At 40.6% G+C, this 144,179-nt stretch overlaps 5 protein-coding genes across 10 annotated transcripts; 2 read left to right on the forward strand and 3 right to left on the reverse strand.

Annotated features, from left to right (window-relative positions):
- Positions 1-24,892: 24,892 nt before the first annotated feature.
- Positions 24,893-52,051, reverse strand: rps6kc1 (ribosomal protein S6 kinase polypeptide 1). Its single transcript, XM_075458987.1, has 16 exons — positions 51,880-52,051; positions 49,430-49,465; positions 48,193-48,313; positions 47,856-47,971; positions 47,685-47,778; positions 47,527-47,580; positions 46,990-47,412; positions 42,813-42,937; positions 42,537-42,635; positions 40,872-40,919; positions 40,248-40,380; positions 36,392-38,059; positions 35,622-35,711; positions 29,029-29,111; positions 27,388-27,483; positions 24,893-26,450 (listed from the first exon to the last, which is right to left on the reverse strand). Exons 1-16 carry the CDS (start codon positions 51,979-51,981, stop codon positions 26,349-26,351), a joined length of 3,390 nt encoding a protein of 1,129 aa, XP_075315102.1. The 5' UTR covers positions 51,982-52,051; the 3' UTR covers positions 24,893-26,348.
- Positions 52,052-52,325: 274 nt separating this feature from the next.
- On the reverse strand, positions 52,326-57,086 carry moxd1l (monooxygenase, DBH-like 1, like). Its single transcript, XM_075459078.1, has 13 exons — positions 56,805-57,086; positions 56,537-56,683; positions 55,496-55,648; positions 55,312-55,395; positions 54,918-55,073; positions 54,663-54,765; positions 54,413-54,585; positions 54,231-54,319; positions 54,006-54,102; positions 53,870-53,929; positions 53,395-53,513; positions 53,182-53,266; positions 52,326-52,891 (listed from the first exon to the last, which is right to left on the reverse strand). Exons 1-13 carry the CDS (start codon positions 57,072-57,074, stop codon positions 52,733-52,735), a joined length of 1,695 nt encoding a protein of 564 aa, XP_075315193.1. The 5' UTR covers positions 57,075-57,086; the 3' UTR covers positions 52,326-52,732.
- Positions 57,087-58,785: 1,699 nt separating this feature from the next.
- snx9b (sorting nexin 9b) lies at positions 58,786-75,245 on the forward strand. 6 transcript variants are annotated; one of them, XM_075458489.1, is made up of 20 exons: positions 58,786-59,108; positions 61,314-61,400; positions 62,411-62,485; positions 63,428-63,559; positions 64,096-64,173; positions 65,720-65,882; positions 66,997-67,032; positions 68,591-68,729; positions 68,887-68,974; positions 69,149-69,274; positions 69,462-69,579; positions 69,691-69,821; positions 70,030-70,133; positions 70,234-70,337; positions 70,476-70,553; positions 70,680-70,756; positions 72,085-72,174; positions 73,410-73,524; positions 73,619-73,710; positions 73,872-75,245. In XM_075458489.1, the coding sequence occupies exons 1-20, from the start codon at positions 59,097-59,099 to the stop codon at positions 73,917-73,919; spliced, it is 1,893 nt and encodes a 630-aa protein (XP_075314604.1). In that variant the 5' UTR covers positions 58,786-59,096; the 3' UTR covers positions 73,920-75,245. The 6 variants fall into 6 exon arrangements, with proteins under 6 accessions (XP_075314604.1, XP_075314605.1, XP_075314606.1 ...); XM_075458490.1 differs by having other exon boundaries at positions 58,787-59,108; positions 68,890-68,974; XM_075458491.1 differs by lacking the exon at positions 66,997-67,032 and having other exon boundaries at positions 58,787-59,108.
- Positions 75,246-77,279: 2,034 nt separating this feature from the next.
- LOC142375588 (fibroleukin) lies at positions 77,280-82,742 on the reverse strand. The gene is made up of 8 exons (XM_075459686.1): positions 82,587-82,742; positions 80,012-80,227; positions 78,841-78,960; positions 78,608-78,722; positions 78,381-78,518; positions 77,921-78,137; positions 77,636-77,831; positions 77,280-77,564 (listed from the first exon to the last, which is right to left on the reverse strand). The coding sequence occupies exons 1-8, from the start codon at positions 82,740-82,742 to the stop codon at positions 77,418-77,420; spliced, it is 1,305 nt and encodes a 434-aa protein (XP_075315801.1). The 3' UTR covers positions 77,280-77,417.
- A 27,280-nt stretch (positions 82,743-110,022) lies between these two features.
- On the forward strand, positions 110,023-138,388 carry kcnk2b (potassium channel, subfamily K, member 2b). The gene is made up of 7 exons (XM_075459350.1): positions 110,023-110,424; positions 113,911-114,224; positions 121,628-121,745; positions 126,409-126,569; positions 128,918-129,128; positions 131,763-131,908; positions 133,766-138,388. Coding segments are annotated over exons 1-7 (1,308 nt in total). The 5' UTR covers positions 110,023-110,423; the 3' UTR covers positions 134,123-138,388.
- Positions 138,389-144,179: the final 5,791 nt, after the last annotated feature.

A 144,179-nucleotide genomic window follows, 5' to 3' on the forward strand; every position in this document is an offset into this window, starting at 1 on the left:
CAACGTACAATTAACAAAGTTACAAACCTTGTCTTGTGTTCTGACTGTGTTACACGCATCTTAATAAGGCATTACTGGGGTGAGTTTGTGGGCATAGAATGGGCTTTATTTAGATGTTATGATGTAAATAAATACTGCTGAGTTAAAACTACACATTAGTCTCTAAGTAATGGATGGTGGATATCCTCTCCAGATGGATTTCTCTCTGTCAAGTAGCTCTAAAAGGTTTTGGGATTTGCGGAGTGGGCATGGCCACTGGTTTTTGCATTTTGGGTCCTGCACTCACAGTGGTTGGTCTAAGGGGAGATTTTGAGAGGGGAATTATCTAGAATGGAGAGGGTGGAATGAAGGCGATTTGTGTGTGAGTGTGTATGTGAGGGAGAGACCATGCTTCAGTAGTCCCCCTGCATAGTGTGCAAAAAAAAAAAAAACCCAGAGAGAAGCCTGAGCGCATGGGTCATTTTTGAGAAGGCAGCCTGCATCAGCTTTGCTCAGATCTCCCCTAATCCTTCCTACTTGAACCTTAGTCCACCACAATCTGCATGCCAACAGATTAACACAATATGCAAAGATAATTCAGCCAGCCCAGGACTGACAGTGATCTCACAAATCTCTGAACGGCCAAGGGAAGATACCTCCCCAAAATCCAGATTAAGTCCATAGATCTGAAGCCTTAGACCCTCTAGGACATATATTAGCATTACTGCTGGATGCTTTATTTATATATTTATCTGATATTAAAAACAGATAATGCTGCCTGGTCAGCTTGAGTGTCACAAAATCTGCCTTGGGGAGGATAGATGGATGAGGCCATATCCCAGATTGAGGGAGAAAAAGTGGGAGGTGGGGAGAGAAAAAGGCAGAGAAATCTGTAATCCATATTATATGGTGTACAGAGCCAGGGAATTATTTAAGAAGATCTTTGTTGTACTCTTTTTGAAAGAGTCACATTGGGATGAGATGAGAATGGCTTCTTTTCTGTGATAGATTATGTGATTTCAATTAAGAGGATAAAGACTGAAGATTGGAAAATGATCACTTTTTGTTTTTGAAAGATAGAAGATAGAGATGGGTTTTGGATAAGAAAGAGAAAGGGATTACAGGGAGTTTAGGGATGTGTTTCGATATAACTAAATCTAACTTGTTGCGACACTTAAATGTCTTATTGACTTAAAGAATGATTGGTAATTAGAAACTGTGAGTAAATGATGGGAACAAAATGCTTATTCTGTACAGAAACATTTGTTAGAGTTTAGCAGAGTTATTTTGAGTCAGAGGCCACAGTTTATCAGTTGATTTTTGTGTCCTCTAAGGATTAGCTAGATTTAGATTTTTGTGCAAATTCCCTATAAGCTGTGCTGAAGGGTTTTACACTGTAACTTTATTTGGGGGAAACTCAAACTGCCTAAATTAAACACATTCTTTGTTTAATTGTGGAATGCACTGTTAAATGCCACTTGTAGCATTTGTTTTGTGGTCAGCAAAATGACTTAAAAACGACCAATTTAATGAAACTGCACGGAAAGGTGGCGCATCAGAAAAGGAGGCACTCTTTAAATTTGGGTGCAGATTGAGATCCCTTTTGAAAAATTGCAAAATAACGCAATGGGACCCGCAGATCATTCACCGATGCTCTTCTAGTAACAAACTACAGATCACGTTCAGTGATTTTTCTTTTAAACTGCAATTCTAATGCTTTCTACAATACTGTCACCTACATCATAGTTTCAGATACTGCAGCAAGGGATTTGTGAACGGTAAATACTTAAGATTAGTCACCTGAAATACTCAATCAAGTTTAGAAATGGATGTGATAGAAGTCAAAATTCTAATTGGTTTTTTTAAGTTTTTTATTTTGAACTTTACTCTCTCTGGAACAAACACAGACCCATTATTAATCTAACACCCTGCCAGCTTTGATGTGAGAATCTAATACAGACATCTTTGGCAAAATCTTCAAAATTGTGCTGTAAAGAAAGTCCTCATTGCTTAACATTTCAAATTTTTTATCACAACAATGCAACAATATCAATCGTTGCCAGGCAGCTTCACCAAAATGATCTAGATTCAGCCTGTATCAATGCTTTAATGACCTGGAGAACCATAATGAAGAATAGGAAGAGGGCCAAATGTAGGAATTTTATTGAAGGAAGTTTGCTTTCTTGCATGCTTGGAATTCCATCAGGAAGGAGCAAAATGTAGATAGTACTGATTCTTTACTCTGTTCAACAGAACACAGCCTGTATATTAGATGACAAACCTCTGCTCCTGCAACAAATGTCTCCTCAAATTTTACCTCAGTAAGTCCCATGACAGTGATTTCCCCTGCGTCACTGTGGAGAACTTGTGACTATGGTTTTATGGCAAATATGTCAGATGTTGCAAGACTCTCAAAGTCTATTAGGCTGCCAATTGTCCTGACAAATTACACTGAGGGGATACCCTGAGTGCTGAAATGTGGTGCCAAGAAGGTCCTGGTTATGCATCCATGTGTGACGAGCACAGTAGTGTTTAAGTCATTACATAGATAGACACACATTTGAATTAAATGTAGGGTTATGGAGTCCTTCAGTACATCAGATAACCTGTTTATTGTATGAGGCCAGATGTGGTTAAAGTTCCAATTTTGCCTCTAAAATACAAAAATGTGTATGAGGTTAATTCACACAAACACGTATTAGCCACCTATTTGTATTTCCACTACTCCCTCCACTCATAACTTTTTAGTGGTGTGGGGCAGGTGGGTGGTGTTTGGGGGGGGGGAGAGATTGTTGCCAAACTTCTTCCCCATTGTGTTTTTCCCAGTGCGGTGCTGGGATAGTTTGGAGAGCTTGCTCTGTTCCCGCAGCGACAGACTGCGGCCCCTCTTTGCCGCGCTCAAGGGCCCTTGAGGCGGCCATTATCTGGACGCCCGCCTCGCCGAGGCATATGGGTAATTACTGAGCTAATAGAGTGATGGAGGGAGAGGCAGAGGCAGGAGCCTAGGCCAATTAGATGATGCATTAGTGCTCTGTCTTTTGTAAGCACCTAATGTGTGGGGAAAGGATGGGGTAGATCGAGAAAACGTGTCATTTCTGAAGGGTCAGGATCCTTGAGCAAATGCAAACAGTCTCTCTCACTCTCACACACACACTCTTATGTGAGTCAGTAGCTGCACACACACGTACACATGGGGTATGTGTCTGAACACACAGACACTGAGACCACATTTGCACTTAGAGTGTACCAAATCGCACACATGTACACACTGATTACTGTGCTTTGTTTTGCTCTTTTCTCTAAGTGTCTGAAGAGTGTGAAGTCGTAATTATAGCACGCTCTGGCTTTACCTCATGCTTACATACGCACATAAACACGAAATACACAAACACACACACACAGACCAAAATGCAGATGAGTCCAAATAAACGAGGAGACCCTGCCCAGTCTATTGAGGTCTGCTATGAGAATCCACTCCATCAATTACATTAAAGAGGCTGCCTAATGACGGCCACAGCTGTAATCACGCTCAGCTGAAGCATTTTACACCCTGCTTCTTTGTTTTCACCTATTATCATCCATCCCACAAAGGAGAGAAATTCTATCTCAAGCATCGGCACAGTGCTTTGAGTTAAGAACGTGTTTTTTGTCATCATCCAGTTTTGTCAGATTGTGAATCAGTGTTTTGGCAGTTGCAGCTGGAGTTGTTGAAGTTGGCAGGAAGCAGAAGCAGCAGAAAGTTGTCAGCTCGTTGCAGAGTTTTCATCGCTCATTTATTCACTCTCACATGTAGCAGCAGACAGAAGCTTAGCCTTTGTTGTTTTGAACTGTTTGGAAGTAAAGTTGCATTTAGTTTTAAGATTACTGTGGGTATATTTTTTCTGCATCGTGTGGAATCTTTGAGAAATCCTTGATGTCCAAGTTGCAAGATTTGTGCATCAATCATCAGAAGGAATTGTGATTTTTTTTCACAACTTTTCTAAGAAGCTCACCTCACATGCCAACCGTTCCTACTATTACAAATGTACTCTTAAATCGCTTGCATGGGGCTCCCATCTCATTAACTTAATTATTTGTCCACTGCCAATTAGCATCCAAACACTCATCGAAAGGTGAACACAGACAGTGTATGATTAATACTCCAGATAGACTGCATTGTTACACCAGTGACAATAACTCCAAGGACCTTCATGTCCCTCTCTGTTTGACCGAAGTGGCTGGCCACTTCAAAATCAACCCCACAATTACAGATATACAGCATTTGTGTGTTTTAGTGTGATGCTGAATATTAGACAAAACATTTTTATTCATTTAGTCCCAACAGATGAAACTATAATAGCTATGTATTATTATTCTCTATCAGAAATAGCAGCTCTCATTATCAAACAAAAGACTCTATTAAAAATATCATTATCAAAAGGGAAAAACTGAGGAGGGGTCTGTAGCTTTCAGTGTTTTAAATGACTTTGTTTCACAGCCCCTTTTCACAGGATTTCTCTGTTATCATGACTGGCATGTCCATTTTAAAAAAAATTTAAAAAAAACAGGTCAGCTTCACATCTTTAACCTTGTTGCTGCTGAGTGACAATGTGTGAAGTTAGTGGGCGATAATTGTAAATAGTGAAGCCAGGGCTGTCCTATCATGTGGTTTTTGTTTTATGGTGCCTGTGAAAATACCTTAATTGCACTTAATTCAAGTCTACCTTTGATGAGGAGAAGGGGTTTTGGCGGGGTGGGGTAAATTCAACTGGGCTTGCATTTCTGCCGCCTTATTGATCTTTTCCAGGCGGGAGAGGCGGCGGAGAGGTTCAAAGACATTCCCCAGACTGAATCACCTTGAGGATCTTGCTTCAGGTGGTTCTTAGCACCACTGAGTCGCAAATGAAAGTGACTCATGAATGAGCGCCTGCGTTAAAGTATGTTTTAAAAACCTTTTAGAAGAAACTGTGACCTTTCAAAAGAACTCCTGCTAGAGAGGTATCTCCCTTTCAATAAAATGTTGAGGTTAAGAGATAGTTTGCTGTTTAAACCAGATCCAAAAATAGAAAGCAGGAACACATGTTTAATAATTGCAAAAGATTAACAGTAGTTCATGAGCCCATATGTACTTTGTAACTATTTTTGTTTGCTCACTGTTTGCAGCTTTTATAATAGATTTATATAGTTTACTTGAAGCAAAAATGAATTAATAAAATTAAATGGATACCTTATAAAACTAATCATTTTAGTGTTAAGTTGCTTTGTTATATTCATCACTCCCTGTTTGTTACCAAAACAGCCAATAGAAACTGTGAATGGATCCTTTAACACGAGGAACCGCTTGCTTTGGTCCTAATTTTAATGCTAATGTTCAGGTTAACATCAACATCAAGTTGCCTTACTACCATGAGCTCAGCTATCAGTCCTGATTGTAATCATAAGATTGTTCAACTCAGTATGAGGGAGCAAGGATTTAGGAAAAGACACAAGTCTTATAGCTTAGTTATGTATTCCTGGATCTTCTTTGGTGATTAAATATATTACAAAATTATAATTCATCATGGGACATCATTATCTATTGCCTATTCACATGGTTTTGTGCGTAAAGCGTAAATGCTTCTTATATCTGCATGGGTCAACCATGGGTCTTTGTGTGCCACTTCCCAGCCATTACCCTTGTGGATGTAATTTTTTATCTGTCAGCCCTGCTGACAAAACCATGTCACTTTCTGGCGTGCTTTAGAAAATAACATCACTTATTTACTCTTAACACACATTATGGAGAGGAGAACAGCGTCTAAATAAGAAGTTGCAGGCCTGAAAAAAAATCAACAGCAGATAAACAATATAAAATCCAGCAAAGACCTAACACAAGACCTGAGAGATGCATCTGGACCCTCTGCTAATCCATCAACTGTTCACTGAAATATTGTCTCCATGGAATAGTGGCTGTCAAGAAGCTATTCATAAGGAAGATAAATAGGAAGAAAAGGCTGAGGTTTGCCAAATGACACAAGAACTGGTATGAAAATCAGTCTTATGGAGTGATGAATCTCCCCAGAGCCATGTTGGCTCATCTAGACAGAGAACGGAACAAAAAGCATCCAACGTCTAGAGAGCTAAGAGCTTTGGAATGTCCTTCAAGAGGCCTGGAGAACTATTCCTGAAACAGCTTAAACAAATTACAAGAAAGCTTGTCTAAGAGGGTCCGGCCTGTGTTACTTTTGCACATTACTTTATAAAGCCTCTGTCTCTGCAGCCTGGTTGAAAGGAAAATATTTTGCCATTTTACACTCTGAAAATGACAATTATGTATCAGATGTACATTCTTCAGCTAAAGGAGCCCAGTGTATCAGCCATTACGTGACAGATAATGGTTTTACGAGGAATGTGGATGTAAGTCAAGTGTTTAACGCTAAATTCTATTTTTCCTTATCATCACCAGGTATTTCAATTCTCATCATACAATGGCTCCTTCTACTAAATGTAAATGTACCATGTACTAAATGTACCAATTCTAAATGTACCAAGAAATGTAACAACACTTAAAGGAGCAATATTTTTCTCTGGTGCAGAATTAGTTGGTTGTTTTCAATAGCCACTAGTCTGTATCAAAAGTTAGTGCTACAGAGTAACACTATCATAAAACTTTGGAATATGCATTTTCTGATTTCTAAGTTGTGCTGTAGTCCTTTAGGATTCACAGCTACAACGAAACAAAGACTGGCATCATACAGTGCACTTCTGAGTGGGAACTGTGTGGCAACATTTGTGTGTTTGAAAGATTTGCGTAAGCCTAATGCACTGTGTAAATACTGCTCCACAAACAAGATGAAGGCTTTACCCTACTCTACATCCCCCTGCTTGTTAGTGATACAACTGAGTAGCAGATTCTGGGACAGTGGAGCCGAAAACAAAACGCATGCTAATGTGTGACCTGGCTCTCGAGTCTCACCTCCCGCGACAGAGTGCCATAGTTCTCAAGTACAGCCAACGTGGTCCTTAATCTATCAATGGGAGGCCCTCCTCTCCCAACATTCAGACTCATGACCATCCTTTCCATCCTCCAGAAAGAGAGTTCTCGTCTCACCTCCTGTCCTCCCGTCCCCCCCCCCATACACGCACACACATATTGGCCCCTGCCCTGGTAAGACCAGTCTTCATCTCCTGTGGACTGAAGAGCCCTTCAGACGTCTGCTGAGAAAGAGCAGAAGGGTGGGAAAGAAGAGGGTAAAGAACACAAGAGAGTAGAAAGAGGGAGAAAATGTTAAAAAAGAAAAAAGCAACGACAGAGATGTGAACAGACAATTGAAGGAGGAGGTAGAGGAGATGCATACTGGATTGGGCCCTGAGGGTTGTGGCTATAGTTCATGTTGTGTATTAATGTGTGAAGCGCTGGTATTCTCTATCATGCTAATCTCACTGTGTTTCTTTGTTGTGTTGGCTGGTGTCTGCTAGTGTCACATACACTCATCTCCCCTCTCTTCCTTTGCTTTCTTCTCTTTATGTGCTCCCTTTTGGAGTGGACGATCAGAGGAAGTAATAGGGGGTAAACAACTCTGTTATCTAAAAGGATTACATTTGAATAACTAATACACTGTTAGCATTACCATACATTATTTATTCAGCCCTGCAAAGGTGCTAGCCATTTTCCAAATAAGCGTCAGTTGCTGTTTTTCAGTTGTTGTTTACAGAAGGAATGCTTCCAGGAATCAGAACACATAAAAGAAAATAGGGAAAGGAAAATGTTAAAAGCTTGCCGTCGTCAGCTCTGTCAACCCTGGGGCATAGCAGTGCTTCGTCCAACCTTGTTGCATATTTTCTGTGCTTCAGTCATAGAGGTAAAAATCGGCACAGAGCAGAACAATCAGCAAGCTGTTTTCAGTTTCCTTCTGATTACTTTATCAGTTTGTAATCTTGGACGGGAAGAGTAATTGCAAGAGCAGGTCGAGCCAGAATTTCCTGGAGGTAGCGTATCTCTCAAGTCTCAGTTGGTAAGGATGGAGAAGAGGAGGGGGATCTTCTCCTGCGTGTTTATCCACAGTAATCAGGTGTCTATGGAGCAGGAGTGGAGGTTTGGCAGGGGGGGGACACTGCCACATTAGACAGGAATGAAGAGCACCGTGCCAAGCCTGGCACAGCGACACTTTAGACACAGCATCCTTTTTGATTTGGTCAAAACTTCAGGAGGGAGGGAAAGATGTTTAGACTGTTAAGCTGGAGCAAACTGGTCCAGTGTTTTAGTTTTGTTGTTGTTGTTGTTTTTTTCTCCCTCCTTCCCACTCTGCCCATGAACTTTTGGAGCAAGGCAATGGGGAGGAACAAAAGAAGCCGCTCTGGGTTGACAAAGAGGAGAATAGATGGTATGCGAACGACAAGCCACCATCTGCTCTGGAGAACGACCAAAATCTTGACACACTTCAGCAATCCCACAATCCCCTGCTCCAGGAGTGTTCCAGGCACCCCATTCATACTCTCCCCTCTGCTCCCAGAGTCTGTGTGATTTCCCCCTTTTTTCTCCTCTTCAATTAAGTCATTAATTCCTTTCTTCGCCCCCCTCTTAATGACCGTGGAGGCACAAACAAGCCCTGGTTGCTTCCTATTGAGGCCCTGTGATTGGGCATAATTGCTGTGAGGGCCTAAGTATGGAGAAGCTGGAACAAGGGAGGAGGGATGCATTGTTTTTTTGGCAGTGGTGAGAGGCAAGAGCTCAGAAGAAGATGCACATTAGGAGGGACCCTTCCTCTCTTGACCTGCACCACATTAGTGTCAGTAAACGCTGCACATTCAGTGGAGGGACAATGAAAATGAAGAGATCAAATCCAGACCTGGAGGACAAAATATAAAGAAAAATTTAGCTGCATAGAAACACAAGGGACTGCATAAATTTCCATGTTAAACAGCAGGTCTTTGTCCAGCTCCTAATTATTATCACACATCATGTCTTCATCATGCAAGTTTCAAGACTGCCATGGGTCGAGGGCTTCAGGGTGAAAGGTGATTTAGTTGCCAATGATGGAGAAAATTCCACCAAATAGCTTCAATGTCCACGAAAAAAATTTTATTATCAAGAATGTGCAAATCACGCTTTTTAGTTATCATTTTTTTCCAATGCAAGGTGAAGTCATAATCTGGTATATGCATGGCACATACTATGCTTTTCTGTTTTCAAGATACCTTGTCTCTAGCAGGAACGCTCTTCCTTCCTGCAGTTTTGGACTGGAACATGGTCCAGTTAAAAAAAAAAAAAAAAAAGATTCAGGATTGGTTGTAACTGCTGCTGGCACACCACATACAGCTATCTAATGCTCTCTAGCTTGCAATGTCCACCAAGGATCCCCTCCAAAGGAGACGGAGTCCAACATTCCTCCCTAAAAATCAGCCGTCTTGTTTGGCTGATTGTGCATTATGTGACCATCTGCAAAAAACTGGGAGCATGAGTGTGTGTGTTGTGGCTTGGGGCGGGGCTGGAGTAGCTGAGAGATGTGCAGGGAATTAGAGAGTCTTTAATAACACATTTTGGGGGATAAATGCATTTTTGAAATACTCACAGATTGCTCCATTTATAGATGTGGAGGAGTAGAAACAGAGAGAAAGAGAAACAGAGGGGACCAGATAGAGTAAATCTCCAGATTAGAGATTAGCCATAGTAGCAGATTTAAATGGTTGTCTGGTCCTCTGCCAGCCTGCTCAGGCATCTTTCTAGCTTCTGCTGGCCAGGCCTGCCATGGCCTTCTAAGTAGATCACGAAGCCCTTACTGGGGATGCCATGTTACCAGTGCTGTGTGCTATGGTCACTCTGTCTCCCTCTTCCTCTTGGAAATGCAGACAAAAGGACCTGCCTGATTTATAGCCAGAGGATGGACTTGAAAGAAAGAAATTTGTCCACCCTTCCTGGCTAGAACTTCAGCCTTTTTGGGCCTTTCGCCTGATTTCCCCCCTTAAACTAAAACTCCAAAGCCCTCTCGCTAATGTCCAGATCAGAGGAGCAGTTAAGCACCGCCACTGACGGCTCAGTTTGCTAATTTTCAGAGGGGAGGAGGGGTTGAGAATAAGCGGGGTGGAGGTATTTATTCTTTTTTAATGTGTAATGGTGAGAGTGGGTGTTTATGTGGTGCAAAGTGTGATGTTCCCCTTGGCCTAATGATTATCTTTGACGTTTTATGGCCCTTTAAGCAGTTCTTATTGGGAACTAATTCCTGTTTTTTACATGGGTGTAAGTAATCTGCTCTAATCGGCAAATTCACCCAAACACACTCACTCACATGTATACACAGAAAAGGCTGTGGGTCAAATAACTATTACGCACACTTGTGTTGTAAATCCCATTGAGGCTAAGCTGCAGGGGTTGGGCACAGGAGGTGACTCCAAAGGTAAGAGGTTAAATATGATCTGTGGGAACTTTAACAGCATCAGTCACATAACCCCTCTATGTGTTTTTAATCGGTTTGGGGATATGTTTAAACAGACATTTTGGGCATCTGTTTACTTCCCAAATCTCATCAGCATATGAGTGCATTGTTAACAGCTGTGCACATCATCAAGTGCACTGATCATATGATTTAATACAAATAGAAGCTTACTGTGTTACAATGATCATTGTAAGGGCAACTGCAAATGTGTTTAACTAACTTCAAACTCTTGAACAGAAACATCAGGAATATTCAATTACTGTCTGGAAATAATGTGAAATAATTGTATTGCACAGTCCCGACAAAGCCTTAAACAAAGACCAAGCAGCCATATCTTGCCCCACATTATTCTTCGCTAAGCTGCTTACAACCCAGTTGTGGTCTGATACCAAGATGAAATCTTGGAGAGGCGTGTCTCTGGATCCAGGAAGCGGTGGCCACTGATTTGAGAACAGAGCTCTTGGATGGAAGATGTGCTCTGGGGGTATCACACATACCCCAAAAGACGGTGGGACACAATGAGAAATCACAGCTCTTTCACTTTCGGTCCATCTGCCCGCCATGGAGCATGCTCACTGTGTGCCACTTGGCTTAATTCTGTCCCATCAGCCGCCACAAAAGCCCTCCGATCCAATCACAGGGATCAGACCCGGGCCAAGACCATGAGATGGGGAGCCAAGGAACAGACCAGAATCAACAGCCCATTCTCTCAAGATCACACACACACACATTGAAAATATGGAGGAAAGAAAAGATGCAGGAAAAAAATATGGAGGACAGAAAAGTGAGGAATATTTTCTTTTTTCTTTTCTTTTTTTGTTTCCCACAAGCTCTAACATAAAAAGAGACAACAACAAAAAAAAAAGAACAAAATGAGAGCAAAGATGTAAATGTTACATCTCTAAGCCCAAAAGGTCGGGCTAAAAATGTTTTTTTATTTTTTTTTATTATCAAATACCGCACATTCCCTCCATATCTGTTCATCTCTCTGCTTCTGCCTCTCACGCACTGACTGTTAATTGTGTGAGAGCAGGTCATCAGTAGAAGTGCATTAGAATAATGGAAATAGATGGCAGAGACCTACGGATGGCAACACAAGCCATCTTCCATATTTGCATGGCTGTGTGCTCTGGGACAATTATGTCATTATCACAGACTTTCTGTGTACGTGTGTTTGTATGTGTGTGTGCTGGGTGACAGGTGGCTAAACGAAGCAACTAAGTGCCAAGAAAATCTGAATGCACTCACTTTTACTTTCTTTGTTCCTGTTAAAATCTCTAGATTGCACGCTCTCAGTTTGCTCCAGCAGCGAAGTTTAGTTATTTGGTTTAATCCAGAAAGCTGAAAATCTTTTTGCTGTCATCGTTTCTTTTTGATCTTGCTCCAACAATCAGAGTTCGTGCAGTCGCCATGACACTTTGGCTAAATTTAAAGTTATGATTCTAATCCAAATTCTAGTTCCAGCTTTCTCCAGAATCACCAAACTCTCTGTAAAATATGCTAATAGTTGTTCAATTGCAATGAAAGTGGAGGAAACAAGCGAGCAAAGCTGTTCTAAAGGACAGTCAAGACACCAAATGATCTGAGAAGCAGTCCTTGAAAACATTTTGGACCATAAATGATAGAGTCACAAACAAAGATAAGGCTATTTGTGACTTTGTACAAAGCAACTGTCTTACTTTACAACAACAAACAAATCTGCTACCTTGACACTCAAGTGATGCAGGGGAGGCACCATAAGCGAGTCAACATCGGGTGTTCAGAATCCATTGACTGTCCGTTATTCAGCACAGTCAGCTACAGCAGGCTACCAGTATTTATATCCAAAGATATGCAGCATTTCAGGGAGGGGGTTTCAACGAAACTGGAGCCACAACATAAATTTCCAAGTATAATTACAACCTCATCCCACATAGTACAGCTGTACAACACCACACAGGAAGACTTTAAGACTGTATAGAAAAAAAAACCGTATGTCTTCTCATCTAAGCCTTGGTGATAAAGCAATGTATTTAACAAAATGTCAAGGTATGTGGACCTCAAGATTTACTTCTAACTCTTTTTTCCAAAAAGTGAAATCTGGGCAGACGTAAATCTTTTGCCAACCAGGAAAGTCCCCTTTTTCACAACATGCAACAAACCCAAATGTGAGGGAGTTCCCATCTCAGTCTCCCCCACCCATCACCTTGTGACCTTTTCAGGCTATATAAGGATGCAGACATATCCTTCCCTCATTTCCAGTCTGCTTGTGAAAAAATACCGGAAAGACTAAAGAAAATAGCGACCAACATCTTCTCTCCTTCCTCTTTTTCCCCCTTCACCCCTGAAATAAGTGAAGGTTGTCAAACATGGCAGGACCTCTTCAGATGCCCTTGACTTATGAAAACAGTGCAAAAAGCAGGGAGAGATGACCTTTGTTTCAAACAAGTGTCCCCTGCCTCCGCTCTACATGGTGGACGCTTCCTGTACTCATCAAGACAGGGAAGAGGAGGCCACCTGCTAACCATGCACTTTGCTCCATGTCACCTTTCATGGCAGATGTATTTGTTTGTGTATGTTTCTACTTAGATTTGAATGCATCCACCAACAAGCGTAATAACATACTAAAAATCACCACCAGCAGTGAGCTTTTCACTCCACTTTCAAAACAGCCAGAAACATACAAAGTACATGTTTTGATGGGTGGCAGCTGGATCACAGTGCTTTCTGAATTTAAAAAATTAGTATTGACATGACAAATCTGAGCAGTTATGAACATGAACAACAAGAGGCCATTAAATCCATCAGCAGAGTCTTCAGGCTGTTTCAGTCGCGTCAGAGATGTTGGACAACATGCATTTATCTCACTAGCAGCATGCATTGTGGAGAAAAGGTGTGAGGTCTTTTTTTTCCCCCGTGAAACCTCTTAGCGTCCCATAATCAGGAGTGATAATGTGTCTCATTCTATGCTAATGTGTGTGTTTTACAGCAATCAGGCGACAGGTGATGATAGCACACGCTTAGAGATGTTCTGCTGTGTGCGTGTTCCGCGGGTGTGTGCGCTCGCGAGCAAGTGTGGACGCAAGGCACCATTAGTGACTTCCCAGGTCCTCTTCAGGAATACAATGGGCGGCGAAATTGCTTTAATGGAAAAAGGCTAATGTGAGACGCACACACACATTCATGCACACACACTTCAACACACCGCCTTAGCAAATCACTCAAGCCAGTGAGAGGTAGAAAAGGGAGGATATTATCACTTACACTTGAAAAAATAGAGATGGAGGAGAGAAAATAGACAGTGAGGAGAGAGTTGGCGCAGCTCTTCTTCCACTTACTTTATGCTTCCGCCCACTAGAGTCAGTAGTTTTTCAAAACAGAGGCATAGACTCACTAGGCAAGATATTTGTTCTGACCTGTCTGCTTTTCTTAAACATGCAAGAACAATTTGTCAAGAGAAGTTGGAATTAAAAGAAAGGCTGTATTATATACACGGCCTAATAATAATAACAATATTAACAGCAAACTAAGACCATACAAAGCTGTCCAACTTTTAGGATGACAATAAACATGAAGATAGAAGAAGAGAGGTTAAAGAGGTCAGTATTTTAAGGATGTTGAGATCACTACAGAAAAAAGTGACAGCTGTGGCTTTGTAAATGGTATTCAAAGTCTTTAAATCTAGGACGTTGGATATCCAGTCACATTTGCCCCTACACTGTCTCTACCGGTCACCTCCATTTTGTATCTTGGGTATGTGTAGTGTCAGGTTCTGTATAAGAGGTGGACAGCACAACCGTATTTCTTCTGGCTGTTTTCACTCTGTTGCCTCATCCACACATCAGACATACAGAAATAGGAGTGAGACAACTGTGGGCTTAAACATAAAAAAATGACAGTTTACCACAGGTGCTCCCACTGAAATGGAACCTTGTATAAACAATTCTTCATATAAGCATGAGACAGCCGGGACCGCACGGTGTAGTCCCTTCAACTGAAGACAACTGAGTACATTAGCATTACATCAACAAACAGCTCACGCTCTTTTTTTATTTCCATTCTTTTAGAGACAGGTCTGCACACACACACACACACACACAGTCCTGCACTGCTCTGTAAGACAAGGCACGTTCCTCCTGTGCTACTAATGGTCTCATTTGTGCCCTGCTCAAGGCTGCCAAGGCCTGCAGCATCTGTTTGACTGGAGGCCATGCCATAAGGTGCCAGGGCTCCAAGGATCCTCCACACTCCCTCAAGAAAACTGCTCTCTGCCCTGCTAACCTTCCACCGTAACCTTTTTCACCCCTTTTACACTTCATGGTCAGATGTTGCTCACTCCTCTTACCTCAGACACCTCGATATCATGATGTCCATTTAACTCTGTGGCCTCTGTTCACTGTTTCTCAAAGCTGCCTCTCCTCTCCTCTGAATTCCTCTCCTCACATTTCACTCATCACTGTAGCATCTTCTCCATAGCCTCAGGCACATCAAAGTAAACGTCCCACCTGGTTGTTTCTTTTGCTACAACCCCCCCAAAACCCCTCTATCCTCCTCGCTATTCTATCTAATGCCTGCCCCCCCCTCCTCTGTCAAGATGTGTGAGTTGTCATCTACCTCCCTTAATCTGCTGTTCCTTTTCCTCCAGCCTCCCCCTCTCCCTCTAAACCTCCTCCTTTGCTTTTTCCCCCGAGGGTGAGTGAGATGTCATCTGGCTGGGACTAAGTTGGGCTGAGTGTATGTCTGCGTGTGTATGTAGTAACAGTATGTGTACCATCGCCAAGAAGACTTTCGCCTTGGAGGAACAGACAGATTAGCGGTCAGAGTCTCGCTCTCAGCTCAGCGCTCAAGCTACATTCCTTGGAACGTCTCCTCCTTAACAAGCGGCGCATTCGCCTCAAGGATTGTCCGGGGCAACCCCATTGCTCCAAACACAAGGAGAGGAGAAAGTGATATGATGGCACTCTCTCTATCATTCTCGCCTATTGCTCTTTCCTTTTGCTGGAAAGTCAAGTGCCTTTCCCCCAAAGCTGCATCCACAAGATGTTTTTGCATGTGTGTGTGTTTGTGTGGCACTAACAGGAGCCCCCACTTAGGCCTCTTTATCCCTCGAGAGAGTGGATGGAGAGAATGGGAAAAAAAAAGAAAGAAAAAGATGGATAAAGCATAAAGGCCTTGTAGGAGACATGATCAGAGGGTAGAGGCGAGGGGAGAGCTGTCTTATGACAGAGGGGGTCTGTGGCTAACAAGCAGTGTGGAGCCACAGAAGGTGTGTGTAGTCGAGCGTGAGGAAACATTTGAGACAACACAGGCCCACTGAGATGACCGCGGAGCTAATGCTATGTTAGTGAGCAGCTAACGGCATGCCTGGGCTCTGGCACACCGCCTTTCCACACAGATCAGAGTGGCCCACAGCGCAACGAAAGGAGACACCTCGTGCCTGGGGGGGGTAGGTATTACTAGTGACACATCTTTTGGGCACCGGTTGGGACTCCTTTACCATCTGAGCCTGTCGCACCGTGACTCACATGCAGGCATGTGGGTTAAATATAGAGATCTCTAAATCCAATGTGGCGGAGAAGGTGAGGTAGAACAATGCTTCGAGCAGGAAAAATAACTGGCACTTCAAGTCGAGGTATTCAGAGGAAGCTTTATGCAGCCAGACACTCTGGGTAATTTGACTTGTAGGGCATTGAGACATCTCCCAGGGTTAGCAGGCATTTAGACTGGACTCTGTTACTCGACAGCGCCTCTTGTCTTATTTAACTATAGGTGCACAAATCAGATGCTGCATTCATGCCATATTGTTAAAACTATAAATTCAGTTGTGTGAGTGAAAGTTTGTTAAACCTTTGAAATTTGATCCTCCTGCATATTTAGGACGTAAAAGATCACCCACCCTCTTTTTCTTCATTTTAAAGACATATTTTAAAGTAATGCAAGTTCACATATAATAATACACTTGCTAACTGTTTAATGCGGGAAAAGAATGCAATGTTATCTGAGAGTAGCTAAAGTACGTAAACTTTCCTGTTGCTATCTTGTTTGGGTCTGTTGTGCAGCAATAGCTAAAATGAAATATTTCTGGTAACTGTTGACCATCCCTTTGACCTGGAAGAGTCGTACCTTCTTTTTTTATATATATCTGAAATAAGATGAGAGTCTCCCTCTGATTAAAGTCAAGCTTTGACCTTAGTAACATGTCCATACTGTGTTACAAGACTTATCGTGAGGCGAGACAGCCCTTAACTTCCACGTAGAAGATCAAAGGAAACAAACTACAACAGCAGTGATTGGAAGACATGGCAGTGTCCCATGAATAACAACAGGGAAGGCACAGTTCCTTCACTGTGCTTTACTCGGACAACAGTTTTGCAAATTTGGCTCCAAAACAGATGGGGTTTGCCACTAAACTAATTATAAAGCATAGTGCCGTTCCCACAATTTTTTTTTTCAATTCCTACATTTAAGTGGTGAGTCTCTCAATACACGGGGCTGTGACCAGCAGGCAACTCGCAGCTTGTGAGAGGTCTGTTTGTGATGTTGTTTAAGGTGTTTAAAGTCATTAAAGTTTTTTTTTTCTCTTGGTAAAAATGCAGAAATGTGCAGTTCTGAGAACAGATGAGACATTAGCAGATCTATATCTGCTGCAAGGGAACTTAAAAAAAAAAGTTTGACTTGAATATTTTAACACCATCTTTATTTGTTTTTAACCATTCATTTGCAGAACAAATGTGTGCTTGGATTTTTTTTCCTTCTTGCATGCCCCACTGTCTTTTGAGATTCATGTAATGGACATACTGTTTGGCCTGACATTTTCCTTTAAATTCACAAGTACAAGTATCTGGCCCGGATGCATCAACCGTGTGTGCATAATCTGTTTGTCTGTGAACTGGTGAAATCCAAAGTCTTCTGAGATGGTTTTGAAATTTTTTCAGCCTGATGAGCATCAACTACTATATCTCTGACATCTGCAGCAATTTGGTTCATACGCTTCCACAAACCTATTATTGAAGATCGGACTACAGATCTGTATCTTCAAATGTTTGATTACTGGCAGCTACAACAAAATAACAACACGAAACAACTCATTCTTTTTATCAGATTTAATGTTGACCTCTATATGATTCTGGTTTTATAAGAACAGAAACAGAACCCTCCCTCATCGGCATCATTAGGGCTGATCACCAAGGAATAATACTCACCCACAGAAACTGTATTCATTTTTACTATTATTCTAAAAAATGTCAAACAATTTGGATTAAGGATTAAGATTATAGTCAACATCCTCCTTTTTGGTTGGGCTGTCACATCCTCTGCGGTATAGAATAAGAGTTAGATTACTGTTCAGTGTACGTGACACTGTGAGCTTTATTTGCAGCATCTGGATTCTGACAGGTGTTTTAAAATGTGGATTAAGAGAAATTATGCCAATTTTCATCTGTATAACCCACGCCTCAGATTCTAACTTTAATCTGGATTTTTGATTCATTCGATTTTATTATTGTAATTTTTCATATCAGTTACTGGGGTTGTGGGTTTTGTGTAAGTACTAGTCATGCTGGTTGCATAATTAGGGCTTCACACTGAAACGTGTCAGGTCGAAAGATTGTTATTTATTCCGTTATTTATTCATGATCACTGGAATTCCCGCATATTGTTTTGGAAAACCTCCCAAGTTTATTAAATCTTCAGCTTGCTTTTGGAGTTCCATGCTTTTTACGTGAGAAGACTTTTGTTGAACAATCAAAGGCCGTATATTTAGTGCAGACTTTTTTGGGTTCTTCCTATGACCTCGCAGACAACAACCCACAAACCTACAGTCTCTCCAGTGGCCCATCAGTGACCCAGTTGTGTTGTCTCGAGGCAAAAACCGATGAGTACAGTCTGTATCCACAGACCTAATGAAGGACCACTGCAGGTGAAGGGAGCGTGATGCACTCAGTGGGTCAGTGATTTGTTTGTAAGATCACTTAACCCTTAAGGCCAATTTGTAGTTAATTTGGGAAACCAATTGTGTGCCTGGACATGAAATGCTAGTGCAGAGCTTATTTTTTCAGTCCTGCAGTGGAGTTAAGATAAGAGACAGAGCGGCTTTGTGCTATCTGATCAGATTAAAGTGTGAGACAACCCCAAGGCAAAAGGGCAGCGACCCCGCTTTGACAAGTAGTATTACAGCAGTTAATTAAAGTCAGAGCAGGAGATTCAGTTAGAGCTTTATCTTTATCTGCAGTGACCTTCTGACAATACATTTTTTGTTAACTTTTCTCATAATTTGTATACAGTGACTATTGGTACAGTGGCAGATGATAAGTTACTAAATATGTGCAGCTGTTACATTGGTCTAGATAGCATAATAAAGTTAAAAGTCAAAGTCAAGGTTGTAAAATTGTTACATACGTACATATATGTCACATGACTGTCACATGAAAAAGGCCACCCCTAAACACTGGGGTTCATATAAAGGACAAGACACAGGAGACAAATGTTTGAATCTGATGTGGTACCACTATGTTTTTAGAGTTTACCTCATTTTCAGTTGTGATTTAGTTTCAACTACAACTCGTTGTTGAATTATGTGAAATAAGTACTTTTAAAAAAAAGAATGTGTTACACTTCTTTTTAACAGTGTCGACACAGGGTCAGTAATCTTTGTTGAGATTCTCAGGATATCGTAGACGAATGACTGTTGAATTTCTTAGCGTGTTCTTACTTTCAGACTTCTGTCTCTTAGGTTTAGGGAGGTTGCTTTTACGTTTTCCTTTCACACTGTGTCTAGTAAGGTTTAAGCAAAGAAATTCTTGGTTTGGGTTAGGAAAAGGTGCACATTGTTTTGTTTTGCTTTGCATGTTGGAAAAAAAAATGCTGGAAACCAAACTCAGCAACTGAGGGAATAACAAAAGAGGGTGGGAAATTTCACACCCCAGCAGCAATATTTTCTCCTGTACGAAATAGAAAATAAAAACAACAAAAAACACGTAAGAACAACATGTAAAGATTCATTGACTGAGACTGGAACAGCAACACAAACATCTTGCATTATGATCCTGTCGTCTTTATCGTCTTTATCTAAAGCTCTCTTTATCGTCAGTACACCATTTACAATGGCTCAGTCATGGTTGGGGAAATTTCCAGAAGACACCCTGCTGAAGTAGCAAATTCCTATAGTCGAACATAGAACATTTTGAGAATAACACACTCCTCATTAGTGCGTCCAGGGGAGGCTCACCAGATATGTATACCTTATCTTCTGGCTATGTGCCTGTGGACGGGGGTGCGCAGCATCTTCAGGGGCACCAAATAGGGGAAGGTTTTACCTTACTTAAGGGAAGAAGCACCAACAGTGAGACAGAGATTGCATGGACATTTGGGCTTTGAAGATCTCTCCAGATTTGATGCAATTCTAATACGGACCTGGTGGACAATAAAAGGTTTCTGTGTTCGACCAACTTCGACCATCTTCACATCGGCTGTTTGAAGGCGACCATCCCCAATACACCACAAGTCCTTTACCTAATGTTTACACTGCATAGGCCTCCATAGTAAGTAGTTTGAGTCTCTTGATTTGTAGCCGTTATAACAAACAACTGAGAAATCCAGGTTCACATCAAACCAGTTTCAGTTCAAATCGATCATCTCACAACAGGCCATAGCGTCATTTCAATGTGAGACTGACGAAAGTCATTTACATGATAACATTTTGGAGATACACATTTGTGTTAGACACAATCCCACTGTGTGATCTACTGCAACTCTTCTGCTTTAACTGATTTCATTTGGTCGCGATCGCTTCCCCATGGATGACAGCGGACACCTGCTGATACAACTTTTTACTTTTTGCACGAGACCAAAACAATAGAGTCGCTGTGATGAGAGTTGAAATCAACTCATAGCTGTGTTTCATTCTGCGGATTAAGTACCACCGCATAATATAGGTGCAGTAACTTGAGAGAGAAAGTGAGACTGTACCGTAAAAAAAGAGGAGATTTTCTGCTGAAATATTATTGGTTTTGATAATTAGAGATCATAAAAACTAACTGACAACATTACAAAGATTCACCTTTAAGGGAATATATAATTTATATTCTTTTTCTACCTGCACATGTTTTTACTGCAACTGTTTTACACCTGTGCTTTTACTGGGTGATGCTTCTAATTCATTTGACCATGAACCTTGTGTATGCGTGTGTCTGTGCATGTGATAAGGATGTGTGTATGTGTGTGTGTGTGTGTGTGTGTGTGTCTGTGCATGTGATAAGGATGTGTGTGTGTGTGTGTGTGCTCCTGTGTGTATGGAGGATAATGAAGAGGCATTGTGTCTTCTCATAATGACATCATGGCTCTGACAGAAGCTGGAGAAGATGCCCGAGGTCTCAGAGCGGAACTCTTCAGCTTGTTGCAAGTGTGTGAGCGAGTGTGTGCACGTGTGTGTCCGTCCCTGGGCTATAGGAGTCCTCCTGGGCTTTGAGAACGAAAGTCAAACCATCAAAGACAAAAACAAAACCTGACCACCAGCAATATGAAGCAGAGGGCAGGCCATTTGGCTGCTGCCTGCTCACTGGTACCTCCATGTGAAAGCGATGGGTGCAGAGCTGAGAGGAGGTCCATTTAAGGAGAGACAGAGGTGGGAAAAGACCACAGAGAGAGAGAGAGAGAGAGGGAGGGAGAACAGAGAGGGAGGGAGCAGCAGGAAGCTGCAGAGGGGGCTCAGGGGTCAATTCAGCCTGCAGGCCTGGGTACCAGGGCTCAGAAAGAGGGGCCTCTATTGCATCATAGGAGTCCTTGGTGCGTCCTCTTAAGCTTGTTTCTGACCAGAGGGGTTCATCCCCGAGGCTTCATACATAAAGTCCCACACAGATAAAACACGTGCACCTTGGCTCTTTGAGTGAGAGGAGCACTCAGGTGTCAGTGTGGATTCTGTAATAAGTAAGTGTGTTTCAATTCCCAAGAATGAACTAAACACAGTCATGGCATGAGTGGCTCATACTATAAGGGAGGCTGTCTCCCAACTGGAAGATCGGGGATTTAATCTGCAGTATGTGCACATGTCGAATTGTAATCAGACAAAACACTGAACCCAACCAACATTGCCCTCAATGTGTACTTAAATGTGGTATTGTGGAGAAAGTGCTGCACACTGTATAGAGTGGAGTATTCTTTTAAAATAATACAGCTGTGGAGTTATTATTATTGGTCTGTAAAATAACTAAAATAACAGAGAATAGCAGATTTAATATTTCTCTGTACATCATAGTGGAATAGACTTAGCAAGAAATGTTCCTCGGGACATGGTGCTTACATGTTTTCTTGTCAAACATCAAGAAAACAACTTCACAGAATTAATCACAAGGTTCAAACTATGTGTGAGCATCAAAAAACAGAAAGGCGTGTCACAGCTTGAAACACATAGAGCTCTGAACCGGTACATTTGTGGGACAGAATCCTTTTATCTAAGAAAAGTGAACATGTACAACCCCAGTACAACATATACATATATATATATATATATCACTGCTCTGGGAGGATGTTTGTTCAGTTGTGTCATATCTGAAATCTGAACTTTCTATCTTTGTGAAACATACCTAAAAAAAAAAAAGAAACACAAAACATAGTTGCAATGAATGGCATTTTTTTCTCATCAAGTACAACTAAAATATGGATTCACACTATAATTTGCAATTGTAAAACAAATACCTGCACATATCTGGATATGCAAATAAGTCTGCAATTAAAAGAGTGCTTGCAGAACTTAACGAGCTGTTGCAACGGGCTGATTGGCAGAAAACACGGCCCCAAAAAGAGAGCTGTCAGAGGAAACAATGGAAAGGATTGTAAAACTCCTTAAAGATGGTAATTCAACACAAAGTGCGACTAAAGATGTCGTTTCTTTCCAAACTGCTGCGTCTAAAATTGGGAGCAAGTGCAAAAAAAATGCTGTAAAAGGGAAACGTACAGGTTGGCCAAGGAAGATGTCAAATGGTCGATGATTGTGACAGAACTGTAAGAAGCCAGCTCAAGGAAATTAGATTTATATTCACAAAAGCCAAATGCAAACCATCACTAACACCTAAAGAGAAGAAAACAAGGTGACAATGGGTGAAGGAGAAGCAGTCGTGGACTTTGGGCGACTGAAAAAAAGTGCTATTCAGTGATGAATAAAAGATTCTGCACTGGGCGAGGAGATGATGCTGGAACTTCTGTTTGGGGCAGGTCTAATGTTACATAAAGATGACTGCCTGAAGAAAACACTCACATTTCCACAGTCATTAATGATACGGGGTTGAATTCAGATAAAGGACCAGGGGAGATGGCAGTCACTACCTCTGCAGTAAACGCAGAGGTGTAAGTTGACATTTTTGACAGTTTTCTCTTCGATCAAAAGGAGGGTAGGTGATGCTGAGCTAATTTTTCAGGATGATAATGCATCTTGTCATAGAGCAAAGAGCATTCAAACTTTCCTTCACCAAGAGACATATCAAGTCAATGACGTGCCTTCGAACAGTCCGGATCTCTATGCGATTTAAAATCCGTGGTGAAAGTTGAATAAAATGGACTCTATCCTGCAAAGCTGATCTGTCAACTGCTAAACAAGTCGTTCGGAATCCTGATTGATGGATCCTCAAAGAATCCGAGCTGTCACAAAACCCAAAGGAGGTGCAACAAAGAAAAACAAAGATTTTTATTTATTTATTTATTTTGGTTCATGGATTAATCATTTTTTCTCTCATTACTGGGTGAGTTTTTAGTTTTTTTCCATCTTCTTGATCTGTCGAGATGAATGAACATCATCCAAGAGAGGAGACTCCATGTGTTGCCACGGGTTGTGCAAGTAATGACGATTTGAAATAATCTGCCAATTTACAACAACAGTTAAGTAAATTCTTAAAAGGCCTGAGTATAGGAAACCTAAAGGTAAATTATCAGGTTGAATCAAGTTCCTCGCAGAACTCTTCACAAGACGCAAACCCTCCGTTAGCTTCCGAAACAAAAAGATGTCACAGCTTGAAAGACTCGCAGTAATTTAGAGATCCCACTTTTGTAGAATGTCACTTTTTCTTTTTTTTAGTCCTTGTCACAAAAATGTAACCATGAATTAAATGCACTCTTTATCTAGAGCATAAAATATGCTCAGAGGGATCCTGCAGCCGCAGTGAACGCACTCAAGGCACATCTCACAGCTACACTGAGTAAGATTGACAGGTCTCTGAAGAGAGCTGAAGTGAACCTCTCGCCCTGAGTGTGTGTGCAATGTGAGACAGGTCTTATGACAAGCACTAATCAGCTCAGACTCTTGACCCCGGTGGCGATAAAGCTGACACAAGGGAATGCGCTACCACACAGATAACAACTCCCCCTCACCTGTGTGCATCTCTGTGTGTGTGTATTAGTGTGTCGCTTCAGGTGACCGAGACTAAAGCAGGACGACGTTCACATTCACTCCACCTCAAATGTTAATTCGGTTCCAAACAGGAAAATGCTCGATTTGTAGGATGGAAGAATATTAAGTAATCCGATTGTTCCAAAGGAGAAATATGATTGATTTCTAGAGATCTATTGGGAAACCAAAAAAAAAAAAAAACAATACCTCCAAAATGATGAGAAACAGGAAACAATGAGCAAATAGATTTTCTTTTTTTTTTTTTTTTTTTTAAATATAGCAGGAGTTAAATATTTCTGCAAATGCTTCCTGACCTCCCTACCAAGTTTAGAGGAAAATACTTTGTCCTCTGTTTCTTTGTCTTTTGTTTTGGTCAAGTCTTTCTTTTGTCATACGGTCCTATGACTCAAAGATTTATATCGAAGAAAATGGAAACACGATACATGTTTCTCTACATTTTCTGCATCTACATATGTGAGCTCCAAAGTGTCCTATGGTCACAAGATTTTGTGTTTCCACAGGTTACGTTAAGGCCTTATTCCATGACAACTTACTTTCACGCAAGGTGTATTTTGTTTGTGTCATCTGTACAAAAAACATACGACAAGCGCTCTGACTAGTTGCTTCCTGACCTCTTCATGCCAAGTAAAGCGACTGTTGACTCCAGCGCATCCCCTTTGAACCTCAGCTCCACTGTAAAAGCAAGAAACCCTTCCTGCACTCCATGCAACCCTCAGGCACTTGTCTTGGAGCCTATGTAACCTCCTCCTGGCTTGTCACACTAAACCTCCCACATCACGGTCTAATGAACACAAATAAGCAAGGTGGTCACAGTTCTCCACAGTCAAAAACGTACCTCCTCCCCAGGCTGCATTTGCTCTCACAAAGGTGCAACTTGTTGGCTTTTATAATGAGAAGCCTGTAGTGACACACAGCTGTGCGGCTGCACGAGCAGCACGAGCAGAAAAAAATACTAACTGCACCCCAAGTGTGCCCCGTGTGTCAGTTGATAGCTCTGCACGCGTGCGTTTGCATGTGTGTGCCGTCGCATATTATGGTCCTGGTGACAGCATGGAGTGACAGCAGCTTTCTAGGAGCATCGTCTGTCCGGTGTAAAAGCACAACACACACACACACACACACACACACACACACAAAAAGGCATCACTGATGTCCACAAACTCATCCAGGTATGTTTATTTTTTTTTTCCAGCGTGCGCTGACACGACACAGAGCTGACAAGGTGGGCATTATAGAAATAAGAAAACATCTGGTGTGACAATAAATGTGCATCTGATTAAAAACAGGTGGAATATGAAGCTGGTAATTTAGGTTTTAGTTACCATGTATCATCAGGAGAAAAACTGCAGCATCTACAGCGGAGTGATTATCTAAGTATCGATTAGACAAATGTATCAGACATGTTTAGTCCACAACTCTCAAAAGCCTCACATGATTATACAGGAAGTGATGTATATGGCATATGGCAAGGACTGTAACAATAAAAATGGAAACCAGTCTCTGATGTCACAAAATCAGCTTTAAGATCTGTGTTGCACACAATCAAACAAGAATTTGACTGATATGGTAAGTAGTGATTGGCAAGTTGGACATAATCAAGACTTGACACCTGGTTGGACATCCTTAAAAAGGCATATTTACTTGACACACATTATTCGTTGTTTGATTTTTTGATTTTTTTTCACTGTATTAAATATATTACATTAGTTATAACCCTACATGCACAAAATGTAGAGAATTTCCTCTGAAATTCATAAAAACACCTTCAAACTGTAAAAGGGCTGTTAATAAATACGTACTTGGGGCCTTCTCTTCCTTTTTTTTTTTTTTTCCTTGAATGAAAAACACAAATCTGTCCATACAGAGGCAGAACTTAAGCCACGCCTCTTCACTTGACCCATTTTACAATAGTAATCCGTTAAATAATTTAAATTTTTCCATGACTAATTTTAACAAACACCACCCCAATCTCCTATCTCTAAATATTTTGATCATTCCTGTTGCATAGTGTCCATTTTTGTTATTCTTCACAGGCTTGTTTGAAAAAAAAAAAAAAAAAAAAGTTTTATATTGAAGAAAATTTTAGATACCAGTTCATCAATCAAAGCGACATAGTCCCATGTCAGCTAATCTCAAAGGGCTCCGTGAGGAATGATTCAAGTTTTAGTGGGGAACAAAGTGAGTCACACATGCATCTTAAACCTGCGTCAGTCTGGGTGGATACCTTCATTAATGCAAAGATAACATAGGACACAGAGATGTCACCTGTCAGTAATTCAGAACATTTTGGCTTACAGCTACTAAATGAGGAGTGCAAAAGCAACTGTGTCGTAGCGGAACATCACTCAGGACACACACTTGCTGTAGAAATGATGACACCAAACACTTTTGAAGTGTTCCCTGCACCAAAATATGTTACAAAGTACATGAGGCAAACAAATTGGCGTTTTGTGAAGAAGAGGGAATACTGCTGCTGCTCAAAAGTAGGATAAAATGCAAGCGTATGTGAACTGAATGTCCGTACAAAAGAGGAGAGATTTGTGCAGGAATGCATAATCTGGGTTTACTGTATGTGTACTTCGGGACGGCTGGTTTCCACAGTTCTATTTGGGCCAGTCCACTGTGGCAAAAAAGGGGTGGGATTTGATGTCATCCACTCCTCCCGCGCCGGCCCCAAGTCTCTCCATTGGGTTGTACTGGAGCAGCTGAACGGGGGGGGCAAGACACACACCAAAAAAAGTGGACATTAAAGTATTAGTGTTTCAGAAACAGTACATTTACAGCTAAGAACTAGCAAATGTGAATAATAGCGTAACAGGGCTTGAAACAAATGTCCTATTATATAGTTACTACATAATTAAGATAACCTTATTACTTAGAAGCTGTGACACAGAAACCTTAAAGATCAGGCAGTTGTAAATAGAATTTTTTTTTTTACAGTTTAAGTAAAAAAAAGAGGCAGTATATTAAGTCAACCACACTAATTCTATGTCAGATTTGAGCTACATTAAGCAGAGAGAAATCCAGGCTCACCATATTAATGTACATCTAAAGATTAGCAGTTCTGAGGATTTGCAATTAGCTTTAAGACATCAGCATGGTGCCAGCGCTGTTATTAAGGACATGTCCATCAGGAGTGGCATAGATTTATTTATCGGATCGTAATCTGTCTGAAAAATACATACACTCCAAGTCAGTTAAGGTAGTTATAGTGACTGATTTTTTCATTTTTACAGTGCATTTGGAGATCTCACTGTACAGCAAATTCTGAAGATACAGTTCTTGTATTTGTTGAGCGATTCCAGCTGGTCACATAAACCCAGCACTTATTTTTTTTTTATTTCACACAAACTATTGTTGCAGCTGCAGAAAGCTATTCACTGTCGTGTTACTGCTGTGTCTATATGACAGAGAATATCCAAATATTACAGACACAGAGGAGTCATCTATGAAGTTGTTTGTGGGCGAGTCGGATTTTAAGATGTTTGCCTAAATCCTTGAGCAACTTTACGAGTTCAGAAATAAAGTCACTTAAATCACTGCTGACCAAGTACAGATTCATCTTTCACTAGAAAAAAAAAAGGAATAAATCCTCTATGTGAGGTGGAAAGCCCTGGCTGAGATGAGTGTGTATACTCTCACCTGCTCCAGCAGAGATCTGGCTTCCTCTGAAACAGACTCGGGGATGGTGAGAGCCGTGTGGCGACCGATTCCTGCTGGATGGCAGCGCAGCAGAGACTGTGTGGAGGGAAGGAGGAGTGGAAAGAAGAGAGACAGATAACGATCAGTGTAAAACAAAAGAACATTCTGACCCCAGCAGAGCACAAGTCAATGTTGGAGCATCACAACTGAATAAATAGGAGGAGACCAAAAAAGTCAGAGCACCTGAAAAAACACTGATCGCACAAAAAACAAGGGAATGATGTCACCGCTGTTGCTCTTTCTTGGAACTGTTGTGGGTGTCGGACAGTGAATGTCACAGAAAGAATAAAAACATTGTTTTTTGTGCCTTTGTTCTTCGTTTATGAACGGTACGCTTACTGGAAGCACAACAGTTACTCAGTTGTAAAAAAAAGTGAAAGTGAAATCTGACAAGATCAAAGTGCCGGATCAGCTGAGGAGGCATGAAAGTGAGAATAAAATGAGCAAAATGCTTTTCCGACCCCAGAACATGTCCCTACTCTTGACATAATTGACGGTAAGAGCTGATCTTTGCATGCAGCAACAGTTCATCTACAAAGACAAACTGGAAATGCTGAGTGTGTGCAGCAACAAAAGCCATAAACTGTTTGTGTGTTTGTATTGTGGGACCCCGAGTGTTTTGGTTTTTTTCCCAGCAGTTAGGGCCGTTGCCCGTCTCCCTCTTCTGATACGTGCTGCAGGAGTTCTGGCTGCGTTCCTAGCTGCAGTTAAGACTGCTCCAGGCAAGATCTTATCCTGCAAGGATCAAGAGACACTGTGTGTGGCTGTGTGTGTGTATTCCTGCCAGGGCTGTACAAAGACATAATCATCAAAGGAGACATCTGTGTGCCTGAGCTTTCTTTTCTTTTTCTTTTTTGTATTCAGGTAAGTAGGTGTGTTTAACACAATAACACTAAGCCAACACGCCGACTTAGGTTTGGGCCAAAGAAGGGAAGCGATGACGGCTAATATAAATGTGCCCAGTGGCAATTAGTTTATTTATTCAAATTTATTGGACAATGAAATATTAAAGTGACACTCTGCTCTTGCATAGAGTGTTTTTGTCACTGTGTCTATTTATCCTTTAAAGAGAGCAGCTAGTTATAATAATTAGTGTGTGCACATGTAAGACTCTGTTCTATCATCTGTAAAACTAAAAGCTACGAGAGGCTCCTCTTCTTCCCAGGCTCCTCTTGAAAGGTGGTCCCTCTGATCCCGGACCAGCCGAGTTGCGGCACCTCGAGAGCTGCCCAGGTCTTCACCTTCCATGCTGCTCCAGAAGCCAGCATAGAAGCCCGGGGAGAGCTGACCCAATGGCCCAGCAGATGGAGCTCAGGCTGGGGGAGAAAGTCACACCGACACCCCTGGCACTCCCCGAGAACCAGAGTAAGAGACCACAGCCAAGACGCACCTCACACACAAACGCAAACCCCCCTCCCCGAAACAACAAACTCCACCCACTCAAACACATGGAGACACGCGCAGAATCACACACAATCTGGCACGACCATAAAGAGTGTGAGAGAGTTGAAAGCCAAGACACCTACAGACACCTCACAACACCTTAGCAGCAAAGATCTTTTTTGTACTTTTTTGACTCACCATGCCTGTCAGGAGCTCAAAGAGGATGGCGCCCAAACTCCACCAATCGCATGAGGTTGTCTCCTCACTTATACCTCCCACCTCTGAAACAAGAGAGCAGAGAGAAAAAAGGCTCAATACTGTAACAAGTCAAGAAATGTTTTCTGTGCTTGGGAGAAAAACGGAGAAAAATGAACCAGTAATTAAAGTCAATCAAGGAAATAATCAACTGCCCATCTCAAACTTGCATGGCTCTTGCTCTGAAATCGTATACATTAAACTCTGCTTCCAAATGACATCTTTACTGAATTTATACAATCAATTCAAAATGAGCACAAGAACATGGACACAGTCTCTTACACACACAGCGTGTCTCATAAAAGGCCGATTTGCATAATAAAAAGCAGTTAAATTGAGGAAACCGTCTGTGCTGCAACTTCACGCCATCTGCATGACCTGACCTCAAACACAAGCACACACTCATACAACATACACACACAAGAAATGTAAAGCACGAACACTTGGCAACAAAGATTCAGACACGACGTGTTCGGATTTCTTTACTCGCGTTTATTTTTAGCTCTGCTTATGGCTTCAACTAATGGTTATTGTCATTATCTTTTAATCGACAGACACTTTTTTTTTTTTCATTTAAATAATTAGTAGTTTGGTTTGTCAAGAGCCAGGAAACAGAGGAGGTAAATCCTCAATTCCTTAAGTCCAAACATCAAAGTCATAGAATTTCAATTGTGAAAAATAAATAGATAAATAACTAAAACAGCAACTAAGATTTAGAATCTGAAATGATCCGTGTTAAACTACCGCTGGAGCCTATTCAGAGACACTGCAGTAAAAAGAAGTTTCATGAGGTTTCTGTCTCGTAATTCAGTCCAAATATCACCATATTTACAAGGGTGTAAAGACGGCAAAGCATTCTAAAGTTCAGCATTTAAAAGGAAGTTTGCTCACGTCTCCAATTCTACATCTAAAGTTTACTGCATGGCCGTCTTTTACTAATCTGTGACTTACGACCAGTGCGACAGGCACAGTGATTGAGGGCTACAGACTCCACTGTGGTAAGACACAGAAATTAAGAGTGACATTCGTTTGTAGCAGCTGTATGGTAGCTCCAGTGGGTACCAGATGGCCTCGTGTGCTGCTCAGCTTGCCTCTGCTCTCCAGAGGGAGGGGGGGCCTGGTCACCCAGAGGGCCGGGACCCAGGGTCACGGCCGTCTGTGCCCAGGGACCAGGCTCCTCAGCTGTGGGAGCATATTAGACAAAGACCCTTCATCTCCTGGAGGCTGCTGGGAACTACAGGGCCCTCTGCAGCTCTCTTGCAGCCAAGGTTAGAGAGGGCTATGATAAGACTTGCACGTTTTGTATACACACACATACACTCACAAACACACACACACACACACACACAGCCAACTGAGCAACCAGTCTTCAGGGCTCCCCAGGACCACTGTTTTGACAACCAAGGAGAGAAGATCGTCATTGAACGGACCAGTGATACCTGTGTAGTTATGAGCTGGAGGGAAGATACTGGACACACACACACACGCACGTCTCAGAGCAAGGTCGATGTCATCACAATGGATTAATGTCTAAGGAGCTGCAGGGAGAGTACAGTGGAGCTGGCTACACTTACCGCTCTGTCAGAGCGAGGAAGGGAGCAGGCGAGATAGAGAACAAGAGGATGGGAAGGGAGAATTAACTGCATCCACAGGCCATGGGTCATCCAAAACCCACCGTTACAGTGTGCACATGATGCGTACATTTCCCAATGTGGACATACCTACATGAACCTGGCATTTTCTTTCTTGAGCAGCAGGAAAAAAAACCAGGAGAATTCTAAGAAAGCAAAAGGATACCGAGAGGTGCAGATATAAGAAGACGACAATACAGTATGTTGAACTCGTGGCCTTTTCTCCTTCCCTTTCCCCTCAACAATGCGCCCCCACCCGCTTTGTATCTTAATCACACTCCATCTCCTCTCTCATGGGGGCCATAAGGAACTTTCTCTCTTCTCCTCTTAGACAGACTTCCCTAAAAACTTAACTGATGGCCATTACAGAAAGAGGAAGTAAAGTATGTGCAGGTAGGAAGTAAGGAAGGGAGGTGTTGAAGCACCTTCAACAATGTTATATGATCACATTTACATAAGACTTACAGGCATGAGGATATGAAGAACACACAACAGTATTTGTACAGAAACACAAATGAGGTTTTAAGAGAGTAAAATGTAAAAAAAACAAAAAAAAACAAGCTCAAACAAAATGACAGATAAAACGGGAGGATCAGAATCATGCTTTTAGGGAGTTTGTTCCAAACTGAACCTGCTGCTTCTCCAGGTTTAGTTCAGAGATCGCTGGGAATTTTGTACAATTTTAATATCAGTAAAAACAGTAGTAGATAAGAACTTGACTGACAGCATTATCATTCTGGGTCAAACAGAGGTGTCGCTTGAATTTTGAGACGTATAAGAGCATCATTCAGACTGAGGCTGAACACTGAATGTCGTTTCTCCTCCAGGTACAAGACTTCTAATTCCTAATTCTATTGTGTAACCAAATACAAATTGGTCATATCCAGTAGCTGATTTGTTTAGAGCCTACCTACCCTACCCTGCACCTACTCAGTGCAGATGAGCGGCACAATCAAAACTGGATATATAAAATAAATATATGTGTCTGCAAGATGTGTGAGCCATTTGCGCGTTTGCCAAAATTTGAGTTGGTGTCAAAGCTGTGAGTGTTACTGCCTTGTGAGCTGGGGATACGGCTGTTATGACCAACTAAATTATCTATGCAAAACAATCCTGGAACCAAGCTGTCATGTGTCTTTACTGTGAGGTCAGGGAACAAATAAAGCGGAAGTACTGTCAGTGTAGTGAGTGTAATGTTTTCCTTGAAAGGCCTTTGAAAACAATGAGATGACAGCTCAGATTCAAAAGAGGAACTACACCTTATCTACGATGAGATCACACAGAACCGAGCAGGTAAAAGGATTACAAAAAAAAAAAAAGGAGGATGAAGTCCTCAGTAACTGCCTTGTTACAATCAGAGAGGAAGAAGACCGAATTTCCCTTTTCTTAGGCGATCAAGACAATCAGTTTTGGCCTTGCTTCCTTCTAAACTGAACAATAAACAATTCCTATTTCTGCTTTAAGTAGGTCGTGCTGAAAGAACTCAACAGCTTATTTTTTTTCTTATGAGAGAACAAAACATTAGCCATCTGATGTTTATCAGTAATGACAAAACGGTGAGAAAATAAATGAGCACAAGTGCAGGATAAACAGATTAATACCCTGTCACCATATTTTCCAAGTACACTCCCGTGTTTTTTGGGTGTGAATATGTGAGTTTTAAAAACATGCTGCCCTCCTTCTAACACACACACTCACATATGCACACGTATACACACGAGCACGTTCAGTCACAGCAGGCCCCCTGCTAGGTTTCTGGCAAACAGTCATAAATCTGTCATCAGGAATGAAGCCATTGCAAGAGCTGACCCTGTCTGGATAAACAGCAATACATAACAAGGGCAGGAGAGACACACACACACACACTCACTAACCTCTGCGTCTGTGTGTGTGTGTGTGTGTGTTCACATGTACTTAGCTCTATCTACTGATATATGCATGTACGTAAGCATCGGAAAAAATACAATCAAGCATACTGAGGGATGGTCATTCATTTGTAGTGCTTGGTTTTGACTGAATTCAACGCAAAAATGAGCAGAACGAGAAACGAGAAAAAGAGAGGAAGTTGTCCGCGTTTGAGTCAATACAAGACAAAGTGGACTTTTCACTTCACAGCAGGAGAACACACCCCCTGCTGGTGGCTGATATGAATTATATCTAATAATCCACATGGGACCAAATGTCTTAACGATCAAGACTTTCGCAGCTGGTCTGAGCTCATCTCAGTTTTTTTCTCAGGTCATAAAGGAGCTGCTTTTATCCTCAGCCTTACACACTTGTCACCGTTTTGTTGTAAAGTATTTTCAAAATGTGGCTCGTGGGAGCGGATGGCAAAGTCAACACAACGGTGCAACTTTCTCACTGCATTGCCTTTTCTTGCTCGTTTCATCATTCACAAACATCATGTGTCGGACAGCTTACACTTACACTTGAGCTCGACATTTAAATCACACAGACTTTTATTCCACAAGGATGGAAACTGGTTCAGTTGAGCCGACAGACGCGTTCAACGATTTTCAAAGTTGATCAATCATGTGCAACCTATATAGTTTAATTCTATCAGTTTCACGTCATTCTAAATTAAATCAATTCCAGTTTGTAACAGGTGGTTAGACAAAATTTGAACACTTTAAGACTTTTAAAGCACATTTTGATACACAATTTGATGACGACACCAATTACTCATTGCAGCTTTCATCTTTAAGTAGTGCTGTGGCAACTATCACATGTGAATCATGCTTTTGATCAAAATCCTCCTTCTTTTGTTTTAATTAACCAGTTTTTAAATCAGACGAGTATGTTCAGAGTATTACAGGTTACATCCATCCCACATTTGAGACTCGTGTGAAAAGGTCCCACCGCCCAGGAATAAAACAGCATTCGTTACACAACAATTTGAGCAGCAGACATGTCTCTGCTCAGCATTTAAGCTGCATTATTCATACAACTCCGAGTTTGAGATTTACTCCTTTCACTTGAGGTCATCTACACCAGCCCACTAAAACATATGCCTCATAATGCTTCTATTCCTAGGCATAAGCTTTTAAACACCCCGTTACAAAGAGACTACAAATGAACACTTTGGATATTAAACAGAGCATTTGTTGCTCTCAGATTAATTACAACAGTGAGACTCTATACTTTCTAGACCCAAGGAGGATTTAAATCTGAAGAGGCTGTCCTGGATTGAGAGAGAGGATGAACATGAAAATATAGCTCAATGTAACAGCAAATGAGTGCGAGGACCACTGTGCATGTCTCTGAGTGCGAACATTGCTTTGAATTAGCAGTCATCTATGTTGTCTGTTTATCATGTAGTCTATAGTGCATCCATACCATAAGAGCAATAGCATAACTAGGAAAAACTAAAAACATACTGACAGCAAATGGGTATGCACACATGCTTGTATACAAATGCCCCTGAACGCATGCAGAAGCGCTAAGTAGGAACTCGGTGCTGTAGTCTAACAGCAATTTGTTTTAGGCAGCTTCTAAACAGCATGCCAGAGCTGCCGCAAGTCAGCTGGGAGCAACGCACGGGGTCGTCTCACTACGGACAGACTGCTGCACAACACCACACTCTGCAGGACAGCAGGACAACTACAACAAGATCTAACATCTCAAAACTTAGGAGGTAGTATTAACTGTGTCTGTCTGAGGTATTTAGACACTGCTGAATTTTTTGTTCTTTTTAGCTTTTCACTGCATGCTCAAGTTACAGTCATACAACGGATGTGGGCCATGAAGCAGACTGAGGCTAAACACACCCATCTTGGAAGGGGTTAGAAATGGCCGCTCTTTAATATACAGTCCCCTCTGTTTCAATGGAAAAGGACTGGACATGAACAAATATGCTCAGGTCTTTTGGTTTTTCTTCATTAATCAAATATTAGGTCTTAAGTTAATACAGAGACACAAGTACTCAACCAAAAAAAAAAAAAAGCTAACAATAGTGGTGGGTGATCACAAACCTTTCCAGTAGTAGTCTCCAATGGGCAGAGATATCTTTATCCAAGTTTAGCATAAAAAGACATCGCAAGCTACAGACCAGAGTCGATCAGCAGATATCAACATGACTGAGTTGCACTTGCTGAGACTAAACTGAAGGCAGAAAGCACCATGAGTAAACAACTGAAGGCAGCTGCAGCGCAATTAGGGCCCAACAAAGGAGAATTCAAGAGAGACTTAAGGAGATCTTTGCCTAAAGAGAATTCTCAAAAAAAGCCTTTCAAATGAGTGAATGTGTACATAAATAGCTGCAATTTCAAAATATTTCAAATGCCCTTTTGTTAAATTAAAACTTTCACTTCAACTGTATATAATTTATGTCATTTTAAATCGACATGGAGCCAAAAGTTATGAAAACTATGCCACTGTCTAAATATGTGCAAACCTGTAACCATGGCCGGGTTGAGTTTTTTTAACCTATTCAGGCCAAAGCTTCTGGAAACAAAAATATGCACTTTTATTAAAAACTGCCTCCAGAAAACATCAGGACTTCCTGAAAAACTTTAAACAGTCAAGTTTTTTCAGCCTCTGAAGAAAAAGGAAATAAAAGAAACTAAAGAAATAAAATAAAGGCCCTGCACATATAAAATGTCACAGGTCGAAACAAAAAAATAAAAATAAAAATGGATTTAAAAAAACAAAAAATAAACAAATGCACATGTTTCTCCAGGTCTCTGAACGAATGAATGAATGAATGAACACTATTATCATTAAAGATTTCCATCTAGTTTTTGTTCATAGGAATAGTTTCATATGTGGGAATGAATGAGTTTGGTAGTCATAAGAAAGTAACCTACCTAAGGCCCTAATCCTTGTCTTTCCATATAAACCATCAGAAGTGACAGAAATATTCACACATAAAGGGCTTTTCAAAGAATCAAGTGATAAGAGTCTCACCTGGGGCACAGTACATATTAGCAACGGCCTCTTTGTCACAGGACTCCTCCACATCAACCCAGCTGCAAAAGTACGTGAGCTGAACATGACCTAAAGAGAAAGGAAAAGATAAAACACATTAGTCAGACCTTATTTTTATGCACTGCCTCCCGTAAAAACCCAGTCTGGTGGTACTCAGACAGCCCACTTTTCAAACTATTCACCCACCTTTGGAGCGCTTCCTTCCTCCATTCCTTTCTGCCTCTCTACATCCCTCTGTAAGCTTTTCAAGCAAACAGCCCGAGCGATTACTCCTGTTTAGCCGCTACCCGTTAACGCTATCATTAGAACTAATGGTGTCATTAGGTAGCCGTAGCCATTAGCCTGAGCTAGCCAGACTGATGCACCACACTAGGCTGTTGATGGGCCCTTTAGAACAATAATTACCACCAGGGAGACGAAAACAGCCACTCAGCTAATTAGATGCTTGTTGATAACGAGGTGGAGAGAGATGCTTGTAGGACCACAAAAGAAGAAGTTGAGGGGGAATCTGTGACCTCATGGTAAAACAATTATTTTCCTTCTGGAAGAACCTTCACCCTAAAAGATTAGATTGTGATTGACTGAAAAAGGCGGTTCCTCGGTCCAAACCAAAAAGACTGTTTCTTAACTTTATATGTTGAAAGTTATTTAGCTTTTGGTGAATACAGCCAAAGAAAAAATAAATAAATAAAAAAATAAAAAAAATCACATTTTCATTTTGCCGAAGTTATTGAAAACAGATGTCTAACCTTGGTGATCAAGCAGGATGTTATTGGGGTTCAGGTCTCGACAGATGATGCCCTCTTGGTGCAGAGAATCCAAGGCTGTCACAATCTCTACCGCCCAGCATCGTACAAACTCCTCTGGGATACGAACTTGGGAGGCAGCCAACGACAGTTTGTCCAGTTCTGCAAACAGCCGCGACACTTCTTTATCAAATTCATTGCCTCCTGTGCTACTAATAACTTTTGATGATTCACCATCAAGACGGAATAAACTTTCAACCGCTGCACAGGCCTGAACCCCATTTATGGCTGAGACAGAGCTTGTGCTGTTGTCACTTGGGTTTGAAACCAAGTCTGTATTAACTCTTGTTTCGGGCTCTAGTTTCTCATTATGACAATCGGTATCTGGAATGCCTGTGTCAAGAGGGACATCATTGTTTTGGCTTTCAAGGCGATCAGTCATTTCGTCAGAAGCCTCTTGTCCAAATGCCAAGCTGTCATCCAATGGTGAACTGAAAGGAGATGTAGATGCTACGCTAGTGTCACAGGCTGCAGACGCCGTACAGAAAGATAAAAGCTCCTGCTCCAGTGGTTGCTCCTCTTCTTCCTCAGGCTGATTATGAAGCTGTAAAACATCAGGCTGGATACACTTCTGAGGAGAGGCCGTGACCTCGAGACCCAGACACACTCCTGAATTTTCCAATTCCTCCTGTGAAGAGTCTACAGTCCCGCTCATCACAGGAAGATTGACCAACAGGTCTGGCGGCTGACCTTCATCCTCGACTGCTACTACGTCTTTAAATGAGATGACCGGCACTGATTCGTTCGAGCCTTTATCGCTACAGTCCAACCCCCAAAACTCCAAGCTCTGGCCCCTAACCTCCTGAGCCAGCTCTGGGAGATTGTCAGTGACACTGCAGCTAAAGTCAGATGCAGAAACCAAGGGGCTCCGCTTATGAGAAGACCGCTGCTCTCCTAAGTCGAGGCAGCTCACCTCACTTGCACTGTCTTTGCTGTCAATACGAAAAAACTCCATTGGCGTGTGCTTGGACTGATCTAAAGAGAGAGGAACGGCAGGGGACCGCAGAGGACTAAAGACTTCACTGAGATCTTGTCCATCGCCTTGGCATTGGTCATTGTCATGGGTGTGGTCACTTTTGTCTGACAACTCACTGAAGAAGCCAAGCTCCTGAGAACTGATAGGGGAAGACAGGCTGTCGTTACTGAGCAGTGAGCGGCTACGTGAGGACGTGGTGGTGGTGGTTGCGTTAGGCACGTCCAACGAGAGCATCTCCTGTTCGCTCTGCTCGTCCCCCTCTTCTAGTGCATCTGGTTCTACTTTCTCTTGTTCATACTCATTGCAAAGTGTCAAATAACTGTTGGTGCACTCCTCCTCAGAAATAGCTCCAGACTCAGACTGAGCTCCAATCTGTTCCATGAGGCTGGGAGGGAGGGCACTTTTAAGAGGAGACACAATGAGGTTTTCGCCTTCCTTTTGTGTACCTAATACGGAATCTGATCCAGCAGCGGGCTCCGAATCGCAGCTGGCTGAACCAACATCCAACTGTGGTATGGTGTGTTGAGGAGAGTGCACAGCCGTTGTGTGGCTCTTCTGGATGAAAGGAATGTCAAAGCTCTCCTCGGGACTGGAATTATGAAGGTACTTTCCAATGTGAGACCACAGCTTCCCACCTGAGGATGAAAGAAAAGGAGCATTAACGACACAGAAAAAGGGGGATGCATAACACGGGGGCAAGAGATAAAAGGAGATGAAATGAGGAATTTAGAGAGAAAAATGTGCCATTTTGAGACATTACAGTCCTTCACCAATGAACCAATCCAACCAACAATCAAGGCTGTTTAAATTTCACTTAGTAGGGCAGGAACTGGGTGGCAGTAATATTATTCTAAGGAAAACTTCCCAAATAATCAAAAATGTTCTCCGCATCCTTAACTTGGGCAGTAGAAAGAACTCATATGGTTTATGGCAGGAAGGTGCTGCCCCTCTTCAATCTCACATAAATGAATGCCATCACAGCCTTTTTGGCATTATTTAGCCAAATCTCTAGACTGGTGGACTTTGAGGCGCATCCCAACTAAATGCACGAGAACAGTCAGCACCGTCTGTCATATGCTCCCTGTGAATCTGCACATTTGCAAACTTAGCAGTGAGATGTGTTCACAACTCTTTACAAAGAATTATAGTCCAAAAACAATAATAATTCTTTTAAAATCCATTAGAGAGTTTATGCATGACAGTGTCTGACTACTTGACTGTGCTGGTTATGGACTGGTTCTTTGTAGAGTTGTTGGTTTTTCCGTCAAATGTTTGCAAGGGATTCCTTATGTTTAAGGCTTGTTGCAACCTAAGTGATTAGTTGATATAAAACCGTTAAATACACACGAGACAAGTGTCTTTTTTTTCCTTCCCCTTAGTGGAAATGTGTTGTTTCCATGCATGGCGAGCTGTCACAGCGGTGCGTCCCGTTCCTGTTTTTTGGATTCTCATCAACTTCCTCAGTAAAGCAGTCAAACTAAAAACATCAGTAACATTTTGAGGGTTTAGTGATTGGGCATTAGGGTTGATAATAATAACCACTTGCAACAGGTTTACCATCAGTTACCATGTGATAATGCACAACAGGTATATTGTATACCATGACAAGTCTGGAAGTCAATTCTCGTAACTAAACTGAAAATTAGCTTTTGAAGTTACATCTTGTATCCAATTAAACTTTGGATGAAATAAATTTCTACATTTAATAACAAGGGGAAAAGGTACTGATGTTAATAATAGCTCACCGGGGGAAATAAACTACCAGCTAAAAATTATTTTCAAGTGTAGCACTTTTATGGATCTATAACCATTCCTTTATTTTAACCCGTTAAGACCTAAAAAGTGTTACCCAAGGGTTAGTTCTACTTTAGTAGCAGCTATAAGAAAGTAGCTGCTTAAAGTAGGAGAATGTAATGCCACAGAAAAGTTGGAGCCTTTGTGTTCCTGTGCAGAAACCCACTTGATATATTAGTATGAAGACGAAAAATAATCAGAAATCTCTTGACGCTGTCTTACAGACGCGCATCTCATTTTATTTGTATATGAAAAAACTGCATCTCAAACATTTGGCTGCACAAGCAAACACACACACGCGCACACACAGCTGTAGTGTGAGCCATTGGACGCCAGCATCTGTTCATGTGTGATGAGAATGAATAGGGAGTTCACAGTGATGATAATGATAGTGGGGCACTTGATGGCTTAGAAAGTAAAACCATCCACATGTTGTTTGTCCAATGTCACTCAGGTCACTGCCTCCCTTTGCGTGCCTGTCTATCCTCATTCAGAACATCAGCTGCTTCCATGTTAAAATAAACTGCACATTACAGAGGAAACAGGAGAAGTCCTGGATTTACTGGGATGTAACCACTGTGCACAGTTTTTGATTGGACAGGCATTAGATTAACTTTATTAAATCATGTTGAACAGCTCCATATGATATTCAGTACTGTCCACTAATATTAGACAGGGGGGTTATGGAGTACACCAGATTGAAAAGGTTGCAGGGCATTAAAAAATATGGCTGCCTTTCACTGTACGCAGTCACCCACACACACGGCCTACAGACACATCCTAGAGTGAGTGGGATGTAAGGAGGCCCAGGTGTTGGCATAGCTAATGAAGCATGGCACCACCTGGTATTCAGAATAACGACCTGTGACACACACCCATCTCTATCAAACATCTGTCTGCAACAAGGGCACGGAGAGAGTGGGGGGTTCAGACAAAGAAGGATCAGGTGAAGGCGGTGAAAGGACAGGTGGAGGCTAAGAAGACAAAAGAGGGAAGATTAAACAGATGAGCAGGATACGTGTCTCTTACCCTCAGCATATTGCAGCAGAAGGAAAATTGTGTCTTCAGAGACAATAAACTTTCTCAGCTGCACCATATGGGGAACCGAGTGAAGCATGATGGTCTTCTTAGCCCGCCCACAGTCACTGCTTTTCCTCAGACCCTGTAAGAAGCAAAACAGGAGAGAAAGAGGTAAGTCGTTTAAGTTAATATTTAATATTCAAGAAGGAGGGCATGGATAGGTGGAAGACTGTGTGAAGGATGAGGAAAAGAGTGCAGCAGAGGAGAAACCTTCCATTAACAGAGTGCCAGCCATACCATGTGGCAGCCCAAAGTCACTGGACTCATCAAGCTACAAACAGCGCATGACTCTAAAAGGAGCCACACAAATCTATCAGCGCTACAAGTAAAGTTCACGTTCCGTGCAAGAGTTGTTGGGTTATGCATGTATGTGTGTGTGTAGTCATTTGTGCCTGCGCAGTATGTTGGCATCTGGCACACGTCTCACACCTGAGAGCAGAGGAGCTGACAGAGACAGGCCCATTAGAATCAATTACACCGGTCACACACAGGGGCTTCTGGCACACTTCACACTTACAGTCAGGACGATGAGGAGTCAGGGCAAACACACACGTATACACAAATGACACTTACTTTCAGGATGAACGTCTCCTGTGTTCTCTTGTCCATGACCAGAAGAACCTGCGACGGGAGAGCGCCATTAATTGCTGGGTATGAACAGACATATGCAGTCTAAGATGATGTAGCTGTTGTGCCCTCGAGGGGAGTGTTTTTCACCGACTAGATCGGGTCACAAATACGGGTCACTGCAAGATAAATGTACGTCCCTAAATTTCAACCAGAAAAAAACTGCCACTACAAAGCTGGACCCTGCTGTGTTGAGGAAACTAAGTCCTTCTCATATAAAAGTAGACCAAAATGAGCCGTTAGAGCACTTAATTAGTAACAACACTGGGACATTTTATAGATTCAAAAACAGAAAAATAACTCAGAGGAACTATCAAAAAGCAGTAATTGGAATTCATAAAAGAATAACAATTGCTCACGTTTCTGTTTAAATGAGATGCACATCTTTTTTCCCCCCATTTTTGAGCATATGCGCTCCTTGAAAAATGTCACCACAGAGCAAAGCAATGTATCATAACAGACAGTAATGGTTATCAGTCTCCTCTCTAAATCATCCACAACCACCAAAATCTAAAAACGCAGCTCCTGCCATCGCTCATTTCACTTTCCTGCGCTTTTTCTTCCAAATATCTTCATTCCCTTCGCTCATCGGCCCTCCTTTTCTCTCTGACATCTCCATTGCTCTTGTGCTCCCTCACGTTCTCGGGGGAGAGCTTGAGCATATGTGTGTGACCCGGTGTGTGTTTGTGTGCAGTGCGCTGCGTGTATGGCGGGTGCGACCCTGACTGGGACCAAACAGGTGCAGGCTAAATGGATATGAATGGAGCTGTGAGTAAACAGAGTGGCAGTGCTAGCCAGGGTGCTAATATAATTAAGAAACAAACATCAGGGAAAGGGGGGAAGTGGGGAGGAGGGGTGGGGTGGTGGGGGTGGCGGGGCAGTAGGGTGAGGAGCTCTCTCCATCTGTCCCCTCTGTCCTCATTTAAAGTGAAAGGAGGAAGTGGGAGGAGGGAAAATGGAAAGAAAAAGCCAGACTTTAATGGATCCCCCCCCCCCCGTATGCTTGAGTAGCCTCTGAAACATTGTGTATTTTGGGCCCACCTCTGCGCAGTAACACATGTTGGTATTGTGTCAACATTTTCCTTACGGTTTTGTGTGTGTGTGTGTAGGATGAGCATCATAGATTCAATGTTGTGTGTCATTCTCTGAGCTGCCTGCCAAGTCATTTCATGGCTGAGTGGTGAAGTTGCTTCACCGGCAGCTGGTTGAGAGGACCAGCAACCTAAACTGACCTTGTGGTAGTCATAACTGATGCTAAACATACTCACACTCAGCCCTTGCCATACATCTAGTAAATCCATTAGGTTTTATCGCCGCAGATAAATGAGCTTGTAGAATAAGGAAAGGGCACGAGGAGGAGAAATTTGAAATGCATACAGTACACATTTTTGGTCGGGGTTATGCTTAAATAATATGTGCGTTAGCTCGACCTGAGTGTCACCATTTGGAGAAATGTCTGACATTACACCACTCAGAGTGAAATCTTTCTTTTCAACACAGACCAATTTATCTCCTATATAGATTCCCTCGACTTAATAAGACATGAAACACTCATCAAACATTAAAATGGAGACCAAAATTGGTTGCAAGATGACTAAATAGTCAACTTACCTTATCTATGACTCCTAACACCCTGTAAGCTATAAGCTCATCAGACGGACTCTGCTGCCCTCCTCTGCTGGAGGAAGAGCAGCACTGAGCTCCAAAAGCCTTGGGAACAAAATAAATAAATAATGACAAATAAAAATTGGAACGAAACTTAAAACTCAACAAATAGACGCTAATGATGTCTTGCAATATTTTACTGAAGCAAATGTTATGAAAAACAGCGAGTAAATGAAGAACATTTGAATAATACTAACTCCCTGACATTTGGCTTCCACTCACCACCGTCTGTGTTGATCCTTGACCCATGTTGCTTCTCAGATGCTGACTGGATATCTGCTCTGCACGCATCAGATATTCAGCAGTCTTCCTCTTCACTGCCTCTCGTCGCGTGGCACTTGGCTCACCTGAAAAGGGAGAGTGAGTTCTCTGATTTGTCAAAAAGAAATAGATAAAATAAAATTCTATATAGGGACCCCCCCCCCCAAAAAAAATCAGTTCACACATTGACAGCCACAGAAACTTACCAGCAAACAATTAATGTTTAACTGGTTGCAATGGGCTTATATTTGCTATAAGACAACCTAACGGTACTTTGTTTCCTTCCTCTATTTTTATTATCTGGTACATTGGTTTTCACCTCCAAAAGTATTAGTACAACACTTTATTTTCAGTTCAAGTTTTTTTTTTTTTTTTTTTTTACATTAACAGAATATGTTTAAAGCCATATAGTCTGGTGCATAAAGGGGGACATTCCCAGCGAGACACTGCCACACCAAAATGTAAAAAAACTCTACAGGAATGGCAACAGGAAACTGGCCAAGCTATTGACACAGGTTTCCATTTCCCCAGATATTAGTTCATCCATCCATCCATCCATAATCTTCCGCTGGTCCGGGGATCGGGTCGCGGGGGCAGCAGCTTGAGCAAAGAGACCCAGACGTCCCTGTCCCCGGCCACTTCCTCCAGCTCTTCTGGGGGGACCCCGAGGCGTTCCCAGGCCAGCCGAGAGACATAGTCTCTCCAACGTGTCCTGGGTCTTCCCCGGGGCCTCCTCCCAGTGGGACGGGCCCGGAACACCTCACCGGGGAGGCGTCCAGGAGGCATTCTCACCAGATGCCCGAGCCACCTCATCTGACTCCTCTCGATGCGGAGGAGCAGCGGTTCTACTCCGAGCCCCTCATAGATGACCGAGCTTCTCACCCTATCTCTAAGGGAGAGCCCAGACACCCTGCGGAGGAAACTCATTTCGGCCGCTTGTATTCGCGATCTCGTTCTTTCGGTCACTACCCACAGCTCGTGACCATAGGTGAGGGTAGGAACATAGATTGACCGGTAAATCGAGCGCTTCGCCTTCTGGCTCAGCTCCTTCTTCACCACGACGGGCCGGTGCAGAGCCATCATCACTGCAGACGCCGCACCAATCCGTCTGTCAATCTCCTGCTCCATTCGTCCCTCACTCGTGAACAAGACCCCGAGATACTTGAACTCCTCCACTTGGGGAAGGATCTCATTCCCGACCCGGAGAGGGCATTCCACCCTTTTCCGGCCGAAGACCATGGTCTCAGATTTGGAGGTGCTGATGGTCATCCCAGCCGCTTCACACTCGGCTGCGAACCGCTCCAGTGATAGCTGGAGGTCACGGCCTGACGACGCCAACAGAACCAAATCGTCCGCAAAAAGCAGAGACCCGATTCTGAGGTCGCCAAACCGGACCCCCTCAACGCCCTGGCTGCGCCTAGAAATTCTGTCCATAAAAATTATGAACAGAATCGGTAACAAAGGGCAGCCCTGACGGAGTCCAACCCTCACAGGAAACATGTCCGACTTACTGCCGGCAATGCAGACCAAACTCTGACACCGGTCATACAGGGACCGAACAGCCTGTATCAAAGAGTCCGGCACTCCAAACTCCCGGAGCACCCCCCACAAGATTCCCCGAGGGACACGGTCGAACGCCTTCTCCAAGTCCACAAAACACATGTAGACCGGTTGGGCGAACTCCCATGCACCCTCCAGGATCCTGCGGAGGGTATAGAGCTGGTCCACTGTTCCACGGCCAGGACGAAAACCACACTGCACCTCCTGAATCCGAGATTTGACTATCCGGCGGATCCTCCTCTCCAGTACCCCCGAAAAGACCTTACCAGGGAGGCTGAGGAGTGTGATCCCCCTATAGTTGGAACACACCCTCCGGTCCCCCTTTTTAAAAAGGGGGACCACCACCCCGATCTGCCAGTCCAGAGGCACTGCCCCCGATGTCCACGCGATGCTGCAGAGGCGTGTCAACCAAGACAGCCCCACAACATCCAGAGCCTTGAGGAACTCAGGACGGACCTCATCAGGACGGAGTTTTTTGACCACCTCGGCAACCTCAGCCCCAGAAATGGGAGGCCCCACGTCCGAGCTCCCCAACTCTGCTTCCTCATCGGAAGGCGTGTCGGTAGGATTGAGGAGGCCCTCACGACGTCCCTAGTTGAAATCAGCAGAGCCCTGCCCTCACCATACACGGTGTTGACGGTGCACCGCTTCCCCCCCCTGAGCCGCCGGATGGTGGACCAGAATCTCCTCGAGGCCGTCCGGAAATCGTTCTCCATGGCCTCCCCGAACTCCTCCCAAGCCCGAGTTTTTGCCTCAGCAACCGCCGAGGCTGCGTTCCGCTTGGCCTGTCGGTACCCATCAGCTGCTTCCAGAGTCCCACTGGCCAAAAAGGCCCGATAGGACTCCTTCTTCAGCTTGACGGCCCCCCTCACCACTGGTGTCCACCAGCGGGTTCGAGGATTGCCGCCACGACAGGCACCGACCACCTTGCGGCCACAGCTCCGGTCGGCCGCCTCAACAATGGAGGCACGGAACATGGCCCATTCGGGCTCAATGTCCCCCACCTCCCCCGGGACATGGTTGAAGCTCTGCCGGAGGTGGGAGTTGAAACTCCTCCTTACAGGGGATTCCGCCAGCCATTCCCAGCAGACCCTCACAATACGTTTGGGCCTGCCAGGTCTGACCGGCTTCCTCCCCCACCAGCGGAGCCAACTCACCACCAGGTGGTGATCAGTTGACAGCTCCGCCCCTCTCTTCAACCGAGTGTCCAGAACATACGGCCGCAAGTCCGATGATACGACTACAAAGTCGATCATCGAGCTGCGGCCTAGGGTGTCCTGGTGCCAAGTGCACATATGGACACCCTTATGCTTGAACATGGTGTTCGTTATGGACAATCCGTGACGAGCATAGAAGTCCAACAACAAAACACCACTCTGATTCAGATCGGGGGGGCCGTTCCTCCCAATCACGCCCCTCCAGGTCTCACTGTCATTGCCCACGTGAGCATTGAAGTCCCCCAGCAGGACGAGGGAGTCTCCCGGAGGAGCACTCTCTAGTGCCTCCTCCAGGGACTCCAAAAAGGGTGGGTACTCTGAACTGCCGTTCGGTGCATAAGCACAAACAACAGTCAGGACCTGTCCCCCCACCCTAAGGCGGAGGGAGGCTACCCTCTCGTCTACCAGGGTGAACCCCAATGTACAGGCGCACAGCCGGGGGGCGATAAGTATGCCCACACCTGCTCTACGCCTCTCACCGCGGGCAACTCCAGAGTGGAAGAGAGTCCAACCCCTCTCGAGGAGGCTGGTTCTGGAGCCCAAGCCATGCGTCGAGGTGAGTCCGACTATATCTAGCCGGAACCGCTCAGCCTCGCACACCAGCTCAGGCTCCTTCCCCAGCAGAGAGGTGACGTTCCACGTCCCAAGAGCCAGCTTCAGTAGCCGAGGATCAGACCGCCAAGGTCCCTGCCTTCGGCTGCCGCCCAGCTCACATTGCACCCGACCCCCATGGCCCCTCCCACGGGTGGTGAGCCTGTAGGAAGGGGGACCCGTGTCGTTTCTTCGGGCTGTGCCCGACCGAGCCCCACGGGCACAGACCCGGCCACCAGGCGCTCGCCGACGGGCCCCACCCCTGGGCCTGGCTCCAGGGGGGGGCCCCGGTGACCCGCGTCCGGGCAAGGGAACACGGCATCCAAAAGTATCACCCATCATAGGGGTCTTGTGAGCTGTTCTTTGTCTGGTCCCTCATCTAGGATCTGTTTGCCATGGGTGACCCTACCAGGGGCTTAAAGCCCCAGACAACATAGCTCCCAGACTCATTGGGGCACGCAAACCCCCCCACCACGGTAAGGTGACAGCTCAAGGGGGAGGATATTAGTTCAATCCAGCATTTAAGGGATCCACTGAAACCAGCCTGATTCACGTAGACCCACAGGATCCAAAAAAATCCCAGCGCAAGAGACCACAGGTTACCCCAGCTGTCTGTCTATGTCTATGTCCTGTCAGGCCAAAGCTGCATTTTGAGGGGCATAGAATAGAATAGAATAGAATAGTGAATAAAATAGTGAATTCATATATTCATGCATCTACACAATAAAAAAAAAAAAAGTAATCAAAGGTCATTCATCAAATTTTCTGACCTTGCACTCCTTGCAGAAGCAAGTCGACCCCACTGCGGTAGTAAGAAAAAGCTGCCTGGTAGTCCTTTTCTTTTTCCTTTTGGACAGCAAAACAGATGAGCTCACTGGCTTTGTCAAGGTAGTCCGACTTTAAGTCTTTAGTGTTGCCAACACTTCCTCGGTTCAGACTGCCAGAAAAGATTGGCGTTCGACCTGGCCAGCTGACCTCTGGGTTAGGAGCTGAAGCGGCAGGGACAGGGGCAGGTGATGGGGTGCGGCGTTCATGCAAGGAGGGCAAGCGGGGGCTGCAGCTACTACTGATGTTAGTGGCTCCCCCTTGTGGCTGGTTTGGGGAGGTGCGACCTGAGGCCATGCCATCATCCAACCCGGCCAATGAGTCTGTATCTACTGCGAGAGAGGTCAGGTCGCTGTCACTGGACGGGCCTGGAAAGGACAAGATTTACATGAAACACGTTAAGTCTTTGTGTCACTAAAATATGAAATCTAATTTGGCTCAAATGCACAAGTGTGTTAGTTTGACACATAGGCAAACTTTACCTCCATACTCAGACGTGAGAGTCAAATCCTCTGCACCACTGATGTCTCTTTGAACTGAAAAACACATTTACACATCTCTAAGCAAGACTGAGATAGTAACCGTTATACATTAAGAGGAGGACGGATTTGGGGGAAAGACTAATTTTATGAAAACGTACCATCAGAACTACAGTCTGATAAACTATCGGCAAGGAAGTCAGAAAAAGGCTCAGCTGGTCCAATGAGCTCTGAGCCGTCGTGGACCTCGCCTCCCTGGATGAAAAAAAAGAATGCAGCCAATATTCTGTCTGGGATAACACACGCGCCTCTGCATGAGTGAGACTGATTACCTTGAAAAAATCTTGGATGTGCTGACTATTGTATAGAGCTGGGATATTTGCAGAGAACTGTAGGAGATCCTCAGAACACTGTCTTCTTTCCTCAATCACTGTGTCGTCAAATCGACCTATGAGGACATACATGGACACAAGGCACATATACATGTCATACTTCCAAAGGCTAAGTAACAACTGTGTCTGCTTATAGAACAATATCACCAATCTGCCTCAATGGGACAGAGCAGTAGGAGAACACTATCTCCAGTGCAAGCCTAAAAAACAGAAAAGCCTTTTGGTCTTATCTGGGCAAATGTGTGTCAGAAGTGGAAGAAGAGGGGTTGCTTCTTACCAAAGACTTTGGCCTTAGCAAAGGGAGGAAACAGCTCGGACTGGCTACATACATTCTTGTGCAGCTGCCAGAGATTGTGATGCAGCTTCCGGAAATCACTGTATCTCTTCCATACTGTTATCTACAGAGGGGGAAAGAGAGGACACGCATGGAGACAGAGAGGGAGCTCACTGATGAGAGCAGTCGAGGAATAAATCAATTTGAGTTAAAGATATCGAGTATCAGTTTTGTTTAACCAACACTGCCTGAAGAAGTAGCTGATTTGATACTCAGAGTTGGATGTAATCAACTAATCACTTTGATTTTAAGATTTTTTTCTAATCATTCAAATATCTGTTTTACATAACATTTCAGCAATGGCACCCTGTGGCTTTAAAATACCATAAATTTAACGGCCCGACTTTCACCATGCCGATGAAAGGATCAACAGAATTCATCCAAGAAGTTCAAATCCTCATCTCACTCTCATGATATGCAATAAAACCTCAAATACAAGCCAGAAAATGCTCACACAAGTTACTTACAGCCAAACATAATGTCCTAATGTTAGGATGCAAGTCCGGCTTGCTAAAATCCTAAATTGCCAGCATGTTTGAGGGAAACTAGAAATAACACCGCTCCCAAACAAAGTCACTACTTAGAAATGGAAGTATGTGCGTTTCTGGGCAAAAGTCTTTCGCTCGGTCTCTCAGACACACATGCAGTAATTGACATCACGCCTATTGCATTAGCTCTGGGTACGGGCTGGACTGCATTCCTCAGGCTGCTTTAAATGCACAGAATCATGAATGTGTGTATTTTAGTGCATATTAGCAGATACTTAATGAGACAACAGGGTGGGCGCATGTTCTATAAAACTGTTAAAACTGGGTAAAAAAAAATAGGTTATTTTGGGGTAAACAAATTTGCTGTATAAACAACAACGACGACGACACAGAGATTCGTCATTTTTTGCAAGACCGCCCTGAACAATTCATCTGTGGACAATGTTTAATCTCACAGCTGACAAGTTTGGAGTATTCTGAAAAATGAAGGAATGAATTTGTGCAATTTCCCATGAACTGGCCTAATTCTTTGCTTTTTGTGAACTACATTTTAAAAATCATTTCACCAAACCTCTGTGACACAGTATTTCAAGAAAGTTGCCCTCTATTTACTCACTCGCTGAAGGTTAAAAAGCACTGCAGACTTGCAAAGTTACATTTAAAAAAATAAAAACTATGGCTGTAAGTCTTACCTCTTGCACATATTCTGGGTTCTTTCTGGAGATTATCTGTGAGGAAGAGGGAGAACAGATCTCAAAGATTTAGAAACTCTATAGAAGTGTCTCTTGCTTTTCACTGCAACGACTTTCTTGTGAGGCAGTCACAAGCGTGAGCAGGGGGGACACAGCACTGACTGTCACAATGACTGCATTATAAAGCAAATGACCAAAGTCTTGAGTGTTAGAACGGGACATCACCAATAGTCATGATATGTAGGATGTCAGCCAATCGGAGACAAAGAAACGCAGCTCTCCTTGTGGTCCCTAAACTTGCTGTTGACTTGACGTCTGACAGAATTAATAATTAGATTTCTTTCATTGTTAGGCCACATCAGTACTCAGTGTGTTGCTTTGTGGGGTTTTCTTCATAACTTGCAATATTTTCTAAGAGACTTCGTGATCAATCAAGTCAATCAAACTGGAACAAGATGTAAAGAAACAATACACATATGTTAAAGGGGCACAGAAAGACACAAAATACAGTTCGGTCCAGAGTCAGCACAACAAAGCAGGATTAGTGAGACAACTTCAGGTTTAAAGGTAGGGTAGGAGATCCTGGATTTTGAGTCCTGCGAAGCTGCATTTTGAAAATACACAGGTAAAAAGTCCCAACCCTTTTCTTCACTTTTCCCCCGAAGGCACGCCTCTAGAGTACATGAACGCGCACGAGCACGAAGGTGCACGAGCGCTGTTCTGACAGCAAGCATCGATCGTTGCTGTATTTAGTATTTAGTTTATGCTAACTATACGTTTAATAATGCTAGGTGCTAGCCAAGCTGGCTCTAGTTTAGCTTCCTGCCAAGCTTCTGGACGTTCACGGAGCAGGGTACGCGCACAGGGAGAAGGAGTGGGAGGGGGAGCAGATTGCAGTTTGATAGACGGCATCAGTATCCAATCATTGTGAACGGACCGTTCACAATGATTGGATACTGTTTTTCCTAGATTGTACGTTCTAGAGGCCACTAAAACTTTTCATATTTGTGTCAAAACTTTTAATTAATTGGTTGCAATGGGGGTGTGAAGAGTATTTCAAGCAATATGTAAAAAAATGTTCCAGAAAAAGATCCCCTACCCCGCCTTTAACTCTGGGTTTTCAGTTTCAAAAAGGTGGTTCACGTCATACTGGCTAGTTATTACCATGGTAATGAAGGCTGTAAATTTTAACTTGTTTCCAGAGTAGATTAGGTCTGAGATAGAAGATAAACACGTGTAAAAGCACCACCCCCTACAATTCTCTTGGGAAAAATTTAAAGAAAAACAACTGCGACTGATTTAAGGACAAAAGCTCTATACTTAGTGATTTAAAATTATATAACATCAGTGCTGTCACATCAAGTAATGTTTATCATTTTTCAATCACATTTCCTCGCAAAATCTTAATATAAAACCTAAAATTTATGTGAAATTTTCTGTCTCTCCAAAATGCCTTGTACTATGTCTACACACTTATTCTCTAAAAAGATCCAGCTTTATTCTGTGTGGAAGTCATAAGAAATAAAGTCACATTAAATGACACTAGGTTGCTGTTGAAATTAAAAGGCTAAAACTGTCTGACATGCCACAAGACTACTCCTACAACACATTAACTTATACAACTACCATCACAGTCTTATCTACTTGCGCCTGTATGTTCTGCATTTTTTAACAGCTTTCCTTTCTGACCTGGGCTGCAGCTACTGTGCTACTTTCAGCCTGGATTGTAGTTTCATATTCCTCTTGTTTTTAAGAATTATTCTTTTTTTAAAGAAACATATGCAGCTCCAGGTCAGTGTCACCTTTCACAACCCCTTTTAAATCAACGCTCTCATTGTCAGAGGAAAACCTGGGTTGACTTACTCATTTGATAACAAACTAATGGCACCACAATGTCACTGTAAACTTGATTTTCACGCTTATCTAAGTCATTTAATCAAAAGACACCTTGTGTATATGAAACCTGCCTTCTGGTGTGAACCCCCAGGTTTTACTTCTTGGTAGGGTTGGTGTAGAGCCCAAAGGTGAGAGCCTCAGGGCCTTATTTGCTTACAATCAAGCTATGATCCCAGGCATTTCAATGAGAAACGTTTATCAATGCAAAAACATTTTCGACAACATGAACCAGCTGTCCTCATTATTTGTTTATGCTATTTATCTATGTGACATCACATTAGCATGTTGTCCAACAGTCTGCTTAATAATGCTGACTATAATAAAAAACACACAAAAGACAAAGATATAACCCATACTTTAAGACACAGCCAAGTCTGAACATTCCTACCAGCGGCGTTTATTTAAGATACTGTCACTGACAGACCATCACCGAGAGGTTTAACAATCTCCATCTTCAGCACATTAGCTTAGCTAGCACAGCTCAAGCTAGACAGCTAACTAACAACAATTAGCTTTAGCCTAGCTGTCAGAGCACCTAGCCTCCATTTACTTACTCTTGCGGTGACTTTGTAGACAGTATAGCCTTTCTGATGCTTTTTAGGATCTGTCACAGTATAAAATCGAGCGAATTCTCCTCTGTCACGCTGTGATATCATTCTGATAGTGACAACATTGCCGAAGCTACCAGCCGGCTAGCCGTACACATTCATTCTCTGATTTGCAGTCAGTGCCAGCCAAGTTGACCAGGCTGAGTTGGAGCGCCTCCTTGAGGATGGACAGTGGAACTGCGTATGTTTCTGTGACTGGATGATGCTTCAGATTGGGATAACACCAATTTTTTGTGTATCAGTTAAGTATATGTATATGTACTGTATATATATTCGTTTTATTAGGTGGATGATTTCATTACTCCTATAAAAGCCAACATTTAAATGTTCAGTGAACACAATGAATAGAATAAATGTACACAAACAGAAGAGCAGATGTGTTTGTGTCATGTTTTTAATGCTATTACATAATCCTTGTTTTACATAAAACTGGTTTTCCTATTATAGCAAGTTATGATATCTGCTGTTAAAAAAAGTCTTTTCAGAAAAGGTTTGAAGATGAATTAAAAAGACATATATATATTACCGTTTTGATAGTCTGGTAAAGCACCAATTTAGTTAGACATTTTGCAACACCTATGCATCAAGCCTGCTTTTGCCTAATCCAGAGAATAATAAAACTGAAAATTAAATGCCCACTATCTTCAGATTGGAAATCATGAAAGTATCTGTTTTTTCTAAAATAAAAAAAAAACTAAAAAAACAGTACACATTATTGATTTGCAACATCTTCCAAAATGGTCTATTTCATTTAGATTGATTAAGGTCTGACACTGAATCTGTTGCACATACAACCATGTTACACTGTGTCAATCAAGAGGAGAAGAAGGACTATTCCTCCTGTGCTCATGATCCAGGAAGTGCAGAGTCTGCTTGCTGCATTTTTCTTCTGACAAACAACCGTGGGTGTCTTCATCATCTCCCTGACAGAAGCATTTTTGTAAACTACATCGATGCTCTGTGAAAAGAAAATTTTGAATTTTGAATGCTTCATACTAATAAGGGAAACACAATTGAATATGCGCACATCTAGGGTTGTCCTTACATAAAGCCGTGTGCTATAATAGCAGGAAACTATATAATGGTTAAGTTAAATAATGAAAATAAAAAAATCAGAAAGACTGAGGTTATTTGTTGAAGCTTAACTGTTGAACCACCTGACAATGAAAAATGCGTGAATTTTGATTTGAAGGTTTGATTTAATGGATAACAAATAAACGGCACAATAAAAGTCAGAATGGATCTTACTTGGTCATCAGAGATACGCTCAGCTTGTGGTAGATTCTTCAACAAGGTCTCATACTCAGCATGGTCTGACTTTTCCACAGATATTCTGCCAGAAATGATCACAGATGTATTTCAAAAGAATATATCAAGATACATCTTCTCAGTGGAAATATATATAATGCATGTGGTAAGTCTCAGCAGAAATGATAGGTGCAGGATTGCATTGGGTCTTACTGGCCACTTGTGTTCAATAAAAGTGTTGTGATGGGGTGGCTAATGCATGTGCTGATGCTGATTGCAGGGTAGTAAAAGAGGAAGGCCAGGCACATCTCATCATTGGTGGATAAACCAATCTGAAAGGTAGAACGTATTAACCATGGCAGTCATTAGATATATGAGATCAATTCTGACATTTTTTATTTATGTCTGCAAATGGATCCCCGCACAACGAACTTTGTCAGAGATATTTTAGAGACAGATGCTTGATGTTATGTCTTAAAACTATGTTGAGATATTGTTTAACATTACATAACGCATGAATTGCCCCATATATCAATAGATAAACCGTTAAACTTCTCATTTGTTACCTCAAAAAACACTGAAAGTTATACAGCAGGCTTTTCGTGTTTCTTTTTCTTATTTTGCTTGAACAGCGTGGATTTCGTTCAAATAATTTTATGTTGCTGATATTATAACTGTATTGACCCACCTTCGTGGCTTCAGTGCGACCTGCAGTATTGTAGGTGCACTCCACCGAGATCTCATCACCCTGGAGTGAGAGAGAAAAGTGATGTAACATCATGAGAACCATCACAACTAATATCTCATAATGGCATGAAGCTTACCTTTTTTATGGTCTTGATGCTTCCTAAATTGACAATCTGTTGCATCTCAAAGTTGTAGTTTTCATCCAAACCCAAGAAGTCTATCTGCTTTCCATTCCTACAGAAATCAACAATGATAAGACCCAAGAATACCATCAAACAACTTTTCTTAGTGAGGTCTTATGGTCTTATTTTAATACTTAATCCATTGGGCAGCTGATGTAAAGCTCATGCTGTTTTTCCTACCTGAAGTGGCCAACTCTGACTTTCCTCCCAGCCAGGTGAGTGTGATGGAGCACGGCAAACACTTGAAGGTCAGGCATAGGATTCAAAAGCTGCGGGTTGAAATGAGAAACTTACATGGATGTAGCTGGAATATGTGCACATGCATGCCTGCCATTCCTAATTCCCGTTACAAAGCTGCATACCTGATCAAAGTGGGAAGTATTACAAATGCTGTAGGTGTGAAACTGAGTGGCATTTGGAGGAATGCTGTACTGCAATGGCCACATTGGCAGCACACCTGTGTTTAAAATGCCCACATCATGCTGCCGGAGTTGGTCAGTGTAGTACAGTCTTAGTCCTGAGTTGTCTGTAATGTCTATAGAATAAGAGAACACAGTCAAAACAAACCAAATGTGTGCATGAATAGTACATAATAGCTCTATGGCGTATTACCTTTTTTCTTTTGAGGGTTGTTGTAATGGATCTCCAGCCTATAGAATGAATCACTGTAAACTCCCCCAACAGGAATACCAGCACTTTCAGGGAGCTCAAATGCCTAAGGTTTCAGAGATAAACTTTGCATCTGTGCTGTGATAGTAGGTAATAATATTCAAGACCGTCAAGCTGACGCTAATGTTCACCAAAGACAGACAGAAGGATTCAAAGATAAACAAAAACTAGAGCATGGAAAACTGGATTCTCCCTCACCCCTCCTCCAACTCCCCACGTGGCCACAACTCCAGAGCAGGCGAATCCTTTCCCACCCCTGAAGCATGGCCCGTCAGAGGGTTCTTTCACAAACGAGGGGCAGCGATACATCACCATGTGATGAACGACATCATGGTGCTCGATCTCAGGATCAATCTGAGGTGAAAACGGACAGATACAGCAAAGAATTTTAAATATTACTACTTTTGCGTTGTGGCACTCGTTGCATAATTGTTCCATTCTATTCTTATTCCATGAGTGAGACCTACATACAGTTACAATACAGTCTAAATGCTTACATAAAGAACATGGTTGTGTATGTTTTGGATTTTTTTTTATTTAAGCTACTTTTGTTGAAGTAGCTTGAGAACAGATGGCAAAAAAAGAGCATTACCTGATAAATATGATGTTTTGTACTCAGGTTGGGAAACTTCATAATCTTGCAGTGATAGTAAGTCATATTGGCAGGGACAGTGACCTGCAAATGATGAAGGTAATAGTAAAAAAATCCCTTTTTCTGCTTACCATTCATTGATATGTGCATTGACAGTCATTGTCCTGTTTACAGTCATTCTTACATTGTCCACTTTGGCACTGAGGTAGTTGGCATTGGATGGGGTGGATCTAGGCATATAGTTGAGCAGGTTTACTTCCTTGGTGCCTCTCTGGGTTCCGTGGTATCTGATGTCATCGGTTGTTCCATAGGCATAGATTATTTTGATGGGTTGAGCCTATAAGACGGATGATGATTTCAGTTAGGACATGTGACAAATCATAAAAATAACAAGTAAGCTTTTCACGGGGGAGGGAGGAAATTATGCGCTTTTTATAAATTTACCTTTCAAGGCTAAGTGTTTTTCAGAAGCTCAAGCACTAAACAAAGACTTACCGCTGACTGCACAGTTCATCGTGCGGAGCTGCGGAGATCATCCCATAGATTTTATTACAGAAACTGTATAGCCTTTCAGGTGTTCAGTGGAAAACCAAATCTTGTACACCGCTTTGTTGTGTTCCCATTGTCTTTCTATTGCAAAACACCTTTCTTAAGCCAGTGTAAGGGAACATTCAGGTGAGCCTGACAAAGGCTCACAAACTTTCTGTGGATTATATGTTCAGATAAGCAGGAAACTTGACACTGAGAATTAGAACAACAATAAAACAGGCTGTAAAGCTGCAAACAGTAAGCCACAACGGAGAAGAGAACTTTCATCAAAGTGATTCCACTTATGATTCCGATCATGGTTACATGATTACTTATGGCCGCTCATGAGGCAACAAAGTGTAATTCAAGTGTAATAAGGGTAAAAGCCTAATCTAATTCAGTTTTAGTAGGACCCAATGAGGAAAATGTATTTTATTTATTCTTGCCTTGCTTCTGTATAAAGCTTTAACCGGCTTCACTCAACAATTCTGAAATTAAAATGTCCACATTATTTCTCAGAAAAGCTACAGATTGTCATGATTTTGTTGTGAAATCTCTCAAACCAAATGTTGTTGTTACAACACCACGCCTGCTGTACTGACAGGTATCTCAGAAAATACCTCAGGGATCGGCATTGCACGTGATCCCATTCATGCATTTTGTAGCAAGAGAAAAACTAATAAACAAGAGGTCTTACGGTGATGTGGAAGTCTTTGTCATCACATGCTTGAATGGACCTCTGAAACCTCATGACAGTTTCACCATCATTTTCAGTCATAGACAGGAGAGTGTAGCTCTGCTCCTCATCCACTAAAGGCATGAAGTTCCCTTTGGCATGACGGTCCTAGTGGATGAAAGGGTAGAATTTTCAGAGAACAGAGAGTTCAGTGTAATGGTTGCCGTTGAGCGTGCACAAACCAAAAATCAACTGCAACTGGTGTATCTGCAGTGTGGTTTCAGCTTACAGTGAAGTAGCTTCCACTGGGTCCAAGTCCCCCCATGACGATGTCTGACCCCTTCATGCCTCCGTTTGGACTCAAACCAAAGCTCACCCAGCCTGTGGATTTGACTGCCAGTTGGAAAGTAATGTTTCCTTGTAGGTTATCAAAGCCCCACTTAAGGCAGACCAGACGGTCAGGGTCCAGGTACTCCATGAAAGGCAAGGAATGGTCAGTTGCCCGTGTTCCTTTTGTCCAGGCCAGTAAGAGGGAGAAGAAAAGTAGCAGAGCAGACATGATGTTACTGTAAGGTTGTACATCAATGAACTGAGCACAATGCCTGTGGAGTTGCCAAACATCCTCCCACCTCTGATATGACACACCTGCACCAGTAGATGAAGCCCAGCGATATAAGCAAGAAGAGTCCACTCATATAGCTCTTTGGTGCTCCCAGTCACATCTTGCCAATTTTCTATTTGAATTGAAAGAATTACTCAATGTTTATACTGAGTATTATTTGACAGATCATCTTTGATGTCAAGGCAGTTAAAATGTCCAACCTCCCTTGCCAGTACTACCATACTTCACACAATGACTCTGAATGAGCTCTTGTCAGGTGGACTGGGGATTTCACACTAAAGTTTACAGGAAACTGTATCCCCTCATAGCTCCTGGCTCAGCTGTTACTCAGCTGTGTTACTCACCTGTTTTCAGTCTGTTTTCCACTGGCAGACTGCAGCTGGACTCAGGTGTTTGATAAATGAGGAGGTGATGAGGCAAACTGAGAGCTGCATTCCACAGCTTACTCCTCTCTCAGCTTCTGACATTCTCATATATCAAACACTTCACTGGAGCCAAAACAATCTCGTTTTGTAGGAATGTGAACAGTGTGGTCAGTCTCTGACTGCTGCATTCAGGTCTTTACCTCTCAAGTCATTTCTGGTTAAATGAGAACACAGAAACATATTCTTGGCCTCATATCTTTAGCTTTGTAATCTGGGGTTTGAACACATCTCTAGTGTTTCCAACTGCCTATCCATGATATTGAATACTGAAAGATTAAAAACAATGCGTGAATTGGATTGAAAGTAAAAATCACACATTATTAATGATGCTCCTGTTTTTTTCTTTAGTGTTTTTCTTTGTTGATTGGAGCCTTTAAAATCCAACACCATCTAAAAATACAGTCAAACAAAACCCATAAACAGCCATAATATCCACCTTCATTAACGTCATATCAACTTCTTGTTCAAACAAGGTGATGATTGTTTCCTATGACAATTTGATGCTGCTGATAACTGCATTAAGTGGATTGTTGTTTCTGTTGAGCACAAATGGGTTTGACAAAACTTTAGATTGTACATCATTTTCCGTTGGATCAAAGTGTGACAATGAAGGTGTCAAATATGGACCTTGGCTTAAAATGTAGTAGAACATTAAGCCCAGCAGGGGGCGACTTAAGCACAACAAATTGGTTTAGGGTCACTCCCTTATGAGCAGCTGAGTTCCGCCAGAAGAGGTGTCAGCAACAGACGGTGTGCGTAAGTAAACATTAAGTGACTGACATGAGATCACTGTGCGATAACCCAACAAAACCATGGCAAGTGATCAATCAGTATAAAGTCAGACAAGGCTGTACAAGCCTAATTTCACACAGTCTAAAATATTTTAGAGATACGTTTTTCTTTTTCTTTTTTTTTTAATGAACAACCAACAGAAAATTTATTTGATGACTGTTAGACTTTTGAAACGAAAGACATATAATTGTTATCAATATAATTATTTTTATTATTTTTATTATCATTGAGAACAGTTCCATATCAGTATTATTTGTAAGTCAAGTTTGATATTTTTCAATATTTTAATATAAAAATAATATTTGGTCATGTCATTATAATCTTAGTGCTGTTATTTAGGTATCGATCATGTTGCATTTGTTCCTCACATGATCGTTCTTTATTCTTAATGAGTGTGAGCATGTCAGACCTGGACTACCTTTCCGGTTTCTCTCGGTGTCTCAGGTCACTCCCTCCTCGGTTGCTGTCAGCAGCCCTCGGTTAAAACTTGGCTGTCGCTGCTTAGAAGCTTTCCTTCTCACCGTTGTTTTGCGGGTTTTGGAGTTTTTAAACGATAAAAAGAGGTTTTAACAGTGTATTAATGACTGTGTTTAGGCGGCTTTCCAGCGGGAGAAGTTCTCGTCTTTTCTTCGCCTGCAGTTGAAGAGCAGCGCGCGGGGGGTTGGAAATGTTCAGCTGAGGACTGGAAATCTTGAAAACTACTGGGCCCGTTTTTTTGTAATGATTGATCAATGCTCGCACAATGGCGTTTAAGGTAGGCCTCATAACTTTTCCGGGCTTTGTTTAAACGTCAAAAAAGGCTGTGCTGCCTCCTGTATTTTTCCGCTGACAGTTGTTTTTGCTGATAGTTCGAGCAATGAACTCAGTCAGTTTGTAGTTTATCAGTTTTTACATTGAACACTTCACTCGATAAGCTACACACTAACAGTTAAACTCATTCAAACAGTCTTCTGACATAAGTAGCGTATCGTGGAAGGTTGCTGCACACGAGTTTATATTAAATTGTTTTTGGTATACATGGAAAATGTGTCTCATTAAGAAAGCGTCTTGTGACATTTTACTACCTCCCTAGTGCGGGTCATTTCTACACCAGTGGAATTGTGGGAAATGAAGTTGTCTGTGTTCAGAGGCTGAAAAAGGACTTGGATCTCTTGTTTAAAATAGATAATACTAGAATACGTGGAAATAATTTGCAAGATGCTTAGGTCCTGCATTGAAACTATCGTAAAGTAAAGTTGTTAGCATTGAAATAGGCTTTAGTTACCCCCTTGTAAAAGTTGTTAAGCAGAACGGCCCAGTTTATAAGGATATTAGAATAGTATTATTAATGCTTTTACCATATGCCAATTGTTTGTTTTTTTATGAATGTGTATTTATAGTACGTTTAAAACTATGCTAGGTAAATCAAAGGGCGGTAAAATCACAATTGATGATTAAAATGTGTAAAATCTAAAAAGAAAGTACACCAACAGTGGTTAAGAAAACAAAAAAAAAACATTCTGATTAAAACGCAGTGAATAAAATCAAGATGTCTGGCTCTGCTTGAATCAAATGCCAGTTAGAAAAGGTGGGCCCTTGATAGTTTTTAAGGTTCGAGCAGATCATATATGAATCTGGAAGTTATTTCAGAGGTTGGAAGCAGCCACTGGGATCACCCTGGATCTTCGAATATCTGAGAGCATCTGGTTAACATCTAAGAACATGTGTTTGGCTGACTTCAGCGTTCTAACTGGAGCATGACAGTGTCTAAGTTCCCCTAGATCTAGGCTAATTTAGAGCCTCAAAAAATTGAAAAAAAAACGTAAAAACAGTCCTATAACAGTCATGTACAGAATTTCTCTATTGTTTTAATGCTACCACTGATGAATGTGGAGATATTTTGTTTTTAATTTGTTATTTGACCTCTTTTTTTATGTTCTAATTAATTGGTCGTATTCTTTGTAATCTAAAGCCGATGAATGCAGATGGTTATGAAGTGCCGTTTATCTCTGAAAAGTAGTGCGGTAAAAGCTGCGGGCAATGTAAACTGTCATTGAGTTTAATAATTGATAATTCAAGCATTTGCAGTACAGCCAACTCTATTATTTGGAGGAGGTTGCGTTTGGTATGCTGTTGGTATATATGTTGAGATGCCACAAGTCATCTTATATAATCAATTATTTTTGTTAATTTTTCTCGCTTGGGTAGATGAGTGTGAATACCTTTTTTTTTAAGGTATCACACTAAACACAGATGTCATTTTGCATGGTAATGGTATATCAGTAAAGTAATACCTATAGCATTGGAGGGGAACTTTTAGTATAATTAGTTTGAATAACATCCATGCAAATGTGATCATGCCACCAAGCACGGAAGGTCAAGATTATACATAGAAATGATAACTGAGCCAGTAGAGGTGTGTTTCTTTCTCTTATGAAGTCCCTGATAAAGAGTGTCATTCACCATCACCCCAGGAGGTAACAGGCTAACATTAGATTAGATCTCTGTTTTGCCTTGCATTCCATCTCAATGGTCAATCAACCTGTTAGTGACTTTGATACTGTTTTAGAGACTCACAACATGCTGGAGTAGTTTTCACTCTACAACTCTACAGTTGAATGGATATATGTGTGTGTGTGTGTGTATGTGTGTGTGTGAGGGGGGAGAGGTCTGGGGGAAATGACAGATTAATAGATGTAGGTCATTGTTGGAGAAAGCTCCTGTTTTAAAGTGAATCGGGTAGTGGGTCTGGTGCTTGTTTTGATTTATGCAGGCATTTAGTCAAGAGAGCACAAGTTCTGAATAACTAGTTTGTCCTGTTTCACTGTGCCCTTATCTTTCATTGCAACTATAAGTTTTCCACAAGTGTTATTTTGTGTGTGTGTGTGTGTGTGTGTGCGTGTGTGTGTGTGTGTGCGTGTGTGTGTGTGTGTGTGTGTCCATTAATCATTCCGTAAGCCTTTTCTTTGATCGTCCTCAGGCACAGGTTTTATACGACTTCTCCGCTGAGCCTGGAAACAATGAGTTGACGGTGAAAGAAGGCGAGACAGTCACTATCACCAATCAGGTAAATAATACAGTTATAACATTAATAAACTCTTATAATTAACTTCCTTATCATCATTGTAGATAAGGTTTAAAATTTCTTACTCTCACAGGTGTCAAAGGCTGCAGAAGGAACTATGTAAATACAAATTTTCTGCTATGAATGAACATTTCTAACATTGTTTACATTAAGTTTCTAGTGCCTATGAATTATATCTTGAATTGCACTGTGTGATGATTAGGAATTAAGATGGACCTTATTGTTGTCACTTCAGCTGTTTAGTAAAAGTGTATTTTGTAAATGATATGAGAGAATGCATTGTATATGATAGAACGTGACTATAAGGAAGCTCTACCTAATGTTTGCGCTATCATTAAAAAGGAACAGTCCTATACAGGTCATAATCACATGCTCTCATGTTGAACTGGAGCAGTGGGTGTCTTAAATATGCACTACTGAAGGACAGAAGGGGGAAAAACAACTCAGCAAACATGATGTCATTATTGTCAGTTGCCAACAGTTCAAAGATCACTGACCGTGTGCCGACCTACATACTTTTCTAATCTAAGTCTGTCGGGTCTTTGCGTATCAGGAAACATTACTATTCTTTTAGCCAGATAAACTTTCTGTTTCCCAGGCAGTAAGTACATTTATAGCTGGTTAGTTAACCTGGTTATTACTTTATTCCCTAACACAAAACTCTTAAGTTATGTGCAAATTGTTAAACCTGGTTCCCTGGATTGTTGCTGGGTTTGCTTTCATTTCTAGCCCCAAAAAATGTAGGACACAGCATCATTCAAACATAGTCTGGGAAAGAGATGAATGATCTGATTTAACCATCAGCTCCATGTGCAGTGCATGTGGAGTTTAGAGTGACGACATTACAGTTTTCCAGTTTTCATTTTCTGTAACTTTTCTCAGTACCTCTCACAGTGTTTTTGTGTGCGTGTTAAGCAGACACCTACTCTCCCCAGCGCTCTGCCAGCCCAGGCCGTTAATCTAATATTTTGCTCTATGTCACGTTATTTCAGAACATTGGAGGCGGCTGGATTGAAGCGCAGAACTCCAGAGGGGAGGTTGGACTGGTGCCAGAAGATTACATTGAGGTAAGCTAGGCAGTGTAGATAGCGGTGCGAGGCGTGAGGTGGTTAACCCGGCAGACATTTCACACCTCGCGCAGTATTCGAAGTGAATTCCTCACCAGCAGAATTACAAAACAAAGAGCCATTCTTTTTTATTTTTTGAGGTCCGCGTGTAGAGTAGGTGCCATCCACGCCAAAGCACAGAGAATAGGTAGCATTTCACATTATCAATGGAGGGATACTGCTGCACACTGTGGTGCTGTCTCTGAAACTACACTCACAACAGGATGTGCCTCCTTCAGGGATCTGCTGATTTGAGTGTTTTTGTGTGTATGGGAGTGTGTGGGTCCTGCTTGATCCAGTAACTCTGACTCCATTATGTGGAAATGATTCACTCTGAAGACATTCAGGAAGAGGCAGAGAAAGAGTCTGATTAAAACTGTGATGCCTGTGATGTTAACAATTTAGCTTCTCCTTAAACACTTACTGCATTCTCTAACAATGTAGTGTCTATGTAAACACATGAGAGATTGATACCATCAGTCTGTTTAACTTTGCAGGCAAGCTTGTGTGAATCTGTGTGGTTTGCCTGTCCTTAACAAACCTTCCCAGCTGTCTTCAGACTGTTTAATTTTTGCATCCAAATCATAAAAACACACAGATGACAATAGCACTTGTAGCTTATGTAAGTTAGAGAGAAAAACATCAGGACTCTACAGCGGCTACTCTTTATGTCTGAGTAATCTGCAAAAATGAAACATTATTGTATTACAGTAATGGGATGAGTAGATGTGTGAATGTCAGCTTATTTGCAAGCCAGGGGAGGACTGCCAAAGAGATGGTTACATTACAATAAAGGATTGTACTTTTGGAAATCTTTTAGTCATTGTGGAATTTCTGGATCTTTTTACCTAATGTGAATATATTCTTTGCCTTTTCTTTTGTGTTCTGTCCTTTCATTTGTAGCTCAATAAATCTGCTCCTGCATTCCAAGGAGCAGGAAACGCAGTACCTGCTCCAAATGTGGGAAATGTCGCGTCCCAAGACCTGTCTTTCTTTGACGCATTTGCACCTGCATCGGCACCCGCGCAATCCCAGGTGAGACACTCAACGAGCGATCCAGTGCAAAGTGTAAATAAACCCAGCAGCATCAAGCGCAGTGCACCTGTCATGTTTCCATTCTCCCACTCTGAAATATGTGTGACGCGTTGGCGCTTAAGAAAAATGAAAAAGCAGAAGTAAGTGGGGACACAGTTTATTTGTGCCCTGGATGCAGAAGTGAGAGCAGCTGCTGAGGAAGATATTTGCTGTGGTCACGTCACTAAAAACTGACGCGGAGTTTCTTGTTAGTAATGCGGAAAGAAAATTCAATGAAATCCTCTGTCTTTAGCAAGCAGGAAGTTCCACAAAAACGAGATCTTTGCTGGATCAGGAAAAAATTGAGATGCAGTACGTTTTTGAGTCGAGACAGGAAATGTGTCAGCTATTGTCCCTCATGGCCTCTTGATCTTATTCACCCACAAACACACACACACACACACACGCACATCAACATCATCCCTTTAACCCACCCCATTCTGTTTTTACCTGCACTGCTGGCGCTTTGTGATGATGTCACCTTCTTTTCCCTTAAGGTGGATGCTGGGGGCTTGAGTCCCCAGCCGGACACCCCCGACACCCCAGTTTCCCCCTTCCTTTCGTCCCCAGATGAGGTAATCGCCACTTTCGGGTGGTGGGCGTGACCAGAGGCATGATCCCAAGCCCTCTCTCACCCCTCACCTGTTCTAGGCCCAAAGCCATTTAATTTGCCGACTTTGGCAAATTTCCCCTCCTACTCCCACTGCCTGCAGAAAGCATGATCTCGCCTGCTCCATTCACCTTGCACTCCTGTGCAGATACACAGATGCGCACAGATCACACCAATCAACTCCCACACTAGATCATTTGAATCAGCACCACAGTGAAAAAGATGAATGATAATAATAATCGGTAATGAAGATGATGAATCACTTGACTGGAACACATGCATTTTTTTTTCCAAATGATTGCAGTATGTCATGAATTTAAGTTTTAAGTTTTAATTTTTACAAGTTGTTATGTAATGCACATTAAATGTTCTGCTTGATTTAAAAAAAAAAAAAATATATATATAAATAATAAAAATGCTGTGACAGGTTTTTTTCCTAGCTGCATTCATGTGTTCATTTGGTCATGCCATAGCTGCAATTTGCTTTGAAATCTCTTAAGTCTACATTTAAGTAGCTCAGGGTTGGCTAGCATTAAAGCTGCAGTCTGCAACTCTTTTTCAAGCATAATGCCTGGAACTGTCCGGGGATTCTGAAAGTAGTACATTAAATACCCCAATACAAAAAAAAATTAGTTCTCTAGGTCCCCTATATGTCCCGCTAGGTCCCTCCAAAGCCAGCAGGTTTGTTTACAAAATTGCAGACCGGACCGGTAAAAGGTAACCAATCAGGTTTACGAGCTGGGCTCTGCTGCCTGTCAATCACTGATTGTGCACGCGCGATACAAGGTAGGCTCGTCCCCACGCTTATTTATCTAGACTATTGAACTTCATTACGGCTTGTCTACTTACTGTGTCTTCCATGATCGCAAATGACAGGTGAGTTGATGAATGAGGAGTCGTGTAGGCGCATCTGGCGTGCACGTAGACGTGCACGAGTTCTCATGTGTTTTGAAGGGGCGGGACAGGAAGTTGAATAACTTTTTATTTTTCGGTTAAAAAATAAGCATTTCTTGCATTTTGCGACTACGGAGGTCACCGTTTTCAACTTCAAGCGTTCTGATAGATCATGTAAACTCTTAAAATGCCAAAAAGTAGGACTTTACGTATGACAACAACAAATCTTGCAGACTGCAGCTTTAAGCTAATTTCAACCCACTAAAGGCACACACACACTCTCTCCGTTGCATGCCTGTTCCTGCAGATTTAAAAAGCATGGCATGGAGTTTTATTTTGAGCTCGTAAATAAGTAGCGTTTGTGTGTAAGCATGTGCCTTTTAGATATTGCCTTATCCATAAAGCAGCATTTACAAACTACCCTGTTGCTGTTCAGTTGATTTATCTCTCAACAGATTCCCCGTTGGAGGCCGGGCCTGTGTTACATGCTGGGAAAAGCATGTTGTTTTAAGACTGCTGTCAGCCTCTTATTAAACAGACAGAGTCTCTGTCCCATCCCTCTGTCCCTTACAGTCCTCGCTTTCATTCCTGACTGTTTATTTTTCTGTCTCTTGCAGGCTAGTAACGGTAATGATCCCTGGTCGGTGTGGAACACAGACCCTTCGGGGGGCTCCAACAACAACTGGGCGTCCAATCCAGAGGGGACCCAGACCGGGAAGAGTGCTGCTGAGCCCTGGGCTTCTGCGGCACAGGGCCACCCGCAGGCTTACCAAGGCCCAGGTAGACAAACTGCCTTTAATTCAGCAGCCATGACTGGCTTGATGTCAGATGAATGATAACTTTGTGAGGTGGGAATTCAAGAGGAAGCAGTATTTTAATTGTGTAGACAGCACCCAGAATTTATGTTTGGATGTGTGCTTTTTCTTGTTTTAGAGGTTTCTATGATGTTCGTCTAAAAAAAATTACAAATGACTTATTATTTGAATTTAAAACCTCGGCATATGTTAGATTAGAAAGAACTTAATCCTTTAAAAATTATCATATTTTTTTTATGTGTTTAATTCCCAGATTTCAGTCAAACTAAGCAAGCCAACATAACGCTGCAGTGCAACACATTTACTGTAGATTCTGTTGCCTCTGACTTGGTTCACAGTCACCTCTTTGTTGGGGTGCTTTTTTTCAGAGCAGAGATTGCCGCGTTCCACAGCACTCAGGGTCTCGGGTAAACATCCCGTGCAAATGTTTGAACTTTTTGACCACAATCCAGTTCTCCAAGCATAAGAAGGTTTCTGTTTGAGTGAAAAATGTAGGAAATCCTGAGAGGTTATTAGTGCCAATATGATGAGTTGTTTTTAGCCACAAGACAGCTTGATTTGAATTGGTGTAGGGATTTTGAATTAGGGCTTCCTATGAAGAATTTATTTTTCTTGATTTTGAATCTTTCAAACGTTTTATGTTCACCAGCAAGTGGAACACTGGTTGAGACGTCCACGCATGTAACACTTAAAAATCTGCTTTCTTTGGAGTAGCACATGGGGTTGGCAGTACAGAACAATATAAGAAATGATTTATTTCAGTATTTTTCTTTTTGCATTTCTGGAGAGAGTGTTCTGTCATGTTCAGCTAGTTCGGTCCTCCCTGTCTTCACAGGAGAGAGGTTTTTTTTCAGTTCCACAGTCCCTCCACTGAGATGCTCCAGCACGTGGACAGGACCATCAAGTCATTATTTTGTTTTTGCCAGACTGGAAAAGTTCACCTCATTCATGACTCAGTGGGACAAATGACTTGACCTGGATTTTAAATTCTCCAGTTGCTTTTGTAAAAAGAGAACACAGGAAATAGACAGTAAGGAGAAGCAATAACAGACTTTTTCTTTCTTTCACTTTTGCCAAAGACATCTACCCATATCCGTACCTTATTGATAACACAGGTACTGATTCATTGCCTGTTGGAAACGTCCTGATTTTTCTTTTCTTTTTTTTTTTTTTTGGTGTGTGGACTGGCAATAAATGCTTCTGATGAGTGATACTTTCCGCCACAGATCTGAGTTATGTTTTCTGTTAAAGCATGTCTGTGATCGTGGATATTAACACTATATTAACTGCGTTGTAACATGAGAAAGCACATATTTTGGCTGCCTCCTGTTTTTTTTGGTTTTTTTTAATAGCATGCCAGGCAGAGAGCAACTAAGGCGCAGTAAAGAAGCCTCAAACTTTTATGGGGTCAGAGGCTAACAAGCAGTCTTCTAGCAGGACGAGTTCAACTTGGTTAGTTCTGGTTTGATTGAGCTGCTGTCTGCTGAGAAAATTGTTTTTACAAACTAACTGAAGAGAGATGGAGGTGGATTTAGCTGATTACATGTTCCAGGTTTAGACTTATTCCAATCCTGACCAAACGAATAGTTTTACATTTGGTTGTATATGGCAGTAATGCAGCAATCAAACTAAGTGCATGTGTGGAAATATTATTGCAAACTTCTTAGGAATCAATTTAGAGTTCAAGCTCTGCATAGCGATGTCTGAATAATACTCAGCCGTAGATAACATATCGGTGTGCTGTGTCGTGTAAGTGTGTCAACCTGTGTGAGTATGTTTTCACAACCTTCAGCAGTGGGAATGGAGAAGTCACTCTGTGGTTTTTTGGCTGCTGATTTCCCTCGGCCGACTGTGCCATTTGTAAACATTTACTTGATGCATGTCAACTGTTATCATAGGAAACGTTTTCTGTGACGTAAAGAAATGTACCCAAGGACAAATTTAAACCTCTGTGAACTGTGACACACAAGCACTGTTGCTGTATTCTAAGTGAGAGTAGAGATACTGAAAATGCATCTTCAGTGCATGCCAACATTTTACAGATTTGCACTTTCTCATAAATCAGCTCTACAGTCCAGAAGCCAGTGCAAATGCATCCATAGGTTCAAGAAAAGATAATCTATCTCATATTTGAAGAGTGAGGCTTGCCTGAGCATTAAAGCTGGGGTAGGCATATTGTCGCATCAGTTGGCAATCCATAATAATATTTCAGTAATAAACCTTTCTGCATGTTGTTATTTAAGTTGTCTGAGAGAAAACTAGACTGCTGTACTGCCCGTTGGCCTTGTTTTTAGGCTCTAAAAAATGTAGCCGATGATAGAAGTCTTTTCAAATCACAGATCTTGTCAGATAACATCAGGTGAGTTAGAGTAGAGAGCAGCCAAGTCCCCGCAAGGAAGATTGATGAGAGGGCCTTCACTCAAGAGATTGGGGCTCAAATTCAGTTGATATTGCTCACCTGATGGACGAGGCTTGGGACAGGTCTTTCCCTGATGTGTGTTTACCCCAGCTTTTATGGATTTTCACACAGTTCCTTTACTCCCTCCACTTGTTGAGGAGGGAACCTTCTTTACACAAAGTAAAGTAGATTACTAAACACATTGTGGAGGTGCACAGAACAGCTCCTTCTTGTGCCTGTGGTTTAAAACTGGTATCTTGTGGATCCTACCTCAGGAGCAGATGATGATGAGTGGGATGATGAGTGGGATGACATGAAGTCCACCAGCGGTTACGCAGAATCAGAATCTGGTGATGGTGGAGCAATGCAAAGGGGTGGAGCGCACGGATCGTCAATGAAAATATCCCTCAACAAGTAAGAGTCAACGAATTATTAATGCTGAACAAGAAGTTTTGAAATACTTTTTTAAATGCAAAGCCAGGGTGACAAAGTACTGATTTAAACTAGGTAACTCCTCAGACTTTGCTAAGAAAATTCAAACTGATCAGTTAACGTGTGCATCGTCTTTGAGCAGGTTTCCAGGGTTCTCCAAGTCTGGCCCGGAGCTCTACCTCCTTTGCAAGCAGGTTGCCAAAGGCAAAGAGAAGCTAACAATTTATGTAGGTTATCTCTAAATACATACACATTCCATACACCAGATTACTGACGCTTTTGATGTTTGTCCCTCCCGCACGATGTTTAGTAGCATTATCTCTTTCACATGGTTACGACTTAATTTTGTTTGTATGACTAACTGTGTTGCAAGACTCTAAACCACTGTGTTCCATGCTCAGGTAGGAGAAGTTGGCCCAGTGTGGTCTTACCCAGAAACCCAGCTGGACTGTGTTGTAGCTGATCCCAAGAAAGGCACTAAGCTGTATGGCCTCAAGAGCTACATCGAGTACCAAATCACACCTAATGTAAGTATGCATTAGCCTTCTCAGACTGTCAAATTAACTGCACATTCCAAGCAGGATCTTAGACATGGCCTACAGCCAGGTGGCTGCTAGAAAGCCATGTAGAGATTCATGTCTTCTTTCCCTTTAATGGATGTGTTAAAGCTTTTAACCCAGTGTCCATGTCCTACTCCACGTTTTTGGTTTGCAGACCACAAATCGGACAGTCAATCACAGATACAAGCACTTTGATTGGCTGTATGAAAGGCTCCTGGACAAGTTTGGGTCAGCCATCCCCATCCCTTCTTTACCAGACAAGCAGGTGACAGGTGAGCGCCCGACTCTCACGCTGCTTAGAAATGGTTGTGTGTGGTTAAAAATGGTGAGATGGTTTCTCATAAATATAACACCGCTGTTCTTTTTCTTCTCATCTGTTAAAGGCCGTTTTGAGGAAGAGTTTATTAAGATGCGTATGGAGCGGTTGCAGGGTTGGATGACCAGGATGTGTAGACACCCTGTTGTTTCCAGCAGCGAAGTATTTCAGCTTTTCCTCACATACAAGGATGAGAAGGTATACTCTGATTTCTTTGACTGTGACAAGATGTAGACCTCAAGATAGCATTACCTATTACATACCTGTAAGATTTGAACTACCATGGCTGTATTTTGTGTGGGCTCGAGCTGCTATTGTCTGTCGTTAGTGATAGTTAGGCTTTGGGATTCATTTGATTGTAGGAGTCATTTATTGTTTAACTGAGGTGGGTGACTTATTGGTGCAGGACTGGAAGATGGGGAAGAGAAAAGCAGAAAAAGACGAGGCAGTTGGAGTGATGATCTTCTCCACGATAGAGCCTGAAGCTTCAGACCTGGAGCCCAGCGAAGTGTAAATCAAGCTTTGCAAATAGAACAACCTCCACTCGTAAAGCAACTGAGTTACTGGTGTGCAGTAGAGTATGTGTTGAATGTTTGTTCCTCTTTCGCAGGGAACTCAAATGTGAGCAGTTTAGCAGGTTTACCAAAGCCATGGACGACGGCGTGAAGGAGATCCTCACTGTGGGACAAGAGCACTGGAAGAGATGCACAGGACGTACGTTCACACTGTGCCGAAGTTAAACAAATGTTTATCTCGCACACGCCACACCCTCGCTTTGTGTCGTAATTACTGTTAGTGGTTAAAAAATCAGTATGGCGAGTATTTTGTCAACTTGTCTGCCCTCTTCAATAGCTCTGCCAAAAGAGTACCAGAGAATTGGAAAAGCCTTCCAAAACCTCTCCTCTGTCTTCATCAGCAGTGGATACCAAGGTACAGACCACCGGCATGACAACAAGGGTTGTTTTGAGTGCTTTTCCCAGCGGTATTCACTTCCATTTCTGTCTCTTCACTCTGCTCTCTTTCACTGCAACTTCTCTTCCACCTTTCCTGTTGTAGGTGAGTCCACTCTGACGGACGCCATGACCGCAGCGGGGAAGACGTATGAAGAGATAGCCCAGATGGTGGCAGAGCAGGTAGGTTCAGCTGCTGCTCTAAAGTCGTGTGATGTGTTTTTTCAAAAAGTTACAGAATGAATCATACAGAGCTAGAAGTCCTCACTGCAGCCAGCCTTCTCTCTCCTGCTTAACCAACTGCCCGACACTGTTTATCATATATAAAGGTGAAAGAGGTCCTCGGAAAAATGTTAAAGTTAGAGAATTACTTTTGCCCTGAGTTTTCTTCAGGTTGTCATCTTCTAGAAAAGCTAAAGGTCCAGTGTTTAGGGTTTAGTGACATCAAGTGGTGAAGATAACCCCTGCTTCACCCCCCACATCCAAGCCCCACTTTACAATATATACTAAATATACTTCTGAATATGATATTAGATTTCTGCCGGTGGACTTCTTACACACTGGAGCTGTCAGTGGGAGTTGTTGGATATATGGCACTTGTTTTTCTTCAGGACCACATATGTACGACCTCTGGTATGTCAAAGGTCTCAAAGCTTTTTTTAGTCTTCGCTATCATCGGCCTCAGTTCACAGCATCTTACAATATCTGTGAGCATTTCCTGATCACAGCCCGTGTTTGCATTCTTCTTGTGCTGTTTCCATGACCTCTTCAGCCCAGCGTCCTGCTCATGGAGCGTGTCAGTAAAGGCAGAGACTGCGGGAAAACATATTTCTAGGACTTCTAAGTTTTAACGTTTAATTTATTTATTGATATGCTTTGTTTTGATAGCCTGAACAGGGTTTTTGTATAATAAAGTCGGTTCTTGGCTTGTTTTTTTTTTTTTTTTTTTTTTATGTCCCAGCGGCTTCCAGAGGGAGGATTCATCTGGTAAGCTTATCCTGATCCAGACAACTTTTGTTAGTGCTCCTTTGGGATTATTGGCTGTAGTTTAGTGACACCTGTTATATAGTTTAGTGTTGGAGGCTGATTACGTCTGGACATGGATTCATCTCGGGACACAAAAAGCTAAAACAGTGCAGATTATCTGTTGAGATACCTACATATAGGCTTCATTCACTTTTCCCTTTCATAGTCAATGGAGAATGTAGATGTCGCACCTACATGTTAAATATCAGCAGTGTCCAGCTAAATATGTTTTACTTTATTACTTATTTGTTTGGCATTTATATTCCTATACAAAGTCCTGTCTAACTATAACTGTCTCAACCTACTGAAGGTTCATCTGAATCCATGATCATAAAGTATCCCCGTAGGCTCTCTTATCAGAGTCCAGCATTATTTCCTGTTCTCCAGTTAACTTTGGCCTTTTTGTTCCAATTTTAGGTACCTGAGAGTCTCACCTTTTCCTTTTTACATTTATCTACTCTGGTTTGTGTTTCTTTGCTTTTCAGCCCAGGAAGGACCTCCACTTCGTCATGGAGACCAACAATGAATATAAGGGTCTTCTCGGATGCTTCCCAGACACCATTGGAGTCCATAAGGTACATCCTCTCGCGGGCCACAGGAAATGGGGAAAACGCTATCAGTACTAAAGCTTTTCACAAGACAAACTTAGTGGCAGCAGTTCTCAGCCTGATTGGCAAACCATTATTGAAAATGGTGCAAAGGAAACGCTCAGACTGTATTTTAGTTTAGTTAGTTTTTCAATAGCATGAACAGTTACAAAATGTACCGTGGATTAAATGACTGAAAAGTCTATTTAAATTTAGTGCAGTCTAACTCAATACTCCCACTCTAAATTGCCCATACACTGCTATCTGTAATATATTTTTTTTCTAGGCAAGCAAACAAGAACATTTCAGAAAAAATGTCATTTTTCGCCATACTGCCTTTTTCCTGCTAAGAAGGGACACATCGAGAGGCATAATGAATGGCTCCATGAGGGCAGGGATGGGACAGGGTTAAAATGGAGAGAGGCAAATTATACAAAGACCCTGGGAAAAAAAATGTCACCACTTAAAAAAAAAGTGGTGAAAAAAAGTGAGCAGAGTTTTGTGCACCTGCCTTTTCAGAGCTCAGCTGGTGTATTGGTTGGCGTAGCCGCTGCTCTTTCGGTATTTAGGGATTTAAAGAAAAAAAAAAAGTCCACTAGATACTAGAGTCGCACTATAACAGTCGACACATCTGCCTGCGTTTTGTCATACAGGTTTTACATGTGAAAATTGCGGGAGGGAAAGAAACCAAATTTTTGGATCAAAATTGAAAGTATGCCACATCATGAACACTTGAATGGACCTTTAAGGCAACCCACATCTATTTTAAACGAAGAAACCCAAAGAATTGTGAAAAATGAAAATGTAAAAAATGTTTTTTGCTATTGGTGCTGGTATAGCAGAAGGGCTTGAAATATGTTTTTACACGCATTGCACTGATTTCCCAATGTTGTGTATGTTGAAATGAACTGCAGTTGTTTGAATAAATGTCATAAACCCTTTATAAAGAAAAGCACACTGTGCTCTATCAGGACCACATATTATGGTGCATCTGTTGCATTAGGTTTTTGGAGGAAAAGGTCTATTATTTTTGTTTTTTTGCTTGCACATCGGCACTGAATAAACTCTCACCTACGCTTGTCAGGGGTTTTAATTCATTGATAATTTACAAATGTCATTTTCAACCCAGCCAGGAGACTGAAGTAAAGTCAGCATGCACAGGTTTTGGTTCTTTGGTCTAACTGAAGTCTCCCTTGTTCCTTCCTTATGTTTAACTTTTACAGGCAGCCATAGACAAGGTGAAGGAGGCTGATAAGCTGGTGGCCACCAATAAAATTACCCCTCAGGACAAAGTCACCATGGCTAAACGTGTCAGCACCATGTCTTATGCATTACAAGGTACCGCACTGTCCTGATGAAAAAGATTGCAACAGTGTAGTGTGTTATGGCCTGCTCTCTGATGCCCCTGGTTTTCTCCCTTATTGTGGTGCAGCTGAGATGAACCACTTCCATAGCAACCGTATCTATGACTACAACAGGGTCATGCAGTTGTACCTGGAGGAACAAGTCAAGTTTTACGAGACGGTAATGGCATTTTCATTGAACATTCATCTAAGTAAATTTGAGTCTGTAACAGTTTGTCCTTTTCGTTGTGTAGTGCTTAGATACTGATGATACTGAAGCATCACATGACCCCTCTCTGTTTTTGTATTTATGAAAGCTTCTTTTTGCCTAAACCCCCCCAGATTGCTGCCAAGCTGAGACAAGCACACAGTCAGTTCACTACAATGTGAGAGCAGTCTCACTCTACAAGACAAGAAGTTAAACCAGCACCGTCTCCAAAATGTTTTTGCTTATGTTGCATTCTTTATTCACTCTTTAATTTGAGTTTCTTTCATCTTATTTTTTGACGTCCCATGCCACAGTCTCAGCTCACTGTTACTTTTCACCACTGCTCTCACAGGTTTATGCACAGTTAATGAGTGAAAGAGCAGAGGAGGCATCAATACAACTGTTTTTTTAAGAGCAGCGTGACTTACCTCCACCCTTTCCTCTCCAAGTCCAAAACTTGTAACACAGGTAGTAAACATCCTAGTTGCACTTAGAGTAGCCATGAATTGTTTCATTGCGCCAGTTAAACCGCTGCCTTAGTCTCTATGTGATACAATTTTTGTACAGCTTTGGGGGCAAACATTATATCAGACTGTTTTAAAGCCATACTCTGCTCTTTTCCCAATCTTCCATGTCAACATATGCTAAAAGATGTTTGAATGTGGCAACAACATCTGCACAGTCGAATATTAACGTGCGGACACCAAAACCAAAGGCGTTTTCTGCTTTGCCAGAGGGGATAGCCAGGAGTTCCTTTCTCAAAGCAGCCTCTCCTCCATATCAAAGCTTTACTCTCTTTTTTCTTTAATCAGTTTTGCTTCTGTAAACGCTGTTAACTTTCACCAGCTTTGTGCATAGAACCTTAGAAGCATTCCTCTTTGGATTTGAGTCCTGAAAGAGTAGGCAAAGGCAGAGTGTGTGTCGTCTGTATGTCCACTGCTGGCAGTGCCTTACCCCTTTTCATCCTGCACTTCCTCAAAAGCTAACAGGAAGCTCCACCTTCTTCCTGGCTTACTCACATCTCTTGTGCCTTTTGAGAAACTAGAAATGCTTGAATCAGTTCAAACCACCCACCATGTGCACATACTTTGACACTGCAGTTTACATGTCCACAGACAAGATGTGGAATAAGAATGTAAGAACCCAGGTTGGGGGTTAATTATTCTGCAAAACAAGTTTCCTCTCTTCCGGCTCCCCTGGAGAGTATTTATCCTTGTTTAATCTGATTATCGTGTTTGAAAAGAAGGTGTAGCTGCAACGAGTGTTGACAGTTACAATGTAATGTATTTTCTTTTCTTTCTTTGCTTTCACATCCCAGTTTTCAATCAGCCTCTAATCTGGTTCACTCTCTGTTTTCTTATCACTTGATAGATATATATATATGTACTCTATGTCAGGTGCCTCTTGTCATTAAGATAATGTTTTATGTATAGAAATATGCTATATGGTGTCATTGAAAGAAGAGCAAAATTTGTTTGATTTATTAAACAATGATTTGTATTCATCGAGATGTGTGTGTGAATGAATCCTGATATTGTTCTCTATATGGTGCACAACACTGATTGGCTCACACTAAAGCCCTCATTCACTTCAGCAGATTCTTGTGTAGACATGGGTAGGAATAGAAATGAGTCGGCAGCTTGTGTGAAGAGAGCGCGTTGTGGAGTCTTCTGGTGGGGGAAGTGAAAGAGGCCTTTCACCCGCCACTCTGCTATCGCTGCCATCAGGTGCAGCTGGACGTGTAGGCCACAGAGAGCTTTCATCAGGAGATCTTATCAAACTGAAACCATTCTCATGTTAGCTATTTTTAAGGACGTGTGCTGTCGTGTGATTATTGCTTCACTGGAGCCTGAAGCCTTCGGGTCACATTTTCATTTTGTAATGGAAAAAAGAAAAATATATATATTTTTTTTTCAGAATGTAAATGTAACAGCGTTTTAACTGAGTAAGTTATGATTTTGGAGGCTCTTTGACGTTGGCCTGCAGACGTTACCTTCGTTCAACACATGTCTGCTCTGTGTACACAAACGTGCCAAAGGCATTTGGCATTCCCTTTGAAGCCTGTTAAAGGTAAATAGCACTTATTGGAGGCTAAAATGGGAATTTCTGTTGTGATCTTTATTTTAATTTTTTTTTGTCATTGAAAGATTTTACAGCATATTGAACAAACTGTATGGTTTATGAGTATACACATATATTTGAATTTGTTTTGGGAGTTGGTGTTCAATGAACAAGCTTCTCCCGGAATTCTCAGTGTATTTTTTACTATTAACCTCAGTTAAATTAGTTGGTTTCCCACTTTTAAGCACAGCATGGCCCGTTATCCATTCCACAGTCAGCTTTGATTTGAGTTTTATGGTCATTGTCCTGTCGGAGCAGCAAACTGTGTCAACGTCTCAGCTGTCCAGCTGATGGTCTTTGGGTCCGTTGGAAGAATTCCCATTCGTTAAAAGCTCCAGGGTAATATGCCACTTCTGCTACAATTAAGAGCTGATGACTTTCTGCAGACCTTGAAACCTTCTCCCCAGAAAACCTTTGCTGGACTTTATTTCACGATTGAACTTATTTATTTTTGGTGTTTCAGCAGCTTCCAGTACATGGAATTTGCCCTCTCCAACTGTAAGTCACATCTGCCAAAATGTATATAAGAATAAATTGGTTCCACCAAAACTTGGGTTTAGACGTTGCAGTTGGTAGTTCTTTAGTAATTGCTCCAAGAAACATTCCCAGCTTGCGTCAGTCTACGATCCTCTTCTGAAATCTGCACTGAAACCCTTTGGACACCTCAGTTGTATTGTGTGTTGCAACAAATGCTTTCAAGCGATCCCTTCATTGCTAGCACAGAAAACCTACCAGCTCCAATCAATCATCAACAGTGGTCTTAGTGAGTTAAACTTTGTAATATTCAGCCTAGCTGAAATGAATACAACAGTGGGTAAATCTATGTTTTAATAACAAAAGAAGTTGTATATTAAAACATATGGACCTAGTCATTTTCATATGGAATATATAAATTGTACTGTACAAGTCACAAAAAGACTACATTTTTTTCCAGCACATTCATCTTAACAATTGCTGAATTTACACTTCAAACTGTAACTGAATTAGGACCATAGTGTGCTTCACAATTTCAAATGTTTTAATGTCTTGTAATCCAACTCAAAGCCCCGCATTTACTTTTTATACTCAGTTAAATTACTGGATAAGCTTCAAAAGAATTAAACTGATAAAAGAGTAATCATAAAAATGCATAAACACATGGGCCGTGCGTTCACGAGAGTCCGCGGCGATGTGCCTTGCAGGAGCAGTAACCTTCTCGCAGAAACTGAGAACAGCGTTACTCTGTCAACACTTGATGAAGGTGCCTGTTCTTGGCTGGGTTGCAAAAGGTGATAAACAGTATCAAACTAACGTACAAAAGTAGAGTATAAAATGAAGAGTGAACTTCCTGTGATTGAGCGAGGAAAAAAAATCTTTGAAAACAACTACAAAGTTTGTGTTTTTGAAAATCGTTGCTGATCATGAGTCACTTGTGTGTTCACATAGTTTGAAAAAAAATAAAATAAAAGCCTCTAAAGAGGTACCATTTCCACTCGGTGAGAAAAGAACAATTGCTGTTGATCGTGTCATGCTCCCCTGCAGGGTGGTCTGCTTCCTGTGTTCACACCGGTGACAATAGTTCAGGGTGACAAACGTGTTTGGAAGCTGCGTGGTCGGATCATCATGCTGACTTTGCGCAGGGAGTAATAGTCAGAGTCTTTCCAGGAGTACCAAACAATGCCATCAGGACCCAGCGGGCCCCGCCCTTTTGGTGTGTAATGACCTCCCTGCGGAATAAAAAAAATGTAAACACCTATGTCTTTAAAAGTGCAATATGAGGGGCAATCTGCGTCCTTACCCTGTAGTAGACTCCATTAAGGTTGGCATAGAAACACTGATTGTACCACCAGCCACCGTGTGAGATCTCAGCACAGATGTTGCCACTGTCCGGTGTACTGAAGCCTTGCTTGTCATGGTACCAGCTGAAGGAGTCCTGTACTGTGCCACTGAAGCCTGACACATGAAGACGGTACTGATGCTCCTCATCCTCCACACTGCACACACACATTAATGTTTGACATAATGTTGGAGGGACAGGAGGTTTGCAGCAATCAGCTGTCTTTGTCAGCTGCATGAGACCAACCTAAAGCTCTGGTAGAGGGCATGTTTATGCTGGATGCTCCAGTCCTCCAGGTCGATGCGGAGGTTGTAGTCTCCCTGGGTGCTGAGCTCATGTATGTGGTTGTTGCCCAGCCAGAACTCTGAGTGCAGGTCACCAAATCCATCTCTGTAATCTCTCCAGCTGCGGTCAAAGCTCACAGAGCCGTCTACTCGCCGCTGGATCACAGTCCAGCCACCACCTAATGCAAAAAAAATAAAGCCATTGTATGGAGAAGCACATACTTACAGAGGATTTGTGACAAATTAGTTCTACTGCTTGGATCAACCTAAGTGTATCTCAAAGATCTGGCATTGCTTGAATGACAAAGAGTGGTCACACCAAACATTGATGACAGTTTGTATAGAATTAACTGATCGATACAAACTATTCAGCGCATTGTTTTTCAAACCATCCTTGTGCCGGCTCGATAACTATGATTTACCATCTGTGTCCATGTCACAGTAAACTTCCACTGGCATGCCTGCCAGTGATGGCACCACCGTGTAGAGACCTGACCTCCTTATTCCATTGTAGTAGATAGAGGCACAGTCAATGGGACAGTTCCCCACATGCTGGATCTCTGAAGGAACAATATGGAAGAAAAGACTCAGACAATCAGCTGGGGGTGTTTGGCTCCCTCTGCTGACACATCTTGACAAGATCGCTTACCTGGGTGCAGAGCTTCTTGAGTATTTAGGAGAGGATTGGGACGGACGATATTGATTGAACAGCCAGGGCTTCTTTTCACTTTATCCACCAAAAGCGTCAGATTATGTAGTTGGTTCTGGACAGAAGGACAACTGGTTTAACAAATAGAAACGTTATGTTGCTCCCATGGAAAAAAAAAAACATGAAGAAAATTTCCCCCAAAATAGTAGAGGTAAGGAGGAGAGGCAGTGTACCTGCAGATCTAGGATCAGAGTCCCCTGTAGATGCAGCAAGGAGGTGGCTTCAGCGTAGTGGATCTCCAACTCATGGAAACGCTGTTCCAAAGAGACGTTTTGGTGGGTCTTCTCTTCACTCTGATGGGAAATGTGTAGACACACAAAGACACACACATACGAAAAAATAAGCAACAATGAAACCACCCAAGCTGATCAGTCACGTGAAGACTATCATCTAACACCAAGAGTAACTCTTAAATGTATATTTTGGACATTTTCTTTATAGAAGTGTCAAGCCGACGTAATGCAAGCAAAATATCCCAAATCTCAACAAATCAAAACTTTCTTCATTCCTAGTGGGGGGATCTTGTATGAATCTTGCCCACATTTGTATATCCAGTCATTTGAGGTTATCTGCATTAATACTTCAAACTCAGACATGAACTATACTGATGCTCTCCGGACAAAAATGATAGGTCACCTTCTTCTACAACTTAAAGCCAGACACACCAGCATCGGGTCTATTCCTTTCATGCACATAGAGGATGACGCTTACTGCCTTTAACACAAATCTAGAGCCCTCTCCCCTGCCCTGTGCTTATGTGCAACACACACGAGTCCCTTATACCATCCACCTGTGACCACTTACTGGCCCAGCTGAGAGTCTCTTTCTGTATAAGCTCACAGCCTGAGAGGTATGAGGCGGCACGTGGAAGAGTAGGAGGCTAATCCTGTTAGTGACTAAGGTCAAGGACATGCTGGGACAGAAGCCAGCTTGATGACCAAGCACCACATTAGAGTGCAGAGCATTACATGGTAATGTTATGTCTTTCCTGTTCGAGGTAGTTGGAGAGTATAATTGTCTTTTCATTCATCAGTGAGGTTAGTGTTCATTTCAGGCTTCAAACTAAGATCAAGGCTTATTTGATCAAATATCTATTTGCAGTCTAAAGTGTGATGCAACCAAAAGGTCCTGGATGGAAAATATAAAAAAAATAAAGTAAATATTGAATAAAAAGTCTGCCTGTGCAAAGCCACATGCGGTAAGTTGTTTCCAAATTAGCAGAGAAGTGGATTCTGCTAAGACACATTATCACAACAACCTGTGAGGCACCAGGTAGACTAAAGCAAATACTCAAAGCAGTTGAAGGGATTCCTGCTGATAGTTGATCCACGTCTGCTTAGTCACCTGCAGCTCAAGGACTTTGATACGGTGCCGGTGGTTTCTCAGCTCCTCCTGCAACTCAGAGATGGTCTCTTTCAGTGTCACAATCTGGTCCTTCCTCTCCTCGTTCTCATGCAGCCAATAGGAAACCTCGTCCGTGCAGCGAAACATATCCGGGCATCTCCGCTCGTCCAGCTGAGGCAGAGTGGCAACCAGCCGACACATCCCATTCTCCATCAGCTGTCAGGCAGAGAAGACTCGGTCAAGAGAAACCCTTAACTTCTGGTCAGCCAGAATAAACAAGATGACAAGTGGTAGCAAAAAAAATCAATAGTCTCCAATGAGATTTAAATTATTGGTTAGTAAATTCACAATCACTCAAAAGAGTTCAACTACAGAGCCCTTTGTCCTGGTCATTCTGTGCCTTATGACCAAACCCTCCCCGCTCATGTCACAGAGTACCTTGAGAAAAAAACATATTTGAAAACTTCTTTCAACTTATTGGGAACTTTCAAAGCCTAATTTTTTGCTGGATTTGGCTGAAATTCGCATCTGAAAATCTCAAATAAAAAATGTTCAGTTTAAGAAATGAATATCCACCAGTTTTCTATAACTTGCAACCAAGTATAATTATACTTCTGTCATATCTTGTGATTACAGAGACCATGAACAACAAAGTCTGCAATGATAAATTGTCATTATTTGATCTTGTATCAACGTATCAAAAGTTGATTATTTGTCATCACTTTGTCATCTCAAGAAAACAAAGTTTACAGTCCAGTGGTGAAAGATTACAATCAACTTGAGAAATCACAAGATAAGTTAGCCCATCATCTTGAGTAAACAGGAATTGTTTTTCTGAGATCCCGTTGCTCCCAGCTCTCCTATTCAGCCAGCAGATGCTCTTTTAAAACAGATTTTATGAAATGAAATTGAAAATTTAATTAATACTTTATTTGTTTATCTCAATGAGCAATTATCATGAGAATTATGAAGAGTTATTGCTGCTTTCAGGAAGGACCTCCTTTTTCTAATCCTGGGCATTAAAGGGAAAATAAATTATAAAAGCAATCGTACTGAGTCATTTTTATTCTTAACATCATTATCAGCTCAGAATTTCACAGCCCTAATTTTGAATTTATATTTTCCCAAAAATATTTGTTTTAAGGGTTTGTTTTCTAATGATAATTAACTAAAGGATCTTGTCATTTAGAAACGTGTCATTTATTTTGAGTCAAACAAAATTTCAAACTTTTATGTCGAGAGTGACCTTCACAGCCTCCTTATGTCGTTCTTTTTTCTGGGTGCAATTTTGCATTCTACATTTATGTCATTTTCGCACTGTGTTAGCTTCAAGTTCTCTCATCTCTGTGTGACATCTATACTCACCACCCAGTTTTTCAGGAGCGTCTGTGAACCATAAAGGAGCCCTGTGCAACATCTGCGCCATAGATTCTACTCTTACAAAGCCGCTTTCTCTTCTATATTTTTATATTTTATGAGCCTGTTTATTGTTAAGTTCAGGAAATTTGCAAGTTACAGCTTGTACTTGTTATTTTGTTGATTTGGAAATAATGTAATCTTGCTCAAAATGTCTGATTGATATATACATACACACACAGGCATACATATATATATATATATATATATATATATATACATATATATATATATATCATGTAACAGTATACATTTTTTTTTTATTCTTTGCACTACAAAACAATAAAGTAAATCTGGGCTAATTGCACAGGAAAGAGGTTTGGGCAGACGGTCGTCCGCCAATCAGAGAGTCAGCCCCAGAGATGTGATATTGAACCTCAGGGGTTGCGATACCACAGTTCACGACTATGGCTTCCAGCCCTGCACCACACCGTTTTGCTTGACATTTTAGTGGGATTCTTTGAGATCTCTTCAACATGACAACAAATTGTGGTCAAATTGGTCAAATTGTGTGCAGGCTCGCATGGAGATTTGTATTTACAATAGAAGTGTTAGATCCCATTACTGTAGGCGGAGCACAGAAGTAAAAAAAAATCGTCAAATTCTTTAGTATTATACTTTAATGTGTACAAAAAGGAAAAAAAACTGCAATAATTTCTATTCAATCAGTGAGGAAGTGTGATGTCATGGTTACCTGAAGCATCAGATGATTTGTTGACAGAATAACCAGTGAAGAAAAGTAGTCAAGTTTAAAAAGAACTACTCAGTAGGTGATTGGACAATGCATCCAACAGTTAAAATCCCAGAAAACATTAACCAATCAGATCCCTCAACAAGACCACACAGAACCAGCTGGTGAACAGGAGCTGCTTTTGTTGATTGTCATCACCAGTAACACCTGCCCATTACCACAAGTATAAGTCAACACTAACTCTATATGTGGATTTTTTTTATTCTATTTATTATATTGTACAGCTCTAGTTCTCAGATTTTGTTTTTGTTATGACTTTTTAAGATTATATTAAAGAATTTGGCAACTGCACAAATGTGCTTGGAAGTTAAACTATTGTTTCTACTGTTTCTATTTCGACATTACTCGGATGCTCCCGCATAAAGCTGATTACCTTCCAAAACATAAACAATGAGCAGTAATGTTCACCTGGTTGGTGTACTCCCCACACTGTGAACCCCCACCATTTGGTGGTGTGGAGTCATCCAGGTCAGCTGCTTTAGCCTCCGGGAGCAACAGGATGAAGATATAGAGCGCAGAGCACACGTTCCAGCTGGCGGGGTTGGTTGAGGTCAGGAAAGCCATTGCTGTTAGTCTGTCCCTGCCTTGTCAGTGAGGGCGGGCATGGGACACAGGAGTATGTGCTTCACCATGTGAGGCTCTGCTGGCTCTCCCTGCAAGGAGCAAAGTGAAAACTGCTGAATAAAGCTCTTATTAGCGCTATTTCAAATTTCATAAAGCAATTAAGACATTCGCTAGAACACAGTCGTGTCTTCTCTATGACACACACAATCACACTTTTTGCTTTTGCTTCACGTACGCTTATAACACAATACTGTTGTTTGTCATCAGCTGTATTTCAAGCCAAACTCAGGTTTATGTTAAAAATCATGTGATTTTTCATCTTTCTTTATATTTCAAAATCAAACAAGGGCAACATAACATACACCGTTTTGAGTTACAGGTATGAAACAAACCTATTTTCTGTTAACATGGCACACCCGAGGAAAATGCGCTGTACTCACCCCAGCAACACACCATCTTCTACCCCATTCCTGGCTCGCTGTGAGCCAAGGGGTTCTCTCCATTTTCTTCTTCTCCTTTTCTTTCTCCTCCCGTGGCTTCCTCTCACTCTGTCTCGCCCTCTTTCCTTCTCAGTGTGGACATCTTAGTCCAATAATCCACCTCTAAGAGGATTCACAGCGAGTGAGGAAAGGTAGGGAGCAAGACGAATAGGGAAGCAGTGATGATGTTGAGATGAGTAAAAGGAAGACATATAAGATAGAGGACAAAAAAATATACTCTTATTCTACAAATGAAATACATGTGTTTAGTGATTGAACAAACAAATGATTGAGCTGTTTTGGATCACTACTGATTTCATGATACACTGTGACAATCTGTTCCGAAGTGTGTTTCTTGATCATTGCTTTTATTGGGTATTGAGAGGACAAAACTCATCATCTTATAGACATGTAATAAAGGAAGAAAGAGTGTCAGTTGTTAAAAAAAAATCAGACAACTAAGACAGAACAAGGGGGTTATGGAGTTTTAGTATTACTGGAGCAGTTAACGAATGTAACAGGCATCAACAAAATGCCTACATCAGCACATTGAGAGAATAAACATCACCTACAGGCACAGTAATCCTGCTCTAAGCCAGTGGTAATGGCAGCTGATGTGAGTAGGACTATGAGGGAGTGCTGATCCTATTACAGTATTCAAGATGCACTTTACATTTTTGTGCCCTTGACTATGTATATATACATATACATTGTCTCACCACATAGATTAAAGATCTCAAGTTCTACTGATGAGGATGTGAGGCAGAAGGACGGTGAGGTTTAAGGAATCAAAATGAATGCAACAGTCCTGAAAAATAATTTCAGGTCAAACTATATGGCTTATAACACGAGTGAACACTAAACACACAATGTATGTTATCAAGAGTGTTATTGAATGTTTTTTTTTTTCACTAGCACCAAAATGCACAATAGCTATACAACTAACGATAACAGGATAGGATTAAATTGACTGAGTCCAGTTAGAATCTAATTACAATAAGAAAACTCAGTTCTTCCTCCCCCATTTCCAGTAGCTACTTGGTTCAGTCCACAGTAACGACACCTGATCCAGCATTGGGGCATTTAAATGTCTGTGCTCACGAAGGAATCATCCTCAGCCAGGAAGTAGGTGTTGGAGAAAACAAAGATTAACAATCAAATGAAATAGAAAGCACACTACATAACCTCACAGCACCAGAGCTCAAATCATAAACTCAACTAAATTGTTCTATAAAGGACTTTAACACTCAATAAACTCAAAAGATGTATAGTCCAAAAACACTCTCTGAATTACTGCCACTGTGCTGTGTCTGTTTCCAGCACTGGTTCCACTGTTCTGATGAGGAATAATGCGAACAAACTAAATGCCGCATATAAACACTCAGGAATTAATCCCGTCTATGCTGCATGCATGTGAGAGAAACTGTGAGTGTGAAACCACATGGTGGCACTCTGTAACAAGCTAACAAGGCAGAGAAGAACTTGAACCTATTATTCATTGCAAACCCTGCATACCTGAGTGGTGTTCAAGTTGTTTCATGAACACAATTTCAATTTTTGATTTATTAACTTGAAGGCAGAAAATGTATGAACATGTTTCTTTGTTTCCACGGCTACTGGATTTTTGTCTTTCGGTCTGTCAGAAAACAAACAAAAGACACATTGGAAACACAGAGGAAAAGGAGTAGTTGCCACAGCAATTCATCAAGAGGCACAGAATCAATATCCTCATCCTTATTCTGCAGTGAATAAGAATAATTTAGTAAAGAAAAAGCATTTGATAAACTACTTTTAAGCTTGGATTGTTCACAGAATCAATAGATGCTGATGGCGTAAAAACAATTTTAACAACAGAATAGATTAGATGTTTGAATAACTTAAAAAAAACAAAGAATCTGCCTCAGCGGCACAATTTCAGAGCCATTTTGCTTTTCATTTTTATGTTTCTCTTGAGAAAGTTCAAATTGACATTGGACATATTTGGCAGTTGTGAATTTAGCATCCACATTTCTGAACATTTTAAATGACATGGCAAACTCATTAGCAAACAGCTTATTTACACATTCAGCGGATAATTAACTTTCACTAAGAGGGATATTTCTGAGTACTTGTCCAATGAGCTGTATATCAAGTTTCTGTGAGACTTTTCAATCCTTAACATTGAAAGGTATTGATGCTCACAGCAAAAACAATGTTGTGAGGGTCTTTACCCTGAAACTGAACAAAACAAGTTGCAAGCAGATCAACAATCCACTGCAAGGTGCTGCAGATACACCTTTGACCCCAGCACCACCATCATTTCATGTATTATTAATGAGAGAGGCTGCTTTGAAGACTGTGCGCACACTGCTGTCACCACTGCTGATACAACCTTATAAATTACTTCATATCACTGACAAAATAATGCAACACTGCTGGAGGATTTATCATAAGAAAAAGGTGGGTTTGTAATGAAGTAAATAGCGGCTGCTTTCAGCATGTTGACAAGCTACAGAAAAGGAGCTGAGGCTGAGTGATGTGGAAGTTTGACAGGATGCAGTGCAGGTGGTGATGGTTTGAGCGGGAGGTGGAAGGTGAGGGGATGATAGTGAGAAGTATGGCACTGGGTCGGCAGAGCAACATGAATAAGCTTCAAAAGCAAAACACAATTTGAAATCTCTTCCTCTGACTATAAATACAAGGGCCCTTTGTTGACTTCCTGTAGTGTGCCTGGAGGCTGATCTTGTGTAACTAAGGGTCAGGTTTCCATCTTTCAGCAAATAACAGTTACAATGGGAAAAGCAAACCAGAATCTCACCAGCAATGGTCTGATGACTTAGCCCAAAGTTTTACAATCAATGTTTTGGGGCTTTTTGTATATCCAGCGGCTATCCTGACAAGTGACATGAATGCCATGACTGTTTCATGTTTGGATGTACATACCGCTTAGGTATTAAAGACACTTTTACACTTAAATCTGAGTAGAATGACTTATGCAAAGCCAAAGGTGATAGCTGTATGACATGTGTCCCCACCGTTTCTCCATAAAGCCAAATGTTTGTCGAACGCTCACATTCCAACCACTCGTGCAGCTGCACAGTCAAAGATTACCCATTTGATGTTCAATATTTCATTTTAGCTGCGTGTTGGTTGGGATTAGACACACTGTTGCTGCAGATGATGCTTTGAATATTCATGATGACGAGATAACATAAATGTTGTAGGATTAACGAGGCAGATGAGCATTTGGTAACGACCACCACTTAACAACTTTTAGTTTAATCTCACCCCACCACACAATCAAGTAGTTTAGCGAGATGTTTTCAAGTAGTGTATAACAATTAGATGAATTTCTTATAAAACCTTATTTCTCCTTGCCTGATAGCACAGAAATAGTCGCTGGAAGGTGTGATTATGGCCGCCACAGTTCCTCACAGAATTCTTCTGCTAATTAAGGTTTAAAAATAGCAAATAGCAAAGTTGTGGGGGTCACTGCCTTATGTACCAGATTACATGTATTCAATAGTTTACATCCCTGGCTGCGTTTTTTAGGATGAACGCTAACTTTGTGTTATAAACGTTTTATTTATCGCTGCATATGTTCAACGTCTGTGTTTGATTAGTGTCAATTTTGGAGCAATCTAACCCTTTTATGTCCTCATTGTAAGCAAACAAAAACATAAAAAGCAAAAAGAATCATGAACTTTGTGTTTTTCCTTTGGTCAGTAATGATCAGAATCTATGTTTTTTTCCCCACAAATGTTTAAGGGGGGGATGCTTTATGGTAGAGTATCAAAATAAAAGAAAATAAAAAAAAGTTAAATAATGTGCACTTTCTGTTAGCATAACATATTTTAGGGGGCAGAGATGGCTCCAGGAATACAGTGGAGCAGGACATTAAAGGGTTAAGAAATGAAAGGAAGCTATAGGAGCTCACAGTGAACCCGTGTCAGTTGCTGCCATGACATCCTGTCTATTTTTGTGGTGCACTGCAGCTGTCAGTGCTCTCCCATCCACTTTGATGCAGATTGGGTTCCATATCAAGCAAAGCTTTTGCAACAGTAGCTTTCCCTGTCATTCATTTAGAGTATGATATGAATTTCAGAACTCCACCCTGACACCCACCTGGAGTCAATCTTTCCTTTAATGGAAACTTACTATTATCTCTCGAACCCTGTGGAAGTGAGCTTGATGTTTCCTTGAAGGGATTGATGAGGTCAGAGCTTACACACAAGTGTATTGCATTTTTTACTTTGACACACCTCAGTGACCCTGTATTGTTTATGTCTCAGAAGATTACATCAGAATGTGTGTGTATATGTACATAATGATGGGATTAATGCACAGCACAAGAAAGCAACAAGCAAATAAAGATGGAAAAGCAAAAGACTACAAATCTATTTGGTATTTTTGCCAAAATATGAAATAGATGAACAACCACAAATTGTCGCAGGATGGTTTTAATCGTTTTATGTCTCTTCCAGTCTGAGAGTCTTGAGATTTGATAGCACAAGAGTGGAGCCACCTCATATCTGTGCCCAGGGCCCCTAATGGGTTCATAATCCCATAAGGGCCCATGACTATCTAAAATGCTATAATGTGCAGAAATTTAACAGTTAATGAAAATATGATAACTCACACAAAAACTAGCATGTGGGCAATCACACCTAAAGAATGAAGATTGTGAATATCATAAATGAATCATGACTCTGCAGGTCAGTTTTATTCCAGAAATAAACTGCTGGGTCTCTCCACTCTGACGCAGGTGAATAATAAAGTCCGCCATCAAAGTTGTGGTTTAGGAGTTGACATTTTATTCATGGTAAGGTACTCATTAGTCACAGAGAGAAAAGAAGCTTTTGACAATTAGACACAATTGCTACATAAAAGTGCTTTATACACAGGTCATACTTTTACTGAACATTTTTGCTTTTAACCTTTGATAAGTGCTTGAGTGCCCTTAAATAAAAACTTTTTATCCTCTTACATAAAAAGACAAAAATACTTTGTTTTAAAGAGCCGTCCATTTGTTGTGTGGTTTATTTCCAGTGTGAATATTTTTCCTCAGTTGTTCTTCAGTATAGATCAGGTAATGAACGCCTTGAGAAGCACTGAGTATTAATACAAGCCAGTCAGTGCTCTTTCAATCATTAAGCATCACTTGCACCATTTTCAGGATTCATATGTATTTGCGTGTCCCCAGCACTGTGATAAAAGGGAGCCTAATCTGCTCTATTCATCACTCTGCTCCCCTTGGTGTCATGTGAACCTTATTACCTCAATGCACAGCAGAGATGTGCTTGACTTGAACATATAACTAAAAAGCAGAAAGAGCTAGAAGAGGTGGATCAGGCTGATGCAGATGAGTCCTGTGCACATGTCCTGCCTACACTTTTCGAACAACACTGATGTGTGCAGATTTATTGCGCACGCCATTGCGGGTGACTTATTAGTTTGCCCAAAGAGTGATTTAATTTGTGTTTACTGTACTGCAGTCACTGCTTGCTCTGATTAACAGACAACACATTTAAAGCTCAATTTGGAAAAAATTTTTTTGGCTACAATGGTTAAAATGACCTGTTGTGTTTCATGTAAAGCTGATAAAACATCCATGCTCTACCTCATCTCCACCCTAACTGTGCTGCATGTGTCTCCAAAGAAAACACCTGGCTGACCCCCACTTCACAGTAAAAAAAAAGCATTTCTCACATATATCAGTGCAACAGTGTGTGTGTGTTTGTGTGTGTTGTATGCCTAAATGTGTGCGTACTGCAAAGAACAGAAATGTTAAAAAAAGATTGGCTTGACAAAATGTGAAATGAGCTGGAAAAACATCATCCAACATAGCCAACATAGGGTCACAAGATTAATAGTCACCATTGGAAACAGTATCCTCGTGATGAATTTGAAAATAACACAAGAAATTTGTGAGGCAAAGAAAGCAATAAACTCAGATTATGATAAGGGGCTCGAGTCAGACCCCTGATGAAATAGAATTCTCAACTATTCAAAAGAATCGGCTCCGACTGTGCGGATGAAAACTGTCATATGTGATAACAGAAGTTGCAAATTCTTCTCACAAGAGTGGGGTGGACTTTTGGTCAACAATTCAGCTTCAGTCCATCCATTTTTGCAATTTCCAACTCAGGGTTACAGGTGGGGCTGGAGCCTTTCCCAGCTGGGATAGCCACCAGTCCATCACAGGGCCACATAAGGCAAACGAGACAAACGACCATGCACACTCACACTCATTCCAAGGGTCAATTTTGGAGGAGTTTCCAATTAACCTGATATGCATGTTTTTGGATGGTGGGTACCCAGATCCACACATACACTGGGAGAACATGCAAACTCCTAACAGAAAGGCCCTAGCTGGGATTCGAACCACAGGAACCCTTTAACTGTGAGGCAGCAAGTTTATTTTTTGTTAATTTGCTCAGAGAAAGGGGTTAATTTTCTTTGAAATACAGTAAATAGTCCTCCTCCATCTATTTTTAAAAAACATGCCAGATGTCCATCTTCATATTGTCTCTCCACAGCTTCTTTGTTCTTAAATGTGCCAAAGCATACTGTACAAAGAAAGTCATCTTCAAAAGTGACATGTGATGTTTTGTTCAGTAGATGCGTCGGTGATAAAAAACAGCCTCGATATATTCTTTTTTGAGAGTCCTCCAGATGAGGCAACGGGAGGTAAACCTGCAGATTTCCGAACCAGAGGGAAGATAAGACTGGCATTTGGGCAGCAGGTGGTGATGCCGATGATAACGCTTGTTGGGGCAGAAGACAAAGTAAACACAGAGCTCAACATAGATTCCTTTTTGATAGAAAGACTGAGGAAGAGGAAAAATAGTTTGCTGAAATAAGCAAGGAGCTTATTTCAAGCAGTTCAGAGGATACAGTAACCATGACAAAAATTTGATCACAATACTCTCAGCACCAAAAAGGTGTGCCCCGCCCCAGTGGTGAAACCACAGTTTTGTTTTAGGCAGTGCATTAATTGGCAAAGGTCACTTCATTCAAAGACTGAACAACAGGAAAAGAATGGCTGCAGGAGACAGTTTATATGCACTTTAATCAAGCTGGGCCGTAAAGAAAGATTTAATAAATCAACGGTAACACACGATTTTCTTGTCGTTTGAAGTGATTTACAATACATTTATAAGAAATAGAAAATAGAAATGGAAAAATACTTTATTCATCCCCCAATGGGGGAAATTCAAATTAGTCAAGTAGCTCAAAAAATTATAAATATTTATAATGCTTGTATATTAACAACAACAATAATAATACCAATTCTAATAAATATATTATTTTTAAATTTATGTCATATGTATAAAAATCTACGTCATATCGTATAATTCTGAATGCAATTAGTTTCCATAAGTATTTAGCTAGGCATGGTTGTAATGACCATGAGCCAGTAACCATAAGCCTGCATCCTCATTGACAACATATGGCAGCTGTCGAGTAAAACTGAGTGCTGAATAAATGTTTTATGAATGTGGAATCTGTTCTCTCTACTGAAGATGCAAATTAACCATGCTGACTCTTTTGTGACCTGCTCATGGTGCTCCTGCTCAGTGGTTTGGTCCCTGGCTTCCCCAGACCACATGATGAAGTGTTCTTGGGCTAGACACTGAACCTTGCATTTCCTCCAATGCATCAGTCAGTGTCTATATGTGTGGTATGGAGAAAAAAGAATGTTGGAGATTGTCATCCAGATCATGGTCATCCAAAAAAAAAAGAAGGCAACTGTAATGCATTTCCTTTTTCATGAGGCCGTTTTACCTCCGTCTTAACTTTCTTATCCATAAGACTTCTTCAGTTCCAACTAGTAGCTCGGGAGTTTCTGTTTTACAAGTTGTTGCCTTCTTTTCAAACTCCTGTGACAGAGAAAAAAGCTCTGCACAGCCTGTAACACTGTATGTGCTGTACGAATGTGTGTGTGTGTGTGTGTGTGTGTGTGTGTGTGTGTGTGTGTGTGTGTGAATGAGTGCATGTGACTAAAAGTGCTTTGAGTGGTCAAGTAGACAAGAAAAGTGTAAATACAATCCATTTGCCTGGTTGTAATCAATTCTTTCTCACTTTATATATGAACTCTCCACTTATGTAATTCTTACTTGGCAATAAGAGTTTTAAGTACTTATATGTAATATGTTTATATTACATATAAACCTGTTTTTACATTGACTGATGCTTACTGTTTACCTTTGTTCAGATTTTTATTTACATGTGTGGATAAGAAAATTAAATTACAAACAGCAGTTGTTTTAACAAAAAACTCTATTTCACATATCAAAATGTATATTTCTGGACTCTGGCTCTATTTCTCATATTTTTCATCATTCACTCTCATGTCACACTCACCCTACTAACCTTGTAGTGCTTTGATTACTTGAATTAAATCCTTTGACTGCACGTGGGGTGCTTTGCCCACTTCTCATCAAGTGCCTGAGCTGTGCCTGTCCATAGTAATGACTCACACTTGAGAAGATTTATATAATCAAGTGTCAAGTAATTGATGCACTGTGGATGGAATAGCTCAAGCACACACTGAACATGCATAATTGTATTTCAGCGTGTTTCACACTGAATTTCAGCACCTGCATTTGTGACTGTAATTACCTGCAGGGTCTCAAAAAATCAGTGAATATCCTGTAAATTATCACAACAGGGCGAAAACTCATTGTGATACAATACGCAGCCTGGCAGATATGAAGACCTGAAAACCTACCCAGAGGTCTTCCAATTCACCTTTTTGCCGAACAAAACATTTTATAAGCTGGAAGACGGACTGAGCACCTAGGGAAAACACTTCCAGGAACAGCTGCGCCAGCTGACCAGCTTAGTGTTAGAAAGAAGGACACCCAGGGAATAAAATGCAGCAACATTCCCTTCCTTCCTTCCATACTAGACATCCAAAGCATGAATGAAGAATAGGATATGATCAAAAAGTGAAAATAATTTCCCTCCGGCTTCTTTTCTGAAACACTTTTCCTTGAACTGGGGAAACATCATGAGGTCAAAGAAAGATGGGAAGGAGAAATCAAAAACTTTTGAAGTGTGGTGAACCCAACAGCACCTAGACTAGAGAAAAACTGAGGTGACAAACAGTTCATCAAATACTTCTTCTTGTCACAGCCACTGCTGCGACTCCAGGGCCTGCTTAAGTGTTTCTTTTTCTTTTCCTGGTTTTTCCTTCTACCAGCAGGAGGAGGGGATGCCATGCTGCCCTGACACACGTGTTTTCTATTGTTTGTTAATTATTCTTCCTTCTATAAATATTTGGTTGTTTCCCCTTTTCTTTGCCAGATTGTTTTAGCATTAACTGCGTTATTCTGGTCTTCAAGAGTTTATCGTCTTGTTTCATGGTTTTGGAATATTGGATTATATTGGATTACGCCATCCTCAAATAAATATACTTTTTGGAATACCATCTACTTCACCTGTTTCTGTGTCCCATCAGATCGTGACACTTCGCCCGTGTTATGATCCTCTTATTTCATGCAGGCAACATAAAAGTGTAAAACCTGGTGAAAATATTACTTTATTTCCAAGGCTGGGATTTTAAAATGCAAACGAATGAAAGAAAAAGCCACAGAAGTAGAATCTGTTTTCACATTGTGAACAATTGCTCAAACTAAACCTCTAGGTCTCATTTATCTATGAAGATGATCAAGCATCGTATTCCCATGTTTCTGCTTTGTTTTTATACAGGATAGTCTGTGGTGTATTCTATCAAAGTAAATAATGTCAATTATTTAATTTAACTGAATCGAATTGAACTGAATTGAACAAAGTTGAACATTACTTTATTATTCCCAAAATGGGAATTATTTTGCACAGTAAAAAAACAACAACTGTTATTAGCTTTGTTCATTGCAGTGACAAACTGAAAACACTGATCAATCTCTGCTACTCTACATTGACTGTGGACCTGGTGGGAATATGGTTCTTGCTGTGCAAGGCCTACATTTGATGATTAGAAAGCAATTGCTGATTTTGTGCTTCTTGTCAGTTCGTGCATCAATGAACTATACTGCCTGGTAGCATGTGGTGTTTGTGTCACTCTGAGAGGGAATCTTGTTCTCTCATTTTCACTCGCGTTGCAATTCACAATATTCTTTACAACCCTGAACCTCATGCGCTTTAGTTGGATATAGTGAATATAGCTTCTGTCCCAAGATGAAATGTGTTAAGTGACACAGGAAATAAAAATGTTCAGCATTGGTGTTGTGTTATTTAAAGAAAAAAAACTGCATAAAGTTGTGGGGAGACAGGAGATCTCAGGAAATTGGCTGCTGCTTTGCCTTGTGAGGCACACCGGAGTCCAGGTGTGTGCAAGTGCTGATTAACCTCTGACAGGTCTGCAACCCGCAGAACTGAGCCGCGGAGAGTGAGAGCGAGCCAATGTCCTGTGAGGAGAGAACTAATTCAGTGACGGTGTGTCCTGTTATCCTGTTTTTGCTCCAACGGGCTCTGTGGTGAGTCTGTGGCTGTCAAACTGGCAGGGGAAATTCATGGAACGAAACCAAGGTTAATAATAAACATGAACTATGTACAAAGAAATAAACTAGCAAAGAACTGCTGATGAACAATTTTGTTTATTCAAAGAAATGGCTCTTATGTTATTTATCTTTGTCACGTCAGGTAATGGATCCCAACACTTCACATCCTCTCCATCTTTGATGCTCTGGATGCTTTTTCTCCACTCATCTTTCCATTTCAAGAATAGGATAATGGACATTTCCCCTGAATGTAACAGTGTAGTTAAGGTAAGAAAGAGGAGACAGTAATGTAGCACCAGCTACTTAGTTTTCTTTTTTTTCTATAAAAAATTTTGCACAGAAAGTTACTGTATGATTTGTTCATTTTTCTCCATCTTGCAGTAAAGCCATTGCCATTAATATTGTGCATGAAGTACATGGGGGGATATTGATTGTTGCCAAAATGTGCAAGATTATTTGTAATGTCCGTAGCGCACACTGCAAAGATAGAGAACCAACTGAAGAATTGATACTACTACAGGGGTGGTGAATGCATTTGAGGTGCAACAAGACACCAAAGCACTTCATCATTCAGTTTTATTCACCGTGCTTTCGGACTATGTCCCTTCATAAAAACAAACTTTTTCAATTCACACTCAATACACTTGAGTTGTTTCTTCTGTTGAAGCCTGCAGAAGCAACATCCTATGACATGTCTTCCATGTTATGCTGTTCTTTTGTAGATAAGAAGCAGTGGCCGACATTGTGACAAAGCCAAACAATAAAGGGATTAGGGCAAGTCCACTAACATAGGAGCTGTGAAACATTCGACTGAGGAAGATGTGCTATGAAAATGCAACATGGAGCATATTACCTTCTGCTTGACATGTCCCGGTAACCATGGCAACAACACATGCATTTGTGGAGAGGAAAGGGTTCCCTTCCTGCTCAGATGAAAGTGAGAGGATAAATCAAGGGATGGAATACAGCGGGGACCAAGAATGGATGTTTGCATCAGGCCGCAGATTCATGGCGTTGTGCCTTTGTGACTGACAGTGAGTGATAACTTCCTGTAATCCCTCAAGCTGTGTGCGAAAGCATGTCCTCCCACTCTGGCTCTTTAATTTGTTGTCCCCTCGGCCCACTGTCTGTGCTAATCACATCAATGTGCTTTCTTTTTTATTTGTATAATGTTTCTGAAAGGAAGAATGTGTGCTTCCGTGTGTGTGGGAGTGTTTGTCCATTCAATAGCTTTGTACAGTAATAGCTTTGTACAGTAATGTGTAATTAGAGGATTCTGCTGCCTCAAACCATTAGGACTATGCAGTTTGTACCGGATATCATCATTCCTCACAGCAAGAGAATTATTGCTTAAAACACATAAATCACATCAAATAAATCATTCTCTATATTCTGAGAATACCCTCAGAGAGCTCAAGAGTTAGCTGACAAATTTCTAGCCTGGAGACTTGGAGTTGATTAAGGACATATCTCAGAACAACTCTGAGCGAGGATGCAACAATATTTACCACAAGTTATGCTGCTAACAGTAAAACTGACATGACATTGATATGGTCTATATGTGGTCTGTATTAATGAACACTATGTCACTGCATGTCCATAATCACCATTAACAGCATTACAGGAGGGCACTTTTTTATTATTAACTTTTGTTTCAACTAAAATCATAAATGTCGCAAACAAACCGTGCTCCCATATGGACAATTTTTGTGTAACGTAAGATGTTTTGGTGAACTTACTGATATGAAGTTAGTGACATCATGGATCAGCTGACTTGACATATTTTTTATAAATACTTATATCTTTGCAGTACACAGTGAAGTGACATTCCAAGGATACCATTACATCTATTTTCAACTAAACATTTTCCCCATAGAAGATACAAATAAGATGTATCATCATGAAAGGGGCCTTCTGCCTGATCAGCTGCATTACTTCTGTAACGATAGTTACACCTTATTGTAGTTGTTCTAGTTGCGACGTCATATTTTACAAAATGCCCTCAAAATCTTTGAAAATTCACAGCCTGAATGTTGTATTTGTTTATTTTTACCTGTACTTAGTGGCAGGATACACCAGGCAGCAGCAGGGCACGGAGTGACGCGGAACAACACGGATGCTGTCCCTTCCTTTGTCCCAGTACCGTTGCAGTACCGTCTGTCCTGCGGTCTAAATTATTCATGAATAAGACAGTGATTCACATAATTTGTTCAGACGTTAGGTTAAATTCATGCTCAGTTTGCTTTCCCCAAATATTACGAGACAGTAAGTCTCCCCTCCTTGTCTGAAAACCCAAATCCTGTGTCACAGGCACAAGACAAAGTTAATCAAAATTGAATGAATTTAATCAAGCATCTGCACTTAGTCAGAAGAATAGTAAAATTTAATATATCCATATCTGGGGGTCATCCGTGGTCATGAACAAACAAATGATCATAACCAAGGCATCCCAGTAAGTCTGTTATTATTTGTAGTGTATATGCAAATGCAATATATACATTTAAAGGGCTCTTAATATCAGCGTCTCCTTTGAAAATCCCCAATACTGCAATGCTGCTCGTAAAAACAGCACTTGTGTATGGAGAGGATTATGTAACATGGAAGTTGAATAACATACTTGTGCATTATAGTATATATTGTAATTCTGGACACTTAGACTCTTCGGATGATAAATATATTGTCAGTATGAGCATCTAATCTTCCTTCAGACTCCACTCTTTCATCAAGGAACTGAATTCGTTTCACCAAGGAGCTTGTCTAATGTTGCTGCTGCGTGCAAGAATATAACAAAAAGTACTTCCATTCTCAGTGGCTGACAAATTTATGGTGCTGAGAAAAGTAGTTTTTCACTGCTTTCATTTTGGGGTATTTTTGACGTCCACGAGAAAATCTTTACGGTGAGGCTCAATACATGGATGAATAATTGAGAAAGCCGATTAATTTTTCATTGGAAAACTCAAGGTTTTCAAGGTTGATCTTTTCAAAATTCATGTCCATACTATGGGGAGAGCCCTCCAGAGAAACCACAGATTCAGACAGCGTAATCATCATGGCTGAATTTGATATAAGATGACGTTCGTAGCAGAGGAGTCAGGAACAACGGTAACCTCGAACAGGGATAAAATCCATCGTCACTCATTAAATCTATGACACTCCCTTCTTCCAACAAATATTAAAATTGTATGGCTCACAGCCACTGTCGAGTGACACCAATTTTGAATTAGAATGAACTGAAATAATTACTTTTATTGTGCATTATTTATTGTTTGATGTGATAGCGTTTTAGTGACATGCAATAACAAACTCCCCTAACAATTTTAACAATTATTTATTCTATCTATTCTGATTGTGTTATGCATTAGATCATGCAAAATAAGTGTCAATAAAATACAGATATGGGTAAGTTTTGCATTTAACAGTTTTTGAAAATTAAAGCAGGTGTCTGTTTATATGACATTGTGAGACAAAGTTAATATTTGTCAAGTGCATCAATCTATTGTTGTTTTTTAAAATCTTTTTCTGCAATTTGTTTTTCTGTAAAAACCAAAGGCACAAGATATACAGTAAAACATTATTCTTAGCTGGTGATGGCATTCACTTTAAACCATCAGACACCATAAACATTTGTATGCTTAAAATATTGATTGATATAGGAAAAATGACATCCAAATCTTTCAGATTTTTTATATTAAGTAGAAAACTATCCTATACGTATATTGTTTGTTTGTCTGAAATGATTTCTAATGATTTAATTCTTTCACCATCAAAAGGTTGTTGCTGCAGATGGCTCCCAGTTAAACATGGATAAGCAGGTAGGCTATTTGTCTGTCCATTTGCTGTTGAACTGTCAAATTTCCACATTCTACCGTTTGTTTTAATTGTTGAGAGAGAGATTTTTGTGATGACAACAGGAGGTGAGTGGACTGCAATATTAAATTACAACGTTGCTAAACACACTTGATTGTAGCCACAATTGCCTGGTAATGGGAACTGATAGCTCCTCATAGCTGCATCATTTGGGATGCAATTTGCATGAAAAAATAAACAGATAAAAATCAACTATGATTGGAGGAACTGAATACAAGACTTTGATGTTGTCTGTAATGTCTATTAGTTGTTTCTGATTTCATTTGTTGTCCTATTTTACATTTTATAATTTTAGTGTGTTACCAATCTATCGTATGTCCCCCATTTCTTTTATCTTTATTTGTTGGTTTATTCTTGTATTGTGTATCATTAGACATAATAATATATGATAAGCTGTTGCAATGTATGTTTTTCTTTGTTTATCCATTTTAAATCGCCTCCAGGGATGATAGCTCCAACAATGTTGTTTCTAACGCAGATCCTAATAAACAATAGCAAGTGCTGATAGGCAATGGCAAATATATGCAAATTAAAATAATTGTCTTATTAACAAGAGCCAGGAGCCTTTCTGTTGCCTCTCAGCATTGCACCCTGCTTACTTTAATTTATGCCCCCGCTCAGCTTGCTTGAGATGTCAACAGTGCCTGGAAGAGAAACATTTGCACTTCCAGTCCAAACCACTTCTCTAGAAAGTGACGTTGGAAGTCAGAAAGACAGCAGCTGTACTCGCAATGCTGCAAACAACATCCGAGTCACAGTGGAAAAATGTCTTGTCCAATATGTCATTATGCAGCTCTGGAGGTATGCAGAAAAGATACTTCTGAGATTTGCCAATTCATCTGTTCCTAAACTATCTGTTGCTGCAACCATATGTTTACAAGTTTCTCCACACGTTGACAGCTGCACGATATATTCTTGCAAAGGATGAACAACCCACAGCACAGCAGTATGAATAAATTGTGAGGGAAAAAATGACCCTAAGTATATTCTGCCTGTTTTAAAAAACAGTGGCAAGAGGAGGGAGGAAGTTGCTTCAGGAGAAATTTTTTCCAGCAGACTACTTTGCTCAGAGCAGAGAGTGGGAGACAAGCTTTTCTCTGGAACTGCCTGAAGCTGATCATCATGGATGAACAGAGTTACTGTGTGTGTAAACACTTAACTTCTTCAATATTTCCCCTGCACCACGAGTGTAAACTTGTTAGAATGTGAAAAGCTTTTTGTCAGGTGACGCTTCTTCTGAAACCTCATTTTGAAAAAAGCAGCAGGGCCATTGCATGTCTCCTCTTGGGTAGGTTGTTGTAAGTACCATGTGTCAAGGAGAGGACATCCCTTTTGAAAAGTGCATAGCAGATGAACTGTGGAGAGCTCATCTACAATAAGTTTCTATTCCTGGTGTTTGTGTGCAATACAAGAGCAAAGGGGATTTACAGCCCGGTTGCTCAGCAACACAGACTGCAGTTATCAAGGTCTTTTGGCCATAATGCTTGTGTCGCAGGCATTTAAGGTGCAAACCCAGGTCAGGGAGTTCCATTCACTTTGAATCAGACTCAAACTTGAAAGCATTTGAGAAAATCATATGATAGTTAAAGTCAAGTACACTCAGGGTTAAAAAAAAAAACCTATAAAACAAATTGAATTATTTTTTTTATGCAACTACAGCGTCACGCCTTCAATTAGGTTCTACACTTTACAATCCTATCTGTTCTCTCAGATAGCAAGAGCCGATTGTTCTGCCAAATGTAGCATCATGGCATCACAAAATATGATGCTGCACAGGCAATAGGCTACTTTAAAATAGGCATGCAATAAAATGCAGCATTTGTGCAGATGGAGAGGGACGAACATTTTCTTCATGATATCAAGCACAACATCCAAATTGATAGAATAAAATTAATTTTGGGACAGCAACACACTTACGTCTTTCACAGATGGTCTCAGTCATTTAGAAAAGGGAGGCTTTCAACACAGGGTAGATATCAGGAGAGGGTTTATTTGCAAGGGAAAAAGATGTTAAGCTACAGGAAAAGGGGGGTTCATTTTCATGTTGTTTGTAAAATTTGAGCAATAGTTACTTTACAATATTCACAGTTGTACTTTTCTTTACTCACTGAATACCTATTTTGTTACTGCAGGATCCATATGACTGAGTAAAGCTCCGGACGTTTCAGGAAAGGTGAAAATGGCCTTATTATAAACCGGCAATGTCTAATTTCCTTTACAATTTTTGGGGTGCTTAAAATAACTAAATGGTACGCTAAGATATATGTGTGTTCATGAATAACTACAAAGGTTAGAGGTGTATTGTAACAAATAGTGTCAACCTTTGAAGATGACAATTCACTATATGACTTTCCACCTGGCCCTTAACAGGAAAGAAGGAGAAGGAAGAAAGAAGGAAAAGAAAATAGATGGGGACAAGGGGAGTTCTTTTTTCTTCTGCTGTGTTACACTGTTTTGTAACGATAGTTGCCTGTAAGGAACTAACTAAACTCGTATCAGCTTTAATTTCAATTAGAAATGCAACCAAAGTGCTTTACAGAGGTAAACACAGGTTGCGGGTGAACAGGACATTGTATCTGTATCTGTTTACTGACAGTTTTATTTCCACACATACTCCTTTCAGGTGTGGGCGCTAGATAGTAGAGACATCTGGGAATGAACTGTAAACAAATCTGATCTCACGATTTCTAATCAGTGTTTGTGCTCCTGTGAGCAACAGAGTAAGCGATATATGCTCTGACCTACATGGCAGGGAATACTGTGAACACCCACGCTCTTCATCTTGCTGAGGTGCAGTCAAATGAGTGTTTGAAAAGCAGCTCTAGAAACGTCTGGTCTTTGTAGGAGCACAAGTTGAAAATTAATTAAAATGATGCCAGACTGAAAAACATTACAGATTGTTGAACACATTAACAGTTTAGTTTTGCAGAGTGTATTGCTGCCTTCCTTTTAGGATGCATAGTTTTAGCATGCCCTGCAGTTTTGGGAGAAAAAGCCAAGTTTCAGGCTTGTATGATCTGGACATTTCAAATGCATACAAAAGCCAACATCCAAGCATAGTATCCAGTACTGTATGCCACCGAGTCCAACAGATAATGAGTGGTTTAGCTGCTGTGGGTTTAAGCCTCTGAAGGGAAATTGGTAACTACGAAGTCAAGTGATTGGAAGAGAGTGGGGACTTCAGTGGAGGCTTTCTTGTCAGAGCTACACCACATGATAATATCCTTAGGCAACAGCTCATTATACAAAAGTCATCCATGCTTCTGCAGACTCACAATGAAAGGTGTCTCTGATGTCTAAAATCATGAGCATTTCCTAACCTCTGATATTTTTGTAAGTATGAAGAGAAAAAACAAGAAAGAAAAAAAAAAGGCAGGGCTGAAAGGAGCTTTTGTGTTTTGTTGACATCATTGTTGTTGTTCAGAGGTTGTATCTGCGGGGAAGGATGAGTTGAGAGTTAACTGTAAGTGTCCAGTTCACTTGTATAGATTTTCTATTCCACTCTCTGGCATGTATCGATTGGTCTGTTATTGTCTCTGAGCACTATTTGTCATTGACATGTGAAGAAGAGGACTGAAAATCTAAGACCAGCTGTGAAATTCAACTGTCACTGACTGTCACTGTCACTGAATGTCAGTGTTATTAATAGTTTACATAGTTTCACTACTCGTAATTAAATTATTCAAGAAAAGATGGCCTCATGCAGTGGGCGGGCATGTGGGTGGGTGGTTCACAGCATATGCTTGCAGTCTGAAAACTCCATGTAAAAGAAACAAGTCCAGAGGAAAAGCCGCTCTTTACTTAATGATCATCCCATGATAATCCAGACAGAGGAGTAAAAAAGGCTGTACATTACTGTTCTGCCATAGGTATTTATTTGTGATGAACAAAAAAACAGTGATGAACTACTGAACTTGGCTTGGTTTGATGTAGGAAGTCTGTACAATGAATATACCAGCTGGGTTATAAGGGGAGGGGGTTTGAAGAGTAACACAAATTCACATTAACAGTAGATTGCTGACAAACAGAATAATGACACAGTTTACTACAGTTTGCATATCAGTCTCATTACCAAAGAGAGCAAATTCCCAACCAGCCGATTTACTTATACAATTACGAAGCAACGAAACCCTCGGAAATACAACCAATAAAGTTTTCAGCCGTTTATGTGTTCGAAAACAACAAGGTTAATTAAATATAAAACTAGAAATCTGTAGATCTATAGAGCTACATCTAAAAACCAATAGTGGGTGTAATGTGCTGGCTACTTCATCAAGCTTACTGTCTGAAACTCTGCACATCTTTTCTGTCACAGTTATGGTCTTGGTTGGAGGACATATCGTGCAGACAAGGCTCTTGCTGCCAAAGCACAACCAGATTAGCTTTTCTTTGGTTGTTTGAATTCCACAGTTTGGGTTATTTTCATATGGCCTTCATCTGCGGTGTTCTGGTTAATTTAGTTTATACACAACAGCAACAGTGGAGTGTCACTCCATTCTACATCCTTATTGGTTGCTACAGACATAGTTCATGGCAGCTCATAGTGGTTCACAGTGGTTTTTATCACCACTTGCAGACTTACAACATAAATAAATCATCCAATGCTGACATGTTACACCACTGAAAAAAATATGATAATACCTAATAACAAACATTCCCTTCAGCAGTGGAGGATAAAGTTTATGTTGCAGTCAAGAGGCTTCATGCGGATAGTATTAATATTTTAGTCTTTAGAATAGAATAGAAAAATAGCTTATTCATCCCCCGTGGGGGAAATTCAAACAGACTTTTTTTTAATTTAACATTGTTGAATTGTTAAAGACTTTAACAAAAAACACTATAGACTTGTTTTCCTACACTGAATTACACATGGATATGTATCACTGCATCCCGCCCGGGTCTAACAACCCGACGGTTATCTTTTTTCACCAGATTGCAAAGTAAAGTATGTTCCCCCTCAGTCAGCAGCGCCCCTTGTCAGGTACCTCATTAATCTTAATTAGCCCCCCCCCACTGCTGAGGTATACATAGTATTGTAGGATGAGTGGCAGTGGCATTTTAATAGCAACACAGAGACAGAAAACCGGCTTTTCTCTTAATCGAGAGCTGAAGTGATGATACAAAAGGAGTACAGAGAATAACTAAAGGACACTGCCGAGCAAGCTCTTAGACACAATTCAGACAAAAGGAAATCAGCTGCACAGATTGAGAATCGTAGTATCTGCGGTATTAAGTCCAAGCAATTTTCAGCTGTCGCATTGCCAGCTTTTCTTTTTGCGCTTAAGAGCCATTTTATATTCTTATTCTTACATCAGTTTTCTCAGCTGTTGTGAAGGTTTTACTTGGAAACTCGACACAGAACTCGTTGAGCCGAACCACATCCTTAACAAGCATTGTTATGAGCGTATTAGGTTGTGGATGGGAAACATTATTTTAACATTTCATTTCTTATTTTTCAGAAATATCACAATGCCTGAACTTCTCTGGCTCTTCCAGTTCTTACTATAAGTTCGAAGCAGCAGAATGTTGTTTTCTTCACACAGTCCACAGCATCACGGTATCGGGCACACTTCATTCAATAACTCAATCCTCCTCCCATGCATGTGCTCTGGGACAAGAATGATGGTCCAATTAAACAGCCAGATCAAACTGTAGCTATAAGTCGACTCAACAGCATATGTACCGTTCTTAATGATGTCTGTGTGACATAGTCAGCGTGAGCATTTCACAAATATTTAACTTATTGTATTTTCTTTGCATACTAACTGAACCTAAAAAAAAGTACCCATTTGGGATGTAAATCATATTTGTTTTTACAGATCTAAAGTGCAAAAACAAACATGTCGTCCAAAATGTTCTCCCCCTCAGGTCTGTTGTGTTACCACAAGCAGCAGTTAATCCTGGCAGATGGAAAGTCAACACAGACCGAGCCCAAGTACATCAGCAACTGTGTCAGTTGCACTTCTCTGTTGTTGCAGACGTACAATCAAGTAACGATGGACATTGATTCACCTGCTTACATTTCTCCCGCTCAGACCAGCATCAAGGCAAGGCAAGGCAAGTTTATTTGTATAGCACAGTTCAACTACTGTGGTGATTCAAAGTGCTTTACAGATACATTAAAACAGTAGAAATAAAAAGCACGATTTAAATTTTAAACAAAAAAGAAAGAAATAAGAGATAGAATCAGATAAAATCAGTAGTTAAAATGTGATTAAGTTTTGAAACTCAAGCTTCAGATTTGGAGCTTTATTCAAATGCAGCTGAAAATAGGTGTGTCTTCAACCTGGACTTAAACACACTGAGTGTTTCAGCTGATCTGAGGCTTTCCGGGAGTTTGTTCCAGACATGTGGAGCATAGAAGCTGAATGCAGCTCCTCCATGTCTGGTTCTGACTCTGGGAACTGATAGAAGACCGGATCCAGATGACCTGAGGGGTCTGGAAGGTTCATACTATACTGGGTAAGGAGGTCATTGATGTATTTTGGTCCTCGACCATTCAGAGCTTTATAGACCAGCATCAGAACTTTAAAGTCTATCCTCTGATCGACACTGCCAAGCAAGCTCTTTATTAGTAATGGGCATCAAGCAGATATGTGACTCTGCACCACTGTGGCACAATCAGTTGACATTGTGTAAGAAAATTTTTATTTCATGTTCCTTATGTCATTCTGCACACAGTTAGTAACGGGCAAAGGGCTGAGTAGTAGTAAGTAGTAAATAAATCCTGATTGCTCTTTGTTGAATGCAGTGAAGCAGAATGAAAGAAATCATGATTCCATTTCACTGATTTTTGCTTCAGTGAGAAACTGGCAGCTGTTCACAAACACAAAAATAAAGATGTGCTGTTTTTACAAAAAAAAAACCTTATTTACATTTTGTGGTACTGCACATGCAGTATGCATTTCAAAGGAAAACATTTTGACAGTTGTTGCTCAAACTTTTAGAATCCAAAATTCTGCATGAAAAAGGAACCACAAAGTCTTTAAATATCATGAAAATCAAAGCAGTGACTGAAAGTCATTTTTAGTTTTGGGATCCATTAGAAATTAAAAGCATCTCTATGGGATCATCAGTTTTCATATATTTGGTATTTGAGCCTTATCACATTTAAGGGCCAAACATTGGAAAGCACACTGTTCCTCCCGTTTGTTTGTTTGTTGCTTGCTCCTCTCAACACTCAAGACTACGCACAGAAATATCTCAGACTCTTCCATGGGGGAAAGTCGGAAGTCATTTTGCATGTGCACGAATCTGATATCTTTTATACTTTGAGATTTTTTTTCTCACATATTTATGCTTTTTAAATGGGGTTCTTTTTGATAATTGCAAAAGAGCCAACTCAGGAGGAAAGTCTAATGCTTGTACCTACAGTGTAAATTCTCACTAATAGCAATTTAAAATGCTTATAAATCTTTATTACAGAATACAATTAACATTTGGCATCTAGTCTTTGATCACATCACATTATACAAACATGTATTTTCATTGAGAGAATTTCTGCCTGTAGCCTACAGGTGGATGCTGGGGTGGTGGAGGGCTGACAAGAAAAAGCAGGCAAAGTGGAGCGGGCGGCAGCAGAAGTATGTGGTGGAAAGCTAGGAATCATTGTAATTATTAGAATTAGTTATTTTTCATGCCCACTTTATCCTGTTCTGGATCACGGGGATCATGGGACAAGAGGATGTGACACCAAGATTTGACAAAAAAAAACAACTCTTGAATGATGAACAACATTTCCCTGAACTTTTTCACTTTCAATTGGAGATGGAGCTACTATTTGCAAACTTACTCAAATCCAAAGACAATTCTTCAAACTGCATTGCTTTAGCAATGCATTTTAAAATCATAGAGGGACTGAACTTCCTCAAGTACTAATTTAGCTTCTTATTACATGAATCAACCATGTAAAGACAGATCTAACTGTATTCAAATCATAGCCTCATTCAATGCAACTTGCAAAATTCTCTCTTTTTCAAGTTGTTTTAGAGAAGCTTTCCAACATTTACAGTGTACCCATGTACATTAAGCTATATTCAAGACACTTTTCAGGGGATGCACTTGGCTGTAATAGAGCTTTTACCATGAGTGGCTGTATCTTTCATCACAGTGATTTTTTACTTTTATGATTCTTCGTAGCACAAAGTCTCATAAGCTCTCAGAATTTTAACTGGACAATGCTGACTTAATTACAGATGAAACCTTGATATGAAACCAGTTATTTCATACTCAGTAAAGGCCCTGCTACTGATAAACTGCTGATGATTTTCTGCAGAACTGGGAAAGTGCAACCTCGGTAGAAATGATTCGCTTAGATTCAGCAGGACTGGGGGTAGAAGTGTAACTCATTTTTCCACCATTGCATCCCCTGAGTCTTTACAATGCAAGCTTGCAGACGATGTATGATACACAGTAGGCATAATGAGGTAAGACAATATGAAACTTTAAGCATTTTTGTTTGCTGATGTTGTGGATAATCTGCTTCCTGGGTTTTCCTGCTCCTGTCAGATTTTGACAAGAAATTGTCCAGTGTTTTTATATGGGTTGCATAGGTTGAGAATATAAGCCTATCAAAATCCGCCTTGAACCATCTGCTCCTACATTTTTCACATACTGTAAGCACTGGAAAATTGACTTGCCACAAAATGATCAATGCTGTAACAATGAGCCCAGCATATTCAAAACATGCCATATAATGCAATGTAAGCAATAAAAAATATATTCATTCTCTGATAAAAGTTAAAGCCATAAACACTAAAAAAAATGAATCCAGTTAAGATCCAATCTCTGTGAGGAACCATTCTGTGAGCACCTTGAGTAAAACAGGTCAGGGGTGAACTCTAAATTGGCTCACTACGCCATTATCATTTTGCTGTGCCATTAGCAGAGATAACCACTGTGATATGGCCCATTAACGTAACAATGTCCCCCATAACAAGATTACGTTCTGATCAGTACCATGAAACAGAAAACCATATGTTCCCATCACAGGTGCTGCTGTGGTTGGGAGAAGCAATCAGCAAATTAGAACAAGAGATGCTGGAGGTTGTTCTTCATGAGGAGACTCCCAATTAAAGAAAAAGAGCCAAATCTTTCTTTCAAATAGGTATACTGCGTATATCTGAATGCTTTTCTTCAGTGAGACTTGTTACTTTGGCTCAAGGCTAATCATTTGCGTGGTAAAAATATAAAGACAAAGACAGAGACTCGGGCAGCAGCAGAGCAGGTGATCCAAGAATTTCAGGTGAGCAGCCTAAAGGCAAAAGAACTGCAGGCAAAGGCAGAACCTTAAATCTCCAGCAGGAGAGAGTTGGGTGGGTGTTTGGAGGAGTCAATAGAGGGGCAGCCCAGCCAGCCGTGGAGGGAGCTTGGGTTTGGTGTTGGGAGGCACTGGAAGAGGGTTCGGGTTCGGTATCCAAAGGGCTTTGTGCCTATCAACACTCTCGTCTTTCTTTACCCTTATTGTGTGGACTGCTTTAGACATAGCAGGGCAATATCCTGACGTTTAAAAGATTACACAATTTGTCTACTAATTTGATGAATGAAGTAAGAAGTAGATGTTTAGACTGTGTCTATTTTACATACAGTCTATGATGAAACACAGTCTATGCAATTACAGCATAATCATGACATAACCATGACAACATCTCTACTTGATCTCCTCAGGGCACCATAGCAATATCATTTGATGTGAGACAGGAGCCATGATATAAGTGGGGAAAAAAGTAGGACTGAGAATTCATTAAAGCTGCATGAAAAATCGAAATCTGTTGTTTTCAACTGTGTGTTCACAGAGAAAAGAGAGAATTTGGAAACAGGTAAAACTAAGACTTGAAACTGACCACAGAAATAATTTATTGTTATACAACCAATGCATCAAAATGCAGACCACATCAGTCCCAAACATCATTGGATTTTAATCAGGACTTGGTGGTCAATATCTTAAATAATAAAGTGGGCTCATAATGTTCTGAAGCCTGTATATAAGGCTTAGGCTTCCTACAAAACTCACCTGCTATTCTTTGCACATATGACTGTTGACTGAATGCTTCAGATTCAAAGCCATTCGGGAAAATATGGAGACAGACAGCAAAAGAGAGGAAATAGGAAATAAGGAACACAGTTATTATTGTGGATGAAAGCATTTTAAGAGGTGCAACACAAACTGTCTGTGTGTTCTTCAATTTTTGCTTTTTCATTTTCCCTTTCAAAGGAGGCTTTTTTTCTCTCTCAGCAAACTCAGCAACTGCAAGACTAATGTCATCAAAAACAGGCCTTAATATTTGTGCCGTCTTTGTGGCTTTGGATAAATAATCCTTATTTTGTGCTGCTGTGAATCTTGTGTGCCTGTGTGTTGTAAGCAGCCACGGATCTACAGAATATGAGAGTGACAAATAAAGGCCGAGCAGCAGAATCCAAGAAAAACAGGAGGAAATCCAACAGTTATCAAAGCCAACGGATTCTGACTCCAAAAAAACTCCTTGATAAATAAATTCCAGAATGAGAGCAGCTATGGAGAGACAGCATAGCTACACAAGTCCTACCATGTGATTAGTAGTAGTGCTTCATGTGACTGTAACACATGATAATTATGTTGTGGTCACATGTATGCACAGTTTCTTTCTGTCTGGTATACTGTACATCCTCAAGGACAAAAAATGTTCTTTTTGTATTTATGCAAAGATCACATAGGTATGCCAAGCCAAATGACTGGTGAGATCATAAACAGTGCACACTGTCTCATTAACTCAGCTATATTCAGTTAACTGTGCTTCAGAGTGTGCGGCCCTGTGCCCTGAGGTCTCCTTCCACCTACTGATAAGCTGGCTGTCACCTCAAGGTGAGACATGGCCCTGTGTTAAGGAGACAAAGTTTAAGTTATTGTCTTAACAAGGACAATGCTCTCTATTTTCTCCCTCAAAAAACTGTCCTTGAGACAAGTGATGAAAGCACAGGAGTATGCAGGCTTCTGATCAGTTAGGAAAATGCCAGTATGCTCTCCAAGGCACTTTCGAGTAAAAAAGGATGACATAAAAATGTAGAGTATTCTTTGGTCTTTTTATGGCAGCATCTGTCAGTGTACATTTGAGCAAAGTGCCACCAAGGAAAACACAGACTTTCAAAGCTTTAGAAATACTCTGACTCCTCAAAGCCTGGCCCAACAATCAGCAGCATAATGCTTCTCTGCATTGCGGGAATCACTGAATTATTTGATGACCTACGCCTAAAAAATAGTGGAAGGCTACAACAATATGGTAAAGGATTTTCAGGTAGCCTTCTCCACAGCATGATATTCTTAAGGAAGGAATTTAGGCCTGGAGGACTTAAGAAAACGTTCTATAATACCTTGTAGCAATGCTAGAACAGTCAATAAAATAAGTCTTTTAGGAAAATTGACCTGAATTTAAAGTGGTGGTGCGCTTCCTCTGTGCGGAAACCCCCTCACAAACAACACCATCAGATGAAAACCTCCTCTGCATCCTCAGTATCAGAAGTTTGCAAATAAATATTTAAAAAATGCATGGTGCTTTTTTTTTAAATAAACCCCGTGGAGTGATAAGATTAAAACAGATTTCTTTTTTCATGGCACCCATACAGGTCTGTGTTTGTAGAAAAATAAAATGATGCCAAGTTTCATGAAAAGAACACCTCTCCAACTGTTAAAAACGGGGGTGGTTTGATCATGCTTTGAAGCCCCCGACACAAGAAACATTTCACCAGCAGAGGGGACAGTGGATTCATTTATATACCAGGAAATTGTTAAAATAAGAAAATAAAGCATCTTCAATGAAGCTAAAGAAGAGGAGAGGATGTTTCTCATTCACTAATCACCTTAAAGATCCACAATGGGCTGCAAGCTGAATGTGTTGTCCTGACAGTCTCCCTGACCTAAAAGTCATCGAAAATCCGTGCATAGACCTCAAAAGAGCAGGGCATTCAAGGCAGGCAAAACATTAAGATAATAAGAAGACTTTTAGCTGCTACAAAAAGAATGAACAAGCTCTCTTACTTGCCAGGTAAGGTATTAGTCTAACTATGTAAAGGTGCGTAAACTTTTACTTCTGACCCTTTTTTTTGTGGAACTCTAAAAGATGAGGGAAAAGATCATTTTCAACAGATCATTAGCAAAATGTTTCACCTTTAGCTTTATGTTCACAATCAAATCATTTTTGAAGGGGGCTAAACATTTTCATGCCTCTATTCAGTCAGATTTTTGTTCTGGCAGTATCGCTGAAATGAGAAACAATAGTTGCTTGTAGTCGTAATTTATAACCAGGCTGAACAAATAATGATTGTGAGTTACAGCTGTTTGCCACAATCCCCATCTTAAGTGCACTGGAAGGAAGCCCTCCAACCTGTATGTCTATAGACTGTTCCGTGAAATATCGCTGCGTTAAAAGCCTTGTGTTGAGCTGCAGCTTCTCTCTCTCTCCTCCGACACGAGCGCGCGCAGTCCACACATCGCCCCAACAGAGCGCAGTGCAGCGCATTCAGAGCTGTCTCACACTGATGAAGTGCCTCTGCCTCTGCGTCCTTCCGTAGCACCGCGCCGGACACAGTGTATCCAAACACCTGGATGGAGTCCATGGATGCGACTTGCTCCCCCTGTTCCTTTCACGCTCCGTCTTAGCGCGTGTTTTCTTTGGAACGCCATGTCCTGGATGTATTTTCTCCGGAGACTTTGAAGCGGAGGGGAAGCGCGGCTCGCCCCAAACCATGTGGAGAGTGGATAGGTCTTCTGGTGGGAGCCCAGGAGGCAGAGATTGACTCCAATATGACAGCATTAATGGCGCTTTCGTGTGAAAGAATAGCCTTTTAGGAAACAGAGAGAGACGAGATGGTAGAGAAGTAAGTAGGCGGACAACAAGTTGGTGGTTATGTACTCGGCATGACTTGTATTAAACTGCTGTCAAGTTTCCTTTTACGATTGTGCAGGTTTTAAAGCTACAAAACAGTAAATATTGATCATTCTAATTATAAATGACATGTGAGTGAAATGTGGCCTCTTTTTATTTCAGCCGCATTGGCTCATTTAAAATATATATATATATATATTATATTTATTATTGTCATTATTATAAATTCATTCGAAAAGGTGCAATATTTTAGCTGTCTATGTGAGCCTTGGGTTCAATTCAGTTTAGAAAATTGCATACAGACGTAAAAATAACGGAAATGCTCAGCTCAGTTATGTAACTCTGCAATGAACGTGGTCTCCGAGCCTTTAAAACAGAAATTCGTTTTTGAGTGAGTGCTCTCCACAAGTTGTTTCTGTGAAATACTGGCCAGTAAGAGGTCTAAGACCTCTTGGGGTGGTTATGTAATTACATCATAGGGTAGGAGCAAGCTGTTGGGGGAACAGGGCTGTGACAAATAGAGTTGCATTTTTTATGAGTTTTATCCATTTAGTTGCTGTTGCCACACATTACTGTGAAACCCAAAGCAATGAAAAATCATTAGTTGCAGTCCTGCTTGGAGATTTTTGCATGTCTATTTACTGCTATCCACAACAGAATTACACATGTGTAACTGGCTTTGATGCCTTAATTCACCTACTTATTTTCATCACATCCACTGAACAAATGTAATCCTCTATTTTAAGACAGCCTAACTGAGATTAATCCAGTTAAACTGAGGAGTCTGTATCAGCTGAGAGGATACAGAATAGGGAGATAAAAGCTTGCTGATGTTGGGAAATTGTTGCAGATCACTGGAGCTTGTAAGAGTGGTGCTGCTCTACTGGTTTAAAAAAATTTATATTCATATAAATTAAAAATAGTTTAGGCCATAATAAGGGCTGAGTTCATGTTTTCGAAACGCTTGACACTGTTTCTCTTCTCACACTGATTGTGCATCAGTGTAACCAAAACACCTCAAACCTGAGGATCAACTTGTTCCAGAGCACCGAAAACAATTGGAATACAATATGTATCAATGTTACCTCCGACTAAAGTAAGATGGTTCAAGTGATGCAATTTAAAAAGAAGTAAGCCTGCAGTCCATTCATTCCTATGAGAATTTTTGTGATCACTAACTTTTTTCAGAGGGGACACACAGCGTGCCAGGAAGCTCAATTCAATTCAGTTTATAGCGCCAAATCACAACAAATGTCATCTCAAGGTACTTCAATGATACACTCCAGGAAGTCCATGAAGTTAGGAAACAACCTGGCTGAACGGCTAACGAGGTATTCGCGTGGCTATTACTCACTGATCTAACTTTCTGAAATACTTTCGTAAGTGAAAAGTTACAACTGCATTGAGTGCTAACACTGATATGGAACTGATGGGTAGTTAGATGTGTAAGGTTGAGACTGCACGCTGGTCATAAGTTTTTTTTAACTCAGCTTGGTCTCAAAGAAAAATGTGAAATAGTCACGTAACATATTAATTTATGCCCCACAACATGAGTTCCAAAGTAATGTATTTCAGTAGGACTTCTGGTTTGTGCAGCATGGGTCTTTGGCTAAGGAGACCGGACTTAGCAACCAGTAATCCAGTTAATGAATATTGTGAGGCAGTACTTTACATTTATTAAAGTGTCTGTAACACAGGCCAGGATATTTTCCAAACATGGACCAAGTACTTTTTGATGCCTAACTTCAACTGAGTTGTTTGTAAGGCATAAACAATGGAGGCAGAAAATGTTGATCAGAGTAAAGTTCATTTGAAACATCTGTTGACTGGGAGAGAGTCAAGCTCAGCTGTTTGGCTTGACAGTCATGTGTGTGTAGCTCCATCCCCCAACCCCTCCAACCTCCAAATTTGTCACTTCTCAAAGGTAGGGTAGGAGATCCTGGATTTTGAGTCCAGCGAAGCTGCATTTTGAAAATACACAGGTAAAAAGTCCCAACCCTTTTCTTCACTTTCCCCCCGAAGGCACGCCTCTAGAGTACATGAACGCGCACGAGCACGAAGGTGCACGAGCGCTGTTCTGACAGCAAGCATCGATCGTTGCCGTATTTAGTATTTAGTATATGATAACTATATGTTTAATAATGCTAGGTGCTAGCCAAGCTGGTTCTAGTTTAGCTTCCTGCCAAGCTTCTGGACGAGTAATTCGTTCACGGAGCAGGGTACGCGCACAGGGGGAAGGAGGGGGAGGGAGGAGCAGATTGCAGTTTGATAGACGGCATCAGAATCCAATCATTGTGAACGGACCTTTTTCCTAGATTGTACGTTCTAGAGGCCACTAAAACTTTTCATATTTGTGTCAAAACTTTTAATTAATTGGTTGCAATGGGGGTGTGAAGAGTATTTCAAGCGATATGTAAAAAAATGTTCCAGAAAAAGATCCCCTACCCCGCCTTTAACTTGGAAACAATAGTTGTACTAACAGTCCTACTGTTACAGATAGCCTACAAAGATGAGAGTAAATGTGGCATCATTTCCTCTCTTCAAAGCAAATTTTCAGTATTCAGTAAGAGAAAATGCTGCATGTTCTCTTTTTATTTATTTTTTTATTTTTTTATTGTAACCCAAATGGATGTGTGAGTTTGCAGTCTAGCTATGTTACATTTTCTACCTCCATAAGGAAATAAACTCCTCTATGGAATGCAGAGGAAGGTGGTGGGAGCAGTGACACCATCATGGGAAGGGCTGTAAATCACGTTGTAAACTTGCTTGTCCCAATTCCTCACTTGCTACAAGCACTTTAAGTATTGAAAATAACTTCTCAGCATGACATGTCTCAATTCAAGGTTTGGGGTATTTTTTTTTAATGATTTTTGGTTTAGAATACAAATCCAAGATCCACAGCAGTGTGTTAACAGGCAAAGTGTTTATGTAAGCACAACAAAAAAGGGATTGAAAGAATTTTGTGTCAAACAGTGAAAGATGGATCATTGCTTAGTTCAAGTTTAACTGTTGTGCTGACTGTGTGAGTTTTTAAAAAGTTTTGCAATTGTACAAAAAGAAAGAAAAAAGGGTAATGTCGAATATCCCTGAGGAGTAATCACTTGCAGTTTAAAGATTGGAGATTAAAACATTCATTTTCAAAATTAGGTCTGCTCTGGAACACTTTATATTCCTTAATGGCCATGCACTCAACAACATAAATTATTAGCAATATTCAGAAACTTTTATAGAGGCTGTTTGGAAATGTTTTCTCATCTTACCAATGAATTCATTTGAATTCACTATCACAATAGAGAGTGTACACAAATGAATTAGTCAAGCAGCACAAAAATAGTTGATAGGTATTTTGTTAATAGTTCAAATCATATTTTAGATCCTGAAATGTCATTCATACATTGTCCACTCACAGCTTTCTCAGTATATAGATCTGCAGATGATGTGGTAGATTGATAAATATTAATTAGTTCCATTCTTCCAGTGGCCGCACCTGACCTTCTGGACCCAAAGGCTGCCGTCCACAACTCCAAGCCCCGCCTGTCATTCTCAGCCAAGCCAGTAGTGCTCAACACTCCGGAGGATGAGTGCGACACCCGAACTACTGTCATGAGGTGGAAAACTGTGTCCGCCATCTTTTTCCTGGTGGTGCTGTACCTCATCATTGGGGCGACAGTGTTCAAAGCTCTGGAGCAGCCTCGTGAGAGCTCCCAGAAACTGGCCATTCTTGCAGAAAAACTGGAGTTCCTGGCCATTCACCCCTGCGTTAACTCTTCTGAGCTGGAAGATCTGGTGAAGGTGGGTGGGAGCATTTGCTCATTTTCATTGCTCAAATATTTTGTCTTATTCAGGACTTAATGACTGACTAAATGTACTTCATTTTGCCAGAAAAGGAGGGTGTTGTTTACATTTGTGCAGTTTTACATCTTGATAATAACCTTAAAGACAAAAGACCTTTGCTGATTGTTGTCATTGTAGCGATGAAGCTATAGGATTTCCTAATCTTTACGGAGTTCTAGTTTATACTCAAGCCATTAACTTTCATTAAACTTAACCAAGTTTGTCACATTATTACAACAGATTTATCTTTCATTGTGGATTGTAATCAATTTAAAAGGCATACATAATGATGATATCTTTGCTAAAGGGATGCAAATAAGAAGTTTTGCTTCTATGTGTCAGTGTGAACCTTAGTTACCAACAAAATAACAAAAACATTCAGATTTTACATCAAAAGTAATTTTGTACATTTTCAGTTTGCTCTTTTTTTTGTACGTTTTGTGCAGTTCATTTTTCATTCTCATTTTATTTTTCATTTTTTTTACGTACTTGTTTTTTTTTTCTAAAGATTTTCCTCTGCATTTGTTCTTTCCTTTTACTGCTATAACACTGCAGATTTCCCCACAGATGGACTAATGAAGGATTATTCTGTCATATTATCTTTTTAAACCCGTCCAGTATTGGCTACATGTTTTTTTTTGGCCTGGCCCAGACAGGCTGAGCTAAAATCTGTTTTAATGGGAAGATGGCCAAACACATTTTGTCAGAGCAAGTAAAACACGAGCCCTCATTTTCCTCTGAGTCCCTCACACTGTTAGAGGATGCTGGCTCTGCTGCAGATGTGGTGCTAATCACAAGCTGCAGTTTTAGGCTACCAACCAGGTGTAGTTCAAAGTACTGGGAGCTCATTTTCATAACCTACATAATAGGTGCCACACAGATGTCCATCATAGTGTAATAAGTATCAATTTTATTTGGCAAAGAAAAAAAGACTTTAAAGATGAGGATCAAGATTGATTTTTTTTTTTTTTCAATCTCCAACATGAAATATTACCAACAATCATATCACTCAAAGGCTCGAACGTGGGGCCCCTCAAGAACCTTGATCCCGTGAGCATGTGCATTGCCGATCCATTTAGTCTTTCATCCACGCTACATGATGCTGCAACAAATCAAGTTTGGGAATATTCAGCTGAATACAAGTCAAACAGAAATCATGCTGCGAATGTCGTTCAAATTCAAGAAAGCTTTAGAAATATCAGTAAAGAGCAATAAGCCTCCTAATAAAAGACTGAGGTTATCGCTCCTCTTTTATAGATCAGTTGATCTCACCACTGAACTTGTCAGTACTGATGAAAAATGTCCCCTCCTGGGAAATTTAGCTGGCATATTGCATGTGTGGACGATGATTACATCCCTCATGATCCAGAGCTGAAAGGTCCTTAAATTTTATGGATAACTTTTACAGCATTGTCACTGTAGGTAATAATGATCTTCAGACTTACTCATTAACTGTAAAACAAACTAAGTATTACCACAGAATATACACGGCAATGGCAAAAGTACTTATTATAGCATGGAAAGGAAGTTCAAGTTGCATTTATTTCACATAGAACAGCACCTCAAGTTGAATGATACTGTTAATGTCCCCCTTTGTGTAAGTTTGAGGATATGAATGAACCCATGAGAACCATCAGCTTTAAAAATATTTAAATTTTTAGGATTATGTCAACTCTTATAATTAATTCTATTTCCAGGAGACACACTCATATTCAAAGTGTTGCATTATTCCTTATTGCAGGCATCAGTGTGCTTTCTGATGTGGATGGAGGCGCGTCTTCTTTTCGTAACACTTGGAGGATTTTCATTGTATCGTTATTTTTTCTCCCTGAACCACCAAGTTTCCCACTGCGGTACTTCATAATGAATTATCTCGAAGTGTAATTAATTCCTGTTCATCTTTATCAGACAGAAAATGCATTTATAGGAAGTGTAACTTGGACTCTTCCCAGCATGTTTTCATCAGTGCCGTCACACGGGAAGTATGCAGTAATTATAAATGATTAGGTTTGAATTATCCTTCGACTGTCCTTTGTTTGGATTTTATAGAAATAATGCGGCAGCTTGGGATGGTAAAATTATTAATATTTTATTTAGCTTTGTTCGTAGTTTTTTCATGGTGAAGGCTCTTTTCTTACTGGTGTCCCACCGGGTAGGCAGTTTAAAATTTATAGTATAGTATCTGACATTATTCAAATGTTTCCTTACAGACAGATTTATTACTGAACATTGTTTTATGCCTGCCACCCCTGTGTATATTAGATTATGTTTTTAATAAAAGGGGCTGGTTATGCGTGGCAGTTACTTGGACTTCAAGCTTGTATTGAAACGTACTGATGATGGTTTCTGTCCTGTGAACATCAATCTCTCCAACTGACCGTTAGATAAAAGAAGAGTGAAATGTTGGATTCTGGGCATGTGAAAAGCCTTTTCAGTCCCACAACCCTTTCATTAATCTTACATGAAGGATACATACATGAAATTATTTTTGAAAGTATATGGAAGCATTACTTAAATCAGCAAACAGAAGCAGCAGTTGATTCTTTAGCTAGTAAAGTGCTCCTTTTAAAAGCACCACAGAGGATTGGAATCAAGGCTATTAAGCTGAGGGCTGAAGTCTAATGACTTTAGTAACCTCTGAAGACATTTATTGAACTTAATGTTTAGTCATCAAATACTAAAAGTGACAGCTGTAACCTAAACAAAAGAGCATTGCAGAGCCTTAGTTCTTACGGGCTTCTGCTGTAGCTCAGTTTATATATCCCAAAGCTGTACTTGAAAGAATTAAAGCAAGTCTTATAAGTAGAAAAAGAAACTCCAAAGTAATATATGAGAAATTTGAGGAAAAAATGGTAAAATATCATAAACTTCTGAGTTACAAATGCTTGTGAACCTCTAGGTTTAGTAGTTCTTCTGTGTGAGTGAGGTGTTTTCAATCAATTGGATGACTGGTGTGTGTGTGTTTTAAAAAAAACAAAAAACAAACAGGAATCTGTTAAAGCCCGATCTTTAGAATGCATTTTACAGAAGTGTATCGAGGGAGGAAAAAAAAGATTTGAGAACTTCTCAGAGGGGAGTCGACCAAAAGATAACAAAGGCAAGTCATGGAATAGCCTGTGAGGGCACACATGAACCTAGGGACATTTGTTTATTTAACAACCAAAGACCTCTCTGTGATGGGTGACAGAATAAGAACCCAGACACTGGACAACAGGCAGGTAAAATCCAACAAGCAAGTTTGTTAGCAAAAGCAGGGGTTAAAATCAGGAAATTAGAACTACAGAAATCTGTGAGTGTACACAGAGTGGGTGATGACTGATAACAATCAGGTGTGAGTGACAAGGACAAAATAGTGGGTTTATCAGCTAAACTCAAAATAGGTGTGAAGAAAATACAGGGACCAGCAGTAACAGATATGAGCAGGGATGAAAAACGGACTAAAATCAGAGAAAACAGACCTTTTAAAAAAATCAAACCGACCACTGCTTTCTAGAAACAACGTTGGGGCCTCTGCCATTCTGAAGATCATGTGGGAAACCCAGAGGGCTTTAGCACTCTGAACACTGAAAGCAAAGGGTCACAGTACATAACACTCCTCGCCAGCTGCTTACATTTGCTCAGAGATTCAGACTGGCACTCAGAGTTCGATCTGGTGTGACAGCCTTGGAACCATAAGAAACCCCCTCTAGATTTCATGCCATTTCAATCTTTTTATCTTTTGTGAACAATATAAATGACTCCTGTGATTATCAAAAGAAAATCCAATTAATCCTGGCTTACTCGTTGACATGGCTTTGATTGCGTTTTAGATTGTCTGTCGTTTCGGTATATTTATATTGATGTTGTGTTTACATGTGCTATATGGAAAGACTGAAAGACTGAATACAGCTTACCTTAGAGCATCTTAGTCCTCGGGCTCCAAAACAAACCGTCAAAGAACCTCAATTGCATATTAGATCAATAATTTACCTTAAGAAGTGGATATTTACAACTTTTTTTTTTTTTTACAGTTTTTCTTAAAACAATCCTTATTTTGACTAACCACACTGACCAAACAGAAGTCGTGCATTTTGTAGTTTTGATGAGACCACAGTCCAATCAAACAGCTCTGACCGTTTTTGCGAGTTGTGCAACTTTCCAAGTCACTAACTCTCCTCTGGCGATTTATGGCACACATCTTCAACACAGGTGTCAAGCACTCACTTTTACTGCATAATGTATGCAAACATACAAGCACAATTGCAGGCTCCCACTCGTCAAAAGCCAGTCAGCAGAGGCTTTAGGAGAAACCTGCTCGCGGAGGGATTAATTAAAATAGTGATATCAAGAAGCTCATACAATTCAGTCTCTGCTATTTATTTTAGCTCGCAGACTGTCAGTGTGGTCCTCACATTACCCTGTCTTAACTTATGTCAGCTTGCATGTAACAGCCAAATCCATGAAATAATGATGAGCCCATTTGGCTGGGAAACAAAGTGGCTGTCTGAGCCAAGCTGGATTGATTGTGTGATTTGCAAAATAAAGTTTTTGGAGGCACAGTGGACACGGTTTTACCTTTGAGTGCTCTACTTTGTTTTATTTGGAAATTGTTTTGGGATATAGAATAGTTAAAAAGCACTAAACTCTTCTTGGGTTTTCCACTGTGTATCACCATTTATTTTCTCTCTGAATACATTTTTAATCCTTTGTATTATGGTTGCCATGTTTGCTCTGACTTGTTTTTCCATGAAACTGCTTTCAGAAATTGATAGTGCCAGGTTGTGGCATTACGTCTTAGTCCTAATACGTCTCTTTTTTCTCTTCAATAAAGCTGCTCTTCTGTCATTTAGTCCAGCCTCACTGACTGAAATAAAAATATATAAAACACAGTGCCCCAAAATCATGGTCAAATCAGTTCAAAACAATGGGTACGGTAAATGAGAGCGAGTTTAAATGGTTTTCTTTCAATTAGAAGTGTATTCAGTTTGTTGTACCAAAAAAATTCAAGCCCAAGTCCTTCCTTGCTGAGCAGATATTGAGACAGTGTGCTCATTAAATATATTTTTTGGTATCAAGCTACAGATCACTGGCCAGTTATGTAAAACCTGATGTTTTGAAAGGATTAAGTTGTTTTTTTTACATGTAATGCCACTGTTTTTTCAACTTTCCATTGTGAATTAAACTCCCAGCACTACTGCGCCATTTCTTGTGGCTGAGTATTCAGCAAACAGTTGATGCAAGCAATAGATAACAATGAACCATATAAATGTATATATATATATATTTATTTATATAGTCATTTATTACTTGTGTGTTGTTGTTATACATCAGTGCCTGTTTGCTCAATTTTCAGCACACCAATTAGTCACTTCAGTTCTCACACACACTCTCCTTTACCCTCTCATCATACACCATCGTAGATTAATGAAAACTCACTGTCACTAATGATGATAAAGTATAGCAGCACCCTGACATCACAGCGACCATGAACTGTGGATGTGTGTTTGCGTGCGCTCGTGCATGTGCTGCCTATGAACATCATTATTGTTGTATAACTTCTCTGTTCCTGGAGTTCATTTAATACAAATAATGAACATTATTACATCTGTTGCTCCCTGCTGATAATAAACACTGTGCTTATTAGGTTGAACCGTGCACAAATTTGATGTTTTACTAAAACTGAAATCATAATAATTAGATAAAAAGATAAATAACTCGTCCACAAGGGGATAAACCCTTTAAAGTGTTCTTCTGTAATTTATCAGCATCGCTCTGCAGCAGTGCCTGCTGCTCCCCTGATGCCTCAAAGCCTTTCTCCTTCATAGGTTGCTGTAATGATTCTGTGGAGATCTTCAGAAGCACTTGTACCAAGAAACCTGCGGCAGTAAATTGCCCTGTTGTACCCAGTTGTCCAAGATGAGATTAGGTCGGTCCAGCCTACAGTTCAATGAAAAGTGATCAACCGAAAGGATGGAACTAAATTTATTGACGTACAAACAATCACTATACAAATTTTTGGTGATTATGTGGCTATGATATCATGATATCATCATAGTGTAGTGTGGCATGATGAAGGAGAGGGATGGAACCAAACCCCGGAGTGTAGATTCTAGTGGCGGATTTAAGATGTGGTGGGCTTGTGGTGAGGCTGCTTATTAGGCTCCAGGAAGATGTGGAGATAGGGAGGAGGTGGATTGTATGAGAGACAGTCTGAAGGAAGAATAACAGAACAGACGAAAGTCTTACAAGGACGGGAAGCACACCGATTAGCTCAAAAAAATAGTACAGAAGAAAAGCATTGGACCAGTGTTGGTATGTCAAAATTAAGGCTGAGGAAAGTTGGACGGCATGAGGAAGTGATGAAAAGCAATAGAGGAAAAGAGGATAAAAGCAGACGTGAGAGAAAGGCTGAACACATAACAAAGCTTCATTTTATGATGATAATGGTGAGCATGGATATATTTAAGAGAAAACTTTTGTTGCTCCACTATATTGTTGTTTAATGCTTTATTCATGTTCAAAATGTTATATATTTTGCCTTTAAATGTAAAAGTTTTAAAGCAAACTTGCAGTAATCTCAATCTTTTTTAAGTTTTATTTTGAGAATACTGTTAAGAAAAACTAAAAGGTCCCTTAACTCTGATGTGACAATGTTATAGTTGCTGAAACTTTGATGTGTGAATTATTAGGCCATACGAGTGTCTCAGATGCTTACATACAAGCACTAAAGTCAAAGTCAACTTTAATAGTGTTAATTTTCTAAATGTACTTTACACACAGAGGATTGAAATTGTGTTTCTCCCAGGCCCACATTAAGGTAACAATAATAAAAAATAAAAACAAAAATAAATAAAAAAAATACTTAATACAACAATATTTACCACTGAAGATTAACAAAGCATGTGATTGGTTTAATTATGTTTACATTTTGCTTCCCTTTTTGATGCCAGCCTCGTGTGTTCCATCTGGCCATGTTTACCGAGTTTGTATTTTGCCACCAGGGTTACGGCGGTCAGCAGCACTGACTGAGTTAAAATCAAGAACAAATTTCAGTCAAGGAATCATTGAAAGCAAGGATTTACACAGGATTAAGCACTGTGTATTTTTGATGCATGTTTAAGAGACTACATAGGTTGAAAGGTTTCTGTGAAGAGAACGGAAATTTGAAAAGTCACCTTTATGCATTTCAGTAAGTTGGCAGATGCTCTTCATCTTTTCTCAACTCTTAATTGGCTTCGGTTGGATGTTTACCTCAGCTGCCATCTATTCCCTATGAAAGCTGATGTGCCCCACCAATTTTATAGTTTCTCAGCCCGTATTGCACTAATATCCCTCTGAGCGACACTGCTTTGATGTGCAAACTTCTTCTCTTTTCGCTGCAGCAATTGGTTTCAGCAGTTCGAGCAGGAGTGAATCCATCAGGAAATGTTTCCAATCAGACGAGCCTCTGGGACCTCAGTTCCTCCTTTTTCTTTGCTGGGACTGTTATCACAACTATCGGTAAGACGTGCAATGATGACATTAAAAAGTGCATAAATGCCCATTCACTGATGTGCTGTGTGGGCAAAGTGAACAGTGGCAATGTAACCTCAAGATAAAATTGCAAGATCGCACAGAAAAATTTCCCCTCAACCAGCTCCTGTTTCAGATTACACCTCATTGCACCAGGACTTAGTGACGTTTTCTCGTACCACAGGTAACACAAGGACGAACCACCTCAGAGAACTAAAACTATTTTTGAGTAGGGCATTCATTTTTGCTTTATAAGAACAAAAATTGAATACAAAACCTAATCATAATAAAAACATGTTGTGCTATATCAGAAAGCAACAGCCTGAAACACCAACATGCTTCCCATCTCCTTTGCACCATTGGCTCTCTTTCTCTGTGTGTGTGTGTCAGCTGCAGCTGTTAGGTCTTACTAATCAGTAAAAGATGGACAGCTCACACAAGCACCCCCCCAACACACAAACACACACACATTCTGACAGCTCATCTGGCTCTTCCAATTGGACCTTGACAGATCACTGTGTCTGTTCAGTGGGCTGTTGGGCTTCATTTCACATATCTAGCACCCTGTCAAAGCTTACCCTCTAATTAAAAAATGAAATGCACTAAATAGTGATGAAGTGATTTCGATCTATGGTTGGTAGCTTAGTGTACTTGTTTTTCAGATGAATGGCTGCCTTGTTTAGACAGGGCATGATCTTGTTAAACGTTTTAGTACCGTAGTGTTCATGTAGCGCAAACCCATCACCAGCATCATTTCCAGATTGTGTTGCACTGGATCAGCTTGTGCTTGTTCTTCTGCTCATTAGGCATTGCAGAAACTGGCAACAGCACCCATGTACACATCCAAGCACCTTAACATATCAGCTGTCTGTTTGGTGGGCTGTTGCGCTCCATTTCATGTGTCAAGGCTTCTGTTGGAGCTCATTATGGAGTCGTGAAATCTTACAGTTATGTTGTAAAAAATGGGGTTAGTCCTCCACTAGCAAATGTGTCTGCTTTTGTCTGAGTTGTTCATATCGGTTAAAGATCTGCACTGTGGGTTTTCGCAGAGATTGAGCCGTTTCACCTCTGCGGGCTGGTTATTGACATAAATTGAGCTTCTCTTTGCAGATGATGGGCTCACTGTGGTTTGACTTGAGGGGATTGTGGTGTTTTCTCATGACGTTAAACGTGATGGTTCAGCTGCTAGTGCAGGGAAATAGGAAAGCTCACTTGCTTTAGTGTTAGAGTACATAGATTTGTTTTGTCTGCTGTTTTTCAAAACTAAAATATGCTGCAACGGCTAAATCTCCTCTGTTTTGGGTAAGCTTTGCAGAAATCTCAACCTGGTGGTCTGTGGGTTTTATCTTTGATGCCTGTTAGAGTAAACAGCATATAATTGCGGTGATGTCTGTGGGCAATCATAATGTTTCCTGATTGTTCTGTGGCCTTCATGTTGTTATGCAAAGAAGTCATGTTTAGAAAAGCTATTTCTAAAGCCACTGTGTCATTTTATGTCAGATCTCAGCCTAACAAAGACAAAAAGGAAAACAGATCTGGAATGTCAGATTTTGTATGTTTCTCTGGCTTTGACAAGCTCAGCAGGAGAGCATTGATTGAACATTAATTTGTCAGATATCTTTAATTGGTTGTACTTGTAGAAAGCACATTGTCACCCCCCTTTATTTTGATTTCTATTCTTAATGAAATTAACTAAAACAACTATGTAGGATATCATGCTTCCCCCACCTCCATCCTTCCATCTCCTGAGAACTCAAAAAGTACAGCAATGATTGAGCTAACAGAATCTGTGATGTGCTCCCTCTTACGTGTTCCAGTCAGGAGGCGAGCAGCAGCATTTTGGACCAACTGGAGACGTGCGAGGGAGGACTGGCTGACTCCAAGAAAAAGTGCATTGCAGTAATTCAGCCGTGATGTGATGAAGGCGTGGATTACTGTTTCAAAGTGCATGCGTGTGAGGAAGGGCTTCATCTTTGCCAGCTACCCTAAGATAAAAAAAAAGCTGGACTTCACTACTGCACAAATTTGCCGGTCCAATTTAAAATCACTGTCCATCTTAAAACCCAAGTTTGTGACTGTTGGCTTCCTGTATTGCACCAAGGGGCCCAAGTCAACAGGAGGGGATTCACAGGAGCCACTGGGACCAAACACCATCCCTTCTGTCTTCTTCTCGTTAAATTTTAAAAAGTTTGAGGTCATACACAGGGAGGCAATCCACGAGGCAAAAGTACAGGCAGGGGTGGGCAGAGGCAGAGTCAAAAAACAGTCCAAGTCAAAAAACCACTGGCAGAGGTATCAAACTGGGCAAGGCAAGAGCAGGGTAAAAAAAACACTGGAAAAAGGTCAAACACGGGTATACATACACTTTGAGAACGCTAGAGAGCTTGGAAAACAGGAACCTAGACAATCTGGCAAGGTAGGTCTGGAAAGCTAGGTGTATAAATGGTACTGAGACAATCATTACTAATGGCCACCAGGTGTGGCTGAGACTGGTGGGAAACTTAACAGGAAGTGAAATAAGGATGACATAGTGGTTAACAAAATAAAACAGGAAATGACTGGAGTCCAGAAAATGTCTATAATTTGTGATCATGACAAATCCTTATGGCTAATTATAGGTATGTACATCAGTGAATAATAATGACTACAATAAATCAGTGTTTTACTCATTATCTAACTTAGATATCACCAAACACTCCATGATAGAGTTTGACTGCAAATGAAAACACTACTCGGTATTTGTTTAACTAATGAAAGTCAAGTCACTTCATTTTCCTGTATAGTTTTATCAGGTCAAACAAGTTCTTTTTCTTATCGTCCACCACAGTTGCCTTCACTCTGCATGTGTTCAACACATAGTGTACTCTGTGCCACCATAAGGGAGAAGACCTAGTGCCCTCACAGTGAAAATCAGATGTATTATTCAAGCAGCAGATGTAGAATTCAGGTACAAAGCTCGCTGAAGAACTTGGAGAGCAGCAGAACTGGAGTGTTTTTTATGTAAGTCCTGTCAGAGAAAAGTTAACAGAGAAATGTGAAACAAGTCAGACTTTTTAGACAGAGATGTCTCTCATAAATGCTTGAATCTACACTGGCCACCTTCACTGATAAATACCACAGTTGTATGCACCTTGTGCCACTAACGTTCTTTTACTGAGCCAATCAAAGCTTCACCTACTTTATAACACTGAGATAAAATTCAAAGATGAGCTGTGAAAATAAACAGGAATTAATTTGTTTCATTCTGAGAGAAATTATCTGAGTGCGACTTGAAATTAAAGAGCTCCTGTTTGTCGCCTGCCCGACAGGTTCAACCTAGAGGTGTTAGAAAACAGTTTGGCATCCTGTCTCCCGTTGAACTGATCATGAAATTTGAGACTTGATTGACGATTTTCCTCACATCAGGTGTCACCCAGTTCCAGTCTGAAACTGGAAAGTCTTTTGAAGGCACCCTGCAGCTCCTTTCCAGAGACAGATGAAAGCATTAATGAAGGAAAGTGCATGTATTTCATTATATAGTCATTAGCTGATAGTATGTGTTGTCTAATGTGTTGAGTCAGGTTTATGTTAAATTTTTGTTAGTGTACAAAGTTAAAGAAAAAGTCTGTGATGAGCTCGCTTTAATATCTTTTCATTTATCATTCATGTCAGAGTTGCCTGAGAACAGAGACTGTGAATTATAAATTGTGGCGGGAGTCAGAGCCTTCGCACGGCAACATCTCTCACCGCGGAAATTTCATCAAAGCTACAAGCTTCCGCGTCTATCGGCACTGGTAAAATAGCAAAGTCAAGCTTTGTGAAAAAGTTTTCCTGTCTATCAGGGGATTCTTTTTAATGGCGCCTGCAATGAAGCAAAAGACTGATTTTCTTTTACATTCCCTCACAATATTTTGAGCCTGTGGTGACTTTATTAGATATGACAGAAGATGTTTCAGCAATTTGTTACAGGGTTTCATAGCACAACATAGCTTTGATATAAGGCTCAGACAGCACCATCTCTCTGCACAAACACAGTCCTCACATGCAGATGCCGCTGCACTTATAGTAATATCACAGCAGTTACATCTGCATCTATATCCTCTCAGGATCATGGAAATAAGCTAGAAATAAGATAATGTCATAGCACAATGTGCACACATCATTAAAAATTTCAGTTATAACTAATATATCTATTCATAAACAAAATGGCTTTGAGCAAAAACTAAGCCTAAATACTGTTTGTGCTACAGTGACATCTGAGTAACAAAAAGCTCTGTGCTGCCAACACTGTCTGAACAGCACATCCTGGCAATGTAAGCCACACAGCAGAACTGCAAGACATATGCCACAGCAAACCTCCTAATAACAGACTCCAGCTCCAAAATGTCAAAATATCATCCTGTCATCCTCACTGCATTCAGTATTCAACAGAAAAATGAGGGAAGAAAGTCTTTGCCTTCACAGTGGAAAGCTCAAAGAAAAGACAACACTGAACTACAGCACCTATGATTCAAAAGGACAATTTTCAGATCTTGTTGACGTGGTTCATCACATTTTTGTTCAAACTAATTCAAGTCTTACCATAGGATATATTCACTCATTAATTCAACACCTAGCTGAAAATCTGCCTGTTGAACAGTTTTATTGTCTGCTTGTGTCTTTATTCTCTCAGGATTTGGGAACATCTCTCCTCACACAGAAGGAGGACGGATCTTCTGTATAATCTACGCTCTCCTGGGGATTCCTCTATTTGGATTCTTGTTGGCTGGTGTCGGGGACCAGTTGGGGACTATATTTGGGAAGGGCATCGCCAAAGTGGAGAAGATGATTGTGGTGAGACTGAGATACATTACCTAAGTGAGTTTGTATTAGTCTCTTTTAGTGACAAAAAGGGAATCGCACACCTAAAGCTCAAGCGAGTTTGGTTTGCTGTGAATTCATGATAAATCAAAAATGGATCTTTCAGTCTTGACAGTCGGTATATCTCAAAGGCAATGGATGCCTCAGATCAAACTGACAGTTGGATGCTTGGGTGGAAAAAAATAGAGAAAGGTTAGAGATATATTCAAATAAGTGCTATTCCCTGCCATCCTCGCCTACTCTCTTTAACCAGGAAGCCAAACCAACAAGATGAGCAGCAGACAGAGAAGAAGCAACATCACAGTGTGAATCACCTGTGTTTTTCTACTTCTTTAAATGTACCATCACGTTCCATTTACAACTTAATTATCCAAAGCTGTGCAAAGGCAGCATTAAAGCTTCGCTGCTTTCACTATAACATTAGGAAAAAAAGGCAGAAGATTGACATTAACAAGCAAAAGTTAGCTTTTGCTTCAGACTTCTGCCACCAGTATGTAAGAGCTGTAAGGCTGTCACGTACACAGACTCCTGGACAGTAATAAAAAGAACACTTTGTTTCAGTACTCAAAGCTGATCTCAGCAAATGGCAGAAGTTTTAGAGAAATATTTCTTCATTAAAGAGATTAGCCGGGGGAGTTTTCTTGTCTTTTGCACTTCAGGCTGTTACCATTAAGTAAATGGATGTAGCAATGGGTGGTTCGTCGTCAAGCATTAAAAAGTGCTTGGAAATTTAAAGGCTGACCCATTCAACCAAAAGAAAACTGCACACTGAAAGTCAGTAAGAATTAGATCTAAAAGCAACTGACTGCCAAGGATTTTCCATCAGCACCATAGAATGAATTAAAAAGTTGCCCTTTTAGTAGTTATGTTGTCTACTCTGTGGAGTTTATTTTTCAAACTGGTTGTTCCATTAATGTTATAAGATAAAGTCATACAAGTGCAAGTAGAACAGGAGGGGAAGACATTCAGCAGTCCTGGAAAACAAGCCTTTTTTTTACTTTTTGAATGGAGATGCAGATAAATGCTGAACTGTCTCTTTTCATCCACGAGTTTGTGCTCTTGTTAGTTTCAGAGCTTCCATGTGCCAGGAAATGTGAGGTTTCAAATCATACATCATACAGGGAGTTTGCTTGTATATTCAATTAGTTTGATTAGACCACTTGTATCCATAGACATACATAGTATTGGGTGGAATTAATGCTCTGTTCAAACTGAATATTTCCAGCAAACAGAGTTACACAAAACAACTATTTGATTTAGATTCACTCAACTGAGAAATTATTAAAACGAAAGTAGCAAAGGAAAGTAGAATGTTCTATTGGTAACGTTAAGAAAAAATTATGATAAACGTCTCTTGAATCAGTCTCTGACGTCAGCGTAAGGGCATCAAGTTTAGTTTCAGCGACTGTATCTATTCTTCAAAATCCAGATGCCTGGCAGCAACAGGATGATTATGATCTTGATTCATTGCTGGCTCTGTTGCTCTCTGGGGAGGAAGAGAGAGGTTGGAGGCTCCTTCAAACAATGAAAATAGATGGACTGCTGAAATACTGCTGTGTGTGAAGATTCTGAACAACCTCAGTTTCATAAGTCCCTTTGGAATAAAACAACACCAAGTTTTAGTTAGTTAGCTTTCAGCTGCTTCTGTGTTGTATGGTTTCTGTGTAGATCTCTTTAAATCGAATTCTATGTTACTGTAGCGTACTCCATCTTTTTGTATGATGCCGCGAGGGCATGAGACATCACAGATGGGGATCTGAGGTCTGCCTGCTCTTTATACTACCCCTCACATGCACTACGCTTTGGACTTACATAACTGGAGAGGAAAAGGGCATGGCACATAGGGAACAAGCTGTAAGCAGTCACCTAAAGTGGAAAGGCAGCACAGACATCCGCTGCAAGCAGAATATATTCTAATGCACTGTAAATGTAATGGAAAAGTGGGACTCCGGGGCTTAAATCAAACTCTAATTTTGCTCAGTTACAGCTGACTGCACATATTGTAACAGTGCTGAATCCAATAGGATAGCTGCTACTGTGACTGAATGTGAAATATAACGTCATTGCTATTACAGCAGGTGACAGGCATGCAGGGTCATCTCAGGCTGGGTGGGTACAGAGTAAAAGTTCACAAATACTATAAACAACGTGACTTATTTCTTTTTTATTCACATCTACCACCGAAAACTGGGCTCATTGTTTGAATGAATTGCTTTCACGCTTATTCTGAGTGTCTGAATTCTCTCAAGCCTTATTTCAATTCATTTAATTGAAAGTTGCGTTTCTGAGACCATGATTCACATCAACAATTCTTTTCTTAGAAGTGGAAAGTCAGCCAGACAAAGATCCGAGTCATCTCCACGCTGCTCTTCATCCTGTTCGGGTGCCTCATCTTTGTGGCCCTTCCAGCTGTCATCTTTAAGCACATCGAAGGCTGGAGCACACTTGAGTCCATCTACTTTGTCGTCATCACCCTCACCACCATCGGCTTTGGAGACTTTGTCGCCGGAGAGAAAGGTCATCTGACTGAGGGTATGTTTTTTTTTATTTTTTAAGTTTTTCATTTTGAATCCCTGCAGTATGTTCAGCACCATAATCTGTCAAATAAAAAAAACTTAAGCTCCTGTTTTAAGTTTTTCTTTTCACAAACTGTAATATCTTAAAATCTTCTTTGTCAGTATTAATAAGAATTTTCTGATAAACAGTATAGTTTTTGATACAGTATTTGAAGTTGACACTTTCAACATGATCATTCATTTAGAGAGAATTTTTCCATCACTTTGGTATTAGCGGGATGGTCTATATTGGTCTGCCATTTGAAAGAGATTTGAACAGATTTTCACAAAGGGTAAAAAAAAAACATGGCTTGACTTATCATGAAGAATTTTGAAAATTGACCTGCTGTCATCATCATTTTTTTCTTGTTTTCAGCTCCACTCCCTTCACCTGTGTTAATTTATCCTAAGCTGCAGTTACTCACCAATCATTCTCCCCACAGTACTTAGTCTCCCGGTTTGTTCTCAGCTTTTGCCAGATCCTCCCCATTACTCTCCCTCGTGCTACTCCCAGTTTCTCAACTCTCTATTTTGGTCAGTCTGTCAGTGCTTGTAATTCAGCGTTTTGACTTTTGTCTTTCTATGTTTCGTTTCGGTGTTTTTCCGGCTTTGCCGTGCTTTGTTTTAAAATAAATAGTTTTGATTCTTTTTTGCCTCCTTGCTCTCGCTCTGTGTCTGCACCATGTCCTCCTTCCTCACCTCCACCATCAAACCGTGACACCTGCCTTGTTAAAGTAGTTAAACACTGAATTATCAAAGCTGATGAAGACGATTTCCTCACTGTTTACCATCAGCTGTGTGCAGTGTATCGTTCAAGGCAAACATTTTACTAACATTTTGGAGACCCATTGGAGTTATGAGTTTGTCTCATATTTGGCTATTAATATGTCTCATTGATTAGATATTTGATATTATTCTGTATTTAAAAACTCAGATACGTAAAGGGTGACCAAAGACATTTGTAATGACACAGAAATGGAAGTATAAGGTTTTGTTCTGACTGCAACAAAATGTTTTCCTTTAACGGTACTCTGATGAAACAGATGGTGTTAATATTGACATTTTCACCAATTTATGGAAATCAGCATTTTATTGGTTGAATATGGCTAAAAACACCATCGACTAATTCAAATCATTCTGAATGTTGCAAAGCCACTAAGAGTCAGCCTCCTCTGAGTCATCTACTCCAGATTAAAACAGAAAGTTAAAGTTCCTCTAATCAGAGGTGTGAGTCAAACACCAATTGAGACTCAACAATCTCCCGAGTCTGCAGTCTCTTTGAAACTCTGTGTTTAGGATTTTCATCTCTGTGCAACGTTTCAGACTGATGCTTTTCACAACGATAAAATACTTTTATCCAGCTTTACATGAAAGCCTCTACTCTTGCTTCAGCTCCATGATCTCCACCTGATTAAACAGCAGAGATGCTATGTGTCATTTGGAGACCTAGTAGTTTTTTTTTTTATGTTAGATATCCTGGCACATGGTAAAATGTGCCAATTTACCCTGGTAAAAACTCTGTATGTGAACGTGAGCAACAAGAAATGAGACACAAGCAACAAAATGCATTCGTTCTGATGTATGACTTTCCCTATTGGTGCGTGTGTGCGTGCGTGAGAGTGTATAGTTGGTCATATTAGTTCTACTTGACCTGCTTGGTAAGTAACAAGCGAGAGACAGATGGGAAAAATCACAAAGAATTACCTGCTAGATTAAACATCTCTGAGCAGGGTTAATGATTATAGATTAGATAACTGCACCTGCATCAACCCCTGGTAGTTACAGTAACTTAATCAGCCTTGACTCCTGTTACTTAAACACATACTAATGAGTCATTATTCAACAACATAACAAGTGTTGTTTTGGTGGCACGATCACTTACAAACTCCAGAGGCTGACATGTCCTGTTGAAATCCCTTTAACTCCTGGAAAGGTCAAAGTTTCTAAAGGTTCAAAGGCAGATTTATACAAAGAGATCCATTTATTAAGTAAAAAAAAAGTCAGATATCTACATCCTTTACACACTTTATATCTGTATTGCTTTGACGGCTTATATTTGTTATTATGAATGGTTTAACATTGTCCTCCATTCATCTTTGATACCAGACACAAGCTTGGTGGTTGTCTGACATGTTAATGCACTTTTTACGTATACAGTCACTCTTACTGTTCCTTCTCCATCATAGTTTAAGCAATACTTAGGCTTTATTATTAGAGCAGAAATGTCAACTACTTGGATTTACTGGAAAGGACAAAAGTTCCTCCATAGTCTGTTGTAAATGTGAAATTGGGCAATTCTATTCTTACTTGTTAGTCTCACTTTTTTTTTTTTAATATACTCTAACAAAGAATTATTTCTAAGAACTGCATCGTGCAGAGGGCCATTCAAAGGTCATGGCAAGTCAGTGAGACACAACTGTCCAAAATAGAAACACAATGGGAACTCATTATATGGAGTTATAAAGCTATTTTACTGTATTCAGCTTGCTGCACCAGGTAATAACATACTAATTTCAGTTCAAATTACTTTGGCTCTTTCTCTCAGAAGGATTGTTTGGTAAATTAGGATGTGAACAGGTTTAATAGCCCTCTTTTTGTCTCATTTGTACAGCTGGTGGAACAGAGAATCTTGAGTACCTCGACTACTACAAACCTGTGGTGTGGTTCTGGATCCTGGTGGGCTTGGCGTACTTTGCTGCAGTGCTCAGTATGATCGGAGATTGGTTCCGGGTCATCTCCAAAAAAACTAAAGAGGAGGTAAGCGGTGATGTGAGTAATGGCTTGCCAGAGTGACATAAGTGGGAGAAGGGAAACCTATCTTTGAAGTGCAGATCCTGGCTTACTGTTGCACCTGTGCACATCATTTGCCACATAAAGTGGATGATGTGTTCCAGAGATTTTCAAAAAGGTGCTTTTTAAGGAGTTTGGGGGTGTTTATAGTGAGAGTTTAAAAGCAGCTCTGCAGCCTACAAATCAGTTTGTAGCATTCATCTTTGTTGGAAATAGAAACCCTCTCGGAAACCTCACTCATGTAACTGTTCATGCATTCACCTCTTATGCTCCAGCTGCGGCATCAAGTTGAACCTTAAGGACATCTTCACCAGTCTAATGAGCAACAAATATAATATTGTCAAAGAGGAAAGACATATGCAGTGATTCAGAGGTGTGTCACCAACTCATGGCAATAGACCCATCGTGACCCCAATGTTTTTCAGTTTTCGCCTCAAGGCATGAATTGGAGGTGATAAAGAAATCCTAGCTGTGTTCTGTGAAGTAAATACAATCTTGCCCCGGAGGTCTGGTAGTGCTGAGTAATAAGATACCTTGTTGCTGTCGCAGGTCTACATTTTACATCTGAAAATGGTGGTGGCAGCTACACATCCACATTTACTCTCCTGCTTAAACCAACAACATGCGTGTCTTATTTCTTTAGTCTGCGTGACATAAATAAGTGCGATTGGTGGCTATATGGAACTCTTTTCAATCCCTCCACTGGCATAATTAAGCGTACAGCTGTGGAGGCTGTGGGTCTGCAGAGAATTAGATTACCCAGAGAAAAGGTTTTTCAGTGGGAGGTCGGTGAAGGGGAGGATGGGTGATGACGAGCAGGCAGAGGAAGTGAGAAGACAGAGAGGAGTGTCTTTCTCCAATGTGCTCACACATGTGCCATAAATTTCAATTCAAGTGCCTCTTCACTCTCCTCTTCACCTCATAGGGTAATAAATAAATAAACGGTCTGGAGAAGGGGGCCTAATGCATTACTAGAGGGAAACCTTTCCATTACTGTAAATGCACTTTGAATATCAGGTATAATATAGCTTCCTGAGGCCTGTGTCATTAGGTCAAATGTCTTCTATTTACTTTGCTTCAAAAATATCTGAGGAGAAGTCTTTTAACAGCAGCCATCAGTGCCTTATAATTGTGCAAATCTCAATGCAAATCACTAAACCCTGTAGTATTGTGAGAACCCTCAGCCTTTATTTTCTGTCTCTGAAGTAAATGATCCCCGATACAAAATAATAATCACCTAATAAAAAATGTATCAGTGTATCAGGTTTTAATATGAATCAGATGCCAAAACACTGGAAAAATGCTTCATCACATCAAATCCATAAATTTCATCACAACATATTCCACGTCGGCTGCGGGCCTTTATGACAGAAAAACATTCACTCCAAATAACAAATAAATTCATTCTTCTGTGTTCTTTGTTAACTGACCACAGGCAAGATATGTGGAAAAATGCGTGAGGGAGGAGCTGTTCAACAGTTGCCTGAGTAGATTAATGGACATGTCATTCATGACTGCGAGTATGAACTCTTAACAATGGGTCAGCTGTTCACATATTATGGTCTTTTCTATCAAAATACCCTGTCTGACAATTAATGCATACCTTTAGTGCATTTGTATGCTGGCTCATAATTATTTTCAATGACTGATTGTGGTTTCGATCGGGATTTTAATTACACTGCATACTCTTGTGTTTGTTGTGGCAGTTGAACTATATCTGATACAGTTAAATTACAGAACCACAACTGTATTTCTTGAGCACACGTGCAAAGAAGAATAAATAGACATCACTAACGGACATCAATCTTCACGCTGTCTCTACAGGTGGGCGAGTTTCGCGCACATGCAGCCGAGTGGACAGCGAACGTATCTGCAGAGTTCAAAGAGACCCGCAGGCGTCTCAGTGTCGACATCTATGACAAGTTCCAGCGGGCTGCGTCCATCAAGCGCAAGCTGTCATCCGAGCTGGGAATTAATGCATCCATCAACCAGGAAATGACCCCTGGCAAGAGGACGCTGTCAGCCAACCTGTATGAGGACAGAGAGGCTTACCCAAACTTGACAATGTCTCTCAGTCCCACACCAGGGGCTCTGGTGAGAAACGGCAGCCTCTACCTGAACGGGCTCAGCCCAGACTACGCCGACCGGCGAGAGATCGCCATCATTGAAAACCTCAACTGAAGAGCAACGTGAAGCTTAGATTCAGAGAACCGAAAAAGACACATCACAGATTGAAAATACCCACATGCTTTTGTGATTATTGATGGAGCATCAACGATGAGTACCCATGCACATTCATTCAGTAGATTGTGTTCCTGTGATTTAAACACTTAAGCACAGATCAATCATCAGGGTGTGTACATTCATGCGTGTGTTTATCTCTTACACACAAAGCCAAACGGTCGCATTCATTCTGTGAGAGAGTCAAACTCTCATTAGGGCCCTGCCAACTTGACTTGCAGCTGTGTTAGTAATTGAGCCAAATGGAAAGTATGCTGCAAACTGGAACAAATGATTGTATCAGAGGTTTGGGAGTTTAACAAAGTTTTTTATGAGCTGGAAGGAAATGGAAGCCTGTTCTAAGGTAGCAGCACTCTGGACACCCCTTCTCAAACACACAAATATATTCAAACCTAGGAAGCAATAGATGCATCTGTGCTCATCTCTGGTTGGAATTCCAGAGACCCTGAAATCTGCATCAGATCAAGGATCCTTGATGCTAAAAACACTGCAACGTCAACAGTGAACTGTGGTTCTCCAAAGGCAGCAGTCCTGTGCCAACATTAAAGGAATGTTGCTTTCTTATACTTTACTCGTCTTTCATTATACATTTATATGCCTTGCATCCGCCAGCCAGTCCGCACTAACTAAAGAGACGAATGTTGACATTTTAGTTCCTTCATGATTGACATGCAGCTTTTCATCTTAAGGAATAATCCAATGGTGCCTTACTGAAAACCCCACCGGAAATGTGAGGACGATGCCGCACGAAAGACTGTCCACTCGTACTTGATATATTTGAGCACAACAGCAGTATGGACGTTTCAAGGATATATCTTGGAAAACTAGACATTTTTTTATTGAATTCTCAATAACCTTCTTGAATTTGAATAAAGGAATCTAGAGTATGCATGAAAAAATGACTGAAAAAATGACTGAAAAATTGCGATAATGAGTGGAAATTTCTCCTTGTGTTTTAGGACTTGAAAGCCCATCTTATCTGCGCAGTGCAGCACTTGTTCACCGAGCCCTACTCTCCCCTGTACCAAAGTAATGATCCTGCTTTTTTTTTTTTTAGATGAAGATCTTTAGTTCTCCAATCTGATCAAAGCACCAGGAGTGCTTTATATAATTTTCTAAATCCTGTCCTGCAAGTTTTTTTTAGAACTAATTGTTGTTTTATCCATTAAACTCAAAACACGCAGCATGGTGTGTGAGCACTGTTTTTGTCTTCTTAATAAACCCTCAACACAAACGGTGCTGTAGCAGTGAAATACCTGCAGATTTGAGGCATATCTCTACCTTACTGCTCATTGTGATCAAACTAGTTGGGGAACATTTCCTTAGATGAGGAAGATGGGGCCTGTTAAGTTTTGCCATTACTGAATGTACACCATATAAAATCTTTAATTATTGCGTATCACTGCAGTGACTCAAACATCTATGCTTTTAAAAGGAAAATAAATAGATGATTAAAAGATGCCCTTCTGTGGATGCTTTACTGTGATTAAAAATTAAGAAAAAAGATAGAATGTCTTTCAGGTACAGTCCATCTCTCTCTCATATCTCTCTCTGTTCTGATTCCCAAAGCATCAAATATTGCTTTATTGTCAAACCAAGTAGCGCCTTTCATGACTATTACATGGTAGGGTACAGGATCATGTGTTTATCACTGCGCGTGAGGCTGAGGCAACACAGATGGTGTGTATATTTATTGCATTATATATGCAGACACTTTCATCCAAAGCGACTCAAAAGTGATGAACATAAATAGAGTAGTTATTGCATGTGTTTATGAAAGACATTTAATTCAGAAAGGCTTTAATATATTATGGGAGTTATCATAGGCTGAGCTTTTCAGAGCTCAACCCTGCTCAGAGGAACAAAAATGTTGATCAGTGAATCCTTACTCGCGGTTGATAAACATGCTCATATATAATAATTAAGCATGCGCAGAATATGCGATCTGTGAGCATAGATGGCGTATCTGTGATTTGTGCTCTAAATCGTGTGCCAGACGTTCACACAACTTCAGAGATAAAGGAAGTGCGTCGGCGTGTGTGTACACACCGCTGCAGACACGCTGTTTACACCAAAAAAAAGAATCAGTCTCAGTTACATAGTACTACCTGCAATGGAGAAACACAAAGAAAAAGAAAGTGAGATGTATGGTAGCAGACCTTTACCTGGCATGTTAAAGTCTGACATCAAAGGCTACCTTTTGCACTGATAAGTGAACAGCAGTTTATTAAGCCATCTGGGTGAGACTGTTGGTGTCTTACTTTAACTATTTTTTAATGTGTATTTCTGCAAGGATTAACTGTGTTTCAAGCCACTGTGCAGGGAAATTTTATTGTTTCCTCTGTTCTAGTTTTAGACTTTAGGGCATCTCAGCTTATGAGCTTATGAATATGCCACGATATTCTAAATAAACTGGATAATGCTCGAAACAATTTGAAGCATCACAAAACACTTTTACAGCTCAGTGTGTTTTACATGGTTGTGTGTCAACTGCTGTGCCAAAATATTTTTATGATAATAGTTATCGTGTAGACTGTTATGTCTGTAGTATGTTTTGTGTTACAGTACATTTCAGGGCCACTGTTTGTCCTCCATCAGAACCCATTTGCAGCTGTTTTTTGTAAAACCAAGTCAAGTGCTTATTGAGTGGAGTTTTACATTAACAAAAGACCCCCACCATACAAGCCTAGATGTTACTTAACATTTACACATAGTGATTACAAGAGAGGAAATGTTATGTGGTCAACAAATGATAATGAATAATTCTGAACCTATTTCTCCGTATACACTTTGATAAAAAGCAATTCACCAATTTGCATATTTCGTTTATTCAAGTCAAGCATTTGAATGGTCCAACTCGCGTGTTAAATTAGCAAGCAGTTACAAAAAAATTAGGTAGGAGTTTACATTCAAACTCTATGCTGGGTTTACGGTGAAACAAAATCTGTGACAGTAGGTTTACAGACTTGCGTTCTTTTTAAACAGAAACCATAGATTTCCTTAGGTTGTCCTTAGAAGAGCACTGATCCTAACAGTGTGTGTTGTAAGGGCATTAGCTGTCATGTGTTGTCAAGTCATAGACTCAGCAAGACATTGAGTAGGAAATAAGAAAAATAAAAGGACAGAAGATTTAAAAAAAAACAAAAAAACATACTGGTGTTGCATTTCTAAAAATCTATAGGTTCTACCAACTGTATACTGACTTGCAATACGCTGAGGGAAAGACTACTTACTGGTTAATGCTGAGTTGCCTGAGGGAACTGTCACAGCCTTAGTGTAGCTTCGCTAAGCAAACCTCTAAAAAAGTCATCTTACTGCTTTTTGCCAGTCAGCTGTGTAACTGACAGCCTGTCTGTGCTGCAGAAAGTCAAGGCGCGTTGTCAGTGGAGAGTTACATAACACGTCAGGCCATGTGAGGCCACATCTGAGGAGAAGTGTGGATGATTCTTGACAGTAAGTGTGTATGTGCACGAGGGAGTGTTTGACTGCACGTGTGCATTCAGTTTGAGGGAGCTCATTACATTTCCACCTACACAAGCATTTCATGCGATCTCTTCCTAAGGTGATGGTCTTTAATGAAGTCTGTGGCTCTCTTTAAAATCCCAGTCCAAGCATACTGAATGTATCTACACATTCATGATGGCAGAGAGGAGCCTCATTATGAATGTAAGCACTTTCATCTTCAAATCTTGCCATTGGTGTGTGCAAAGGAGCACAAATCATATGCTGTGAATTTTTTTTATTTTTTTTTAATCTGTGGCACACAGGAACAAACAGTTCCAGAAAACATGAGTTTGTACCTGGTCATAATGATCATGGTAGATAAGTGCCATCACAAGATTTCAGAAAACTGGAATTAATACATCAGTGGCATCATGAACTGTTTTTTCCTTTTTATTAATATATAAACTGCAGCATTGGTATCCGTTAGTTTAAAATGTTTGCATGAGAATATTATAAACCCGTAAGCCTGTGAGGGTTCATGTACACACATGCACATTTTTTTTAAAACAACGTGATATCAGCGAGTGTTGCATGCTACTTTAAATGGATCCGTAAACACTGAAAATGACAAAGTGTCTACTATCCCAGACTTACCTATGATTTGAATAACTGTATGGCACTATATGTTTTCAGTATGTTAATATGTTAATGTTGCTATGTCACCACAGATCTTGACACTTTTCTGACAGTTTAGAATAAAATATTTTATATGCAAAAAACACTGATGATGACTGTTTTCCTTTTCAAACCCAGACTTGAATAATACATTAAAATACGGTGCGGTGTACTTCTGTGCTGCTAACAGGAACTAATGTTATGTTGCCATTGCCCACCTCATTAAAATGCTCATTACCACTGAAGAAACGGACAATGTGTGCTTACCAGTAGAATAGTGTGACATGTTCTACCCTTCTACCTACACATGCGTCCGCGCGCTGGCTAAAAGACGCCACTACAATGCTCTCTTCCACGCCATACACATAAAACAGCAAGGCTTTAACATTCTGAGGGACATCGCAACATGGTCTCCACATTAATTTCCTATAAAAATCACTTTCTCTTAGTTTCTGTGAGCAACGCACACGCACAAACACATGCAGAATTTTTCCATCAGGGCTTTCACCATTTCAGAACGTCAGAAATTATAGTCCGTCAGTCAAATTTTTTAATTGTTTCTGCTTTTGTTTTTGCTTTTTTTTTAGGTACAAAAGTGTACAACCAGATAAGGAGAAAAGTCGTACTTAATTGAAAATGAAAAAGCAACTCAATGAACTGACACTGGAAATCCACAAGGCCCAACATCTGTCAACTACAGTATTTCTGAAATTGTTTTTCTCAAATGCTATCATGATTTCACTTTTTGAATATCAAGATTACGTCAACTGGTGTATTGTTATCTGTGCAACACACAGATTCAACACAACACCAGGAAAATTTCTGCTGCAGAGGTTACTACATTCTTTATACCTCTTTATTATGTGCAGCACAGACATGGGTTGGGTGGACTGAAAGCAGACACATTTTTTTATTTTGACTAATACCATATCATTAATGCTTTCCGAAGTTTCCAATCTGCTCATTTCAAACCAATTAAACTGTGTTATAAAACCATGGATGTTTTTTCTTCAAGATAAACACAAGTTACTGTACCAATTATTCCACCACTCGGCAGACAGTTAATGTGGAAGATTATCAGCTTTGCTCATTAGGATGTGGCTGTACAGGCAAAAACAAAAAACATTCATAAAACTTGCAGGAAAAGATTAATAAACCCCTTAATCAACAGGGAAAGTTTTATCATGAAAACAGCTCATTTAATTAAGCTCATGCTGCTGCAATCTCTTCCTTAAAGAACGACCTACATACAAATCCACACAGCTCAGCAAAAGAAGAAAAAAAGAATACAATAGCACTATATTTCAATAAAGACAATGACAGAAACTGCAACATAATACATTTGTGCTTACATACTCATCTGAGTCACAAGTTACAAAATGTTCTTCATGGTTCACAAGTACAGCATGGATGGAGACGGTTACCACTGATGAGTCATGACTCGACACCTTCACTTAGTTTGTATTTCTTTACTTCATACATTTTATATTGGAACTTAATGCTCTTGTGTTCTTATGACAGAAATATAAAGACAGAGCCCACTCTGATTACTGCATATGATAATACAAACTGACAAGGGATTTAATGGCTCTGAAGATTAAGAGTGACATGCGCATCACCTTCCAGCCTGTCATCAGACTGGCAGGACCATAAGCACATCCTCAGATGGTAAATTACACCAAGAGGTCACGACTTCAGAGAAGGATGTGTATAATTCACAGCTGAATGTTAACTTGTTTTACATAGATATTAAACCGACTGAAGCACTTTGAGTCTTCACAATTAACAAAACGATTGACAAACTTTTGATTTTATTTGGTTTAGTCACTCAAATCTCTCCAACAGCTTGTGATACAGTGAACGGCAATGAGAGGGGGGAAGTATTTCAGGAAAAAGGTGACCACAAAGACAGCCTGGTTGGAAATTGGTTGTCTCATTAGCAATTCTGTCTGCAGTGACATCAGAGACAAACAGTGACTCAGCCACCAGCCACCAGCCACCACCGTTTAGAGAGGTACATGGTGAGAGCAGCAGGGAGAGTTACCTCACACAGACAGCGAGCTGGAAAATAAGTGTCTGTGTGATGAATTCATTTATGTGAAAGCTCCTGCAGATTGTCCAGTTCTACAGTTTCACTAAGCTTTTAATTGACATCATGAGACCCTCTCTTTATCTTTTTTAGATTTTGATTCTTTGCACCTGTCAAGTACTATTGAGCAGAGCAACTGTAATCACAAAATGCCGCTGAATGAATTGTGGAGTATTGATTAGTGAAGATTGGTTTAAAAAAAACATCCGCTGTAGCATCAATTCACTGTTTACTTTGCTGAAGGGTGAAAAGAATAGATGCAAAAACACGGATCATCCGAGCACAGATAAATGCTTAATGAACCCAATACCGAATTTTTAACTAGATGACAGAATACTGAAGAAGTAGTAGTAGAGCTACTTTTTGATTTTGTAAAATATTTATATCTATGTACTTGCAGACACGTGTAAATGTGGCACATGTGTAATCTTTTTCTATGGTGTGTTGCACTCACCCCTTCACCTCCAACATCAGTTTGGTGATCATAAAAATCTATTTTACTATGCATTTCCCTTAAATGTACATTGATCACTACCAAAATTGAAGGGAAAATCATAGACTAGCTGTCAAGACAGTAAAAAACTCAATTGTATCCTCATTTGGGAAAAGTCAAGAGATTATCAATGCATCAATTTCTTTTAAAGGATTATGAATGGCTGCATGAAATGTAGTTCTGTCCAACCAAAAGCTTTCATAATCTTCCAATTTCTTCATTCACACACAAAAAAATGTGCATACTGAATATGTTTATACAGTATACTTGGCCAAAACTGCTTAATATCGACACTTCTAAGCAGTTACTTAATGGGGAGTTGGCAGTGATCTTCAGCTGAACTCGCTAAGCTTCTGACATGTTCATCTAGTCTCCATATTTATCTTCATATAGCAAAGACTTTTATCAAGGTGAATAACAAATGAGGAATTAATCTGGCTATTTAGCCATTAACTAGCGAGCAGATAAGCACATTTTACCAAAGTGTTCAACTATGTCTGTAGTTTCCTTCGCAGGGTGCATGGTACTGCTATGGATAGTGTAACCTGCTGATCTGTGTCTGTTTGGAAGATAACGTCTTTTAACTGAATTAAAATGCAATCTGGTAGTCAAAAGTAAAAGTAAAGCTGTGCCGATGCCCATGTGGGCTTTTATCTTGTCTTACAGTTTTTTTGCTCTAAATTTCCTTTTCAGATCAAGGCTCAGGAAAGTTACCTGAAGAATTTTTGAGCATCTCAACACTGAAAACAGAAAGTGAGGTCATTTTTATAATGCTATCAACCTTGGCATAAGGACTCAGGGCTCTCCTTTTTTACAGAGCTTTAAAGATCGGATGACATTTCACCAATGGAAGGCGAAAATCATTATAAAGTCCTTCACTTACCTTTGGAATGACATCATCACAAAACTATTTGAGGAAAGGACCCTGACAGACAGCAACTTTGAGCCACAAAGTATCATTTAAACTTTGACCTTTCATTGAATCTCACTACATTTTCCTGTCATGTCCAGGCAGTTGTAAATAGGATATCCTCTCATGCTGGGAGGATAAATGACATCCCGACCTTTACCGCTCTAGTTCTCCCTGTGGATCATGAATGGATATATTTAGAGAGGGCATCCTTGAACCCAGGGATAAGGCTTTTAAGGAACACTGAAAATAGCTGGCACCCATATTTATCATTGATCCATCAATAGTTATTGTTGAAATTAAAGAAGAATGTAAAATGCATGAATCTAAAATTCATAATTCTATCTCTCTATCTATCTAATATTGTACAAACCGATGCTTTTTTTTTAGATTCTATATCATTCTGTAACAGAATCTCATCATTTGGAGTCCTGCAGATATTAGAGAGAGGCTGTGCACTCTCAAGGCAAGAAGATGGGACTTCACAAGCTCCCTGGAAAATTTTCAACTCCATTTGACAAATTTGTGATTTGACAGCACTGCACAGATGTTGGTGTGCAGCTGTGCCCTTGAATTTCTTTTGAAATTGCTTCAAAAGTTGAATATTGTGGAATATGTTGTTCCAGTTCCTTCTCTCAAGAATTTATAAACATGCTCTTGAGACATTCTTCCAGAAATGTAGACAGTTTCTCACTGAGGGTAGTAATTTGACTGTCCTTATTAACTCCAAATAGACTGTTTAGTATGAATGAAAAACACTTGAATATTGGATACTGATTCAGTTAATCAGAATTATGTCAGCTCAGTCTCAGCAGAAAATGTGACATAGGAACATTGGTACACAGTGTCATGTGACAGGGGTGTCTAATGATAATCTCTGTTTTTCTCACCCTAACCATGTATTTTAAAATCATAACTCTAACCTTAAACAAGTGCATGGGAAGTAGAAAAATTAATTGCCGAAGTAGATCAAAAGTAGAAAGGTTAGGCCACTGTTCAGGCCAGGATTTGAACAAGTAATATCACACTTGAAGGCACCAACCAATTACATGAAATTTTTGTCTCCTCTAACAGCATCATTACATCATGAGCCCTGCAGCAGGAATGAAAACATCAGCAGTAGAGAATGGAGGAAGAAAAACATAGCTATGGTTCAATTTCTGAGCCTTTGCTGTGAGATTGCTTGTATTTTTTCGTGGACCAAAGCACATTTTTTACTATCTGTCATGAGATTTGTTGTTTACAACCAAAACTGTATGAGGAAGCATTAAGGAAGCAAAACTGCAGCGATCAGTGATGAGATTGTAATAAACTGCTTCAGTGAACAATTCCAGCTTCGTTGATGGTAAATTCTTCTTAAAAGTAAAAAAAAAAAGAATAAGTCATTAGAAAATTTATTGCAGGCCGAGCTGACTTTCTTTTGAATTACCATGCATATTTTTTCACATTGCTGCTTTTGCTCCCCTTGTTTGACAATACCACCCGTATAACTGTGATGCTGGAGTGAAGTGAGACTGGGTTCCAACAGTCAAAGTAAAAACAAATAGTGAAAATGGTGTAGAAATATTCCCAATGAGGTCAATTTACAGCTTTTATCACTTATTGCATTTGAAACTTTGGAAGATAGATTTTCGTCAATTATATCAATACATTTCAGTCACTACACTATTCCATACCACCTATAGATAATAGAAGTGTCCGAGTAGCCTTGCAACACTTGCAACATAGCCTTGTTATCTTTAAAAACGTTCAAATCCAGATTCATATAATGATGGTCTTTACAGTCAATTACAAGAGAAAGTTTTAGACACAAAGTGAGAGTTGCAGAGACTTCGACTGAATTTAGGATCTCAGAAGCCCCTTTCCACCCTTTAATGGCCTGGATCCACAGCCTCTCTTCGTTCATTTTCTTGCATCCATCTTTCTGGCAGTTGATGTAGTTTACTGCATGACAGCTCCTTGTCATCTCTGTTAAGTAGCTTGGCTCTGCCAAACTTACCAAGAAGAGCTGTGATAACCTTCCACAGAAACCCATCTATACAACCTGGGGCAAATCATGATCATGAAAAAGTTAAGGCTTTCTTTTTTTTTTACATAATAAAAGACATTTACTGCCCTGCAAATGTTTCTATATCAAGGATGCATTAAAATGTTACAATGAAGGTGCCAAAACTCAGACAATAATCATAAATTTGCAGTTCTCTGCAGTACTACAAAGTGCTTTTTGGAGGCAAAACTTTACTCCTTTGGTTCACTAATGTTATGAATTGCTGTTATCTGGTGCTTTCCTGGGTACGTTTTTTCCCCTAGTATACAGGACTTGATTTTGTCTTCTGGTGGAGAAATAAACACGACTGGGAGGCTGGCAAATATTTCATTAGTGACC

The sequence above is a fragment of the Odontesthes bonariensis genome, chromosome 24 (assembly GCF_027942865.1).
Source record: "Odontesthes bonariensis isolate fOdoBon6 chromosome 24, fOdoBon6.hap1, whole genome shotgun sequence".
Lineage (NCBI taxonomy): Eukaryota > Metazoa > Chordata > Actinopteri > Atheriniformes > Atherinopsidae > Odontesthes > Odontesthes bonariensis.

Excerpts from the sequence above, each read along its gene's own strand:
- rps6kc1 (XM_075458987.1), bottom strand. The coding sequence starts at position 51,981 with ATGATATCACAGCGTGACAGAGGAGAATTCGCTCGATTTTATACTGTG. Across the intron at positions 49,466-51,879 it reads TCTACAAAGTCACCGCAAGA|ATAATCTCCAGAAAGAACCC; the intron begins GTAAGTAAATGG and ends TCTTCCTCACAG. Across the intron at positions 27,484-29,028 it reads TTGAGCTCCTGACAGGCATG|TCTCTGCTGCGCTGCCATCC; the intron begins GTGAGTCAAAAA and ends CCCTCCACACAG.
- moxd1l (XM_075459078.1), bottom strand. The coding sequence starts at position 57,074 with ATGTCTGCTCTGCTACTTTTCTTCTCCCTCTTACTGGCCTGGACAAAA. Across the intron at positions 55,396-55,495 it reads TCAGTGCCAAAGTGGACAAT|GTCACTGTCCCTGCCAATAT; the intron begins GTAAGAATGACT and ends CATCATTTGCAG. Across the intron at positions 54,586-54,662 it reads CAACCCTCAAAAGAAAAAAG|ACATTACAGACAACTCAGGA; the intron begins GTAATACGCCAT and ends CTTATTCTATAG.
- snx9b (XM_075458489.1), top strand. Across the intron at positions 65,883-66,996 it reads GCAGGCTTACCAAGGCCCAG|ACATCTACCCATATCCGTAC; the intron begins GTAGACAAACTG and ends CTTTTGCCAAAG. Across the intron at positions 72,175-73,409 it reads ACACCATTGGAGTCCATAAG|GCAGCCATAGACAAGGTGAA; the intron begins GTACATCCTCTC and ends TAACTTTTACAG.
- LOC142375588 (XM_075459686.1), bottom strand. The coding sequence starts at position 82,742 with ATGGCTTTCCTGACCTCAACCAACCCCGCCAGCTGGAACGTGTGCTCT. Across the intron at positions 78,961-80,011 it reads TCAAAGTCCTTGAGCTGCAG|AGTGAAGAGAAGACCCACCA; the intron begins GTGACTAAGCAG and ends ATTTCCCATCAG. Across the intron at positions 77,832-77,920 it reads GCCCTCTACCAGAGCTTTAG|TGTGGAGGATGAGGAGCATC; the intron begins GTTGGTCTCATG and ends GTGTGTGTGCAG.
- kcnk2b (XM_075459350.1), top strand. Across the intron at positions 121,746-126,408 it reads GACTGTTATCACAACTATCG|GATTTGGGAACATCTCTCCT; the intron begins GTAAGACGTGCA and ends TTATTCTCTCAG. Across the intron at positions 131,909-133,765 it reads CCAAAAAAACTAAAGAGGAG|GTGGGCGAGTTTCGCGCACA; the intron begins GTAAGCGGTGAT and ends CTGTCTCTACAG.